The sequence below is a fragment of the Neoarius graeffei genome, chromosome 25 (genome assembly GCF_027579695.1).
Source record: "Neoarius graeffei isolate fNeoGra1 chromosome 25, fNeoGra1.pri, whole genome shotgun sequence".
In the NCBI taxonomy this organism is placed as follows: domain Eukaryota; kingdom Metazoa; phylum Chordata; class Actinopteri; order Siluriformes; family Ariidae; genus Neoarius; species Neoarius graeffei.
In genome coordinates this window covers 11,289,313-11,412,830 of record NC_083593.1, presented here as the reverse complement: position 1 = coordinate 11,412,830, position 123,518 = coordinate 11,289,313, and the positions used below count along the sequence as shown (strand labels likewise).

The window sequence follows — 123,518 nt, the reverse complement described above, 5'->3', positions numbered from 1 at the left end:
GTGCAATAACTAATACACAGAAATCTGACTGTAAACTACTGCTGCAATCGTTTAGGGTGGGTGGAGCACAGAAGCACGGCAGGCCAGAACTGAGTTCTCAAACTCTTTATGATAGCTTTTCAGCTTTAAACTATTCGCGCACACACACACAAGCCTCCTGGCTGGAGAGTCTACCTCCTCTGCTCTCCCTCTCCTTTTTTATAGGGCGTGGTCACTGGGGAAGACACACAAACACAGGTTAACTAACATCAGGTGTAGTGATTCTGCCACTTACCTTCCCTGACTCCGCCCTCTGTTCAGAGACTGACACTTGACCACGCCCCCGCTGCCACATACCCCCACCACCCGACTCAGGCCGGGGAGCCGTCTGGCCTGCAGCCAACTCCCCCCCCCCATGATGGGAGAGGAAATCTGCCACAACCATCTGCGCCCCCGGTCTGTGGATCACCTTGAACTTAAACGGCTGGAGTGCCAGATACCAACGGGTGATCCGCGCATTGGCATCCTTCATGCGGTGGAGCCACTGGAGGGGTGCGTGGTCCGAACAGAGGGTGAAAGGGCGTCCCAGTAGCTAGTCATGGAGGGTGAGGACCGCCCACTTGATGGTAAGGCACTCCTTCTCTATAGTGCTGTAGCGGCCTTCACGCACCGACAGCTTCCTGCTGATGTACAGCACTGGATGGTCCTCCCCCTCCACCTCCTGGGACAGAACGGCCCCCAGCCCCCTGTCCGACGCATCCGTCTGCAAAACAAAGGGGAGAGTGAAGTCCAGGGAGTGTAATAGTGGCCCCCCACATAGTGCAGCCTTTACCTCAGAGAAAGCCCGCTGGCATTGCCACGTCCACTGGACCGGATCTGGTGCCCCCTTTTTAGTGAGATCAGTCAGTGGGCTGGTGACGTCCGAATAATTAGGTATAAACCTACGATAGTAGCCAGCCAGCCCCAGGAACTGTCTCACCCCCCTTTTGGTCTTGGGCCTTGGGCAGGCCGCAATCGCTGCTGTCTTATTAATTTGGGGACGCACCTGCCCATTGCCCAAGTGGAAGCCCAGATACCGTACTTCCACCCGCCCAATCGCACACTTCTTCAGGTTGGCTGTGAGACCCGCTTGCCTCAGCAACCTAAGGACGGCCCTCAGGTGTTGTAAATGCCGCGGCCAGTCATTACTATAAATAATAATGTCGTCGAGGTATGCGGCCGCGTAGGTGGCATGGGGGCGGAGGACCCTATCCATAAGCCACTGGAACGTAGCGGGTGCCCCAAACAGTCCAAAAGGAAGTGTGACAAACTGGTGTAAGCCAAACGGTGTGGAAAAGGCCGTTTTCTCTCGGGATAATGGAGTCAAGGGGATCTGCCAATATCCCTTTGTCAAATCCAGTGTCGAATAAAAACGAGCCGTGCCTAGTCGATCAAGCAACTTGTCAATACGAGGCATAGGGTATGCATCGAATTTAGACACCACGTTGACTTTTCTGTAGTCCACACAGAACCGGACCGACCCATCGGCCTTGGGAACCAAGACCAAGTGCTCCAGTCACTGTGGGACTCCTCGACGATGCCCATGTCGAGCATGGCCTCGAGTTCTTCCCGAACCACCTTTTTTTTGTGTTTGGGCAGTCTGTAAGGGTCAGTGTTGGGCACGTTACTTTCAAAAAGTAATTAGTTACAGTTACTAGTTACTTTTCCCAAAAAGTAACTGAGTTAGTAACGGAGTTACTTTGTCATAAAAGTAACTAATTACCAGGGAAAGTAAATATTCCGTTACATTTTGTTCCCCCTCAAAAAAAATCAAATTCAATTAGTGTAATCATAATAAAAGTGAATGTTAAATGTGTTTAATGACTGAAATGGACACTTAACAGAACCAATTAGTAATGTTATCTACACTATATTAATATTTTTGTGGGACAATGTGAGATAAGACATCTATCAAATGTAATATATTTTTGTAGTTATTAAAATTATGTTACTAATTACTGGCCACTGACGAGGACAAACGCTTTGTTCCTCGACATAATGTGCATTGCACATAAACACTCCTGCCTTTTATTTCAAGTAATGAAAAGTAATGGCTGTATTTCCAGTGTGAAAGCGCAGTGCTGGGCTGACCGCTCGCCATCGCTGGGTCTTCTGATTGAAAGAGCGCGCAGTAGTGCAGTAGGCGTGGCCTACCTACGTATGTTGTCTAAATCTACTCTGATTGGCTTACTATGCCGTTGTCTCGCATCTCCCCGCCCCACACTAAAGCAGAGTAAAGAAAGGCTGAACAAGCAGCGTGCCAGATGAGAACAGCTTTAATAAAGTAACGCATAGTATTTTATTGTAAGTAACGGGAACGGCGTTATAATGATGTAAAAAGTAATTAGTTAGATTACTCGTTACTAAAAAAAGTAACGCCGTTAGTAACGCCGTTTATTTCTAACGCCGTTATTCCCGTCACTGGTAAGGGTGGCTGCGCACTACCACCCCCGGGGGCGTCTCAATGTGGTGTTCTATGAGGTGGGTGCGGCCGGGCAGGGGCGAGAATACATCAGAAAATTCTGCCTGCAACTGGGCGACCTCCGTGAGTTGGGTCGGAGAGAGGTGGTCTCCACAGGGGACCGGAGCTGTGGGCGATGTCAATTTTACTTTTTGAACCTCCGGCCCCAGCTCCGCCTTCTCTGGAACCACCGACACCAACGCCACGGGGACCTCCTCATTCCAAAGTTTTAAGAGATTGAGGTGGTAAATCTGTAACGCCCCACCCCTGTCCGTTTGCCGCACCTCATAGTCGACATCCCCGACTCGCCATGTGACCTCAAAGGGTCCTTGCCACTTGGCGATCAATTTGGAGCTCGACGTGGGCAACAGCAACAGTTTGTGGCACTTTATCTCCCGGTGCGTACTCCCTAAGGCGCGTGCCCGTCGTACAGGCGGATTTGCCATTCTTGAGCCTGCCGCAAATTCTCCTGGGTTAGGTGCGTGAGTGTGTGGAGTTTTGCGCGCAGGTCAATAACGTACTGAATTTCATTTTTGCTCGGTGAAGGTCCCTCCTCCCAATTTTCCCACAGCACATCTAGGATGCCACACGGCTTACGCCCATATAATAATTTGAATGGGGAGAACCCCGTGGAGGCTTGTGGGACCTCTCGCACTGCGAAAAGCAGGGGCTCAAGCCATTTATCCCAGTTACGTGTGTCCTCGCTTACAAATTTTTAAATTATGTTTTTGAGGGTGCGATTAAACCGTTCGACTAAGCCATCCGTTTGTGGGTGATAAACGCTGGTGCGGATCGGCTTGATTCCCAGTAACCCATACAGTTTGCGCAGTGTGCGTGACATAAACGTAGTGCCTTGATCAGTCAGAATCTCTTTGGGGGTTCTGACTCGATAGATGACGCGGAAGAGCGCTTCCGCAATACTACGTGCAGAGATATTGCGAAGCAGCACTGCTTCCAGATATCGCGTTGCATAGTCCACCAGAACTAAAATAAAGTGATACCCTAGTGTTGACCGATCTAATGGCCCGACGAGATCCATCCCAATTCTTTCGAATGGGGTCTCGATTAATGGTAGAGGGCGCAAAGGCGCTTTTGGAATGGCTGCTGGATTTACTAACTGGCATTAGCGGCATGCCGTACACCACCTACGGACATCGCCGCGAATCCCTGGCCAATAGAACCAGGCCATTATTCGGGCTAGTGTCTTATCCTGCCCTAAGTGTCCAGCCATGGGATTAAAGTGAGCCGCCTGGAATACCAATTCCCGGCGGTTCTTTGGGATCAAAAGTTGTGTTATCGGCTCCTTAGTCTGAGTGTCCTGCGTCACTCTGTATAATCTATCCCTCATAAAGGAGAAATAGGGGAAGGACGGGGCGGCGTTTGGCTGGAGCGTTTGACCATCGATTACTCTCACTTGGTCAAATGCATGCCACAGAGACTCATCTCGCGACTGCTCTAATGGAAAATCCACGAGGAATTCCCCGGGAGAGGGAGGAGGAGCTGCCAGCTCCTCACTCTGACACGGTGATGACGTAGACGGCTCTGTGACAGCTGCTCCTGCCAATGCCACACTGGGACCTCCCCCCGCTAAACTTCGGCAGGACCCACTCTTCACTAAATGAGTCATTAGCTCCCGAAATCCCAGCCAATCAGTCCCCAAAATTATCGAGTGGGTAAGGCGAGGATTAACCGCCACCTTTACTCTAAATTTCTCCCCTCGAAATAGAATGTGGACCGACACTAAAGGGTAGTTGTGAACATCCCCGTGCACACACAACACCTTCACCAATTGTGCTCTCCCCAATGCTTCGTCTTGCACCAGGCTTTGGTGGATTGAGGTCTGATTACAGCCGGAGTCCACCAAAGCCTGATACGTGTCCCCTTGGATACTCACCGGTATGTGATACGCTCCGGCCCGATCGAGGGCAGTCCCTGGCGCATTGGGGATCCGGATCACCGCGCCCACCTCCATCGTCGAGCACTGATGCTGGAGGTGCCCCGGCTCCCCGCAGCGCCAGCAAACCGGCCCAGGCTCTCTCTCTGCACCGGTGTTTCGGAGCTCACTCACCTGGGGGGGGGAGACACAGACATGGAAGCAGGAAATGGTAGGGCACCGCGGGTGCGGCAGGCTGGCTGGGGTGGAGCTGGCCCCCACCTCCGCGGTGGGGGAATGGGGTGAGGATGAGAAACAGAAGTGGGGAGAGAGAGAGAGAAGAGAGGGGAGAAGAGGAGACATGCTGTCCTGCCGTCGGAACAGCCGTCATATGGTCCTCCGCCAGCTCGATGGCCTGATCCAGCGACGCCGGGCGACAGCACTAGACCCAATCTGCTGCTCCTTCTGGAAGTTGGGCGATGAACTGTTCCAGCGCCACCAGGTTGAGGATTCCCTCGGCATTGCGGTTGTCGGTCCTCAGCCACCGCCGGCAGGCGTCCCGGAGTTGCTGGCCAAACGCGAATGGCCGGCCGACCTCCTCCAGGCGCAGCGCACGGAAGCGCTGCCGTTGCTGCTCCGGGGTGTACCCCACGCATTGCAGGATGGCTCTGTGGAGGTCCATGTAGGCCAGCCAGCTGTCGGCGGGGAGCTGTAGCGCGGCCAGCTGTGCCTCGCCCGTTAGCAGGGGAAGGAGGCGCGCCACGCGCTGTTCCACCGACCAACCCCACGCCTCTGCTGCCTGCTCAAACAGAGTGAGGAAGGCTTCAGGGTCATCGTGTGGACCCATCTTCGTTAGGGTGAGGTGGGGAGGGTCCGCGGCGGTGGTGATGGTGGACCCCGCCGACGTGAGCAGGTGCCAGAACGCCTGGCGGTCTTCCTGCTGCGCCAGCACCAGGGCTTCAAACCGTTCTTCCTGCTCCTTCCGGAGGGTGACCAGCACCTGGTGCTGGCTCTGTTGGGCCATGGCGAGGGCATGGACCAGGTCCTTGAAGGGGGAGGACTCTATGAGGCTGTTCTCTTCTGTACTCTGCATCCCGGGTTTCGGCACCACTGTTGCAATTGTTTAGGGTGGGTGGAGCACAGAAGCACGGCAGGCCAGAACTGAGTTCTCAAACTCTTTATTATAGCTTTTCAGCTTTAAACTATTCGCGCACACACACACACACACAAGCCTCCTGGATGGAGAGAGTCTCCCTCCTCTGCTCTCTCTCTCCTTTTTTATAGGGCGTGGTCACTGGGGAAGACACACAAACGCAGGTTAACTAACATCAGGTGTAGTGATTCTGCCACTTACCTTCCCTGACTCCGCCCTCCGTTCACAGACCGACAATTGACCACGCCCCTGCTGCCACAACTACTTTTTTCAATTTTTAACAAAATGGACCATTCAACTCAGCTACTGCGTATCAGTTATAGATGGAGAAAATATAATGGGGATGTTCCGATCCTCATATTTTTCATTTATGAAATCTGATATCCGAGCTCGGAGAGATGAAAGCTGGTGGTATGTGGAAAGTTCTGTCAAAGAAAACCAGCCCTGGGAATGCAAAATGGTGCAACTGAATGAAAATGGGTGGAGCTACAGCTTTAAATGTTCAGTGATGACCTTCAGTGAACAAGTTCCTGCAGCACGTTGTGTGTCCACAGAACAACAGGCAGAACACAACAGGTACAGTCTTTGTGTTTACTTTGTGTATCATTTCGCTCTATAAATGTGTTTGTAGTTGGTGGGTGCTCATATTTGTCTAAATTTCATATATATTTTTTTTTTCGCAGTCCGGTTTCCATCAAATCCTGCGCTCTGACTGGCTGGCGAGTTACGGACCCTGGATACGGACCTCTGGCGACTTGCTCGTTCACAGCAACAACAACAACAACAAACATAGTAGCAATTTTTGTCAACATTTATGTAAGATTGTGTGCGTTCTCGTGCATAGCTGTCCTGAGCTTTATGACCCTTTCACACCCTGGTAAACGTGCATAATCGCGAGAACATACTCTTTTATTTTCTCTGTACCTTCTAGTTTCGCTGAAACCACATTCCTGGTTCCTCCTGTTCTAGGGGGTGTATGGTCTGCTCTTTCATGTATAATAAAAGCGACTCCTTATCTGGCGAGTTGACCTTGTGCCCCCGAGCCCCTTACTTATCTTGTCACGCAAGCTTCTGATGTATATAAACCCTGCTCTTTCTGTGTATCGTTGAGCAGTGCTTGAATAAACCAGATTGATTTAACTCGTGTGGTTTGTTTTAACCCTGCTCCAGAGCGCTCTTACGTCAACGCATCTGAACTGAGACAGACACAGGTTCTAACAATTTGGTGACCTCGACGTGATACTCTCAATCAGGTAAGACATGTTTGATTGACTACCTGGTTGGCAGTAGTTTCGTAGTGTCCTACGGAGGACAGTTTTCCCTGGTTCGAGTCCAGGAAGAGCGCGCTATACAAATTTGTACTATATTTGTTGTCTGTTCCTCTTCAGATCCGTTTGTTGTCATTGTACGATGGGAAGCTCGTTCCCTAAGCCTGCGCCAGGGGAAACCCCGGCCGAATGGATGACTAGGTGCGGTTTCGCTTATTATGTTTCTCCTTGGCTCGATAATTTGGCAGGTTGGACCGAGGCCAACCCTCAAATTCCTTCATATCCTCGCCGAGGTACTTTCGATCCTGGTTATCTTGCATCGGCCCATCGCATGATTTATGAGGGATTAGGGGACCCCGGATGGGATCGCCCGTATATGCGGGAAGGATATGCCAAATGGTATGATATGAAGAAGATTTGGGATAATTTTAAACAGGCTTATACTCCCCGTTCAGTCCTGAAATCCATCCCGAAGCCTCGGGCTGCACCCGTCACCAAGGAAACGGAGGAGGCGGCGCTAGGAAAATCCAAATTTCATTCTGCTCCTCCAGCCTCGTTAGATAGTAAACCTCCACCTTATAGTAAGGCTGGAAAAATTACTGGTAAATCGCCGTCAGCTGCAAAAACGATTCCTAAAATTTATCCGTCCCTGGCTGCTGTGTCTGCGTGCCCCCCCCCCACGGTTGACAGAGGGCAGCGTCCCGGAGGGATAAAGGGTGCGCCTGCATCAGCCAAGAACGGCAAAGACGAAGAAAGTAGTGACGATACCGATGATGACACTGATGATGACGATTGGGATAATCCCGATGGTGTGGGTCCAGACGCCGGCTCGCGTCCTTATCCGCCACAAAACGCTGCTTGTGTATGGGTTGCAAAGCGCAGTGGTATTGATATAACTCCTCCGTCCCCGTCGGCTCTTAAGGACATCATCTCGCTTCTTCCGTCACCCGATAAGCCCTTGCTTTTTGTTGATCAGTTAATTAATGTTTCTCGTAATTGTCAGCTTACGGGAGCTGATTACCGGTTTATTCTGCAAAATAAATTAGGAGGCGCATATGATGAGACAGCCCTGTTAGAAAACGTTCAGGTTCTCGCCCCCGTCAATGATCAAGCTAAAAATATTAAGGAAGAGTATGAAGGGGATGACGGTCGCCCGCGTCGGCGCACCGTGACTACCTTCTTTTGGAAGGACACGCCGAACGCACTGCAGCAGCTTCGTGAGCAATTGACGCGATACCTGCTCGCCTTAAAACAAGCAAATAGAGACCTGTCACAGGTCACTAATTGCAAACAGGAGCGTTCTGAGCTGACGTCGGCTTTCTGGAAGCGCTTTGGGGAAGTTTGGCAACATTTGGGAGGTCTTGAACTTGATTTGGCAAACCCGAACCCAATGTTCTTGTCCACCTTTCTGTCTAATTGTCGCCCCGAAATACAGAGCGTTTTAAAACATCACTGGAGTGACCGGAATAATCTGGTCCTCCGTCAGGCCGGGGAGCGGGTGCGCACGCTGGAGAGCGATGGTCTTTTAGACTGTAAAACGAATAAAGCATGTTTATCCGTCGTGCCGGGCGGACGAGCGGAGGGACGACAGGAGAGGGGTCGCCGAACGGGACCGCGCGGCGGGGGAGGGAGGAGAAATGGAAAGTGCCACTATTGTGGAAAAGAGGGGCACTGGATAAGAGAATGTCATGCGAAACAGCGAGATGAGCAGGAACGCGAGAAACCCGTCATGCGCGCCGGTTCAAGCCCCACAGGGCAGAGAGATCCTGCCCGCCCATAGGGCTGCCCTCAGAGCGATGAAACCCCGACCGTTGCTATGTTAAATCTTTTATTCAGCTCCCCTCTTAACGAAGATCTTCCCACTATTGTTTTATGCCTGGCAGGGACTGAATATCCTTTTTTACTCGACACCGGGGCTACCATGTCCTCAGTGGGGAGGGAATATGCGGGTCCTTTATCTACACGGTCTGTAAGCTCTGTGGGAATAGAAGGGGTTCCTTTCCATTCCAGTTGCACGCCCCCCCTTTCTGTTACTTGTGCCCTTGATCCTTTACTGAAGTTTTCTCACTCCTTTGTTTGCATGCCTGATTGCCCTTTTAACCTGCTTGGACGGGACCTCATGAGCCTCCTAGGGCTCTCTATTTCTTTTAGTGGCTCACACATGGTTGTTGACATACCAGACGAAACCTCGTCGGCTGCTCTTGCCCTCACCTCTCTTTCTCTCCCCCATAACCTTCTCAATGCTGCTTGTGCCGTTACCTGCCTCACACCCTCTCTTTCTGATCTCCCAGCTTCTCTTTGGGCGGAACATAAGGACGAGGTGGGCTTTGTTAACTGTACCCCTTACGAGGCGGTCATTAAACACTCTTCGCCAGTATATGTAAAACAGTACCCCCTTTCCCCAGCTAAACTGTCTGGCATTGATGATGTTCTGTGTTCTCTCCTAGAGCAAGGTGTGGTTGTTCCCTGTGTCAGCCCTTATAACACCCCAGTGAATCCGGTGCAGAAGCCCAACGGCACGTGGCGTTTCACCCAGGATTTGCGTAAGATTAATGAGTTAATTATCCCAGTCGCCCCATTAGTTCCAGACGTTCCCTCTCTTATGGCCTCGATTCCGTGTGAACATGCGTTTTTCTCTGTGATTGACCTCTGTTCTGCCTTTTTCAGCGTCCCTGTGGGCCACGACACGCAGCCCCTGTTCGCTTTTACGCACAGGGGAAAGCAGTACACATGGACCAGGTTACCCCAAGGATATGTCGATTCCCCCGCGGTTTTTACAGCCGTAGTGAGGGACGCCTTGGCCGGTTTGTGCCTCCCCTCGGGCTCCTCCGTGCTCCAATACGCGGATGATCTTCTGGTAACGGCGGAGGACGAGGACCTTTGCGCTAAAGCCACACTCGCTCTCCTCTCTCTTCTGGCGCAAGAAGGTTTCAAGGTCTCACGAACTAAGCTTCAGTTCTGCCTCCCCACTGTTCGATATCTGGGTCACGATCTCTCCCAGGGCTCCCGCAGGCTCAGCCCCGAGCGTGTGCAGGTCATCCTAGACACTCAGGTGCCTGCCACCAAACACGCCCTCATGGCTTTTCTGGGACTTATCAATTACTGCCGCCAGTGGATTCCTGACTGTTCCACCTATGACAAGTGTCTGCGCTCTGCAATTCTGCACTCGGACCCTTTGACTCAGCCCCTGGTGTGGTCTGATGAGATGCTGACGGCCTTCAGGGCCTTGAAACAGGCTTTATGCTCGGCCCCTGCTCTCGGACTTCCGAATTACCGTTTGCCGTTTCATTTATATGTGTGCAACCAGCAGGGAACTGCGTCTGGGGTTTTGGCGCAGGAGCACGGGGGGGGTATGCGGCCTTGTGCGTTCCTCTCTAAAACTCTTGATTCTGTGGCACAGGGCCTCCCTGCTTGCCTCAGGGCGGTGGCTGCATGTGCTGTCATGGTCACGGACGCTGAACGGCTGGTTTTGTCTCACCCGCTCGTTCTCCACACCTCACATGATGTAGTGCACGTTTTAAAGAACCTCAGTACCCAGCATTTATCTGCGCAGCGTCGCTCTGGATACGAGTCTATTCTTTTGGCCACCGAAAACCTTACTGTTAAGCCCTCCTCCTCCTTTGATTCTCTCGCGCACGCGCTTCAGCGCCTCCTCAATTCACAGGATGATTTTCTTCCTTCTGAAACACACGACTGCATTTCTAGCATTCTTTTCGAGACAAGTATCCGCCCCGACTTACGTTCCACCCCGTTACTTTCAGGTGATTCGCTGTTTGTGGACGGCTCGTGCTCACGCCCCTCTGACGGCGTTTTCGTGTGTGGTTATTCTGTGTGCCGCCTTCCTGATGAAACTGTTGAAGCTTTTTCTCTTCCTTTCTCCTCGGCTCAGGCTGCCGAACTATACGCTCTAACCCGTGCATGTGTTATTGCCCAGGACACAGACGTCACTATCTACACTGATTCACGTTACGCTTTCGGCGTTGCTCACGACTTTGGTCGGATTTGGGCTTCGCGTGGGTTCACCACTGCAGACGGTAAGCCCATTTCTCATTCTTCGCTTGTTACTGATCTTATTACAGCGTGTCTTCTCCCGCGCTCTTTAGCCATTGTTAAGACTCGTGCTCATTGTATTGGGGACTCTTTTGAGATCAGGGGAAACTCTCTCGCCGATCGCATTGCCAAAGCCGCGGCTGCCTCCGGTGTTTTTCCGCCTTCGCTTACTCTCTCCCTGGTCTCATCCAGTCGCATGATTAGTGCCGTTCTTCCGGACATTGACTTGATCTCCCTCCAGGCCTCCGCTTCGGCCTCAGACAACCATTTCTGGGACTCATGCGGCGCGCAGCCGTCTGACGGCGTTCGGATCGATGCTCAGGGCCGCCTTTGTTTGCCTAGACATTGCACTCCATTTCTCGTCCGCGAGTTTCATGGTCCCACTCACCGCGGACGAAGGGGGGTAGTGGAGGATTTATCCAAAATATTTTGCATCGACAAAATACACACCGATGTACATCACATTCTATACAGATGTTTAACGTGCGCCCAGAATAATCCATCTAAACCAGGCGCGGTACATCAGCACCTTCCCATACCTGACACGCCGTTCCAGGAATGGCAGATTGACTTCACTCACATGCCAAAGCAGGGCCCCTTTAAGTATCTTTTGGTCATGGTCGACAAATTTTCACGATGGGTGGAGGCTTTCCCTTGCGGGAAAGAAGACGCTCGCACGGCGGTAAACAAATTGACGCAAGAAATCATTCCGCGTTATGGTCTCCCGGTAGGGATAGACTCTGACAAAGGTACGCCGTTCACCTCTAAGGTGACACAAGAACTATGTAAGGACCTAAAAATCCTTTGGCGATTCCACATCCCGTACCATCCACAATCCTCCGGCATTGTGGAGCGCGCAAATAGAACAATCAAGGGTAAGCTGCGCAAGGCAATGCAAGAAACCGGCACTAAAAACTGGGTACAAATTTTACCCTTAGTCCTCGCTGACATGCGAATGACCGCTCAAGTGGCCCTCGACAACCTGTCTCCGTACGAGCTCGTGATGGGCCGGCCTTTTCCTACACCCTGGCGCAGAGGTATGCAGGCTATAGGAACGAGTGATCTTGATGTACATCTCAGTGAGTACGCCGTGGGTCTCATGCGGGTACTTGATGAATACTGGACGAGACTAAATTCCAAAAAGCCTCCCATTCCTGAGGCACCCACTCACCCCTTTGAGGTAGGGGATAAAGTGTTGGTAAAGAAATTCGCTAAATTAGGCACTCCTCTAGAGGAACCGCCCTACAGTGAACCCACAGATGTGCTCGCTGTAACTCGAACGGCTGTACTAACTGACCTTTTTCCACAGTGGATTCATGCCAGTCGAATAAAGAAGGCTCCAATGTAATAGAAATCTATATTGTTGATGCTTAACAGGTTTTTGTGTTTCAGAAAGTTGCTGTGACAATAGCTGACGGCCTTTTCAGGGATCCCCTTTCCAGCATCCGGAGTGATCCGGTTTCGGCTGATCTACAAAGAGGGGATGGTCGGTGCGTCCCGCAGACTTCTGAACTGAGGAATCTGGAAGACACGTGAGCCTGGGCTACCTTCAACTATCTACATCCTGTGGACACAGAAAGAACAAAGTCAGTGACCAGTATGACTTTCCTTCTGGTATTGGTCTTAGCGCTTGGAGCAGGGAATCCCGCTCAAGCCAGCCACGAGGACAACGTTTTTTGGCGATTTGCCAATTGGACTGCTAAACAACATACTAATCAGTCTTGTTATGTCTGTCAATACGTTAGAGTCTAAACTGTAGTTATACTCTGTAAACAAAGTATAAAAGAGGGGATTGTAAGATTGTGTGCGTTCTCGTGCATAGCTGTCCTGAGCTTTATGACCCTTTCACACCCTGGTAAACGTGCATAATCGCGAGAACATACTCTTTTATTTTCTCTGTACCTTCTAGTTTCGCTGAAACCACATTCCTGGTTCCTCCTGTTCTAGGGGGTGTATGGTCTGCTCTTTCATGTATAATAAAAGCGACTCCTTATCTGGCGAGTTGACCTTGTGCCCCCGAGCCCCTTACTTATCTTGTCACGCAAGCTTCTGATGTATATAAACCCTGCTCTTTCTGTGTATCGTTGAGCAGTGCTTGAATAAACCAGATTGATTTAACTCGTGTGGTTTGTTTTAACCCTGCTCCAGAGCGCTCTTACGTCAACGCATCTGAACTGAGACAGACACAGGTTCTAACAATTTATTTTCTCATTTCTCAGGAGAATAGCATTAATTTTACAGCATGGATAGCGATAACGACAGTGTTCGCAGCGAAAGCGAGTTTTACTACCCTGAGGAAGAAGGAATAAAAGAGAACATTTGAGGAGAAAGCTAAAAATGAATTGGCTTAAGAATTGTAGTGTTTTTTTTTTCCTGCTATGGACACACACACACACACACACACACACACACACACACACACACACACACACACACAGTGTGTCTTTAAAAATTACAGCCACTACAGAAAAATTCTAACAGGCCTGCAGCAGTCGCTATGAGGTTTAGAGGATTAATTAATATTCATATAAATTGCTCAGGTACTGACATGCACAAGGGACAGTGAATCCGAACAGTCTGAACATTGACAATATACTAAGGATTACGGTTAGCAGTAAACAGATACAGTAGCTACATTTTTCACACTTGGTTAGTGAATTATTTCTGTTCTGTCAGTTTCTAATGAACTCAGTACAAATAAAGCAGTTAGCTAGTGCTGGCAGAAATCAATACACATGCAGGGCGTGATGAAAAGTTCCCTGGGACATATTGTACCAGTTTTATCACGCCTCCCTTTTTCCCCCTGCCTCGAGCAACTTCTGTGACAAAACACTAAGCCTGTGTGTGCTTCACAGCATATGTACTGTTTTAACAATGCTTCCTGGTTGAGTTTCTTTCTCAACAATGCCACAATATTGTGCAATCCAAGGTCAGAACTGCAATTTTCCTGTGTTTCAGGGGGAAAAAAAGATAAAAATGAGGAGCCTGGAAAATGATCATTCCAGATACCTGCAGAGTTTTGAGCAGCTGTTGGCAAATTGCCCTGAACACCAGCACTTGATTGAATTCATCCATACAACACTTACAGACATCCTGGCCAAGTACACACTCTCTCTCTCTCACACACACACACACGCATCTCTATACCTCCAAATACACACTGTAGCACATTCCATTATGCACATTAATACACTATAGTATAATTATGCACTATCTAATGTGCTATTACGCATACTAATACACTCTATGTACAGGATTGTGCTCTACAACACTATTATGAAATGAATACACTTTATAATGTGATATTTAAAACCGTAATGCACACTCTAAGGCTATTTTGAACACTAATGCATGTTGTACACGAATAAATGTTTAACAATTCTCAGGCTCAGTAAATATCAGTATAACTGAGACTTCGATAAACACCAAGACTTCGAAGTGTCAGTTATTATTCACTGAGCCTGAGGTGGAGAATTGTTTTAGTATAAATAAACAGGTGATTATTTGATTTAAAAAATTATTTCGATCTTCAAAAGCGGCATGCAAATGTACAACGTGATGCGTGCAGGCTTGTGTCACTTATTGATGCAAGTCACATAAAATACTTTGTTTTGAAATATATAAAATAAATCACAATTCCACCTTACCTTTGAATAGTTTTAGACCAAGCTTCACAGCATCTTTAGCGCTTTGAGGAACAGCATTTTCTTTCATCATTTGTAATTCTTCCTCACTTATGGTGACAAAGTGATTGGCTGCCATTTTGCCAAGTTGCTTGACGTGATTATCGAGAAATAGTCCGAATGACCAATCAGCGCACGATTTCCTATAATCACCTCCGTATTTATACTAAAAAAAAACATATTACATGCACTAATACACGCTATAAAACTCAATTATGTATACCTTTGAGCTCTGGATTATGAACACTAACACACTATACAACATTAATGCATTCTACAAAGCACCATACTATGGATGATTCACACACTATTACCATCACTAATATACTCTATATCAATATATTGGACACAAAGCGTTTTATTAGGAAATACATCACTCATATTTTTCATACGAGCTACACCCGGGACATGGAGAACCAAAACCATGACATAAATCTCTACATGTCACTTGTGAGGAAATCGATGAATTGTTTAGATAAATTTGGTACTTTTTGTTTGTGAATGTGTCAATATAATAAAAAGAAAATCACACATTGGATTGAAGATATGAAGTTTATCTTCTCATGTTGAAAAACTTGCATTTTTCATACGCAATACATTGTGGATCTGAGGGACATATTTCCTGATATTTCACTCTGACGTCACTCCCAGATATGAAGATATGAAGTTTCGCTTTGCTCACTCATGAATATTTTCATCACTTGAAGATAAAGTTCATATCTTCGCACAATCATGTAATATCCTCTATTCATACACATTTTAACACTCTACAGTATGACACATCCTGATATACACTGTAAACCCGAATAAGTTGAGTTTACTTAAAAAAATTGAGGAAAGTGGTTGCCTTAAAAAAAATAAGTAATTATTAATGATTGAATTGAGTACCTTAAACTTACCAGAAGATTGTAAGTTTAAGGTACTCAATTCAATCATTAATAATTACTTATTTTTTTTAAGGCAACCACTTTCCTCAATTTTTTAAAGTAAACTCAACTTATTCGGGTTTACAGTGTAAACACTAAAAAACTCAATAAAATGCTCTACTATACAATATACACCGTTGCATTAATACTTTATTGTCTGTGACTATGAACAGTAATACATTCTATGAGGCATTTGTGCTATAATTCCAAATGATACATTCTTCACTCTCTCTCTCTTTCTGCTTTGTGCAGCATCGGAGCAGGAGAACCCACTCTGAACGTGATGGGAGTGGGAAGTGGATCAGGTCTAACTCTATCTGTTAGGACTAGGACTGTTTTGGCCTCTAGAGGCCGCTGTTATTTCCTTTTCATGTCGTGTTCATTTTGGCCTCTAGAGGCCGCCACTGTTCCTGTGTTTTGAGTTTGTGTTAATTGCCTAATTATCTTCACCTGTGTCCTTAATTAGTTTGTCTATTTATACCCCTGAGTTCAGTCCTCTTGTCACGGAGTCTTTGTGCTGTTATGTTTATCTCCAGTTTCCTTTGTACTGTGTTTTTTGATCTTCTTAGCTTTTGTATTTTTGCACTTTGCTTTTCTTTTGGATTATACTCTTTGGTTTTTTTTTTTGTCTTTTGTTTTGCCCTGTATATAGTGTATATAGTTTAAATAAACCTTTTGATTCTTTTTCTACTTCCGCCTCACGCCTCTGCATTTGAGTCATCCCCCTGGTGGCCTAGTGGGGGTTTGCTGGATTATCACACCAACGAACCAGGTTCGAATCCCAGCAAAACCCTAACAGAAAGACTCCGTCATGACCGACTCAGCAGAGGCTGCTTCAACTGTCTACCCGGCCAACCTTCAGGGAATTATGGCAGCTTTGACACGCTTCGGAGCGACCATGGACGCTCATGGACGTACGCTCACCAGCCAACGTGAGGCCCTCGCTCGCCACGAGGAACTGCTTCAGCAAATTGGGAAAACCCTGGCACAGCTGACATCTCTGCCTGCATCTCCTGCTCCTGATCCAGTTCCTGCTCCTGATCCAGCTCCCACTCCTGCTCCAGTGCCTCCTGCAATGCTGCCTTCTTCACCTCGCGAACCCAGCCTTCCTGCACCACAGAGGTATGACGGCAAGCACAGTGAGTGCCGAGAGTTCCTTACCCAGTGTCAACTCACCTTTGAGCTTCAGCCTACCACCTACACTACGGATCGCCGCAAGATTGCCTTTGTGATCACCTTATTAGCTGGTAAGGCGCGAGCCTGGGCTACTGCTATCTGGCAAAGACAGGGACCTGAGTGCTTTGATTTCCAGCTGTTTTCTGAAGAGATGCTTCGGGTCTTCGATCAGGCAGACATCAGTACCGACGCAGCCCGAAAGCTCATGTCCATCTGGCAAGGAGGAAGCGTCGCAGATTACGCCATCTCGTTCCGAACACTCGCAGCAGTAAGTGGATGGAACGAGACTGCCCTGGTGTCAGCCTTCCACCATGGTCTGTCTGACCCCATCAAGGACGGTCTGGCCTCTATCGGATGCCCAAGTGACCTCGAAACCCTCATCTCACATGCTATTCGTCTGGACAACAGGATGAGAGAACGCCACCAAGCCTTGAGCCCCCCCAGCCTCCCTACCTCTACCTGGAGACCGTCTACCTCCTTCAGTGACTGTCCAGAACCCATGCAAGTGGGTCGTACTCGCCTCTCCGCATCTGAGAGGGAGCGCAGAAGGAGGGACAAGTGCTGCATCTACTGTGGCAAGCCTGGTCACTTCCGAGCATCATGTCCCGAACTCTTGGGAAAAGGACCGCCCCGTCCAGCCGAGGGAGGGTTGTGACGGGGCCTACCCTCTCTCCCGGACTCCCTGGCCAAGGAATCTACATCCCGGTCTCCATCTCCTGGGGTGAGTCTGTCCACTCTTGTCAAGCTTTGATAGACTCAGGGGCGGCTGGGAACTTTATGGATATTCACTTCGCCCAAAGCATCAATATTCCGACTGCACCTCTTGAAGTCCCACTGTCTGTGTCTGCCCTCGATGGCCAAGCGTTAGGTGATGGAAGAGTCACCCAAGTTACTTCTCCAGTTTTCCTCCAGTCTCAAGGTCACAAGGAAGAAATATCCCTGCACCTGATTCCTTCACCTGAGTTCCCAGTTATTCTAGGCCTTCCTTGGCTTACTCGCCACAACCCTCGCATAGACTGGGTAACAAGCCAGGTTGTGGAATGGGGCCCTGCATGCCATGCCTCTTGTCTGCTCTCTAGCTCTCCTGTGTCTCCTGCCGAGCCCCCTGATCTCACCGAGTTATCTCAAGTTCCCACAGAGTACTGGGATCTCAAGGAGGTATTCAGCAAGAGCAGGGCCGCCGTTCTTCCTCCGCACCGGGCCTACGACTGTGCCATCGACTTGCTCCCTGGGACTACCCCTCCTCGTGGCAGACTGTTTTCACTCTCTCAGCCAGAACGCAAGGCCATGGAGGAATACCTCAAAGATGCCCTGGTCTCTGGGTTTATTCGACCCTCCACTTCACCTGCTGGAGCCGGCTTCTTCTTTGTCGGCAAGAAGGATGGGGGGCTCCGACCATGTATTGATTACAGGGGCCTGAATAAGATCACTGTGCGCAACCGATATCCCCTTCCGCTGATGTCCACAGCTTTCGACCTGCTCCAAGGCGCCACCGTCTTCACCAAGTTGGACCTACGGAACGCATACCACCTCATCCGTATCCGACAGGGAGACGAGTGGAAGACTGCCTTTAACACCCCGTCTGGGCACTACGAATACCAGGTGATGCCCTTCGGACTCACCAACGCACCAGCTGTTTTTCAGGCCCTAATCAACGACGTCTTAAGGGACATGATTAACCTATACGTTTTTGTCTACCTCGACGACATCCTTATCTTTTCCAAGACCGTGCAGGAGCACCGCCACCATGTCCGCCAGGTTCTCCAGAGGCTGCTACAGAACAATCTGTTCGCCAAGGCCCAGAAATGCGAATTTCATGTTCCCGAGGTCTCCTTTCTGGGATTTATTGTACGGACAGGCCAACTCCAAATGGACCCTGCCAAGACCCTGGCCGTCCGGGATTGGCCTACTCCCAAGTCCGTTAAGGAGGTTCAGCGGTTCTTAGGATTCGCTAACTTCTACCGCAAGTTCATCAGGAACTTCAGTTCTGTGGCAGCACCCATGTCAGACCTCACCAAAGGGACAGGTGGATCTTATGGCTGGTCTCCTCAGGCAGAAAAGGCGTTCAAAGACCTCAAGGACCGCTTCTGCACGGCACCCATTCTGGTTCTCCCGGACACCTCCCAACCATTCATCGTGGAGGTGGACGCCTCGGACAGTGGTGTCGGCGCGGTGCTCTCTCAACGTTCGGAAGGAAAGCTGCACCCCTGCGCTTACTTCTCCCACCGCCTGAGTCCTGCTGAGTCCCGGTACGATGTGGGGGATCGAGAACTGCTAGCGGTCAAACTGGCCCTTGAGGAGTGGAGGCACTGGCTGGAGGGAGCACAACATCCATTCCTGGTTTGGACTGACCACAAGAACCTGGAGTACCTCCAGCAAGCCAAGAGACTGAACCCTCGACAGGCTAGGTGGGCCCTGTTTTTCAGTCGGTTTGACTTCACCCTCTCATACCGCCCCGGCTCCAAGAACACCAAACCTGACGCACTGTCCAGACTGTTCTCTGCCACTAACAGGGAGAATGAAGTCGGGCCTATTATCCCTGTGTCCCGGATTGTGGCCCCTGTCCGCTGGGGTATTGAGGAGGCTGTCCGACGAGCCCAACGCCAGGACCCCGGTCCTGGGACGGGGCCACCAGGCCTCTTGTACGTCCCACATCAAGCCCGGGCCAAGGTTCTCCAGTGGGGTCACTCTTCCCCTCTCACCGCCCACCCGGGAGCTCGGAGGACCCTGGACTTCCTGAAAAGACGCTTCTGGTGGCCTAACATGGAGAAGGAAGTAAGGTCATTTGTCCTGTCCTGTGAGGTTTGCACCAGAACCAAGAACCCACGACAGCGTCCCCAGGGTCTCCTGCATCCTCTGACCATTCCCCGGCGTCCCTGGTCCCACGTGGCAGTCGACTTTATCACGGGTCTCCCTGAGTCACAAGGTAACACGGTCATTTTGGTCTTAGTTGACAGATTCTCCAAGGCCTGCCGCTTCATACCACTGTGCAAACTCCCCTCTGCTCTTGAAACTGCGAAACTTTTGTTTAATCATGTCTTCCGAGTCTTTGGTCTTCCACAGGACATCGTCTCAGACCGAGGGCCCCAGTTCTCCTCCCGAGTGTGGCACGGGTTCTGCAAGGTCATCGGAGCCACTGCCAGCCTCTCCTCTGGGTTTCACCCACAGTCCAATGGTCAGACGGAGAGGCTCAACCAGGACCTGGAAACCACCCTGCGAGGCCTGGCTATGGATAACCCGACATCGTGGAGCACCTGGCTGCCATGGGCGGAGTACGCCCACAACACCCTGCAGTCATCGGCCACCAAGCTGTCGCCATTCCAGTGCCAATTCGGGTTCCAGCCACCTCTGTTCCCGGACCAGGAGGAGGACGCGGGGGTGCCCTCGGTCAACCAATATGTGAGACGGTGTCGCAAGACCTGGAGCAAGGTCAGGAAGACCCTCATACAGACCTCCAGAACCAACCAGACTCAGGCCAACCGCCATAGAAGACCTGCACACGCTTTCCGCCCTGGGCAGCGTGTTTGGCTGTCCACTAAGGACCTTCCACTGCGGGTGGAGAACCGCAAGCTTGCTCCTCGCTACATTGGCCCCTTCAAGGTGGTGCGCAGGGTGAACCCTGTCTCCTACCGGCTCCAGTTGCCCCGGACTCTGAGGATCAACCCCACTTTCCATGTTTCCCTGTTACGGCCCGTACTGACGTCTACGTATGCCCCTGCCCCTAGGAACCCCCCACCCCCCCGCATCTTCCAGGGGCAGACTGTGTTCACTGTGAATCGCCTGCTTGACTCCCGCCGGGTCCGCGGCGGGTTGCAATATCTGGTGGACTGGGAGGGCTATGGTCCTGAGGAGCGCTGCTGGGTTCCTGCTCGGGATGTCCTTGATAAAGAACTATGTAGGGACTTCCATTCGGCCCATCCGGATCGCCCTGGGAACGTCAGGAGACGCTCCTAGAGGGGGGGGTCCTGTTAGGACTAGGACTGTTTTGGCCTCTAGAGGCCGCTGTTATTTCCTTTTCATGTCGTGTTCATTTTGGCCTCTAGAGGCCGCCACTGTTCCTGTGTTTTGAGTTTGTGTTAATTGCCTAATTATCTTCACCTGTGTCCTTAATTAGTTTGTCTATTTATACCCCTGAGTTCAGTCCTCTTGTCACGGAGTCTTTGTGCTGTTATGTTTATCTCCAGTTTCCTTTGTACTGTGTTTTTTGATCTTCTTAGCTTTTGTATTTTTGCACTTTGCTTTTCTTTTGGATTATACTCTTTGGTTTTTTTTTTTGTCTTTTGTTTTGCCCTGTATATAGTGTATATAGTTTAAATAAACCTTTTGATTCTTTTTCTACTTCCGCCTCACGCCTCTGCATTTGAGTCATCCCCCTGGTGGCCTAGTGGGGGTTTGCTGGATTATCACACCAACGAACCAGGTTCGAATCCCAGCAAAACCCTAACACTATCAGTCTATGTTGTTCCAGTTCTATTTGTGTCTCTGCATGATCTGTATTAAAAGCTGGCCTCTTGCTCCAAGTAAGAAAGATTTGGAAATTCTGAAAGTGCTGCATGAAAAGCATCCAGATACAAAAGTGGAGAATGAGCTGGCGACTTCATGCTTAACAAATACAAGGGTAAGAATGAACATTCTAAATCAGATCCTCGCTACTGGAACCATCCCTAAGCTTCTTTCAAAACATGAAATTGCATTAGCGCAATGTTTTCTCAAGCTCCAAGTTAGAGCCTAGCCAGGGCCGTAACCAGGATTTTTCAAATACCGAGGTCAAACATTGCGATACATCTTATTTGCCAAAAAAAAATGTCCTAATATGGTGACTTTTCATACATTTTGGAAACGAGTCAAAATCACAAGCCCAACAAGATGAACATGTAGGTGAACATGTTTATTTTAACAATTTCAAAACTGCACGATCACAAAAGTATTTTGTGTGTGTGTGTGTGTGTGTGTGTGTGCGTGAGTGAGTGAGTGAGTGAGAGTTTGAGTGATGGAGTGTGAGTGTGAGTGAGAGAGTGTGAGTGAGTGAGAGTGAGTGAGTGAGTGAGAGAGAGAGTTAGAGTGAGTGAGTGAGTGAGTGAGTGAGTGAGTGAGTGAGAATGAGTGAGTGAGTGAGTGAGTGAGTGAGAATGAGTAAGTGAGTGAGTGAGAGTGAGTGAGTGAGTGAGTGAGTGAGTGAGTGAGTGAGAATGAGTGAGAGAGTGAGTGTGAGTGAGTGAGAGAGTGTGAGTGAGTGAGTTAGTGTGAGTGAGTGAGAGAGAGAGTTAGAGTGAGTGAGTGAGTGAGTGAGTGAGTGAGTGAGTGAGTGAGAATGAGTGAGTGAGTGAGTGAGTGAGAATGAGTGAGAGAGTGAGTGTGAGTGAGTGAGAGAGTGTGAGTGAGTGAGTTAGTGTGAGTGAGTGAGAATGAGTGAGTGAGAGAGTGTGAGTGAGTGAGAGAGTGTGAGTGAGTGAGAATGAGTGAGTGAGTGAGTGAGTGAGTGAGTGAGTGAGAATGAGTAAGTGAGTGAGTGAGAGTGAGTGAGTGAGTGAGTGAGTGAGTGAGTGTGAGTGAGTGAGAGAGTGTGAGTGAGTGAGTTAGTGTGAGTGAGTGAGAATGAGTGAGTGAGAGAGTGTGAGTGAGTGAGAGAGTGTGAGTGAGTGAGTTAGTGTGAGTGAGTGAGTGAGTGAGTGAGTGAGTGAGTGAGTGAGAATGAGTAAGTGAGTGAGTGAGAGTGAGTGAGTGAGTGAGTGAGAGAGTGAGTGTGAGTGAGTGAGAATGAGTGAGAGAGTGAGTGTGAGTGAGTGAGAGAGTGTGAGTGAGTGAGTTAGTGTGAGTGAGTGAGAATGAGTGAGTGAGAGAGTGTGAGTGAGTGAGAGAGTGTGAGTGAGTGAGTTAGTGTGAGTGAGTGAGTGTGAGTGAGTGTGAGTGAGTGAGTGAGTGAGTGTGATTGAGTGAGAGTGAGTGAGTGAGTGAGTGAGTGAGTGAGTGAGTGTGAGTGAGTGAGAATGAGTGAGTGAGTGAGTGAGTGAGAATGAGTGAGTGAGTGAGTGAGTGAGTGAGTGAGTGAGAATGAGTGAGTGAGTGAGAGAGTGTGAGTGAGTGAGTTAGTGTGAGTGAGTGAGAATGAGTGAGTGAGTGTGAGTGAGTGAGAATGAGTGAGTGAGAGAGTGTGAGTGAGTGAGTGAGTGAGTGAGTGAGTTAGTGTGAGTGAGTGAGAATGAGTGAGTGAGTGTGAGTGAGTGAGAGTGAGTGAGTGAGTGAGTGAGTGAGTGAGAATGAGTGAGTGAGTGAGAGTGAGTGTGAGTGAGTCAGTGTGAGTGAGTGAGTTAGTGTGAGTGAGTGAGTGAGTGAGTGAGAATGAGTGAGTGAGTGTGAGTGAGAGAGAGAGTGTGAGTGAGTGAGTTAGTGTGAGTGAGTGAGAATGAGTGAGTGAGTGAGTGAGTGAGTGAGTGAGTGAGTGAGTGAGTGAGTGAGTTGGCACTCCAGCTGGCAGGGCCGGAACCAGGATTTTTCAAATACCGAGGTCAAACATTGCGATACATCTTATTTGCCAAAAAAAAAAAGTCCTAATATGGTGACTTTTCATACATTTTGGAAACGAGTCAAAATCACAAGCCCAACAAGATGAACATGTAGATGAACATGTTTATTTTAACAATTTCAAAACTGCACGATCACAAAAGTATTTTGTGTGTGTGTGTGCGTGAGTGAGTGAGTGAGTGAGTGAGTGAGTGTAGGTGAGTGAGTGAGTGAGTGAGTGAGTGAGTGAGTGAGTGAGTGAGTGAGTGAGTGAGAGTTTGAGTGAGTGATGGAGTGTGAGTGAGAGTGAGAGAGAGAGTGTGAGTGAGTGAGAATGAGTGTGTGAGTGAGTTAGTGTGAGTGAGAATGAGTGAGTGAGAGAGAGAGTGTGAGTGAGTGAGTTAGTGTGAGTGAGTGAGTGAGTGAGTGAGTGAGTGAGTGAGTGAGTGAGTGAGTGAGTGATGGAGTGTGAGTGAGAGTGAGAGAGAGAGTGTGAGTGAGAATGAGTGTGTGAGTGAGTGAGTTAGTGTGAGTGAGAATGAGTGAGTGAGAGAGTGTGAGTGAGTGAGTTAGTGTGAGTGAGTGAGTGAGTGAGTGAGTGACAACGCAATCTAACCGAGCCTGAATGGACTTCAATTGTTTTTAAAAAAATATATGCCCTTTTCAATAGCAAAATACTAGACGGTTATTGGACAAAACCGACTAAAACGCTCAGGGGCGGTTTTAGGAAATCTGAGGCTCTGGGCAAAGGACAATTTGGAGGCCCCCCTCAACCCCAACCCATACATCTGTAATAATAATGAGATGATGAATCATACGTACTGACGAACAATATTTATTGTGAACACATGGAAATGATTGAAAAAACCCCAATAAAGATCACTGAATATCTGAATATAAGCTGTGTGTGTGTCAGTAGAGGAGTGTGTGTGTGTGTGTGTGTGTGTGTCTGCCTGTCTATGTGCGCTGCTGTTGGTGTGCCCATCTATCAGTCTCATGGGTGGTGGAAGAATTTGTGTGGAAGAAGGTTGTTAATTTCGGTAGCTTTTCAACAAACTGTTCGCTATCCTTTTTCCTCTTCCTTTTCTCACTGCCACTTAGAAATCGTTTCATTCTGATTTTACTTTAACAAAAAATTTTTACGAGGGCTCTGCAGCTAGAGCTAGATGGTGCTGGTGCATGTCTTCAGCCCGCTCGCGTCGTTGCCTAGGTTACTTCAGACACTACGGCTCTGAGAAAGAGCGAAGCCGGATAGCTGTGCGTGACATCACGTCACATACTGGTGGCTTTGCTTGTGAATCTAGCTGTAGGATTACACGTGAATCATGCTTTATTGCTTTTATTATTTTCGTAGCAATGTGGTTCATGTCGAGTGGAAAATATGTATAATCACAATGAATTATTACATAGTAAATGATGATGTATAGCATGCAGGAAAACAGGAATACCGTAACGCGACGACGAGGCCCCTGATTGGACGAGGCTCAGGGCAATTGCCCTACTTTGCCCAATGGAAAGACCGCCTATGAAAACGCTACATTCGGAGACTGAGCCTCACTGGAGATGGGAGTCAATAAGAGGGGCGGGACAAGACTTCCCGAGAGGAGGCTCATCTCCAGCTGGTGATCGGAGGAGGAGCTGTGAACGCGGCTGGGCTGTTCATGATTGACAGAAAGCAGTCAGAGGTGGTACATCATGTTGTAAATAAAATGTGAACATAAGTTTGCTACCCGTTTTCATTTCCGTTCGAAAATACAACCAATGATCAAAACAATAGTGTCTTGGGTTCACGTTAGCCTATAGTCTGGTAAGTTAGCAAAATATACGATTCGTACATTGGGGGAGTGCCTGTTAGAGAGGGCACTTGTCCTGGGCCATCGGCATAGTGAGGTAGGGTGGCCAGTTCCTTTCCTCGCCGCCTTTAACTTCCCCAGTGTTTCCACCATTCACTGCTGGGTGGACAGGGAGCGAGCCCCAGATCCCCGTCGAGCCGAGGCTCGAACCAGGGACCGTTCGCTTAGCGGTCAAGCGCTCTAACCACTTGGCCACCTGCGCTCCCGAAATAGCTCAAGTCTTGTCAGTACCCAATAACTTCATAAACAACAGGTCACGACTGTCCAGCCTTTTCTGATCTGAAACGCACCAAATCAAATCGAGAGAGAGAATAAAAGAGTTTGTGCCGCCTGGAAAACGAAAATCCTATCTAGCTAAGTGGCTTCGACTGTTGTTGCTTGAAATGCTAATTAAAATTACACTGTTAATGATCATAAGCATTCCGGCACATAACTGTCAGTGACTGGCAAAATTAACTCACCTTCTTCCCTCTTTCTTTTTCTCTCACTTGTTGACTTTCCAGAGCTGAGTTTGGTTTGTTTTAGTGTAGTAGACTTCTTCATCTTATGTCAATTTTCAGATTCCACGACTAATTGACAAGCTGACTGGCTGCGGAGTCGGACCTTGATGAGAACACTTCTCAGCTCTTGTATATCCCGTGGTGCTTAGCTGACTATCGCGAGGCTGCCTAATATGAAATGTTTCCAGTGTCGGATATTTCAGCTTCGTTTAAAAATGATTATGTGGACTTTATTTTTAGACAAACAAATGAGAACAGGGGGATGCAAGCTGAATTTAGAATTTTCCACCCATCAAAGTCAGAACGATTTTCATCATATATTAATTTCACATTTCTGAGTGAAAAAAAAATACCGTGGGAAAAAAATGCCGAGGACATGACCTCGGTGTCCTCAATGGTAGTTACGGCCCTGGACCTGACTCCAGTCTTCTATGATCCAATTCTTATGGTTTTTAGCAAACCTCAGCCTGGCCCTTCTTTGCTTCTCATTGATGAAGGGCTTTTTTTCGAGCTTTGCATAACTTCACCCTCAACTGGAGGAGCCTGTTTTGAACCGTCCTTGCTGTGGACTTAAGCCCAGCTGCCATTTGCCATTTTTTTGTAGGTCACTTGATGTCATCCTACAGTTGTTGAGTGACATTCAAAGGAGTTGATGATCATCACGGTCAGTGGAGAGTTGTTTTCACCCTTTGCCAGTCTGTAAATTTGTTGTCCCCAATGTCTGCTGCTTGACCTTGTTCTTATGAACTGCTGTCTTTGAAATTTTGAGGACGGAAACAACCTGATACTCACTGTATCCCTCTGCCAGTCAAGCCAGAATTTAACCCTTCTTTTTCTCACTCAAAACTTTTCCTTTTAACTTTTTTGGCATGATGAAGAGATATTTTTGTATTCCAATTAAATTTAAGGTACTACTAGCACTGTTTTTGCCATCCAAACTGGTCCTATTGCAAGAGGATATTGATGACCACAGCAGTGGTTTTTATACTTTTCCTCATTAAATAAGATTTGGTTCAGATGATCACTTAATCAGTACCTCTTTAAGTAAAATGAGGTGTGTTTGTGATGGAATTCCAGCACAGACACTGGAATAAAATGGCTGCCATTCACAGAGATGCTGATTAAAGAAAAAAAATAAAGTCATCAATTAATTTGTTCCAGAGCTGTATTTGTGCTGTTTGTGTTAGAAATAAAGTGTGTCAAAAATATGTCTGGAATCTTCTATTTTTTACATTCTTTTTATCCATTTATTAATTTTTATCAAGCATTTAACTTTAGACATTTGCATACTTTCCAGACATATAATAAGACTCCTAATGGAAGAAAATCTTAACACCTAAAAAGCAGGAGAGGTTTAGTGAGACCTGCTCAGGGAACATGGGGTCATGAATGTATGTGGGCTTTTATTTTGATTAGCTCTCTCACCAGCTTCTATTGCTTTTGGTTTTGGACATGCTCACTGTCTTACACACACACACACACACACACACACACACACAATGTAGTAATGTAATTCAGTGTATGGTTGTTTATTCAACACACCCTTTTATCCAAAATGCAGTAGAATTCAATCCACATACACTCTAAAAAATAATGGGGCCAGTACCGGTTCTTCAGGGCGATGCCATAGAAGAACCTTTTTCAGGGCTTCAAAGAACCGTTCATGCAACAGTTCTTTAAAGAACTATTTAAACCATTTGTCTGAGCAGTGAAGACAGATTTGTGTAAACATAGCCTATGTACATTGACCAGCAAATGGTAAGAGAATGCCAGGCTCTGAAGAACCATTTCCAATATGAAGAACCTTTCGCATAATGTAATGGTTCATCACAGAGTTTTGACTCTCCATGGAACCATCCAGAGATTTAAAGAACCACTGAAGCACCTTTATTTTTTAGAGTGTAGTACAAAGCTGGGCCGCTCAGGATTATGCGCCTCAAACGTGGTTCTCTGACAGTGAACCCAAAACATTCCACACTGTAAAAAAAATATTTGTTGTTTTAACTTAAAAAAGTTAGTGCAAGGGCTGCCTTAAAATTTTGAGTTCACTGGAATTCACATAGTAAGTTAAATTGTTGTGAATTTACTATATTAATTTCAGTGAACTCAAAATTTTAAGGCAGCCCTTAAGGCAACCCTTGCACTAACTTTTTTAAGTTAAAACAACAAATCATTTTTTACAGTGCAGTTGCAAGCAAGGACGCGTTATCCTAATGGGCTTCATGGGCAGCTGCCCAGGGCCTCGGCCACTAGGGGGCCTCGGAGGTGGCGAGATCGGAAAATATGAAACGATATTTTCAGAAGTTTTGATCATATTGATAACATTTTTGATGCATTTCGCCACCCGTAAGAAAGCCCACCTTGTCCCGTCGCATAAATCACCCGTCATTGTCAATATGATCACTGTCCACCATGTCTTCACACGCTACGCCAGCTTGAGTTCAATGATTTAATTAATGACTTCGCTTTCCAGAAAAGTAGGAAAGTGCCCTTGTAAGTTGACCCATGGCTGTCAAACTGAATGCACAGCAGCTGTGTGCCACTGCTGTTTGGGACATTACGTGTGTGAAAGGATGAAATGTTTCACATAGCCTAACATTTTGAGATTTATTTCTGAGAAGCAAGATATTTTTCTTTCTTTGTTATCGCTCTTGGTTTTCACAAGTTAAAAGTCGCCTGGATTCCAAAATGAAAATGAACGGTTATATACCAAATGAATGTTCTTGTTCTGAATACTAAAGAAACTGTTGTAGGCCTAGGTTATGCTCTTGACATGTTGTTCATTGACTCACTCATTCAAAGGCTTCTTGAGGCTAAACTTTAGTTAACCAGACTTGTTAACCGTGATGTCTGATGGATTTTTTCACCATGCAATTGCCTATTTCACCATTGCTTTTTCTCGATTAAATAGGTGTTGATGGATATAAAGTTTTATCGTTCAATAGTATTCCTAATTGTGCCACTGTCATTATTTAAGTTTCTGTGTCTAGTTAGACAGGCACATCTGAGGGGGTGAATTTGCTGAGCACAGTTGACAACAGGTGGGGGTGGGGCCTCGGGGGGGTGTCTGCCCAGGGCCTCGGCAAGGGTTAACGCGGCCCTGGTTGCAAGTGTAGAACTTTAACCTCTACTACCTCACTCAGATGAACTTACAGTACAATTAACACTACAAATACATTATATGAAGGGTGTTTTCTGAACAGAGATGATACTCGGTTGCTGATGTAGCTCAGTATGTTCACATTGGCAGGATTTGAGTAGCATGTTGTGTTCGGTGTGTGTTAATCAGTTTTTCTTTTCATCTAGTCATCCCATTTTCGTGTGCATGTTGTACATCATGAAAAATCAAATGGTGGTCAGGGCACAGCTCTTCTTTGCTACCCAGAAGGCCATGTCCCAACTGTAGTGCTTGGCAATGGTGCTGAACAGCAGGGCCGGCGAGAAATGCACCAACTGACACACACACACACACACACACACACACACACACACACACACACACACACACACACAAAGTAAAGGAATTTATGGAACACTTCACAGCAAGTATACTAGTCAGACAAACGGAACCATACAAAAAGTCGTATTCAGATTATAAAGACAACATTCAGGTCATTTTTCACTTGCATGTAGACATTATGACTACTACCTGCACACACTCCTGACATACAACCGATTCTCCAGCAGATGACACAGACCTTCTTGAGATATGACTTTCTAGGGAACAGGAACAAATTAGACTGTCTAAGTATATGTGACTATGAACTATCCAAGCATATCTCCCAGCATGTTGTTTATGAATCACTGGAACATGAAGGGGCACAAAAGAGCCCATATGGCATTATTGTATATTCATAGTGGCCACAGACAGTACTGAAGGGCATTTTCCACTCAACACCCGCACATCTGTACACCAGGATATAAACACCGCATTAGTCAAGTTTGGTGAAAATGTGTGCTGAATGAAGTTGCTCCAGTGTGGATGGTACTAGCTGCACTGAATAAAGATATCTTACTAAGATTTATTTTAGGCCCCTGTAGTCAAAGCACAGCCGCAGTCCGCCCCTTTTTCTCCAACAAGAAGAACTCCCTGAGCCTAGCAGACCCGTTGCAACAAGGTAGGCAGACTTGGCAATTGCCTAGGGCCCCAGCCCTCGAAGGGCCCCCACTGCCGAACGACTGGTTATGTGTTCAATAGCAATGACAACTTTTTGAGCGCGGCAGCGCAGCGCCTAATGACACTTGTTGAAATACCCTAGTTCCAAGGGGGGCCCCCTAATGCACAACAGCGCCTCCCTACATGCTTTGGCCGAAAAGTGCAATGACAGTCTGTTGTCAACCCCTCAGTGCCCATCTCCGTCCAGTCAAGTGGTTGCAGAGCTCCGTGGCAAAAAAAAAAAAAAAAATCAAATATGAAGCGAAATTACCCCTCAGGGAGCCAGAAGAGAAAGAAGAAAAGGGAAGAGGAAGACAGAAAAAAACAAGACACTGGTAAGTGAGAATGTACACACTCATTAATACCAAGCGGGTCGACAAGCAAATTTGGTAGCTAGCTTACGTTAATGGTAGTTATCTTGTAGACAGTGTTTATAACAGTGATGTAAACGTTGTCATGCACAACAGGCTTACAAACTTGCAAGGACTGGCTAAAAATTCTAATATGTGCCACACAAATAGGTGAAAGACTGTCAACTTCTCCCAGATTAACTTATTGTGTTTATCAAAATGTCATAGTCAGAGTTAGTTTCAGCGAGCTGCATGGCTTTCATCAGAAGTAGCTAGTGTGTCGTGAGCATTAATGGAGTAGGACAGGGGATGGCTCACAAGAAAGCTCTTTTTTACATAAATAGGCTACGTTTGTGACCTTGGTCGGATATTAATGCAGTAATTCAGCTAAGAAACCCGAACTTTCTGCAAGGAAGCATTCAATTGAATGTGATGTCCGCAGGTCTTTGGACATGGAGGGTATTGTGGCTGCCTTTGCTGAAGCCAAAGCCCGCAAGCAGCAGTTTTAGACATTTTGCCCATGATTCTAGTTGTGTATTCTTAAATTTTTATGTGTTTTTCTATACCTTTTGCACTTTTCTGTGTGTGCTGTTTCTTATTAAGATTCTTATTCATGTTTGTAATCATTTAATCACCATTTGAAGTTATTTCTACTTGTGTATATACTGTAAATATTTAGTGGTGTTATTTGCACATTTTATATTACTTTGTCTTATTTTCATATTTGATTTATATATATATATATATATATATATATATATATATATATATATATATATAGGTACAGTAGTCCCTTTTTAAGAAACTACATTTCCCATCAGCCAACTTCCGCGTTGACCTACGTCACGCCTGGGCGGGATCACTTTCATCACATCCTCCATGATTCCGTAAAGGACCTGGAAATCTGCCATATCTTTCTCTTTTGGCGCCATGATTCCACACGGACACAGAGTGGAAGGTTCGCTCCGCGAGCCAACCAGATAAAGATGTCTTTTCTTTTCTTTCTTGCAAGAATCAGAGTTTCGCACTTTTCTTTGTTTACCTTTGGCCACGGTAGACTCTAAGATCGCGCGATTTTAAACTCAGTGAGTTACAACCGGTTTCATTCATTAAGTACGTACGACTGCAGCTCAAAGCAGTTAATTTATAATTAGGAGCGACCAGAATTCCTCCTGATTGAAGCGCTGTGCACATTGTTTTAATCAGAGTTATTCTTCCCACAAGCCACGAAGCGCCGGATCAAGAATTCTCTGCTTTCCACAGACGTGCTCCACGGGCCTCTGTGAAACTCAACTTCTCCAAGTACTTCCCTGTGACTCACGCGCTTCACAACGGTGAAAAACTCCAAAGTCTCTCTTCTCATAATCTCACGTAGAAGTTTATTATATTAAGTAAGACTGGCATTTTTGGGCATAATTATAGCTAGTCTTAGGAATTTGCTTTTATTGAAATAGTGTGAATTTAAACCCAGGTTTATTTGTTACACTGTTAAACACGCAGTGTGTTGATTTATTTTGTTCTATGTTCTCTCAATTGTTTAATAGATAGGCTGTGCATGCTTCTCTTTACTCCTACTAACATATTTAGTTCTCTTATTATACATCTTGACCGCATCAAGATTTCAGGGGATTTAGTAGTGTTATGAGCTAGCTTCCCTTTTGTCTGAGCTTAGCCACACGAAGCTAATCTAGGCCTTACCACGTGCACAAACACACCTTTGGTTAGCTACACAGTGCTAGCCTTTTGTCTCCAACACGTGGCGGTCCTTCCCCCACACTCACACACACCTTTCCTTTGTTTAACTCCACGAGGTAGGGTCCTTGGGCTTTAGCTAGCCACACGGCTAATTCCTTTGTCTCGTTAGCAAGCTAGGCTAACCTTTGCTTAAGCCACAAGGCCTACACCACGTGGGGACACACACACACACACACACACACATACACACACCCTCCTTAGCTAGGCCATAGGGCCTTTCACAGGCCACACCCACACAAGGTCTCTCTCTCTCTCACACACACACATATACACACACACACCTCACTGTTTGTATATATTCCATCTGCTATTATCCATTTTTTATCTTTGTTATAATAAATTCATTTATTATTGAAAACTGTGTCTTTATTTGTTGTCTAACAAAATCTTTGAAGTCCCCAATCTCCCAAAGAATTCAGAAAGGTGCATATAAGTTATGTGATATGGTAAGTGATCATAATAATTTGGAATATACCATAATTTGGCTGTTTGGTAATTTATTATTAAGCACCAAAATTAACGGTATGATTCACTTGAGTGATTCACTTTGAATGATTCACTTTGAATGATTCAATTTAAATGATTCAAATGAGACTGATTCAATTTAATTATTAACCTTCAAATTATATGAGACTGATTTAATGAGATTGATCACTCAATTACCCAAATGCACCCCATATATGTGTGTGTGTGTGTGTGTGTGTGTGTGTGTGTGTGTATTTTGTCTATTCTTGTGTTTAATTGGGTTTGATAATTATTTATAATAATGTAAAGAGTTCATTTATTAAGTAAAAATCGTACGAATGATTACAATATGTGTGACGTTTATTTATTAAGTCTTCAGTGGGTAGGCGGCCATAAGGCCTTTCGTCGAGGGGGGATAATTATGGGCCCCAGATCCCCCTTTGCCTAGGGCCCCCAAATAGCTTGAAATGGGCCTGGAGCCTAGAGAAATGTTAGGTTGACTATATCCCTGTTGCAGAGCAAAAATTAATTTATTAGGGATAAATTTATTAGTTCATATGTATAAAATATTTATTTTTTCTATAAAGCTGCTTTGTGACAATGTCTATTATTAAAAGCACTATACAAATAAATCGACTTGACTTCTTGCATGTACATGTCCATTACTTTCTGCTCAGCAAGCAACAGGGTCATTTGCAGTCTTGCAGCAGGTTGTCTACGTGGCTGGTTAGGTCAATGAGCATGTGTCGTGTGGCTGCCTTATTGTGACATGCTGGCCTGGTAAGTATGTCATTGCTCCGCCCCGGCAAAATGTGGTTTTTAGCACTGCTTCATTCCAACCGCTCTCCACTGCTAGGGTGTGAAACTCCAGGGCATATTCTGCCACCCTCTTCTCCTGCTTGACTGCAAACAAATGCTCTCTGACCTTGCCCTCTGCTGCGTGCCCGAAGATTCAGAGAAACAGGGTGATGAAGTGCTCATAGGAGGATTATGGCTTGCTGCCCTTCTCCCACACCGTGGTGGCTCATTTGAGTACTTTGTCTGTCAGCAGGATGGTGAAAAGTATGATCTTGGCTTGATCTGAGAGGCCATCCTGTGAGGAGAAGTAAAGCTGGAACGGAAGGAGGAAGCCCTGACACTGGGAGGGATTTCCCATGAACTTGTTGAGCCAGGCAACAAGGCATGGAGCAGGTGGGACTGGAGCAGGAAGCACCACTGATGTGGCACACTGGGATGACATTTGGGTGAGCGCCGGCATGAGCTGCTGGATCTGAGTTGTAATCTCCTGGAATTACTGCTCCTGCTATGTCATCCTTGAACAGAGAGAGTGATCCAGAGGGAGTCAGCATCCACTGAAACCATTTGGAGATGAAGCAATCTATTAGGCATAAGGAGAGAGACACAGACAGACTGGGGCTGGAAATGTAGTCAAAGTTTACTTAAAGTAGTTCAGCAAACAAGTCCAAATAAGCAGGTAAAGTCCATTAATATTCTGTACCAATGCAATTAATGAGATAGAGTGCCTTGAGTAAACTATGCTCTGCCCCATTAGAATTGATTGGCAGCTAGCAACCATCCTGTTTCCAAATCTCAGTCAGAGTTTGCATGAAATTTTACACCAATTTTGTGAAGATAAGCCAGAAGTCCTTTGACTAGTTCACGGTTTTGGAATATATAATCCTCCCCAAAACTATTGGAACAAAGGCTAATTATTTTGTTTTTGCTAAATACTGAAGGTGGCAGATCACCCAGTTTTAGTGAGCAAAAGTACTGAAACAGATAGTGTTAAAGTAAATAACACGTAATATTTGGTTGTATATCCCTTGCTCACAATAGCGCCATCAAACTGACAACTCACTAACATCACCAGACTGTTGCAGTCTTCTTTTTTGATGCTTTTTCTGGCTTGTAATGCATGCTTCTTTCAGTGGTTGTTTGTTTTCAGGGGTTTCTCCCTTTGGCCTCCTCTTCTTTTAAAAGAAATGATGACAAGTCACAATATTATTTACCAGAAACGTCACTATTATAGGTAGAGTGAATTCAGATTTAGAATTTCCAAATTTCTTGCCATTGATACAACAAAATACCCATGTTACATTTGTGAAGTCCTCAAGATGTTGATGATTATACATCCATCCATTATCTGTAACCGTTTGTCCTGTGCAGGGTCACGGGCAAGTTAGAGCCTATCCCAGCTGACTATGGACAAGAGGCAGGGTGCACCCAGATCATTGCAGGGTCGACACAAAGAAACAAACCATCATTCACGGTCAATTTAAAGCCACCAATTAGCCTAACTTGAATGTCTTTGAACTATGAGGGGAAACCAGAACACCTAGAGGAAACCCACACTGACAACATGCAAACTCCACACAGAAAAGCCCCCGTCAGCTGCTGGGCTCGAACCCAGAACCTTCTTGCTGTGAGGTAACAGTGCTAACCACTATACCACCCTCCATACCACCATATTCAGGGCAATTCATTGACCAAATTAGGAAGAAAAATGGAGGGAAATGTTAAAGACAACAGCTCCACCTGTCGGCGATGAATTTCGCGGCTTCTCCGGAACAGCCATTTAAACGCTCACATGCTCTTATCCCTTCAATGACTTCAAAGTAGAAACATGGCGGCGTGGAAGTGAAACACTGACTCGGGCGAGGTACTACAAATGAAACAGCAAAAAGTTTTTTTCTTCTTTAGTGCCTCGAGAGACGAATCGCCGTAAATAACACTGGAATGTCTTCTTTCTGCACCGTGTGGACGCAGAAAAGTGTGGATGTAAAATAAGGTTTTTGTTCACCTGCGACCTCGCTGAAAACAAGCAGGAGAAAGACAACTGAAATGAACGGGGTAGGCCATAATATTTTATTTTCACAACACAAACTCAGTGTTTTGGATAAACATCCTGTTAAATTTGTTGCTAATATACTATTAGGTTTTAGTTACATTTTTTTCCTCTAGTTAGCCCCAGCTAAACTCGCTTGCTAATTGTTGTATATTGTTTCAGTGTTGGATCACGGCGCAGCGCGCAGTTTTATTTCTTCTTATTTATCAGCTATATATTTAGCAAAACTATTCTGTGTTAAATGACTAAGCTGAAGGGATAAATATTTTATATTTAAGTTAGCATATTGAGAATTGAACGCAGTTAAAGGCCCAGTAGTTGTGGGCGGGTTCACTGATAACTACAACAGCAGCGTCCATTCATGTTTTTACACCAAATCCACATGACTGTTTAATTTATATATTTAAAAAAAGGCAAAGCACAGGCTTTCTCTCTCTCTCTCTCTCCCCCCCCCCCCCCCCCCTCCTGTAACTATATTTAGTGCACTTCTATACTTGGACAGGTTTATTATTCCTTATTGGACATCACTAATAATCGAATCAAGCAGGATAATTATTTACTGCCCAGAATAACTTTTTTTTTTTTACTGCGTTTAAGATGCAGCTTAAATACTTCATATAACCTGCATCAGATGAACTCAAAGCATGTAAAACAGGTCGATAGGGTGTACAATATCACTTCTTGTTCTCTCAATGAACTTACTTTTGTCCTGTTAAAGAAAAATACACTGGCTTCTGTTCTAGATTGTATTGCGTTTTTAATTATTTTAGTAATAACTTTAAACGTAAAGTATAAACTAGGTTTAACTGTCTATCTGTTAAAAATATTGCTGTTTTTCGGATCTAATCCGGAAGCAGGCGTGGTCTACACCGGAAGGTTATTTTCAAATCTTATCACTATGTACTGGGGAACGCCTTAAAAAATAAGTCATTTTAATTCATAAATTTTATTATGACTTAATTTTATCCTTATTTATGTATTCCTGTGTTTTTTTTTTTTTTTTTTTTTACTCTTGAAACAGATGCCCTGTGGAACTTTCTGGCAAACTGTCTCGCTGGCAGCAAGATAAATACAGTATATTTCACAACACGGTCTTTCCCAAATAAATAAATAAAAACAGCAAAACCTTATCAGGGTTCCCATGAGTCATGGATTTTCTGGAATATTGTAGGATTTAATCTATTCCAGACATGGAATATCAGGGATTTATTTTATTTACTTATTTAGCCATTTATACAAATGTAATATCTTCCATGTGTTATTTTTCTTTATTTCATAGTAATTGAAAAGTGTAAATGTTGAGTACTGAAAACATCAGAATTAATAAATAAAGCTTGCACATTGATGGGTTTAAAATACTGTGGTTGGTTTTGTCTGCTCATCTCAACGGTGGCCTGTTTCTGTTCATTATAGGGTTTGGAAATGCAGCTTTTTATAGTCGGTGAATGTCAGGGAATTTGACAGTTGATTTAGAAGGAACCCTGTATGTGCAGTTGACAGTAGCAATGTACTAATATTTTCAGTTTTTGGATTTTTTTTTTCTTCAGGATGTTTTATTAAAGAATTTTTAAATATTAAGTCATCTTTGGACTATGAAACACCAAAGCTCAAGCAAAGTGTGTGTGTACATACTCCAAATATTGCTGATGGCCTAACGTTTGAAGTTTGCTTCTGTAGTTTTGCACCTAATCCACGAGGCTAGATTCATGCAACTGAAGTTGTTGAATAAGCTCAAACAGGCCTGCTTATATGGTTTGTGAGGCTACATGTCTGACTAAACAAACAAAATATCACAGATTAAAAACTGTAGCAGAAGCCATTTTAAAGCTGAAATGACTTTTTTTTTTTTTCCATAGCACATTTTATATCTTGAGCATTTAGCAAATTGCAGAAGCAGGTGGCCTCAGTTTGATCAGTGCACACAGGAATCACACTAGAGCAGGTTTTGATGGTTTACTATGCATATGCAAAAAAAAGCCAAGATGAGAGAAATAGCCTTGAGCCAACACATTTCTTCTGCCGTTTTATGTTCCAGAGTGCTTTGTGTGCACGTGGTTACAACTGCATAAATCTACACAAGTCTAAGTATGTTCCTGTTTTAATAAATCCTGCATGTTGCATTAAAAAGATGATGCACACATTTTATGCACCAATTAGGGGTGTGTATGTGTGTGTTTTTATTTAGGGTCTGGAAAGTGCTAAACTGGAGAGTATATGCATTATTGTAATTATATTTTATACCTAATAATAATCCTAACCCTTGTTTGAAATATTTGTTTCAGGAAATATTATGCAATGGACATACTACACTTCACAATTTTTTGAGCCATCAGCCCTCAAAGCCACCACATCATGAGGAGATCTCTGTCCAGGTCATCCAGGAAGAGAAATCCTCATGGAAATTTTGCACACCGACTGAGACACAGAATAATTGTAAGGATGAAAACGCACGTTTTTAGGTTCTTTAGCGCTTACATGAGCAACTTGCAATGCAAAGAGTAACTTTACATTGCCGTTTGTCCACAGGCATCCCAGTTTAGTTTTTATCTCCTAATATACATTTTAATTGTTAACTTTAAAGCTTGTTCCTTTTCTTGCACAGCTAAAAGACCCAGTACTGTAAATGGAGAGATCATTCTCCCCACAATGGCTGTGAATGAAGACCTCCAAACTTTAACACACAAAGCAGAAGAAAAGAGCAGACAGCTGCAACGTATGCAGGCCCGTTTTCCCTCTCCAGCTGCAGTCACTCCAGAAGTCAAAAATACTCGCCCACCCTGTCTGAAGAAAGCAGGCTGCCGTAAAGTCAAAGTGAGGAAGTCTTCAGAGAGAGTGTAAGCTTATAGTTCTCAAGCCTTTTTGTTTTATAGATGTTGGTAATATGCTATATGGCCAAAAGATTGTGGACACCTGACCATCCCACTCATGTGAGCCTGCTAACAAACTGTTGCCACAAAATTGGAAGCACACAATCATATTGTATATACTGTAACATTGCAATTTCTCTTCAGTGGTACCCAAACCTATTCCAGTGTGACAACGCCCCTGTGCACAAAGTGCAGTCTGTGAAAATGTAGTTTGCTAAAGTTGGAATGGAAGATCTCTACTGGCCTACACAGAGCGCTTACTTAACCCCACTGTACACTTTGGGATGAACTGGAACAGTGACTGCACCCCAGGCCTCCTCACCTAACATCACTAATGCTCTAGTGCAGGGGTGGGCAATTATTTTTTCCATGGGGCCACATGAGAAACAGAATTTTGTGGAGGGCCGGACCAAAAGGCTGAACTAAATTCTGCGTAATATCAATTGTATTTCTTTATATAAAGCAATAAATAACAGTCTTAGCAGCTTGTAAAAACAGGTAAGAGTATGGAAAAAACGAGGTTGCCTTACAAAAAATGTCATTTATTCAATCAAATTTCCCAAAACAATGGTTAACAAAATGTGAACGTTTGTACTTTTTTTTTTTTTTTTTTGTCACATTCACCCCAAAACAATAAAGACATCACAATATTGTCTTTCTACTCCAAATATCAAGCAAGATACATCATATTATAATAATGATGCCCACATTTGTAGTTTAATCGCCTCATTTGGTGCTTTTCGCCGGAGATCGGCTCCGGCGCCTGCTGGTGACGTCACACGATGTGATTGGCTGGACCGTTTGAAGGATGACATACAAGTTTGTGGTTGGTCTGGACAAATTACGGAAGTAGTTATCGCGGGATTAGGTTTCGTGGGATTTCATGTCATTTTCATGTCGCGCGCGTTGCGTTTTTGTTGAACACAACTTCAAAATGAAAGCAATGTACATTCAGTCCATGCATGAGGTAAAATTAGAAAATACGTTTATTTTGTCATTTCTAATTAACCTTACGCGGGCCGGTCAGAATGAACCAAAGGGCCGGATGCGGGCCGTAAAATGCCCAGGTCTGCTCTAGTGGCTGAATGAAATCCCCATAGTTGCACTCAAATCTATTGGAGAGCCTTCCAGGAACAGTGGAGGTCATTATAACCGCAAAGTGAGGACTGACTATGGGATGTGATGGTCAGATGTCTACAAACCTTTGGTCATAGTGTATTATAAACCTACTCTAGCAGTATAGTGACTGGCATGCCAATTTCCATAGTTTGAAAAATAAAACTAGCTCAGCAGTTAATGATTTTATTGCAGAACTATAAGGGTGCTTTCACAAAGTTGAATGTTTGAATGGAATACGGGTCTGTTCTCCTTTTGGTGTGGTTCATTTGTTAGAATCACAGCTGGTCCGATAGTCTGAGAGACGCCATCTAGATGCTTTTCCAAGCAAATTCTAGCGCAGTTCAATTGCAGTGAGAAAGTGAATTGACTTGATTGTAAGAACTGAACCAGAAATGCTGTGTATTTGGGGTTGCAGTGATGTTTGTTTTGGATATTTGGAACAGGGGGGGTTTGAATGCACTAAACATCTAAATAGTTATTTATATAATTATCTAATTTACTTTAGTGCTGGATCTGTGGTTTTATTTTTTTATTTAATTTTTTTATTTCTATCACTGCATTCCTGAATGACGAATGAAAGTACATGCCTCTCAGCCCACGTTTTTGGTTTTTGTGCCATGTGAAATTAAAAAGCAAAGTATTACTTCTGCTCAGATTTGGTCATGGCAAACAGACTAACGTGTGAAAGCACCCTAAGTAGTCCACTTTTGGGACCTTAAGAATAGTCTTTTTATACTGAATTTTTTTTTTTTTTTTTTTTGACACATGAGAATTTAAATTATGCCACCATATTGTTTTGTTACACAAGTGACTACTACTGATAGCTAATGCAAGGCATTGAGTCGAAGATACTCATGCAGGTTTTTCCTTCCCTTTTTAGTGCAGAGAGCAAGAATTCCAATAACCGAAAGGTCACCGATTACTATCCCATACGGAGAAGCTCACGGAAAAGCAAAACTGAATTGAAGGTAATTGATTATGGTAATATTACTCTTGAAAATCTGATTTGGAAGTAAAGTTGTGGCTGAACCAGGAAGCCACAAAAAGCTGACTTTAAAAATCTCGAGGGTCAGACTCCAGCCACAAGGTGGGTTTTATTTACAGTGGTGCTTGAAAGTTTGTGAACCCTTTAGAATTGTCTATATTTCTGCATAAATATGACCTAAAACATCAGATTTTCACACAAGTCCTAAAAGTAGATAAAGAGAACCCAGTTAAACAAATGAGACAAAGATATTATACTTGGTAATTTATTTCTTGAGGAAAATGATCCAATATTACATATCTGTAAGTGGCAAAAGTATGTGAACCTCTAGGATTGGCAGTAAATTTGAAGGTGAAATTAGTCAGATTATTTCAATCAATGGAATGACAATCAGGAGTGAGTGGGTACCCTGTTTTATTAAAAAAAAAAACTGGGATCTATCAAAGTCTGATCTTCACAACACGTTTGTGGAAGTGTATCATGACATGAACAAAGGAGATTTCTGAGGACCTCAGAAAAAAGTGTTGTTGATGCTCATCAGACTGGAAAAGGTTACAAAACCATCTCTAAAGAGTTTGGACTCCATCAATCCACAGTCAGACAGATTGTGTACAAATGGAGGAAATTCAAGACCATTGTTACCCTCCCCAGGAGTGGTCAACCAACAAAGATCACTCCAAGAGCAAGCTGTGTAATAGTCAGCGAGGTCACAAAGGACCCCAGGGTAACTTCTAAGCAACTGAAGGCCTCTCTCACATTGGCTAATGTTCATGAGTCCACCATTAGGAGAACACTGAACAACAATGGTGTGCATGGCAGGGTTGCAAGGAGAAAGCCATTGCTCTCCAAAAAGAACATTGCTGCTCATCTGCAGTTTGCTAAATATCACATGGACAAGCCAGAAGGCTATTGGAAAAATGTTTTGTGGATGGATGAGAACAAAATAGAACTTTTTGGCTTAAATGAGAAGCGTTACATTTGGAGAAAGGAAAACCCTGCATTCCAGCATAAGAACCTTATCCCATCTGTGACACGTGGTGGTGGTAGTATCATGATTCGGGCCTGTTTTGCTGCATCTGGGCCAGGATGGCTTGCCATCAGTGATGGAACAATGAATTCTGAACTATACCAGTGAATTCTAAAGGAAAATGTCAGGACATCTGTCTATGAACTGAATCTCAAGAGAAGGTGGGTCATGCAGCAAGACAACGACCCTAAGCACACAAGTCGTTCTACCAAAGAATGGTTAAAGAAGAATAAAGTTTGTTTTGGAATGGCCAAGTCAAAGTCCTGACCTTAATCCAATTGAAATGTTGTGGAAGGACCTGAAGCAAGCAGTTCATGTGAGGAAACCCACCAAGATCCCAGAGTTGAAGCTGTTCTGTCCAGAGGAATTGGCTAAAATTCCTCCAAGCTGGTGTGCAGGACTGATCAACGGTTACCGGAAACGTTTAGTTGCAGTTATTGCTGCACAAGGGGGTCACACCAGATACTGAAAGCAAAGGTTCGCATACTTTTGCCACTCAGATATGTAATATTGGATCATTTTCCTCAAGAAATAAATGACCAAGTATAATATTTTTGTCTCATTTGTTTAACTGGGTTCTCTTTATCTACATTTAGGACTTGTGTGAAAATCTGATGTTTTAGGTCATATTTATGCAGAAATATAGAAAATTCTAAAGGGTTCACAAACTTTCAAGCACCACTGTAGTTATTTGTTTCTCCTCCTGTCCTTGCTTGAGGACACCAGATTAAAATCGCAAGGTTTATTTGGTGTGTTAAAGCAAGGAAGTGCTAAACTCTGGTCCTCCTGGACTGCTAGGGCATGGATTGTGTCTATGTACTTATATGCAGTTCTTTTGTGTCTACAGTGTGAACAGAAGAAACACTTGGATGAGCTGATCACAAAAGGGATAGAGGACGGAATGATAGTAAATATAATTGACTTTAAAACAAGTTAAACGCACAATCCTCAATGTTGAAACTGAATTGAACCTGTTCATTTGTTTTTCCATAGGTGAAGTACATTGAAGGAAAGGGGAGAGGAGTTTTCACTACCCAATCCTTCCAGAAAGGGCAGTATGTAGTGGAATATCATGGTGACCTGTTACTGAAAACCGATGCCAAAAAAAGGGAGGCTGTATACGCACAAGACCCTACTGCGGGCTGCTACATGTATTACTTCCAATATCTCAGCAAAACGTATTGGTATGTCAGCACCACACCATTTTATGTCTGTTTGATGTAACCTTGCACAGGAAATGTAGCTTGTTTATAGGACAGGGTTGTAAAAATATTATCTATTGGTCAAGTGGGTTTATTTCAAGAGATTTACAATTGACAAAAACTAAGCATAAGCTACAACTAAAGCTAATACTGGAGTAAGGTGTGGTAATGAGGAGAGCTATAAATACAAGTCATGAACCAGTCTGAGGTTTGTGTAGGAACTATAATGGTGATGATACACGGGGCAACTTTTTGGGCAATGTTGCCGAGCAATGTTGCTGGGCAATTGCGTTTTAACTCTTTTCTATTGAGATTGAGCAACATTGTTTCTTTCTGAATGGTTTTGATAATCTCTGGCAACTTTTTGAGAAGCCAGTCAGAACGCGAGTATCGAGTCATGTGACCTCCGGTGAGGTTCGGATCAGAAATTTCAAACAAATATGGCAGCCGCTCAGTGTCAGTGGAGTGAAGAGATGGAGAGACTCCTCATCTGGTGACACTGAGCGGCCGCCATATTTGTTTGAAATTTCTGATCCGAACCTCACCGGAGGTCACATGACTCAATACTCGCGTTCTGATTGGCTTATCTCAAAGTTGCCAGAGATTATCAAAACCATTCAGAAAGAAACAATGTTGCCCAATCTCAATAGAAAAGAGTCAAAACGCAATTGCCCAGCAACATTGCTCGGCAACATTGCCCAAAAAGTTGCCCCGTGTATCATCACCATAAGTTATTTTAATATTCTATATGGAGGAATTTACCTCACCAAAGCTCTAAAAAACAGCAGACAGCTTGATTTAAATGGTCACAGCAAAAATTAAGACATCGGGTTTTTTTTGTGTTTTTTTTTTTTTTTTTTTTTTTAAGCTAACTGTAAACTGCCGTTGCTAACTGTTGTTGCCCATTGTTAGTTGCCCTGTGTCTCACCTAGTTGCCCGTTGCCGGCAACATTGCTCGGCAACATTGCCCAAAAAGTTGCCCCGTGTATCGTCACCGTAAGGTTAATTTTTTTTTTTTTTTTTTTTTTTTAGTAATATGCAGTTTTTCAAACTCCATATTATACCAATACTGCTCTAAAACACTGGCCCAGTATTGGATTAGATTGGATTTAAACTGTGTGAAGATGGGTGAGTACTGAGTGACTCAGCACAGCTTGCATATGAAAATGGAACATTTTCAACACATTTAATGTACATGTTGAAATACTTGTAGATGTGCTTAGTGAGTCTAGCGCTGTACATTGTGTTCCAGTGAGACATTTCCAGCTTTGTGGCATCAGGAGGAGCCCTTGTTGGCGCAGTATGCCCCCCCCCCCCCCCCCCCCCCCCCAAAAAAAAAAAACATGCAAAAAAACCCACACAACTTCAAACATGAAAACTAATGGTCAGGTTTCACAGAAGAACAAGAGCTTATTTTCTCCCTCACTATTTTCCAGTGATCAGGGTCGTGTTAATGAAAAATGCAATGTAGATGTAGGAGAGCAAACGTTTGACTCTGTGTTCCAGAATGTAATGCAGTTAAGACACAGTTCTCTAGCTAGCTGAGCAGAGGCTATGAAGTGGTGATGGCAGTGTTGGTGTATAAGTCAAGGCCTGATCTGTTTGAGCAGAGTGTACAGGTGAGGAGGTAACAGAGGTAGACTGACTAATGAATGAAAATTCTGCCTCATCTCTGTCCTTAGGCAGAGATAAAGTAAGGACTAATTTTGTGTTCCATTCATCTCGGAAGTTGGAGTTGAGAATGAGGTCGGGGGGGCATTCCAGTCGACCTTTCAGACTGGGAACTTGAATTCTGACTTCCCGGTACAAATGGAGCATGCTATAAGTCCCACTGGTGCCACTGTCTATGGCAAATGGCATTGTGGGTAATGTAGGAAATGGGTAGCCAAAGTGAAAATGGATTAAAATGTCTGATGGAAGTTGGCACTAAAGTCTCTGAATATTGTTACCAAATAAATCTTGGATGCCATTGATGAGCCATTGTTGCTTCAAAAGATTAATATGGAAGTTATTCAGGGTGGATTTTTTTTTTCTTTCTAACTTCCTTTAAAGCATGCTGTAATCACACTTGCAGTTAAAAAAAACAAACTGAAGTTGCATCGAGACACCTCGCTGTGTGGATGTCTGTATTGGATCAGTAATAAGATTGGTGCTTACTTTTCTCATTGCTTTCACCTCAGCGTGGATGCCACGAAGGAAACTGACCGCTTGGGAAGGCTTATCAACCACAGTAAGAATGGCAACTGTCAGACCAAACTCCATGACATCAATGGAATACCTCACCTGATCCTTGTGGCCTCTCGAGATATAGAAGAGGGAGAGGAGCTGCTGTATGACTACGGAGACCGAAGTAAAGCCTCTATAGCCGCTCATCCGTGGCTCAAACACTGATGGATTCCATGAAGGGAATGGCTTGACTTCTTAAATCCAGTTTTAATGTAATTATTGCCTTAGCAAATTGAGAATGTTTAGGGGGTAGTACTTGTTTGGGTGTGTTAATCAGTGACTTAAACACATTTAGGTTACGGTACATATTCCACATGCCCTACATAATGCTTTTAAAATTATTTATCCTGCTATATGACATGCTAGTTTTGACACTTCCTTTTTTTTTTTTGTATATTTTATATACTTGTAGAGCAGTGCTTCCAAGGCATGCAGTTATAGTCAAACTTTCTGCATTTTTTATAAGGAGTTTTCTTAAGCCAATGTATAGTAGTTTAGAGGCTTAGCAATAACTATTTATGATGTGCAAACAATTCTGTGGAATGCAAGTGATTTTTGCTTAGAAGAGCCATGTTTTAAAAGCTTGGGAAAACTGGAAGGTACCCTCCCCCCTCTTGACTTAATTTGGAGTCTTAAAGTTTTACAATGTTGAGCCTGATGTAGTGGATTTAAAAAGTATCAACCTGAACTTTGAGTGTTCATATGAAATGACCCGAGTGTGAGTATTGAGCTGATTCTCTATGCTAGGGTGGGAGTGTTTAATAAAATTATTTTATGCAAATGTTTCTTGTCTACATATTGATGTAGCTGATGTTATGCTGGGTATTGGTGCTTCGAACCATGTGTTGAGAGTTTCAGGTGAAGCTCTGCATTGTTTTTGCTGTAATGATGTGACTGATTTATGACTTGAAGCCTTGGTTAGGGATTTTTTTTTTTTTTTTTTAAGTAAGTAGACTGTACTCTCTGACCATTGATTGATTTACTAAAGACAGATCACTTTATCCTGCTCAAGGTTGTTTATGGACTCTATCCTAGGAACACTGGGTGTGAATGCAGCCTGGATTGAGGGTCAGTCATAACACCAATGTACATATACTCATTCTTACATAAGGCCAATTTAAGATCGCCAACCCGCCTTGGCATGTTTTTGCAAGGTGGGAGGAAACTGGAGAACCCAGAAGATGTGTGAAAGACACTCCCAACAGTAACCTGATTGAACTAGGGATCCTGGAGCTGCGAGATAGAACTGCTACCATTCTGCCTTCTCTGACCATTTACGAGCATGTTCAATCTCAAAGCCCTGTCTGTTTACTATCACTGTCCCGTAGAAGCTCATTTGTGTAGGTTTTTAACCTTACAGACATGATTAACTAAGAGCTCTACCTATACATTGTTTGATGTTCTTGTCTAAAATTCTTGTATGATTTAAAATCAGCTGCTCACTTTTTTTTTCAAGCCCTGGTTGATCCAAATCAGACAGCTAGCTGTCGTCGGAAAAAAAACGTCACATGCTCCTCAGGTGTAAATTTCCTGGCCATTAGAGGCATAGACATCCTATTATTACGTAGACGGAGCGTTGGCTGTTCTGACACGAGATAAGCGCGAGATACTCATATATATCAAAGTAACGTCTATTACTGCACCATACTACACGACTGAAGAAGACAAGATGCCAGGCTGGTGCTCAGCGTACTCCTGCTCAAACGAGCGAACCATTTCAAACAGAAGCAGGGGGATTACTTTTCACAAGTAAGATTTAACATTACCGTACTATTTGTTGTTTTTTTAAATAGCATATTACCAGAGCTGAGGAGCCAAGAGACTTAAATCGTCATCAGGTAGCACTAGTCTAATACATAAGAGTATGACAATAATAGACATGAATGAAATTAAATATGATAAAGTCGAAATAAATGAAATTATGATTGTGAACGCCAACGGGTATAAATGTACAGTCTAGATTGTGTTGGGGTAGGGCTGTTAACCTACGTTAACCTGTCAATTTTTTTTCGGTTTCCAAAAAAAAAAAGTTTGTCGGTTAAAGTAACCTGTAAATAACAGTAGAGGGAATGCTACAAGATTACACTTCGCCATCTCTTATAAATTCACTGACTAGATTAATTTCCCCTTTGATATGTTCTTAACAATCTATTTAAAGAAAACATACACACATTTGAATCATTATAATGGATTTAGATTGTTAAAACCGCATTTTATTTAAAAAAAAGTGTCCCACTTTACCTGAATTTACCCTATCCATTGCAACAGATTGGTGGTTGTAGCTGATAGAAAAACGTTAAGCTGTTTATATCGAATGTATTTAGTATTCTCACATTTTTTTTGTAGGATATTAATCACCGTTTCCTCAACTTCAACAATCTCCGACGTCTGTTCACTTAATATCAGGATATTCTATTAACGTGAAGCCAACTATGAATAATAACCCCGCCGCTATCCTTTATCATAGCTACATGTATGACAAAAAAAAATGCGAGCCAGCGCATTACACTGAGTGCAGCGTATCACCACTCCAAGATGGCGGCCCCGCGTCTCGTCAGCGCTTTTAGAATTTACGTTGGATGCTCCGTCTACGTAATAATAGGATGTCTATGATTAGAGGCCACTAGTGAGTAGTTGAATCATCGCAAATGAATTATCACCGGAAACCGTAAGCACTTCAGAGCTTTGTTTCGCCATGCGGTGTTTTTTTTTTTATCAACTAAATCGTGTTGTAAATTGAACTCTGAAGTCAAACACGATGTCAAACTACAGCGCGCTGACTCCCGGACCAATTACAGGACCGGAGTTTCTACACGGAACTATTAACCTGCTGCACATGGTGGAAGACCTGCTACTGAGACTGCTGGTTTAATTTTATTTATATATATATATATAATTTCCCGGGAACCTCTCCCCCCCCCAGTAAGTTACTGTTAATTAGCTTTAAATGGTTGGTTAGTTTAATATTTTAGTTCGTAGCATGCTGCAGTACTGTTTGTGTTGGTCGTATTTCCAATTGTTTTCCACTCGCTATGAAAATGCACTGCGAAGTGAATGGATTAATGCATTGTCCACCCTATGTAGTGCACCAAGTATTTTATATCAAGGCGTTTGGGATTCTGAGGTAACTAGTTTGTAGCCAGCATTTGGGTACCAGAGGCTACCCGTTTGTGTTAAAAGCAGTTATATATTTGTTGCTATTGACTTTTAGATAAGTTGTCATTGAGCCTCCATGTTCATTTTCTTTAAGTTTAAATCGAGTAATTGATGTTGTGTTGCCTCTTAACCCAGCCCTCTGGCTGTTGTATCTATTGACGGTACAAATTATTTTTTAAAAGTGACCTGTTGTGTTTAGCTCGACCCAAATTTCTGAGTATTTATACTCGTAGAATATTGATTTAAAAATACCCATGTAAATATGTATGTATAAATGTTGCGTATGTATTTGAACATCTAACACCTTTATTTGCTAATTGAATTAATAGATAATAGCTTAATTAAACTGAATAATAGAGCGGCGGCTACAATTATCGACACCTTAACGATCTTTTGGCCATTGCAAAAATAGAAAAGACTTTCAATACGTAAATTGTGCAGGAATAATCACTCAAACTTCCACTGGGAAAAATGAGAGTCGATTCCTGTATGCTTAGCGTATCAGATCACGTGACAACGTTCCACAAGTATTTACACCTTTGTCCATAGTTATCGATAACTAGATGATTTATTTATAATAATAATAATAATAATAATCATCCACATCGGTATGTGGCATTTAAGTTAAGTTTTTATTTAAGATTTGTTTTACATAGACTTGTATTTAGTACAAAATCTCTCTTATATAAATATATGGACGTCAGTGTTTACGTAAATGAGGAAGTAAATCTAATGTTTGTAAACAAATGAACTGATGTTTATCTTGCGTCAGAAAATCTTTGTTCCACTTTCTAAGTATTTTCATAGATCACATTTTGTTAATCATTCGTTGTTGTATTAATTTCTAGCTTTGTAGTTTACCAGTAAATGTCAACAAGCAACTGACATTGTAACCACATGAAAATCCAGGTCAAAGGTCAAGTTTTTAAAAATTGAGATTTTAAATTTACATCTAAAAATATAAAATATCTACTGATATTGTAATATGTGGTAGATATTTACAACAAACTGCAAAAAAAAATTCAGAATGGAACAGAAAAATCTATATTTCAAGCATGTAATTTTTTTTTTTATATATGAGGAATTTAATTCTGGTCTAATTCTATTTATTGCAGTAGGATTCAAAATACTCTATAAACGTTCCATTCTGTTATGAATCAGGAAAAAAATTATTATAAATCACAGCCCTTTTAAAACAAACAAACAAAAAAAACACAGATCGATCCATAACGGTTGTAAATGTCATTTAATTCCACAGGGTGTCGATAATTCTGGACACCGGTGAAAGTGATCACTATTATCGACACCTCATGTGACTTCTCAAACACGCGTTTAGATACAAAATGATATTTGATAAGTAAAAACATGTCCATGATCTTTCCACCATGCTTACCTGCGATGACAACATTCAGGTTTTTTTCAAATTGCTGATCGTCCTGAAAAAAAAAATTCCATCTCCAGTAACGAGCTGTGTCATCAGACGACAAGATCAACGGGTGGGGGGGTCTTCAGGTTCATTAATTAACCAATAATAACTGTTGTAACTGAAACTCACCTTTGTAAAATTGTTGTTTTTTTTCATTGGTAAATCTGAAAAGATGTCGATAACTGTAGTCGCTGCTCTAGTACCATCAAGTCCGGTGGAATGACGCAGTGTGAAGTTTAAATGTTCATTCCTCTGCCCAGTTTGTTGTCGTGAATTATAAAAATTCCAATTGAAATGAGCAATTGTGGAAAAAAGCAGTTGTGTTTATCAACCCTTTTAATAGTTTCTGCTGTTCTTGGTTTAAAGACTCATAATCTGACTATGAAAATTGTTTAAAGAACTGTACATAGTTTTGATGACCATCCCGTACAGGCGCATGCATCATTCCACTGGACAGTAACGGGGCTGTAGAAAACATCAGGCGAGTGAAAAATTCTGCTGTTCTTAGTCATTTCTCGTTCATCTTTTTTTTTCTACTTCATGACCGAATGTATAAATGACCCAGGTACAAATAAAAAAAAACATACGTAAGATAGAATAAATGATCTATTTGATTACAACCAGGAATGGAAAGCTTAGGTGCGTCAATCCACCGGACAGTAGTGTGTGTCTGAGGGTATGTTTGATAGGGTTGTCAGATGTGAAACGCTAATTCTATCTAACATGGGTTCCAAACTTCTTCCAGAAGCATTATACAGTGGTACCTCGGGTTACGAACTTAATTTGTTCTTTGACTCCGTTTGTGAACCGAATTAATTTTTCCCATTGAAATTAATGTAAATCCAATTAATCCATTCACCGGCCCCAGAAACAGTTTTTTTTTTTTTTGTAACTTTTTATGGGTTTATGTGTGGAAAAAATACAGAAAGGAATTAAAGAACCTTAATTATAGAAAAATACAGTAATACTAAAATAAAACATAATTGTACAGTACACTTTACCTTTATGGTTGATAGTTGCTGGCACATTTGGATGGAGGAGAGGAGGAAGACCACTCCCTCGAAGGAGAGGCCTTCGAGGGAGAGTCCTGTTCCATAATAATGTCAGGCAACTCTGTGGGTGTTTCTGGAGTTTTTTCTCTTCTTTGTCTGTTGGGAAGTGGTTCGATGGCTGGTTCGGCGCCACCTTGAGTACAACTGATGCTGCCGCATGCCTCACATGGTGCGGAATCCTGCCAGCTTGTGTGTTCATGCATCGAAGCATCGTTCACGAATCGAAGCAAAATTTGTTCGGAAATGGTGTTCGTATCCTGATTTGTTCGTGAATAGGGACGTTCGTGACCCGAGGTTTGACTGTAATTAAAACTAGACAGGGACACTCTAACGAGTGCAAACCCCGCCTTTTCCCTATTAAAATACATTGGGCGAAAATTTCGAAGTTCTGCCATGACCTTGACCTTTGACCTTTGACCTCCAAAATTTAATGGTTTCCTTCCTGGGTGATTGGCAACACGTACAAAATTTGGTCCAAATCGATCCATTGGTTCTTGAGATATCTTGCAGACACACAGACAGACAGATACACACACACACACAGACTGACGCAGGTGAAAATAATAACCCCTCCGACTACTGTCGGCGGGGTTAATAAAGTTTAAATTAATCTAATTTTAATTAAATTAATGATTTCATAAACTAATAATACTAGATGAGAAAGACAACTTGGTGATGGTAGGAGTCATTGTATGAAAAAATCATGAAACATTTTAAAAAAAGTGCCAGTATTAATTTGCTGGATTTAAGAAATGGGGGACTTTAAAAAAAAAAAAAAGCTTCAATGTTTAGCTTATCAGGTTATACCAACTAGCAGTACAACGTTACAGCCCTGTGGTATGTTTGTTTGTTTTTTTGTGAACTGGTGCAAATCAAAATTATTTTGTAAATATTTCTTGTTTAATTTCTTGTTCTTTCTTCTCAGAAAATGAATGAGTGGAGTGCTCTGGCGAAAGTCTATGACCCCCTTAAAGCTGGCAGCATCGACAGCACCGACGTCGAGCCCCATGACCGTGCCATATGGCGGGCGATGAATGCCCGTTATCAGCCCAATAAAGGTGTAACAGGTGATGCTCAACTCACACTTTTTGTCGCACGTCTTAACAAAATGACAACCGAAAAAGACCTTCACGTTGTTTTCTCCAAATTTGGTGACATCCGACGACTGCGGCTCGTCCGGGATGCCGTGACGGGCTTCTCCAAAGGCTACGCCTTTGTGGAGTACAAGGAGGAACGTTCTCTAATGAGAGCATGGAGAGATGGCAACAAGGTAGTCATCGACCAGCACGAGGTCTTTGTGGACTTTGAGCAGGAGCGCACGTTGCAGGGATGGGTACCGAGGAGACTTGGTGGTGGCCTGGGAGGAAAGAAAGAGTCAGGCCAGCTGAGGTTTGGAGGCAGAGACAGACCATTCAGGAGACCCATAAACCTGCCTAGTGCATTGCCCAGGCCAGCTGACCGGTGGAGAGAAGAGAGACAGAGAGATGGCAGAAGAGACACCTCTCCAGGTTGGGACAGAGAACATGGGCGACAACGGGATCGGAGGGACGAATGTGATCGTGGGAACGAGCGAGGTGGTCGGGATTACCATAAAGACAGGAGGGACTCCAGACGATATAGGGACAGGAGTAGTGAGCGAGAATCCAACCGAGGAAAGGATGAGAGGAGATATCGGGACTCTTACAGAGATTCGGATAAAAGATGATTCATGTTTGTTAAACTTCCTGGTTTTCATAAGCATTGTTTTTCGTCTTGGTGAAATAATATTAAATTAACAAGATTTCCAGGAAGTTGTTTAATTTGCAGCATGTGGTTGTTACATTAGCCAGGATCCTGTATTCATCCAGATGATCTATCTTAACAACCCTAAAAAAGTGAGACATTGAATAATTATAACTTTAATAAATTCAGTTATCTGAAATATAGGAAGAAAAGCCACAATGACGGTGTGATGTATCAAATATTTTAATGGCCAATGAGATGAAATTATGCAGCATTCTTCGTTATCCTTCATTAAAGATCTGTAGTGTGGTACATTCATCATAAAGAAACTCCTGAAAGCTTTTACAACCACACAGGATGCATAATTTTTTTAAAAAATGAGTAAAATCACTGGCAAGGATTCCATGCTCACAAAGAAGCGTTTGTCACCATGTTGCTGGAACTGCGTTGGCATTTTCATGCTTTGACTAAACAACTCAAGGAACTGCCAGTATAAGCACCACACGTGATAAGAATGCAGAACAGCTGGTGTGGGACATTTGCTGATGTGACTCTTGGGAGAGTCTGGAATGCCCAGACACTCGTTTATCATTTATATAGCAGAACTTGGTAATAACACACACACCTACATATTCCATGTTTTTTTCCTCATAATTACTGTGCAAAATGTAGGTTTAAACCTGGAAAACGCCACCTTTTATTGGCAATGCACAATCCCATTATGGGCATTCTTTATGACAATAAAACCGGGTTAGCTTTCATTAAGCACTGCCTCATTTCATTATTCAATTTGAATTTACGAACATGATAAAGCACCTTAATCACAATTCTACTCAAGGCATATCAACATGGCCTCCTTTGCTCTCCTCATGACTGGAAACATGACTCTTTGCATATAGTATCTTTGCACAGAAAACAACTTAAAATTAAGCTCGACATCCCAACCTTTAGAGATGCCAACATTAGAAGTGTTGTGTAGACATACGCATGTTTAAGCTGTCCCATTTCCCTTCTGTCTTTATCCACTAATAACAGCTTGCTGGGAAATGTGACTGTAACATTGGAGTGTATGTATTGCTCATGACATTGCAGTGGGTTAGGGATTAGAGGGTCCTTTGTGCTTTCAGTGTTCAGTGTGTTACATGTGCTGTAAAGCTTCCTGGGCTTGTTCTGTATACACGTCGTCTTTGCGGGACCACGGGCTGTAGCTGTCGTCAAACTGGGCCATGCCCTTCTGCGAGCTGCGCCTCTTGTCACGGGAGAAGAAGCTAAACCTGAAAGGCAGAGACAAGACGTTACACTTAGCTTGATCAGAGCTCGCGCATCAATTTACTTTTTACTTCATCGTATTTAGGTCTGTAAATAAATCTACTGGATGCAATTCAGTACATAATCATGATATTAAAGCTCTGTGTCGGCAGACATCTGATTTTTAACTGAGTCAATTCTCTACAAGTTTCTATGAGAAATATTTATAATTACAATTAAACAGTGGTGCTAGGATTTGAGCCCAACTTTCTAATTGATAGCTTAAAAGTATTAACCACTGAGCCACCTCTACCCACAATTCTACAGTAGATTTACATTCAAAATCTGTCATTCATGGCATAAAATACATTTTGTTTTTTGGAAAATGTGAATGAGTCTATTCCCAATTCACAGTGCATCAGTCGCTATTGTCAAGACAAAGTTCTTTGTAGTGGAAATTAAGATAGAATTGTGACCTACACATACTGTATATGGCCAAAAGCATGTGGACACTTGACCACTATCACAAAACTGTTGCCACAAAGTTGGAAGCACATAGTTGTATAAGGCATCTCTGTATGCTATAGATTTAAGATTTCCCTTCACTGGAACCAAGAGGCCCAAACCTGTTCCAGCATGGCTGTACACAAAGCGAGCTCTATGAAGAAATGGTGTACTGAATTTGGAGTGGGAGAACTTCAGTGGTCTGCACAGTACCATGATCTCAACCCCACTGAATATGAAGTGGAACGAATTTAGGGACAAACTGGAATGCTGACTGCGCACCAGGCCTTCTCACCTGACATCACTGCCTGACCTTTTGAAGTCTTCTGGCTGAACGAGCACGAATCCCCACATCCACTTTCCAAAATCTAGTGGAAAGCTCCCAGAAGAGTGGAGGTTATTACCGTAAGCTCCATAATAATGACCATGGTTTTGGAAAGGGGTGTTCAGTACTTGTGTGTCCACATGCTTTTGGCCGTGGAGTGTACAATGGTGCTTGAAAGTTTGTGAACCCTCTAGACTTTTCTATATTTCTGCATAAATATGACCTAAAACATCAGATTTTCACACAAGTCCTAAAAGTAGATAAAGAGAACCCAGTTCAACGAATGAGACAAAAATATTATACTTGGTCATTTATTTATTGAGGAAAATGATCCAATATTACATATCTGTGAGTGGCAAAAGTATGTGAACATTTGCTTTCAGTATCTGGTGTAACCCCCTTGTGCAGCAATAACTGCAACTAAACATTTCTGGTAACTGTTGATCAGTCCTGCACACTGGCTTGGAGGAATTTTAGCCCATTCCTCCGTACAGAACAGCTTCAACTCTGGGATGTTGGTGGGTTTCCTCACATGAACTGCTCGCTTCAGGTCCTTCTACAACATTTCGATTGAATTAAGGTCAGGACTTGGATTTGGGGGCGGCTCGGTGGTGTAGTGGTTAGCGCTGTCGCCTCACAGCAAGAAGGTCCGGGTTCGAGCCCCGTGGCCGGCGAGGGCCTTTCTGTGCGGAGTTTGCATGTTCTCCCCGTGTCCGCGTGGGTTTCCTCCGGGTGCTCCGGTTTCCCCCACAGTCCAAAGACATGCAGGTTAGGTTAACTGGTGACTTTAAATTGACCGTAGGTGTGAATGTGAGTGTGAATGGTTGTCTGTGTCTATGTATCAGCCCTGTGATGACCTGGCGACTTGTCCAGGGTGTACCCCGCCTTTCGCCCGTAGTCAGCTGGGATAGGCTCCAGCTTGCTTGCGACCCTGTAGAACAGGATAAAGCGGCTAGAGATAATGAGATGAGATGAGACTTGGATTTGCCCATTCTAAAACATCAACTTTATTCTTTTCTAACCGTTCTTTGGTAGAATGACTTGTGTGCTTAGGGTCGTTGTCTTGCTGCATGACCCACCTTCTCTTGAGATTCAGTTCATGGACCGATGCCCTGACATTTTCCTTTAGAATTCGCTGGTATAATTCAGAATTCATTGTTCCATCAATGATGGCAAGCCGTCATGGCCCAGATGCAGCAAAACAGGCTCAAACCATGATACTACCACCACTATGTTTTACAGATGGGATAAGGTTCTTATGCTGGAATGCAGTGTTTTCCTTTCTCCAAACATAATGCTGCTCATTTAAACCAAAAAGTTCTATTTGGGTCTCATCCATCCACAAAACATTTTTCCAATAGCCTTCTGGCTTGTCCACGTGATCTTTAGCAAACTGCAGATGAGCAGCAATGTTCTTTTTGGAGAGCAGTGGCTTTCTCCTTGCAACCCTGCCATGCACAACATTGTTGTTCAGTGTTCTCCTGATAGCAGACTCGTGAACATTAGCCGATGTGAGAGAGGCCTTCAGTTGCTTAGAAGTTACCCTGGGGTCCTTTGTGACGTCGCTGACTATTACACACCTTGCTCTTGGAGTGATCTTTGTTGGTTGACCACTCCTGGGGAGGGTAACAATGGTCTTGGAGTTTCTCCATTTGTCCACAATCTGTCTAACTGTGGATTGGTGGAGTCCAAACTCTTTAGAGATGGTTTTGTAACCTTTTCCAGCCTGATGAGCATCAACAACCCTTCTTCTGAGGTCCTCAGAAATCTCTTTTGTTCATGCCATGATACACTTCCACAAACATGTGTTGTGAAGATCAGACTTTGATAGATTCCTGTTCTTTAAATAAAACAGGGTGCCCACTCGCTCCTGATTGTCATCCCATTGATTGAAAACACCTGACTCTAATTTCACCTTCAAATGAACTGCTAATCCTAGAGGTTCACATACTTTTGCCACTCACAGATATGTAATATTGGATCATTTTCCTCAAGAAATAAATGACCAAGTATAATATTTTTTGTCTCATTTGTTTAACTGGGTTCTTTTTATCTACTTTTAGGACTTGGGTGAAAATCTGATGTTGTTTTAGGTCATTTTTATGCAGAAATATAGAAAATTCTAGAGGATTCACAAACTTTCAAGCACCACTGTACACCCCTCCCCCCACCCCACCTCCCATTTAAAACGATGGCTCTGATCCAAATTCAGCTTGGTCTGACACACATCCCTAATTTGCATATAATTTGCATTTCAAATGCAGCTCTGTCATTGGAGGATGAGTCCATGACTGGGGTGCCCCTTGTGTCCCACTGATTATTCCTTTCATAAATATGTATGTGAAGGTAAAAGACATTTTAAACACAGGTGAAAAGTATTGTCCTTTTACACCAACCTGTGTGCATGTTTCAGATAAACACCAAAAAAAGGTAACGAACTAAAACATTTTATTTCTTCATTACTATTTGACTGCATTTAACATCTCATACTTGAAACATCTTTTTCCATGAGCCATCTATTATAGGTTTTGAAAAAAAAAATTTACATTTTAGTGTCTTGACCCCGTCACCTGCAGAAAGGTATGGAATATTCTACAAGTGACATGTTCTTAGGTAATCCAAATTTCCTGGCGATCATGTGAAGAAAAGTATTTTTGAAACAAGTGCACGATTTTGTAGATTGAAAGTTAGCTAAATGTGGCACCCCCAAATTATGGAATCACCCCTTCGCACCCACCAAGTCAAGTAAGCACTTCATGTAAACATTTCAGCCATCCATATGACAGTGAGTCACACCAGGAAACACGCAGGAAAGTGCCGGGCTAATCATTGTTAGGGTTTTAAAATCCTTAGTGAGGTAGTGGGTTGTGGTTAAGTCACAAGTGTTAGCATGTGAGCTGGACCAGGCAAAGAGGAAATGCTGTTTTTATTCTGACTGGCTGATTCTAATGACTTTCCTGCTAACAAGCTCCAGACAGCACAACCCCACAATCGGCCAATCAGAATATTCTTGGTGGTATGACCACCTCGAATTAGAGGACAGGAGGGAAGGGCATGCAGTGCCAAAAGAAAAAAAAAACATGCAGGTCTATGGTAAGGTGTTAAAATATAAGACAGAAGTCAACAATGAAAAAGGGCCGTACAAGAGAAACAAGTCGTCTGATTGGCTGTAAAGTGGGGTCATCTGCAATCAAGCCAGCCGCCACCATCGGCATAATGGCTGTGAAGATCCTGTTGCAGAAAGGCACAGACATGGAGAATTGAACAAAAGAGGGAACAGAAACCATAAAACAGCTCCTGCTAACACTGGACGTCTGCCGAAATACTTCCTCGGTTTAGGGAAGTTGTACACAGCACGATGGATCTGTTCGTATGATATTAGTCAGAATGCTCCACTGACACCATGATTAATAATGATCATGCCACAAGGGTGCAAAAACATGAAATACTGAAACAGCACATCCACATGGAATTCAATCTAGACATCAGTAACACGTTTATTACCTTTTGGAACACAATATTGACTGCATGTGCTTGAAAGCAGCAATATGGGATTTACTAAGGGGAAATATAAACTGTTCTGGGCATGATTCCCTGCAGATATCTGTGTGGGTGCGCGAGAGAGAGAGACAAGCAAGCTTAAGTAGTAGTAGTAGAAGCAGGAACGTTGAAGTACGCACAAGCGCTTTATGCCAGACTCTGGTTGAGCACTGGTTCTGGAGCGGGTCCTGAGCGTAGGTGAAGGGTCCGGAGTGGGTGGGTGTGCATCATCTTCCTGCTCTTCACTGGAGAAAACAGAACACAAGTTTATCTATGAATCAAAAATAGCTTCCCATTGACATCTGAATGAATCAGCATCTTGTACCACAGTGCTATTGAATTCTCGATTCTGATTGGTCAGAGGGTAACAGCAGTACTCCTGGGCGTAACACAAATCACAGGTCTAAAGCATTATCGTTTCTACAGTAACACAATCAGGGACATTCATTCGTGTGTACGTTTGTAATCACTGATCGGGTGATGTTTTCGATGAGGAGACATTTATTTAGCTACAGTAGCTCTTCTGTGGGATTGGACTATATGGGCTAGCTTTCGTGCCCCATCTGAATCAATGAGCCTTCGACACCCATGACCCTATCATCAGTTCACTTCTTGTCCTTCCTTGGACCACTTTTGGTAGGTACTAATCACTGCATACCGGGAACACCCCACAAGATGTACCATTTTGGAGATGCCCAGGCCCAGTCATCTAGCCATCACAATTTGGACCTTGTCCGTCACTCAGATCCTTACATTTGCCCGTTTTTCCTGCTTCCAACACATCAACTTCAGGAACTGACTGTTCTCTTGCTGCCTAATATATCCCACCCCTTGACAAGTGCCACTGTAATGAGATAATCGATAATCAATTTATATTGACTAAAGTAGAGGTGTGGGATTAAATAAGTTTTTACTTCAGCCCACTCCTTTTCAGACATGTAAACTCAAAACTGCTTAGTGCGTCCTTGTTTGTATTTTTGTCGTTTTCTTTTGTTTTGATTTTGATATTATTATTATTATTATTACCTATATTATTTAAGGTTTATTTTCTAATTTAGTGGCTTTTTACGTGTTCTTGTTGCAAATGCTGTTTTGCTTTTCTTATTATCTGCTTATTTATTCATAGTTTATTTCAAACATGTAAACAAAATCATCATAATCAATGTTATTTACTTCACCTGTCAATGGTCATAATGTTGTGGCTGATAAGTGTGTGAGACACAATCCACATTCACTGGATATGAGCAATCGCACACTCTGATTGGCTACTCCACTACAAGTATATCAGCTCACATACGGTGAGTAGAGAAAAACAAAATAGTGGAGCATGTTGCTGAACCAACTGAGGACAAAATAAAAAAATTCTACTCACAAACAAAACCCCAAAAATAGTTATCAAGTATTTAAAAGAAACAAATAGCTAAAAGAATATAGTTTTTTGGTCCCCTCAATATCTCCTGTTCCACACTCCAGCCCAGTCGGTGACAGTCATGCATCTACAAGTTGGTTTGCCAACCACCAAAAAAATTAAAACCCTAAAGAAGAAGAGGAACACCCTCCAAAAGAAAAAAAAAAGCGCAACAAAAATATTTGATGGTAAGAATGTATATCTTTTTTTTCTTTTCAAGAATTATTGCATTTTTCACAAATTGCTACTGTCATTTCGCCAGTTTGTTTACATTCTAAGTGCAAATGATTTTGTCAGACGTTTTGTATAAAAAGTTTTTTTGTTAAATTTGCAAAAAATAAAAAATGCTCCGTTTCTCAAAATCCAGTGAACGTGGATAGAATAAAAGTTATTCCACACAATCTCGTCATACATGGCTTACAGCTATCAGCTCATGTATGACTTGATTTCGTGGAATAACTTTTTTATTTATATATATATATATATATATATAAAATACACAGGTAGTCGTCGACTTACGACCTATGCAACTTACGACCGCTCGACTTTACGACCGTCTGGTTATGACTGGCAAGTGTTTCCCAGCTGAGCTAGCTGAGCGTACGACAGTTTCCGCCCCAGCTCCTGGCAGCATCCAGCCTCTCACCGCGTACAACAGTTTCCGCCCCAGCTCCTGGTTTATGAAACGAGCAAATGCTCCCGCCAGCCCGAGCGCTGCAACAGCTGATGATGACGTAGACGACCCACAGCCAAGCACCAGTGATGCCAGCGGTCACTAAATTTTGTATTTTGCTATGTTTTACATTTGTATTTTGGTATGTTTCAAACTAAAATGTTTTCTATTTTTCACACCTGTATTTCATACTTTTTGTTTTGCACATATTAAACGAATTGTACTGCACGCAGTGTAGTATGCAGTGTTTGACTTAAACCAAATAATGAGCCAAGGTAATGAAATACTTACGTTCATTTAACATAGGCCGACTTACGACCAGATCGGTTTACGACCGGTCAGTCGTAACCAAACGCAGTCGTAAGTCGACGCATACCTGTAATACACTACGGCCAAATTCAAAGTGATAATTTCTTCTTATCTTTAACCTCCAGTCACCTTTATGATGAAGGAAATGAGAGTGGTCCGTTTATGAATATTAATATAATAAACCAAAGGCGAAATCACAAGGCTGACCTTTTGTAATATGCAATTTCCTCTTGCAGCATGAACACTTTGGCCTTCAGCTCATTCCTCTCATGCAGGACATCTCGCAGCTCTTGCAGAGTGAAACGTGGTCGGTTTGGATCTTTTGGATCGAAACCCACTTCTTCCTCACACAACGCTTCCTGTCAAGTGAGAGGAATGAAGAAAAGGTCAGTGGCAGAACCACACAATGTCTGTGGGTGAACTGTTGTTCGACAAAAATGCACAGATTAGTCTGATTAGTAGACTTAAAATACACATGATGTACGTACATCCATCATGATTCATAACGTTTCATGTGGATGCACTGATTTGCAGGAATCAATGTGCATGCCACACACTTACTGCGTACTCTACGCTTCAGGCAGACAATACGAGTCTTTCACTTGTTTTCTCAAAACACCACTGCTGCACTGGTGCTCACCTGCCTTTACATTCCTACTCCACTACTGTAGCAATATGAAGGTTTGGAGTTTAAATCCTCGGACTGCCAGAAAGCCAGTGATCAAGTCCCTTTGAGCAAGCTTTTTCTCTTAACTACACATCCATGTGCCTGGACTGGATCCTCCATTAAAACAAAATTTCTTTAAAACATGCATCTACAGGGGTTTTGGTTATCCCAGTAGTTACAAACACACACATGCTGATGATTTAAAAGATCTCCAACAAAACTGGATTAAAACTCATTTGCATATACACTTACCACATGAATGACCTAGCACAATTGTTGGTTCATGTTAACCACACCCAAAACAGTGCAGCGGACTCCCACACACACCTTCCTTACAGGACAGATTAGGTAATGCTCTAATAATAACGCGGCTCTATGGGCGTTCACTGCAAGAACGATGCAAATTAGTCTCAAACCGTGCAGCCTTGGTAAGCTATAGGGTTACCCATAACAACACATCCTCTTCCTCCTCTTCTTCCACATCATCCTCATCTTCATCTGTAAGCACTTGGTGGTCATGTGGAGCCAGGAACAGTGGAGGATCGCATGATAGCACAGGCTTGGGGAGTAAATTCTGACCAATAAGACAAGATCTCCTTGAGTTATGACTTTAAGGCTTGTTGGTAAAAATAAATAAATAAAATTACGAAGAGTTCAAAGAATCAAAAGATCAAAACTTACTCTCTTCAATAGAGAAAAATGAAGTGCTAAGTAGGGCTTAGTGATATAGTATACTAGTGCATCTCAAAAAATTAGAATACCATGAAAAAGTTCCTTTTTTTTTTATAATTTAATTCAAAAAGGTAAACTTTCATATATTCTATATTCATTACATGTAAAGTGAAATATTTAAAGCCTTTTTTGTTTTAATTTTGATGATTATGGCTTATCCTCCTAGGGCTTAGCGGTCACATGCGTGGACAGCACTTTATGGAAATTCGGAACAAGAATCCACATATGTGGACATACTTTTTCTCTAAAAGTACATCTTATCAAAAGATGATGCTTAGTTTTTATTCTAATCAGGTTCTAATAAGCCCAAATAGCAAAGAGAAATAAAAAAATGCATGTAAAAAAAACAGCTTGGGCCTTAGGAGGTTAAAGCTCATGAAAATCAGAAATCCAGTATCTCAAATTATTAGAATATTCCCTAAGATCAATCAAAAAAAGGATTTACAATACAGAAATGTCCAACTTCTGAAAAGTATATTCATTTATACACTCAATACTTGGTTGGGGCTCCTTTACCATGAATTACTGTATCAATGCGGTGTGGCATGGAGGTGATCAGTCTGTGGCACTGCTGAGGTGTTACAGCGTATCTGTATTTTTGGGTCAGGTGTTTCTCATCTTCCTCTTGACAATACTCCATAGATTCTCTATGGGGTTCAGGTCAGGCAAGTTGGCTGGCCAGTCAAACACAGTAATATCATGGTCAGCAAACCATTTGGTAGTAGTTTTGGCACTGTGGGTAGGTGCCAAGTCCTGCTGGAAAAGGAAATCAGCATCTCCAAAAAACTCGTCAGCAGATGGAAGCATGAAGTGCTCTAAAATCTCCTGGTAGATGGCTGTGTTGACTTTGGACTTGATAAAATACAGTGGACCAACACCAGCAGATGACATGGCACCCCAAATCATCACAGACTGTGGAAACTTCACACTGGGCTTCAAACACCTTGGATTCTGTGCCTCTCTTCCACTCTTCCTCCAGACTCTGGAACCATGATTTCCAAATTAAATGCAAAATGTACTTTCATCTGAAAAGAGGACTTTGGACCACTGAGCAACAGTCCATTTCTTTCTCTCCTTAGCCCAGATAAGACACTTCTGACATTGTCTCTGGCTCAGGAGTAGCTTGATATTAGGAATGCGAAAGCTGTATCCCCTTTCTTGAAGATGTCTGTTCATGATGGGTCTTGATACAATGACACCAGCCTCAGTCCACTCCTTGTGAAGCTCTCCCAAGTTCTTGAATCAACTTTTCTTGACAATCCTCTCAAGACTGCGGCCATCCCTGTTGCTGGTGCACCTTTTCCAGCCACCCTTTTCAGCAATGACCTTTTGTGGCTTACCCTCCTTGTGGAGGGCATCAGTGATCATCTTCTGGACAACAGTCAAGTCAGCAGTTTTCCCCATGATTGTGGTTGTGTGTACTGAACTAGACCGAGAGATACACTGTGTTCATACTGTTTTACTCAAACTCGAAATGAAATATTCTAATATTTTGAGATGGGTTTTTTTTGTTTTTGTACTGTATACCATACTTATTAAAATTAAAATAGAAAAATGCTTGAAACATTTTACTTTGTGTAATGAGTCTATAATATATAACATTTTCACTTTCTTAAATAACTGATGGAAAATATTGAACTTTTTCACAATATTCTAATTTTTTGAGATGCACTAGTAAGGTTAATATCCTGAATTACACTATATACTGTTCTGAGAGTATTATGGGTATTATCAGCGCTTTTATAAAACATAATGACCTCAAAACTATGCTACCAAAACCATAATGGAGTATTATTCCTTATTCATTCAAATGAAAAGCACAGTTCTGTCAAACAATACTAATACAGCTTACAATAAACAGAAGCTGGTGCTTCCATGCAGCATGACCTCATGCTTAAAAGCAACTGATCTCATTCACTGTTGTCTCACATATTGTTTGAACCGAACTGCCCCTAGATCAAGCTTTTCTAGCTTGCTGGCCAAACCACAGCTATATTTATCTCCCAGCTCAGTCTCATCTTGTCCATGACACACCAACTGTACTGTCTGATTCACTGCAGTCACGTACATGTGAACAGTCCCAATACACATCATCATCACATTTAGGGCGACATGAACTTGGTTCACAACAACACGGGGTGAATACTTGGCTATGCGATCTCAAAATATATTTCATCGGCTATTTTGTGTAGATTTATGACCCATAATCCCACTTAAGTCCAGGCTGTAACTCTCTTTAAAAAAAAAAAAAAAATTATACATACACAAGGCACTGGATCTATAACATGATCAATTTGTTAGTGTTTGTTTTTATGACCTATAATCCCACTTAAGTCCAGGTTGTAACTCTAAAAAAAAATATGTACGCAAGGCACTGAATCTATAACATGGATCAATTCATTAGTATAGTTCATAATGAAATTATTGTATGAAAAACATTTTAAAGTTTTTAATGATGAATCAACTTTTCTTCAGAATAGCTTAATTTAACTGATTTATCAGCTAAGAAACATACATACAGTGGGGAAAACAAGTATTTGATCCCTTGCTGATTTTGTTGGTTTGGCCACTAATAAAGACTCGATCAGTCTGTAATATTAATGGTAGGTGTAGTCTAACATGCTGAGACAGAATATCACAAAGAAAATCAAGAAATCGACTTTAAAGAATTTGTATTAATTTATTTGCATTTTATTGAGGAAAATAAGTATTTGAACCCTCTTGCCAAAAGGACTTAGTACTTTGTGGCAAACCCCTTATTAGCAAGCACAGAGGTCAGACGTTTTTTGTAGCTGATGACCAGGTTTCTGCACATATTAGGAGGAATTTTGGTCCACTCTTCTTTGCAAATGACCTCTAAATCATCAAGATTCCGTGGCTGTCGCTTGGCAACTCTGAGCTTCAGCTCTCTCCATAGATTTTCTATAGGATTCAGGTCCGCAGACTGGCTGGGCCACTCCATGACCTTGATATGTTTCTTCTTCAGCCATTCCTTGGTTGCCTTGGCTGTATGCTTTGGGTCATTATCCTGCTGGAAGACCCATCCACGACCCATTTTAAGCTTCCTGGCAAAGGGAAGGAGGTTTTCACTTAGGATTTTACGGTACATGGCTCCGTCCATCCTCCCATTGATACGGTGAAGTAGCCCTGTGCAGAAAAACACCCCCAAAGCATAATGTTACCACCTCCATGCTTGACAGTGGGGATGGTGTTCTTGGGGTCATAAGCAGCATGTCTCTCCCTCCAGACATGACGGGTTGAATTGATGCCAAAGAGCTCAATTTCGGTCTCATCTGACCATAACACCTTCTCCCAGTCACTCTCCAAGTCACTCAGATGTTCACTGGCAAAATTCAGGCGGGCCTGCACATGTGCTTTCTTAAGCAGGGGTACTTTGCGAGCACTGCAAGATGTTAGACCACTGCGGTGTAAAGTGTTACCAACGGTTTGCTTGGTGACTGTGATCCCAGCTGCTTTAAGATCATCCACTAACTCTGCCCGTGTTGTATTAGGTCTATTTCTCACCGTTCTCATGATCCTGGAAACCCCACGAGGTGAGATCTTGTTTGGAGCCCCAGACCTAGGTCGATTGATGATCATGTTGTGAGTCTTGTACTTGCGCACAATTGCACCAACAGTTGTCACCTTAACGCCCAGCTTCTTGCTAATGGTTTTGTAGCCCATACCGGTCTTGTGCAGGTCTACAATCTTCTCCCTTAAATCCACAGAAAGCTCTTTAGTCTTTCCCATGTTGGAGAGTTTGGAGTCTGACAAACTGATTGATTCTGTGGCCAGGTGGCTTTTATACAAGTCATTAGTGATATCAGGTGTCTTCAATTTAGGTGACAAGGTAATTTGGAGAGTCTAACTTGTCTGTATTAACAAGAACTCTTGATGGTTACTAGGGGATCAAATACTTCTTTTTCTCAGTAAAATACAAATAAATTAATATAGATATTTAAAAGTTATTTTCTGGATTTTCTTTTTGATATTCTGTCTCCACATGTTAGAATACACCTACCATTAAAATTACAGACTGATCAAGTCTTTCTTAGTGGGTAAACCAACAAAATCAGCAAGGGATCTTGCTGATTGACTTGTTTTCCCCACTGTACGTGGGTAATGAGTTATTATTATTACGTGGCATTTACTTATCTTTATTTATTGTATTTATTTTATTTCTGATGTTATGCGGTGTTACGTAAACTGTCACTTTCATCTGTCCAATTTAGGAAAAGAGGGTAATTTAATTCAGTTCACCTACAGATAAAGAAATAAATTCTGTAAACTTGTAAATAATTATTATTGATAATAATACATAAACTAGAACATCATTCATAGAGCGCACATATCGGTCACAGCCAAATACATTAGTGAAAGAAATACTAAATGCGTGGACCTGCCCTGTCATTTGGATTCGCTCCAGAATTTATTGGGTTCTTGCTTGGCCCATGCTACACCCTTCCACCAAGTTTCATGGAAATCGGGTTGGTCGGTTTTGCGCAATCCTTAAAGTCAGACGAACAAACAGCACTGAAAACAAAACCTCCTTGGCGAAGGTAATAAATGTGGCAGAAACTTGTAGTTACATATTTATTCATGATGCTTCATGTGTGCGTGAGGTTAAGTAAATATAATCAATTCCATCTATGAAACTGAAAAGAGCGGGGATCTAGTAGGAACTGTTTTTGATGCTTGGTGCTTCAAATGTGATTTCACTTATTCAACATGGCTGAGCTGGAGGTGAACATGTTGAGAAAAATAAACATTAAGAAAAATTAAATCAGAATGGACGCTAATGAAGATTTAACCCTCTATGCGAGGTTAAATGGTTCCTCCATAAACAGCTTCCCGTGTCTAGTAATATTAAATGTCTAAGATCATAACAAATCCAATTACTTGGACCTAATGCTACTCAAAAACACCTTTATGACTGAAAACTTTCCTACGCATGCTAAATCAATAGTTTAATTTTTTTAATTCCAAGGTCAGTACAGAAGACACGCCAAGACGCTGACTTTGTATCTGGAAATAGTGACGTCTATAGCTCCATCAGTAAAGGAGGCTTTACAGATGCTTTGTACATACCTGTGCAGGTGATGGTGGAGCAGGTGGCTCCTCAGTTTCAGGGCTTTTCTGCTCTCCCTGATGACGCTCTCGGAGTCGTGCCACTTCTTGTCTCAGGCTCACCAGCTCCTGTTGCCTGGCCTGGGCGAACGCCTCAAGCTCCACCTTCTGCTCGATCAGAGCTTTGCCTTGCGCCTCCACCACTGTGATCTTGTGCCTCAGATCGTGGTTAATTTTCATCAGCCGGTTCTGTTGCTGCTGCAGCTGAAAGACACACGGGTATTGCACGAGAGACTGATCATCAGAGTAAAGTGGAAATTAGTCTCTTTCAGGAAACAAAATGAAATCCACGTTGTCTTATTTGTTGTTAACAACTGGCTTCAAGTGAATTATTTTGTACTTTTGACTGTGAAACCAAGAACAACAGAACCACTAACGGTCCAAAGTGTTTAAAATAAGAAAATAATACACTGAATGCAGAGACTCAGATTGCTTTGCAGGTCAAGGGGCCCACAGGGCCCCTCCTGGGAAAAAACAGGGGCCCATTTCTACAATGGGGGGCCCAGTGATTATCCTTCAGTTGAAGTGAGCGAAGCGAGCCCAATGAACAGGCTGGGGCAGCCCAGGGGCTGTTTTTTTTCTTCTCAATTCTGGTTTTTTTTTTTTGGTATTAGAAGCCATATGAAGCAATGTAGATGACAAAAATCAATGCTTCAACCAAATATATTGAGAGATTGTTTAATCAGTGGCAATAGTTTGGAATTCAACCACAGGCCACTATATATCACATCTATATTATCTCCTCCTTGTAATAAATTGTTATAATTTATTTTATTAACTTGTTTTCAGTCTGGTGTAGGTCTATAGTAGTAGTCATCAGTGGTAGTGGCAGTAGTAGTAGTGGTTGCTATTGTAGTAGTTGATGTTGCAGTAGTAGTTGTTGTAAATCTAGTATGACTAATTACTTTGGGTATCAGTTTTTTCAGGTGAATGTACTCTCCTTCTGCCGAAGAATGACAAAATAGATGTATTTTTTTTCTTTTTTTTCTTATCCATGTTTTCTTGTCTCTTTCGAATATTCGTACATAGACTGTAAGACGCCACCTAGCGAAAGACTTGGATCAGGTTTTACTCGCTTGGGACGCTACAAATAGGGCGGCGTAAATAGACGAACTGGTCCGACGTATATTCAATATGGCGGTGGTCAAAACAAATTCATCCGATGCTGAAATCTGTTGAATATCCAGATAATTATGTTGGAAGTTGCATATTTGTGCAAGATTTTCGATACTGAGACCACGAAGTCAAGTAATACCAGTCCCCCCAGGATTTCGCGGGCCGTTTTTGTGATTGTTGCGGGCTAAAATGTCTGATGTTGCTGGGGGGTTTTCCAAAAAATTGCGATGAAAGTTGCGGTGTTTTTTAGGTTTTTGTTGCGATTACATTGCGGGAGGAAGTGAAAGTTGCGAGAAATTGTTGCAATTTTCTCTTTTTGTGATTAAAATTGAGTGATATGTTAAATATTAAGTTATTACTGAAAAACTATTGATTAAAAAAAACAGACACTGAGAAATGGTCCTATAAACAACTTTACCAATATAAAAGATTACTAGGACTACAAGAATACAGAAAAATAGGCTTTACTTATCCAAATGCACCTGTTGGTTCAAAAGTTAAAGTGCATAGAACCTCACAGCACAACATGAAGTTACCTTAAAATATAATATAAATGCCTCAGCTTTCATGTAAGAAAAAAACTATTAAATACTAGTACTGTGTGCAGGCAGTCTCTCCTGAAGACTAAATTAAACAATAATTATAAACTAATAAAATAAATGGCTCAGGCTTCATAGAAGAAAAAAAACAATTTGAACAGAATCTCTCAGTATGATGCTGAAGCTGCCTAAACAATGGAAAATAAAATATCATTTTGGCAAAAATGTTGGCATCCATTAATTTCTTGTATTAAGTAAAAAAAAAAAAAAGTAAAGTGCACACAGTCCTTCACTGTAAACAGAACACACTTTCAGTAACAGAATTTAAGCCTATATAAACACTGACTCGCACATGCTGCTTCTCTTGAACAGAAACACGGAAGTAAGCAGTGTTGCCAGATACTGCTGACATTTTCCGTTTTTTGAACTTCAAAACCCGTCAAAATGCACTTGAAACCCCCCAACTGGGCGGGAAATCGCCCAATCTGGCAACACTGGAAGTAAGGCGGAAGGTAGTTTGTTGATGTCACCTCAAGACGACGCCAACGATTGGTCAAATTTGCGGGAAAGTTGCGGTGATTGGATATAATTGCAACACCGCCCTGAATTCGCGGGGATTGGTTGAATTTGTGTTGAAGTTGCAAATCGCAACATCGCAAAATCCTGGAGGGTCTGTAATACGCCACGAAACATTCCAAATAGGGTATAAAATGCTCGCGTCCATATTGGCCCCTGCCCCTCTCGACAATGCGTTCATTATTCGAAATAGTGCGTCTTAGACGCGGGCGCGCCAATCTGAGTCTCTGTGAATGGTATAAAGTAGAGGCTAGGGCTGATTTCTTTCTCATACAGACTATAGAGAAACGCAGCCCATCCTTGACAGTTATAATAGTGAAAGAAGTGGATTAGTTTCTCGATCACTTATTTTCCAAAAGTGCCTTTGGAGAAGAACATAAGTAAATAGACCACTTGACTTATACAAAAATAACAATCATGAAAGGGTTTTATGCCTAAGCTGAGACCCTATTGGTGAGACCCTGTGCTATCACAATCAACCATAATGATTTCATAACAGTAATGCTGACTGATAGCTGGAAGAATTTCTTAGCCCTCCCATTCAACATCAGGACTCGCCATCACTGGAAATGAGTCACGCTAAGGGCATGATGTACTATGTGACTGACTCAGAGCGCTGTGTTGTTGTGCACTCATGTGAACAGAATCGGAAAAGTGGTCACTTACTGCTTCGATGTCTTCATTCTTCAGGGTTAGTTCTCGATCCTTGGCGCGAATCTCATCCCTCTGCTTATCCACCACCTCCTTTAACTTTTTCATCACTTGCCTCTCCCTTTCTGACATACCTGGCAACCCAGAGAGGAAGACGTATTTATTTATAGGTGAAAAGTTTAGTATTAGTGACCTAAAGGTTGGGAGATCAAATCCCAGGACTAGCACTGATGCTCTGTTCACTCTGGATAAACGTCAGCCAGATGTAAATACATTTCAATATTTTTGCATGCATCTACACAAGTCCAGGTCTCTCTTGTGAATACTAAAGATGAAATGAATGGTAATAAATGGCATTTTTAGCAATAATGGTCAAAGTCAAAATGCTTATCTCATGATATTCTTACTTCCTCGACACACATTTTGGTCTTTTGTGATCCTTCCTGTATATTTTACAGGAAATTGGGAATATGTTGCACTCTGGAACATGGCACTCAAACCATGTAGTTCCTGTTCAAGCTCCCCTGCTTGTGCACTTAAAATAGATTTGTCAGTGGACCTCTGGTACACACACGCAGTAGGTCAGCCACTGACACAAAAATAACTCTCCCTAAGTTTCAGCCTAACTGTGATGGTGGGGGTTAAATAAAAGTCAAATAAACATTTTTCTGCATAATACGATTAAAATCGTTTGTTACATATAGTCTAAAAATAGCAAAACACAATTTTCATCTTCCGTGCTAACGTTCTGTCTGTGGCATTATAGTATTACATTAATAGCATTATTAATATTAAAAATTAAGCACAACATGAAAAATTATCCCTAACAGATAGAGAGTAAATCAGCGTAATCAGGCAGGTTGAGGGAGCGCTGAAACGAAGCACGTGTGGCTGTAATGAGCACTGAGGAATCTCTGTGTCTCCCCAAGCTGGCCTGCTATTGCAGTTACGCATCCTGGCTTCCCTTCAGTTACACGCAGAAAAAGGACTCCTTTGTGTGGCCCGGCTGAATGTCTTTTGTCCATCTCTAAATCGCTGAGAAAAAATGAGTGCGTCTGCAGCTTTAGGTATTTACCAAGCGTGGTAAATACACACTCCTGCAAGCATGGTTTGCATGCTTGCAGAAGTGTGTGAATACATGGAATTAAACCTATATCACGCATCCAGGATCCATGTGTTCGTAAACTTCCTTCCCCCAGTGGCCTCCCTCCATTGAAACACAGAACACTGTGCACTCGAGTCAGTCTATTCAAACACAGACGCAGCTGCAGAGTTAGTTGGAGCGAGTTGCTTTAGGAAGCTCATGTAAATTACCTTCCTGTCTCTGAACATCCTCTTCTGTCATTGGGCAGTCCTTGAGTGACAGGTTGTTGAGGAGGGTCTTGTTTTCCTCTTGCAGCTGGGCAATCTGAGACAACAAGTCTTGGGCTTCCCCTCGCCACACATCCTCGACCAACTCCAGCTCCTGTGTGAATGCAGAGCAAAATTTCAGTATTGTAAGGTGCCTTTAAAATACGCAGTGTGATGATGGTCACGTATGATTGTCGTCTCCATTCATGTGATCCAAATACAAACCTACTACTTTGACGACACTCTTAGAGCTCCTTGGCAGTTCTAATATTTTTAAAGAATATTGTTTAAAAGAGGGTTCGATCCAGAGAGACAACACTCCAGAACATGGGTGCGAAGCTGTACTTTTTCAGTTTGTTGGGGTCGTACCCTCAAGTGAACTTTTTTTTTTCTCTTTACAGACAGGGAAGATGATTTTGTAGTAATCATCAAAATGCCACCCAAGTACAGAATCCTACTGCAATGTGTTGTGGGATTTTATGAGTGCAGTGAATATTTTACATTAGACTTTCAGGGGGGGGAAAATTACTCAAGAAATGGTGATACTATCAAGAGTACGTCTTTTGTTTCTTTAATAATTATTTTTAACCTCGGAATGTGGATATAGTGTAGCTTTGGAAATTATTTAAGGTACATGGTATATACACTCACTGGGCACTTTATTAGGTATACCCATGCACCAGCAGTTCTCTAAATCAGCCAAGCCTTTAACAGTAGCACAATGCATAAAATCATACAGATACAAATCAAGAGCTTCGGTTAACGTTCACTTAAAACATCAGAATGGGAAAAATCGTGATTTTTCAAATTGTGACTTTCACTGTGGCATGGGTGTTGGTTTGAGCCAGATGGACTGGTTTGAGTATTTCAGAAACTGCTGATCTCCTGGGGTTTTCACACACAACAGTCTCTAGAGTTTACACAGAATGGTGCGAAAAATAAAAAAAAAACATCAAGTGAGTGACAGTTCTGTGGGTGGAAACAAACATCTTGTTGATAAGCGAGGTCGGAGGAAAATGGCCAGATTGGTTCGAACTGCCAGGAAGGATATAGCAACTCCTTACAACCGTGGTGTGCAGAAAAGCATCTCAGCATGCAACAGCAGACAACCACACTAGGTTCCACTCCTGCAGCCAAGAACAGGGATCTTATGGGGCTTTTCCACTACCAACGCGGCTGAGTTGGGCTGAGTCGAGCTGAGTGGGGCTGTTGGGGTTGCATTTCGACTACAACCGCGCTGAACCGTGCTGGCTGGAAGTGGGTGGACACATTGGGTGGAGTTAGCGAAAGTGGGTGGACGTCACGTGATGCCGTTAGGCGGCGCAAACAGTGACATCAGTGACCTTTTAAGCGGTAGTCTCACGACCCGGATAGTAAACAATAAACATGGAGTCGTTAGTGTTGCTGGAGACGTTTTTTTTTTAGTTTGTCGTAATTCTTCTTCTTCCGGGTTTACGGTGTTTACAGATCCCAGCATGCTCGCAGGGCGTGTGTGGGTATGTGAGGACACTCCTCCTCACCAATCAGTGCACAGGGGAGTGTCTCCTCACGCCCCTAGCCCCACTTGGCTTGGTTGGGCTCACTTCAGCCCCACTCCAAAACCGTGCGAGTTTTGGATGCTGAGTAAGGCTGAAGTGAGCTCAGTTGTGCTGCTCTGAGGTAGTCGAAACGCGAGCCGTGTTGGGCTGAAGTGAGCTGAAAAAGGGTAGTGGAAAAGGCCCATTAGAATCAAGAACAAGTTCATATTAAAGTGGCTGGTGAATGTACATTTCTAAGTAAAAGCTACACAAGAAAGTTACTGTTTACCCCCCTTTTTTCTGAGTGTTTGTTTGCTTGAGTGAAACCTAGAGATTTTCTCTGTGGGGAGGGGGGAAAGATTTCAGGTAGAACTCCTGTTAAAACAGAACCCTTGAATAACCCCAAGAGTGCAGTGAAGGAGGCAGGTGACTAGAAGTACAGTGGTGCTTGAAAGTTTGTGAACCCTTTAGAATTTTCTCTATTTCTGCATAAATATTATCTAAAACAACATCAGATTTTCACACAAGTCCTAAAAACAGATAAACAGAACCCAGTTAAACAAATGAGACAAAAATATTATACTCGGTCATTTATTTATTGAGGAAAATGATCCAATGTTACATATGTGAGTGGCAAAAGTATGTGAACCTCTAAGATTAGCAGTTAACTTGAAGGTGAAATTTGAGTCAGTCACTGGGATGACAATCAGGTGTGAGTGGGCACCCTGTTTTATTTAAAGAACAGGGATCTATCAAAGTCTGATCTTCACAACACATGTTTGTGGAAGTGTATAATGGCACGAACAAAGGAGATTTCTGAGGACCTCAGAAAAAGCATTGCTGATGTTCATCAGGCTGGAAAAGGTTACAAAACCATCTCTAAAGAGTTTGGACTCCACCAATCCACAGTCAGACAGATTGTGTACAAATGGAGGAAATTCAAGACCATTGTTATCCTCCCCAGGAGTGGTCGACAAACAAAGATCACTCCAAGAGCAAGGCGTGTAATAGTCGGCGAGGTCACAAAGGACCCCAGGGTAACTTCTAAGCAACTGAAGGCCTCTCTCACATTGGCTAATGTTAATGTTCATGAGTCCACCATCAGGAGAACAACAATGGTGTGCATGGCAGGGTTGCAAGGAGAAAGTCACTGCTCTCCAAAAAGAACATTGCTGCTCGTCTGCAGTTTGCTAAAGATCACGTGGACAAGCCAGAAGGCTATTGGAAAAATGTTTTGTGGACGGATGAGACCAAAACAGAACTTTTTGGTTCAAATGAGAAGCGTTATGTTTGGAGAAAGGAAAACACTGCATTCCAGCATAAGAACCTTATCCCATCTGTAAAACATAGTGGTGGTAGTATCATGGTTTGAGCCTGTTTTGCTGCATCTGGGCCAGGACGGCTTGCCATCATTGATGGAACAACGAATTCTAAATTATACCAGCGAATTCTAAAGGAAAACGTCTGGACATCTGTCCATGAACTGAATCTCAACAGAAGGTGGGTCATGCAGCAAGACAACGACCCTAAGCACACAAGTCGTTCTACCAAAGAATGGTAAAAGAAGAATAAAGTTAATGCTTTGGAATGGCCAAGTCAAAGTCCTGACCTTAATCCAATCGAAATGTTGTGGAAGGACCTGAAGCGAGCAGTTCATGAAAAGGAAACCCACCAACATCCCAGAGTTGAAGCTGTTCTGGACGGGCTAAAAGTCCTCCAAGCCGGTGTGCAGGACTGATCAAGACTCACCGGAAATGTTTAATTGCAGTACGGTTCATATACTTTTGCCACTCACAGATATGTAATATTTTCCTCAATAAGTAAATGACCAAGTATAATATTTCTGTCTCATTCGTTTAACTCTACTTTTAGGACTTGTGTGAAAATCTGATGATGTTTTAGGTCATTTATGCAGAAATACAGAAAATTCTAAAGGGTTCACAAACTTTCAAGCACCACTGTATTGAAATGGATTTAATGGTAGCTCCTTTCTAGGTATGACTGAAGAGGTTAAGGCTCTGGGTTACTGAAGGTCAGGAGTTCCGAGTCCCAGCATCCACTCACTGAAAATCCGACACCGAACATCCTCATTTCCGCCCACAAACAGGAAGTTCGGTGTGTTTTAGCTTTGCTCTGCTCTGCTCTTTAATACCGTTACCAGAACAACAATAAAAGTACGTTGTAATTAATTCGCACCTGATGTTAAATCTTAAAGAAAGATATTTCTGACGTTCCTCGACAATAACACGTCAACGTAGCAGTGTGTCGCTTGTTTCTTTTTCACCTTTTTGTGTTTCTTTTCCCTCTCCAGGCGGTCCAGTCGCTCCAGGCGGAGTTTATCCAGCTCCAGCCGCAGCTCCTCGGTCTCCGGACTGATGCTATTGCGGCTCACCAACACCTCCAGGATCTCCAAAACCCGCACAACTTTGGGCATGAGTCTCGCCAAGGCTTCACACCCGTACTGATCTATAATCCGCTCAAACTCCTGACCCACCACAGCCGCTATGTCGTACACGTCCATCACGGTTAAATCCGCCACGTTTTTCTCCAGCGCCGATCCAAAACCTTCCATGACTGTCGCTTCGTTTCCCACCGCCCTGCTGCTGCTGTTTCCTCTCAAGATAAAACCCCGAACTTTTCCTTTTTCTCTGCGCGTACACAACCTGACAAGTAGGACAAAACACTCACACAAGTTGTAATGTCATATTTTCAATCGTACTAGTCACACAGGCTGTTATAGCGGCTAAACTGAACGATAATAACACCCGTCCCATCGCCGTCCCGTTTCTCGTCCTGATTTCTTCACTGGAAACTGCCGCAGTTAGTGCGCATGCGCGAGCGACACCGGAGAGTTGAAATGGCATCAGCTAGAACTGTCAAAATACAGCAAGAGTTATTCTCACACACACACATTATTTCACAAATAGCTTTTTTTTAATGCTGGGTATATTAATTAATATCACTTTACCTTTTGTCTTCTGCAACACAAGTGTTTAAAATGTAGTGGCATGATTTTCATACTACAAAACAAAGGACCTGAGGAATGTATAAACAGCAGCCATATCAGATGGTGGTGTTTTTTTTTTTTCTACATTCTGACCAATCAGACAGACATTGCATGGTAAACCATGGAAGTCCATTTCCGCCACCCTAGAAATGAGAAGGTTTCTTATAATTATAATAATGAAATCCTATCTCAAGAGTTTCACTCTCCTAAGAATGTCTCAGGAACTTATTATTGACTTGCTAATAATTATGACCAAGTACAGTATCTCATAATTGTAATTTACTATCAGTTATAATTTTGAGAAAATATTCTCGTAATAATGACGTAGTATCTCTTAATTATGACGTGTTCTCACTAATATACTGTGTGACTTCAAGTGCCAAAAACAGGCTTCTATAATAGACATTGCATTACTTTTTTTTTTTTTTATTTGATGGAGATTCATTGAAAAGTTCAATTAAATAATATGTACTGTCAATATTTTTTGGTAGTCTTTATTTAGAAATAAAAGGAGAAATAAAGGACATGGAAGTAAAGGAAGGAGAAATAGGTATTGGGTTAATAACAAATGGTGTAGACTAGGATGGCCCATGTATGTATGTGAAAAAAAAAATCTGCTAAAGTGCAAGGAAACCCCCCCCCCCCCCCCCCAATTTGTTACCACAAATATGTAGGCAAATTTTCTGCTTTTTATTCTTAATAGAAGTGAGTGCTCACTGGCAATGAAAGTTTATGCGTATTGTTTTATTGAAACATTGAGAACAATCTTTCTTAAACATGAACTAAATCTAAAATATACATTTGAATAAGGTTCCTTTGTAAAATTTGTAATATCAGAAACAGTGATGAATAAAATGGTCCATATTTGAATAAATGTCTAATACAGTTACAGTTTCTGCAAAGCTTTAACTGCAGATTTCTTAGTGGTTTGTGTGGGGACTATTTTGCGATGTGCTTCCACAACTTGTAACACAATCTGCTTTTCTTTCTCATCATTTGTAAGCATTGAAGTATTCCTGGAAGAGTTTGACACCTCGTTCGGCAGTGTCATTCAAAACGCACAGTTTCTTTAGTCGGTCCTGACCTTGGCAGTGGCTTTCATTGTCTTTGCTGGGTTTCTGATTTTCTTCCTTTGTTCTTTTTCAGCAGAAGCCCGTTCTTGTGAATGTTCTCCATTTTTTTTTCAATGACATGGTACTTAAGCATTGTTGGTATGGCTGCCTTTTCCCATATGCCAAGCAATTCTATTGATGTTGCCAGGCTGGCATTTCTTACATCCCTTTTATCCTTTAGGTGCTGATGAAATCTCTCTAGAATCTGTCTTGTTGTTGGCAGCTGTCTTGGGCACGCAAGTGCATTTAGCTCACATAAACCAATCAGGAAAATTTCCCTACTTAGTCTTGTGGTGGCCATCCTAGCTTGTCCACCAAAACACTGTCTATCTTATCTTTGGCAGTGTCTTGTAGCACACTTTAGAAGGTTTTAGTATTCAGTAATATCAATTGTAGACAAGAAAACTGAGCTGTTGTTACACAACACAATTTATGTGTAAGTCACTGAAGTCAGTCCTCCTGTTTCCTACTTAAAACTTCTTTGGATACGAGTGTGGAGTTGCCAGTAAGCGTTGCCGTCTATGAGCTAAATCAGCAAAATTGGAGCATCAATGAGCATCCACTTACCCTTTGTTTAAAAACCTGAAACTTTTTGTGGAAAGTCTTTGTGGGAAAAGGAAAAAAATTAGGGCGTGTCTTGAACAATAGCTATAAAAAATTTTTTTTGAGCCACCCTAGTGTAGACTTTATTATTATTCTTCATCACAAATTGTTTAATTACATACATTTACAAAGTAGTTACACCAGAAATTAATGTACTTGTTTCAAAAATCATGATTTTAATCGAATTCAAATCAATAATAATAATAAAGCAGTGTGAAATGTCCCATGTTCTCAAAGTCCACATGGCTTTCCTCTGGGATCTCTGGTTTTTGCCCAAAAACATGCTCGTATGTGGATTAGTGACTAAATTGCCCCTAGGTGTGAATAAGTGTGTAAATATGTATGGATGGTGCCCTGTGATGGAACACCATCCCATCCAGGGTGTATTCCAGTCTCACACCTAGTGTGGTTCCTGTGTTAGGGTCCGGATCCACTATACCGCTAACCAGGATAAAGGCGTTACTCACGAAGAATAAAGGAATGTTTGTCTTTTGTATAAATCAGTGTTAATTCAAATGGTCTTTTCCACTTAGCATCTTTTGCAGAGGCTTCACCTAAACTGTAAAGGAGTGCAAAAAAAATAATAAATGAATAGAACCATTACTATTAAACAGCAAATTCAACATAAATGCAGTAATATCATTGCCAAAGCTAAAAGTCTAGCAGATGTGCATAAACAGGTACCTTGTTTTTAAGGAGGCTGCCAGATTTATGGAAAATGGAAGGTTTTTTAGATGATGGGTTTTTAGGAGGCTCAGGTTTGGGTGGTTTAGGCAGCGGTGGCTCAGGCATCATTGGAGATAAAACGCTGACAAACCCATCAAAATCTTTTTCCGCAGTCTGATCAAGAGGAACTCCAGCCAACTCGTAGTGCTTTTTTCTTAGCTCGCCCAGTCGCTGGCGTTCACTGGACAACTGATTCTCCAGCTCTAACACTTTCACCTACACAAATTTGCATCATTGACATGTATAAGTGAACGCAATTGTACGGTTATGCATTTCAATAATGCAAGCTCATGGAATGCAAAAGTAACTTACCTGAGTTTCCATTTCCTCTGTCTTCAGCTTGATCAGGGACATGCCTGAGAAATCCATGGGATCTGTGGAGTGTTATTACATACAGTCACTCAAATGCTGTATCTAAATTCAGTGCATATCAGGAATGTATACTAAATGCCCCAGCATCAGTGTTATCAGCATTTAGAGAGCAAGTAGATGCTAAGAAATTGACTTGATTTGTATTCTCTCTTCCTTACTCTTGACTATTATAATGTTTAATTTACTATAGTGGCTAGAGCAAAATTTGGAGGGAAAAAAAAACCTTATTGTTTTTCCAAACTTTTACTTTTAATGACTTGGTATCTTCTCTGAAAGCTCGAGAAAGCTGAAGTCTATGTTTCAAATTGACTTTTAAAAGTCATTAAATGCAGCCATGTGGCCTTTTGTTTTTTTATGCTGCAAAGATCTGAAACTCACCCTTATCTTCGATTTGCATCTGTCCAGCTTTTGTTGAAGTCACAACAACCGCAGCCATATCATTTACATGTCGTGAAGCTTGCAGCAGCGTATTAAGTTTCTTATTACTTCGATCTGCCTTTACCTGCAGTAACGAAGAAGCCGTGTTCAAACTAAAAATGAAACCATGTTCCAACTGAAGGAAAGAATATCTGATGATATACAGTCGAGTATGTGGACAATGATACAATTTTCATAACTATGTCTCTATACACCACCACAGTGGATTTGATGTGAAGCAATCAGATGTGACTGAAGTGTAGACTTCCAGCTTTAATTTAAGGGGAGACCTAAATTTTAAAAAACCAAAGGTTCGAACAAATATGAAAAGCATGTGCGTATCGAGCTGTGGGGTGACTTTATGGAACAGACTGGAGACAGAAATAAAACAAAGTGCAAATATAAATCTCATCTCATCTCATCATCTCTAGCTGCTTTATCCTGTTCTACAGGGTCACAGGCAAGCTGGAGCCTATCCCAGCTGACTACGGGCGAAAGGCGGGGTACACCCTGGACAAGTCGCCAGGTCATCACAGGGCTGACACATAGACACAGACAACCATTCACACTCACATTCACACCTACGGTCAATTTAGAGTCACCAGTTAACCGAACCTGCATGTCTTTGGACTGTGGGGGAAACCGGAGCACTCGGAGGAAACCCACGCGGACACAGGGAGAACATGCAAACTCCGCACAGAAAGGCCCTCGCCGGCCACGGGGCTCGAACCCAGACCTTCTTGCTGTGAGGCGACAGCGCTAACCACTACACCACCATGCCGCCCGTATATATGGTATGTAGTATATATTTATTTTTGTAATTATATATTTATATAGATATTCATGAAGTGTATATATGGTATATATTTTTATAGGTGTATTAATGTAGTTAGGATTTCGGGGTAGTTAAAAAGGGGTGGGAAATTAAAGTATTGTACTTCTTCCCACTCCTTTTTCGAACAATGTGCGGTGTTTTGTAATGTCTTAGCTCTTTATGTTATTTTATTTTTTTAATTTCTCGTTTTCTTTCTTTTGTATGTACAAATAGTTACATACATTTTTTTTATACATGTTCGAAAATAAATAAATTCATTCATTCAAGGGGTTTAACAAAAATATCACATTGACCATGTAGGAATTAGCGTCATTTTTAACATCGTCCTTCCATTTTAACTGCCTCAAAAGTAATTGGACAACTGATTGATGAGCAGTTTCATGGCCAGGTGTGGCCTGTTTCCTTGTTATTTCATGACAAATTAAGGAGATAAACAGTCTGGAGCTGATTCCAAAGTGCTGAATTTGCATTTAGTAGCTGTTCATGGGAACTCTCGATATGCAGTCCAAAGAGGTGTTAATATACATGAAGGAGCCCTTAAGTAGAATAGGATGAAAAAAACTAAACAGTCCTATCAGAGAGATAAGAGAAACTTTAGGAGTGGCCAAATCAACAATTTGGTGCATTCCTTCTTTTTAAGAATGCACTGACGAGCTGAGTGCCACAAAAGCCCTGGAAGACCACGGAAGATAACTAATGTGGGTGATCGCAGAATTCTTTCCTTGGTGAAGAAAAATCTCTTTACAACATCTAGCCAAGTCAAGAATACTTTCAAGGAGCTAGGCGTAGCATTGTCAAAGTCTGCAATCATGAGACAACTTCATAAAATGTAAATACAGAGGGTTTACCTCAAGATGCAAACCATGGGTAAGACTCAAGAACAGAAAGGCAAGATTAGACTTTGCTAGAAAACATCTAAAAGCCTGCCCAGTTCTGGAACAAGACCCCTTGAACAAACGAAACCAAGATTATCTTATACCAGAATAATGGTTAGAGACTAATATGGAGAAGGAAAGGAAGTGCTCATGATCCAAAGCATATCAGATCATCTGTCAAACATGCTGGAGTCAGTGTTATGGTATGGGCATGTATGTCAATGGAACTAGATCACTTGTGTTTACTGATGATGTGACTGCTGACAGAAGTAGCCGGATGAATTCTTAAGTGTACAGAGCTATACTTTCTGCTCAGATTCAGTCAGATGCTGCAAAACTGACAGGACAGCAATTCACATTACAGGATGGATAATGACTCAAAACATACCACAAAAGCAACCCAAGAGCTCCTTAAGGCAAAGAAATGGAATGTTCTCACCTGACCTCAACCCAATTGAGCATGCTTTTCACTTACTGAAGACAAAACTGAAGGCAGAACGACAACAACCACAAACAAGCAGCAACTGAAGGTGGATAGAGCAAAGGCCTGGCAAAGCATATTTGCTGATCCCCATGGGTTCCAGACTTCAGACTGTCACTGACTGCAAAGGATTTGCATCCAATTATTAAAAATGATCATTATATTCCTAATTCTGGGTTTGTCCAATTACTTTTGAGCGTGTGAAAATGGAGGGGCAATGTAAAATAAAGTCTGTAAATCCTAAAGGCTTAATGCAAGATGCAATTTCTTGAACCCTTCGAATTAAAGCTGAAAGTCTACACTTCAATCACATCTTGATTGCTTCAGTTCAAATCCATTGTGGTGGTTCTGAGGGAAAATGACAAAAATTGTGTCCTTGTCCAAATACTTATGGACCCAATTGTATTAGCTGTGTTTGAGCTGTAGCTCAAGATATACAATACTTTATGTAATGGGACTTTTTTTTTCCCTTTACCTTAGAGGCAGCTACGAGCTGGGCGGTACTGGCAGCGATCTCGTGAGAGCACACGATCAGTTCCTCATATTTGCCTTGGTCTGTCACTACTTTGTCAGCAGAATCACTAAGTAATGAGAAAGTAGTTACAAAGGTATAACTATTCAAATAATTTCTGATTTTTTTTTTAGCTCCATTTCTAGCAAAAAACATGGGAGCTGGCCTTAGCCGTGAGTCGAGGAGCATGAAGGCAGCTTGTCCATGTAGTGGGGCTTCAAAACACATCTTTTGCATGTTTATCTGACACACACAAACACACTCATCTACCCAACACTAGTGAGTAAACACCGAAAATCAGACTTCATAAATGCATAGATTTAATGTCAGGTAGTGGTGGGAAGATTAATCACTAGGCTATAAAATAGAAACCGGAGAAAATAAGATTTCCTCACTTTATCGTGTCACATTTAAATGCATGCTACACTTTCTGCTATTAAGTTTTGTTGAGGGCACACACAACATTTTTGTTTACAAGAATATTCTAATTTTCACAAACAGGTTCGAGTGCACTTACACCATCTGTGTGGCTCCCCATCCTACAGCCTTGGAGGCAGAGATGAGCCCCTCAGTCCAGCAGGAATTCTTGGCATAGAAGTCTTTCACAGAGCCAGTTCCCTAAAAAGAACAGACTTCAGTGAGCAAAAATTTTCCCATATATTTATCCTATATATTTTTTCGAAACCTACCCGACCACTTTCCACAATGTCCTTCTGTAAATCCGTGGCCGCTGTAACCAACATGTGTATGGCCTGTAGGAAACATGTATGATATGAGCTTAATTTTTCAGTTACTAATGCCTATAAAAAATTAAGGCCCGGGTACTAATTCCTCTAAAATCTGGTGTGCTAAATGAGGAAGAACAATAAACCGTGCAATACTGTGGTCCTGTTTTAAGACTTACTTTCATCAGATCAGAACAGGACCCGAGGATGCTGAGGAAAAAAATGTGGAAAATGCCTGAATATTGGACATTCAAACCAGAACAGAATGAAAAAGGTTGATTTTTGCAGCATTAACTGATTGAATCCCAAACTAACCTTTGATTAACTTCTAATTTTAATCCCGATGTATCTCTTCTTGCTTGGCTCAATATTTCCTGTGAAACAAGAGCAAAACATAGCCATAGATATAACAGAATATAAATTATACTGTGGCCATGGAAAAATAATCATTTATGGCTGTCATTCATACATGACGTTCTTATACTTGGACACTTAACGAAGCCAGCCAAAACATCTGACCCTTACAGTCCCGGCTTATTATTATTTATTCATATTAAATCCTATTATCAAATAATTGGAGGATAAAAATAGACTGAAAATTGTGAGATTTTGATTTTCATATCATTTTAGTTCTAGAATAGAATGCCTTTATTGTCACTATACACATGTACAATGAGATTAAAGCATCTCCAATAACAGTGCAAACAGCGTGTAGAGAGAGAGGGGGGGGAAGAGGGGGTGTAAGTGGGGTAAGGTGCACAGTCTGAGGTGTATGTGTTGTGTTACACATTATGGAGTGAGGTATCGCACATATAAAGTATTGCACAGAGACAGTCACATTATAAATTATTGCACAAGAGAGTCACATTATAAGATAAAATATTACACATTATGAAGTATTGCAAGGTAAGGTAAGGTGCACAGACTTGGTGTATGTGCTGTGTGTAAGGTGCACAGTCCTGAGGTGAATGTATTGCATTTCACATTATGGAGTGAGGTATTGCACATTATAAAAGTATTGCATAGAGAGAGTCACCTTATAAAGTACTGCACATTATAAATTAGTAAATGGTAAAATAAATAGACTATAAACTCAGAGCATATCCGAGTTCAGGGCGGTTATGGCTTTTGGAAAGAATCTGTTTTTTAATCGATTTGTCTTTGTCCTGATGCACCTGTAGCGCCTCCTTGAGGGCAACAGGTCTGGAATTACAACTCGCTGGAAATCGCTATGTTCGGGACTGCTGTGTTTTAATTATCACAGAAACCTGGCTTCATCCGGAAATACCCGATGCTAGCTTGCAGCTAGCAGGCCGCACTCTGCTCCGCTGGGATAGGAATGAGAACTCCGGTAAGAGTAGAGGGGGAGGGCTCTGTATTTACGTGCATGATAATTGGTGTAACAACAGAACAATTATAGATAAACACTGTTCCCCAGACCTCGAGTACATGTCTGTAAGATGCCGGCCTTTTTTTCTACTGAGAGAGCTAACTGTGATTATGAGTAATCCTCTACTGATCTCTAGTACTGATCTTACTTCCATCCTCAGAACAGCATCCTCAATAGCAGTGGAGGTGGCAGCCATCTCTTTATCCACCATATCTGCCAGCTCTGCTTTCTGAATATCTCCATCATTGTGTCGTAAATCCTGCAGAGATCAGTCCTTGATTAGTCAGATTTAATACTGTTATTTGAATCAAAATTGAGAGAGGTTCTTCACAAGACAGTCTCGGCAAGCCAACAGCAAGCAGTTACACCACATGGGATATTAATTACAGTCAGCCTCTACATCATATTACAGTCCTTATCTAGAAATATATGTTTCATAAGTAAACAGACTCATGGATAAATATAGCATCATCTCCTTTGCTATCCTCTTGGCACCAGTTATCCATTAATCCATACACACTCACACACGCGCGCGCACACTCACAGTGGCTTGGTTGAGGATGCGCTGGACCGTGTAGCGGATGGCGCTCGGTTCAGCTCTCTGCAGTGTGGCCTTCAGCTTGAGCTCTTTAAGGAACTGCAGACAGTGAGTGGCACAGTCTCTGCAGTTATCGGTCAGCCCTAAAAGTGGGTACAGGGAGAGAGAGATGAAAATGAAGGAACAGTCTTCTTCCCGAAATGCAACAAACTGTGATCCTGTATCCGAAATCTAATCTAAAATTCCTGCGTCTAATATTCAAAGGATTCTCAATCTAGACATGACACATCATACGCATGCACACCTTTAATCGTGACAACATAAAGGCCTATCAGAAAAGCATAGACTGACTTAAGTTACAAAGTTATGTCAGTATTTACAGTATGTATGAAAGTTACTCATATTCAGAGTTGGGTTGATTTGATTTTCTCGGTTTTGGGGTTTCACATTATTAAAATACCACATTTGAGGTTGCCAGATTTTCTTGAGTAGAGATATACGAGCTGGGGTTTCTCAGTAGTGTCCAAACCACCACTTTTAAACACAAGCACTTGCCTTTGAGCGTGAAATTAAGTATAGAACAATAATATTAGCCATGAACAGTATTCCATATTTTTTAGTGCATTTACAATGACCAAAATATCATTTTGTCATCTCAGAGAGGTTTTACTTGCCACTGGCTTGCTCATTAAGGATCTAAATACTGTATGGTTACCATCCAAGCTTTTCAATATCTCATGACTTTCATGTTTTGTGGGCATCATTTATGATTGTGTGTTCTTACTGTCAGCCTGGTCAGTGGGTGCAGAGTGGGACGCAGCAGCTCCGTTAACAATAGTGTCTGCTGCAAGGTGGGAAAACTGAGTCACAGATCTCAACAGCCCACTGGCATCTGGAAAGAAGGAAGAAATAATAATAATGTTACTGAATAATTTATGGAATCTTCTGTAAATAGAGCCTTAAAAATATTCTAACAGCCGAACCCTTACCATCCAGATTTTGTAAATACCCAGCATGACTTTGCTGCATCTTGTCAATGGACGCCAGAGTGGTCTCAGCCCGGTTGATCAAATACTCTGGTATGACAAGATGAATTCAGGTTAGAAAAGAGCATCTACTTTTGTATAGTTTAATATTAGAGATGCTTGCTCGAGAAGCCTACCAGGAGTGCAAACACAGCGCACGTGCATGGGGTCATCCACTTTGGCCAGAGCGTCTAATATGATGCCCTCTGCCTCCACCACAGCGCACTGCAATAAGCAAAACTGCTCCTCCTGTAGCTTCTGCTGGAGCTCCGACTCCCGGCTCAACTGAACACAAACGCGCAAATATGAGTCAAATCTCCTGATCAAGCAGAAAGGTCATGGACATTTATTCGCATGCCTGACATGTGAATTGCACTGAAAACAAGCTATTCATTTTCACTACCTGACACCCACTACACATATCTTACCGATCCAGCTGGAGGAAATTAGCAAAACTATTAAGAATACTTTTTTTTTTTACATAAGATTGTTCAGTAGTGCACACAGATGCTTGACCTCGGCCTGTAGTTGGCTTTGCAGGGAGCTCATCTCTCTCTGTGCCTTCTCTCTCTCCTGCTGTAGCGTGGACTGGTGTAGCTGAGTAGCCTGGCGCAAGTTAGCCAGCTCAGCCTCCCGCTCTTTCAGAGAACGCATCAGCGTTTCCTTTTGAGCCTGCAGCCCCGCCAACACACTGCTCATCTCATGTCCTGCCTATAATCCACAAAATTGTAAAAAATGACAAATCTTTTTCAAAACAGGAGAATTATCAAATATATCGTTCAGAAAAAATAAGGTCATCCCGTTCATACACACACACCTACAGTAAGATGAAGTGGCATGAAGCCAGCTTAATTATGTATAAGGTTATACATTAAACCTAGAAGTCAAGGTTTAAACTTGGGCTGTTCTAACAGTGTGTGTGAGTAAAGCTAATGAGGAGAAATCCAGCTACTGTTTCCTTGCTGTGAAGAGCACTTTGAACACTTGTTACTTCTCCTCTCCTCTAACTCTCGTTTCAGCTGAGCAATTTCCAGCTGCTGCGCCTGCTCCCATTTCAGCTGTCAGTACATGAGCAAATACACAAATACATCACATCCTGTACAGCCAGTTAGAGCTCACACCCTTGTACCGTACCAGAACAACAATGTTTTTCAGTACTTTTAGAATGAGTGGAATAATGCACATGATCAAATACACTCATATCCTAGGGGCTTTTCATACAGAAGGGTAACCTGGGCTTTTTCCTATAATACGTTAAATGTTGGCTCGATTACTGAGGAATCTGCTAATGATTAAAAATTATATTCCTAAAGACGTATTCAGAAATCCTTTAGTCTTCAATCTAGGGTAATCTAGAATGATTACAGTTTTAGTGCTTATGATCTAGATTTATTTGGTTTCTTAATGGGTATGTCTATGTAGAATAATATTGTTTTTGTGTTACATGTAGGAGTTTGTACCTCCATGGTTTCTGGCTGGGGAAAAAGGCAACTGTAAGAATTCCAAGATAAAAATGAAGCGTGATATGCAAAACATGAAACTTTCCCAATCACCCTCTCAGCCTCCAGGCCTGATCTGAAAAGCCCTGCTTCCTGATGACTAAATCAGCATGGACTTGATCTAATATTTGTACTTTGGCAGCCTCGATTAATACTTTATAATCAGTCTATAATTTCAGTACCTGATTCACTTTTTCCTGTAGTTGGCTCTTCAGGGAGTCAATCTCTCTCTGGTATTTGTCTCTCTCCTGCTGCAGTGTGGTCTGGTGCAGCTGAGCGGCCTGGCGCAATTTAACAAGCTCGGCCTCCTGGTCTTTCAGATTACGCATCAGTGTTTCCTTCTCAGCCTGAAGCCCCACCAACACACTGCTCAGCTGATCTCCTGTCTAGAACACGCGTACATGAAATCACAAAAAAAGTCAGACAAAATCCGAGATGCTGCAATGAAGAATAAAGTGCATTATTTAATGTGTGATGTAAGGAAACACCCACCGCCTCTTTACTCTGTAGTGCAGCCTGCACACTTAGTGCCTCTGCTCTTTTTAACTCCAGCTCTCTCCTCAGTTTATCAAGCTCTATCTGCTGCTCCTGCTCTCGACTCACCTGTAGAGAGACATGCTCGTTCACGTTTCCTTCTTAAGAAATCATACGGCTTATCCTTGGTGATCTGGCCTGAGTTTCCCAAAAGTATCGCAGCACAAAAGACCATCGTTAAATGGTAGCATGAGCAGCAAAATGAACGCTCTCTCTCCTAGTTAAGAAGCTCTTGGCGTTAAGAGGCTTTTGGGAAACCCATCCCTGATCTTTAAGGGTATATTAGCCAGTTAGCGCCTTCCTTTCCTTCTCCGGCATTTATAAATAAAAGTTTAAAGCAAGCATCTTAAAATTGTATTACAATTTAAAGGGATGTGCATGTGGAACTTTTAGGTTGGGAGCATATATATATCTCATTTTGATGGCACATGGAAGCAGCATTATCTCTCCTATCTACACTTTGGCAGATGGGGACATTCCAATACATATGGCATATTTCTTTTTTTATTTAGTTTTATACTTAATTATAATATAATACAAAATAATTTACTCAGAATTAATGAGTAAAAAAGGGGACAAACAAAGGAGGCAAAAATAAAAGGGAAAAGGAAAAAAAATACATTAACAAATGAACAGAGCCTGCGTGTTGGGAGACGTCTACCTTGTTATTCATGGTTTTCTTTGTTTTATACGTTAACCATTTTCTCCAGCCTTTTATAAAAAATTCTTCCTTCATTTTCAACTTCTATGTAAAATTTTCCATCACAAGTATATAATCCATGATTGACAACCATTGTTTATGACTTAGTGTTTAAGTCTTGAGCCAGTTCTTAGTAATAGCCGCCTTTCCAGCCACCAGGAGGATCTTGACCAAATATTGGTCTCCTACATGCACAGTTCTTTCCAAATGTCCAAGGTATAAAACAAGACAAGATTTAGGAATTACATAACCCAATATGGGTGGCATGCATTTCCAGAAAGTGTGTGTTTGGTCTGGATCCATGTGGTTACATAGTCTCCAGCATGACTGTTGAGCATTCATCCGTTTACTTTTAATTTTAGGTGGGATGAAATAACGAATTAAATTCCTCCAGCTAAATTCTCTCCATCTTAATAATTGTGTCGTAGTTTGGTGTATTTTCCACATCTCTTCTGGAATCACTTCACCCAGCTCCCTTTCCCATTTGGCTTTAACACAGTGTTGAATCTGTTCTAGCTTCCATCAAACAACGGTACAAATTTGACACAGCTTTTGGGATAGCTTTGCAATAAGCTTGTACAAGTAGCTTTAAGACAGGATGTATTTTCATATTTCAGTGCTTCACTCACCTTTTCCTGTAGTTGACTCTTCAAGGAGCTCATCTCGCTCTGGGTCTTGTCTCGCTCCTGCTGCAGCGTGGTCTGGTATAGCTGAGTGCTCTGGCGCAGGTTAGCAAGCTCAGCCTCCTGCTCTTTCAGAGAACGCATCAGTGCTTCCTTCTCAGCCTGGAGTCCCACCAACACACTGCTCAACTGGTCCCCTGCCTATCAAACACGCGCCACACACCCACACAGACAAGATTATGAGATTCTGAAACAAAGAATAAGTGTAGTGTAAGAATGCACATCTACAGGCACATTGGGACCAACCTTTTCTTTGCTCTGGAGTGTACTCTGAACATTTAATATTTCAGCTTTTCCGGTCTGGAGTTCTTGCTTCAACTGGATGATTTCTGCCTTCTGTGCTTCAAGCTAAACATTATAGTGAACATGCTTAAATATTACACAATTAATAATAAATTAACTCTGATTTTATGAGGATGATCACAAATCATAATTTTTAACTTCCATTGTTAAATGGACATAATGGATCTGAACACGGATATTAGACAACAATATAAATGTGACGTGTCAAATGCCAGAAAAAATGCAATATACCTGGCAAACGTTGACATAATATGCGCCAATGACCGCGTGTTATGGATTAAATTTCAAATATAATACTTTCAGTGCTCTTATAATAAAACACCTGTGTTTTATGGAAAAGCTAGCTGTTAGCTAGCTAGCAAGTTCAACCTTGGTATTGTTCTCCTGTTTGAGCTGCTTCAGGTCTTCTGTGAGCTGCTGCTTGGCATTGACCAGCTCCTCTTGAGCTTGCTGAGTGCTGGCCAGCTGCTTCACCATGTCTGCATTCTGACACCCAAACCAAAGTGTAATACTCAGGGTGAGCACAGAGTGTCAACACAGGCTGCAACTCAGTTTCTAAAAAAATGGTTATTGATGTGAAAGATCACCTTTCTCATGAGATCAGCATGCCTGGTGACCAGCTCGGCGTGCTTTTCTTTAAGCCGAGTGAAATGCATCTGGGCAGTTTGAACTCGGCCTACGACGCAGACAAGACAATGCAGTATGTCATTTAGTGTTTCACTGGTTTATTATTGCATAACAGACTATTCTAGTGTGAACGCAGGATTAAATTCAGAAATTCAACAGCACAAAAGATTTCTGATTGGTCAGTTACTGTTATGAATAAAATAAATGATACTCCATGAGGTACTGAAAGGAATACGAGTGAGCAGAAAGGAAGACTCACTGTCGTCTACAGAGGCTTGCATGCTCGCAGCGACTGCCGTCTGCGTCCTTAACGCATCCACCTCCATGCGCAGCTGCTCGTTCTCCACCATGGCCATCTGCTTGTGAGTGCGTTGGTCTTCCAGCTCTGCTTCCAACTTATTCACCTGCTCTTTCAGGTGGACGACGGCACGCTGGGCCTGCACGCAGCAGCGCATAAACTAATTCAATACACCAACTCACTATCAGGCGCCTGTGCACTTTACTCTGTGTTTGGCTTAGTCTTGATTCTGTATTTCTGTTTTTTTTTTCTACTTACCTCCGCTTTGTACATCTGCACGTCAGGTCTCATTACTTCAAGCTCCTTCCTCAGAGAGTCGACCTCTTGCTCCCTGTGTACAGAGAATCATAATGGACTCCAAATCTGAAATCTCAGACTCAAAAGGAAGTAAAAGTAAAGTGTCTGCTGGATAATGACAGTGTAATACGATACTAATGAAGGTCCGTTACCTTTGGATAGGTACATCATTTGTTGGGTCGTACTGGTTTAAAGAAAAGAACTGTTCAGAGAAATGTGAAATCTGGAGTTATTCATTGTAATGGAAGATTACATACAAAAACTTAGCCATGATAAAATTCGCATACCATTGGGTATCCTTCACCAACGTCCACCTGAGTCTCTGTATCATCATCTTCAGGAAGCTGATTATGAACCACCACTGGCTTGATATAATCAGCCATTGAAGCTGCACGCAGGAAGTTTGGAGGGGACTGTAGATATAAAGTTTTGTGCATTAGCTATTATTTATGTGTGGACATCTAGAAAATGTTGCATTCAGATGCAGGCTCCAAAGGTTCGAGTCTACTATACTTACCGTAAAATACCAAATAATAGCCGAGTTCCAATTAACCGCCAAGTTCCCTTTAACGGCCGGGTGTACGCGTGTGTTGTGACAAATAAAGGCCGGTTCCAAATACTCGCCGGGGTCTAAAAAAAAAAAAAGCGTCCGAACGTTCTATCTAGAATCTTGAGGCCCAGCACTTTTCTGGTTTTCTGGTGTTTAAACGATTTTGCATTGCATAGTTTTCTACCGAAACAATATGAATGAATGAATGAATGAAATGATTTCTATAATACTGTTTACAACATTTTGTTACGTGATAATAAACATGCCATTTCAATGTTATAATCTTGGTCTACCGTAATATTTCTTGAGGAATGCAACTCCGTAACTTTTGACAGATGTCTTAGCCACCCCTTTGGGTATACCCAACGAAAGCCAGCGTGTGTGGTGACATTGAGGACTGCGGGTTTCCAAGGTTGGACTGCTGCTTCTGTTAAACGACCTAAATTGCCGAATGCATGCGTCAAAGCACACACTGAGTTTTATTAAAGACCTTATACCATTTCACTTGCCCTTACCCATTCGGATCTGGAAGACGCTTTACAAAAAAGGTGAGAGCGTTCTAACATGCATTTCAGTCTGCTCGCGGCCAATCTAATCCAAGGGGCCTTTTCAACAAGTAATCTGTCATGCAAGTTGGGCAGAAGCACGCGTCAGGCAGGCAACATGTAGGCCTACAAGTCAGTAACCTATTCAACTAACTTTCATCCGAACTTTAAGTTTTCTACGGGGTCGAGCCACCGTACCAACTCACTCGGGGAATAGGCTCATATCCGCCAAATAGGGAGACGTCTTGGAGAGAAACGTGATGCAAGATGACAGTATGTAGCCACTGCAGGTCACTTATTTTTCAGCATAAGAAAAAACCCTTTGGTTTGACACTTCGCACCCTAATTATGTTGCTTCAACGTCGCGCCCTCCATGCAATTTCAGATTGACAGACATCGCGAAGCGCAAAGGGTGGAGGCTGCATGGGTGAGGGTGATAGCAAGTGACCATAACTTTGCAGAGTAATTAAATCACAGTGCTGCGCACAGACAATGGTGTGGTTTCTTGATTATTTTGTAAAGCATGCGCTTAACTAGTCATTAACAGGAAAAGGTGTGTGATTTATCCTTTATCCACCCCGACTGTGCCATGCGAAGATGCATTCTGCGTCTTCAAAATTCCCCGAAGTCGGCACCGTGCTATCTGTAATCTAACTCTAAACAAACTGTAAGTTATACTGGTTAAAAGTAGGCCTATCTGAGAATGATTTTTTTCCCCGTTTTGAGGTAGATTTTGGGGAAGGTGTTTGTGAAGAAGGAATTAATCGCCTGTTCCAAATAGCCGCCTAGTCTCTAATACGCGCCGGGTCTCTTACGTGATTGAGACAAATAATCGCCCGGGCTATTATTTGGTATTTTACGGTATACCACATTCTCAAATCTGATTGTTCAGTAGATGCTGACTAATTTTCCACATAATCTAAGACTAATAATAAACAGATTATAAACTGTGCAGTCAATTAACTTTCAGTAATTAGATGTTTATTTAATATGTAAAGAAGGAGTCTTCAGTGTCAAATCTTTTGTAACAGTCAGTCAGTTTTCCATCATGAGAGTGTCTTTCGGGCAAAGAACTTTGTGCTTTCCAGTTTCTTAGTAACATGACAAGCTGTGTCTTTCTTTCTTATCATTTTCAAAAGAGAAATAAAGGAAGCTAGTGAGGATATGACTGTTTATAATTGCTATCAGGTACATCCTGGATGTTAATCAACATTAAGTGTCACTGTAAACAGATTACAAAGTACACTGGCACATTACTACAGTGTCCGAGGAATGCAAATCTCTGATATAAATTTTTATGGAATCTCACCTCAGGAAAATCAGGGATCTGGATGATGGATTTGAAGAACTCCATGCTCCTGGCTTTCTCAAAAAACTGGGAAAGACTGAGAGAATAATAATAATAATAATAATAATAGAAGCAAGTGCCAACAAATTCATTTCAACAACCTTCAAATCATACCAGAAGAAAGCTCGACGAAAGTGAAAATAGTGCCTACCTGTTGAACTGATCACGGAATCGCTCACGATGGCCCAACAGAGCATCCACAGGTATTCCTTTAATAGTCAAAACACATATTCAATACGGATAAATGTCAATGAAGGTGTACTGGATTAGTGGTAAAATCTTGAAAACATGATGTTGAACAGCAGAGAGTAAAGCAGTGCATTACATAAAAGTATTCGCCCCCTTGAATTTTTCTACATTTTGTAAAAATCAATGGGTTGACCACTTATGGAAAAGAAAGTCAACTCACGGCTGTGCAGCTTGAACAGGAGCTTGACGAGGAAGTCATAGAGAGGGCTGCAGTCTTGGATGAGCGGGACCAAGGGAGCTAGACGGCACTGACCCACTGCAGTCGTCGAGCTCGTATTGTTGGATTCAAGTTGTCTGAAAACTGCACAGAAAGATAAAAATAGCCTATTGTAAATATTTTAGGTACGTTATATAAACGCTTGCTGTTAGTCTTATTAATGTGAATATTTTACTAGCAAATGGGTACTGTTACCCATTTAAAAAAAATCTAGCTAATGACAACATATTGACAGCATAGAGAGATTAGATTAGATGAGTTTACCTGTTTCTTGTAATACAAGTGCGGCATCCATATAGTCTAGCACCTCACCAGTGGTTTCAAACCTGAACACAAAAACACGCACTTTCCTTCAAAACTCTTTCGTTGGGAAAATTCTCATTTAAAAGTACAACCCCGATTCCAAAAAAGTTGGGACAAAGTACAAATTGTAAATAAAAACGTAATGCAATGATGTGGAAATTTCAAAATTCCATATTTTATTCAGAATAGAACATAGATGACATATCAAATGTTTAAACTGAGAAAATGTATCATTTAAAGAGAAAAATTAGGTGATTTTAAATTTCATGACAACACCACATCTCAAAAAAGTTGGGACAAGACCATGTTTACCACTGTGAGACATCCCCTTTTCTCTTTACAACAGTCTGTAAACGTCTGGGGACTGAGGAGACAAGTTGCTCAAATTTAGGGATAGGAATGTTAACCCATTCTTGTCTAATGTAGGATTCTAGTTGCTCAACTGTCTTAGGTCTTTTTTGTCGTATCTTCCGTTTTATGATGCGCCAAATGTTTTCTATGGGTGAAAGATCTGGACTGCAGCCTGGCCAGTTCAGTACCCGGACCCTTCTTCTATGCAGCCATGATGCTGTAATTGATGCAGTATGTGGTTTGGCATTGTTGTGTTGGAAAATGCAAGGTCTTCCCTGAAAGAGACGTCGTCTGGATGGGAGCATATGTTGCTCTAGAACCTGGATATACCTTTCAGCATTGATGGTGTCTTTCCAGATGTGTAAGCTGCCCATGCCACACGCACTAATGCAACCCCATACCATCAGAGATGCAGGCTTCTGAACTGAGCGCTGATAACAACTTGGGTCGTCCTTCTGCTCTTTAGTCCGAATGACACGGTGTCCCTGATTTCCATAAAGAACTTCAAATTTTGATTTGTCTGACCACAGAACAGTTTTCCACTTTGCCACAGTCCATTTTAAATGAGCCTTGGGCCCAGAGAAGACGTCTGCGCTTCTGGATCATGTTTAGATACGGCTTCTTCTTTGAACTATAGAGTTTTAGCTGGCAATGGCGGATGGCATGGTGAATTGTGTTCACAGATAATGTTCTCTGGAAATATTCCTGAGCCCATTTTGTGATTTCCAATAGAGAAGCATGCCTGTATGTGATGCAGTGTCGTCTAAGGGCCCGAAGATCACGGGCACCCAGTATGGTTTTCCGGCCTTGACCCTTACGCACAGAGATTCTTCCAGATTCTCTGAATCTTTTGATGATATTATGCACTGGAGATGATGATATGTTCAAACTCTTTGCAATTTTACACTGTCAAACTCCTTTCTGATATTGCTCCACTATTTGTCGGCGCAGAATTAGGGGGATTGGTGATCCTCTTCCCATCTTTACTTCTGAGAGCCGCTGCCACTCCAAGATGCTCTTTTTATACCCAGTCATGTTAATGACCTATTGCCAATTGACCTAATGAGTTGCAATTTGGTCCTCCAGCTGTTCCTTTTTTGTACCTTTAACTTTTCCAGCCTCTTATTGCCCCTGTCCCAACTTTTTTGAGATGTGTTGCTGTCATCAAATTTCAAATGAGCCAATATTTGGCATGAAATTTCAAAATGTCTCACTTTCGACATTTGATATGTTGTCTATGTTCTATTGTGAATACAATATCAGTTTTTGAGATTTGTAAATTATTGCATTCCGTTTTTATTTACAATTTGTACTTTGTCCCAACTTTTTTGGAATCGGGGTTGTACATCAGAACTGTAAAAAAAAATAAAATAAAAATACTCACACTTCATTTATATCAACTGCAATAGCCTTCTCAAGAACGTCCTCAGGAGCTTCCAGATTTGGTGGAATCACTTTGTGCTGTTAAGGAAACACAAACAATTTCTAAACTGAGTTTATTATTTGTGGCTTACTTTAGTGTATGCTATGATTATATCCAGAAGTCCAAATTTCAGGACAGTTTCCACAATAAAAAATAAAAACAGACAACTTCACAACAATATCAAAATGCACTAAGGGCAAGCAATAATTATTCTATTTAAAACAATTTAGTTACGGGTGTGTTCATTTATTTTTTACACACTTCTATAGTAGATTAACTCACCTTACAATGGAAGTCAATTTTGATGCAGAGGAACTTTGCATACAGAGCAACAATATGTCCATATCGATCATGAAGGCTTCCCTACACAATGCAGGACAAAATCTCAGCTTTGAGTTTAATCTGCCTATGATGCACTTAAATATCAAATACCAATATTTAAAAAATATTTACATCTAGAAAAAATCTAAAATCACCGTAAATGTTGTTCAGTTAGCTGGTATTACTTTTTAATTCACCTACCCATAAAATTCCCAGTTGCTTAATACTTGGGACGTGTCCTCGGCTATCTCGCAGGGTCTGAAAGTTGTGCCAAAAGAAATGTGGTTCTGACAAGGCCATGACAACACATCCAGCCACAGCAGATTGCACAGTTCAAACTGTTTATAGCCTGTTTATTATAGCCTACAAACTGTTCAATGTGCTACATGTTTTCTGTAGTATCCTAGTATAATGTAAACTACAAAGATACTTCAGATTTTCTCATTTCAGTAGTCATACCTGTATACTGTCACACCCATCTCTAGTATATTTAATACCTGGTGTCATGTGTTGGATAAGTTAGAGGGACTCACATTAGGATGGCCATCACGTAGGAGTTTATGTATCATATGGCAGAATTTCCAGCTGATAATGGCATTGCTGGCCAGAGGCAAATTCACAGCGTGGGACCAGAAAACAACAGCTCCATTTTCCCAATGCGTTCCTAACAGGATATCTGTTGTAATGTTAAGAAATAGGCACGCTGACAGAAAAACAGCCAAACTGTTCCAATATCATCTGTTTATACACAGTTTTCTCTGGATCTCCAATCCCATCACACTCAGGACCTCCAACGGCAAGCTTCTCACCATCTTGTGTACCATTAATGCTAACCAAGCCACACTGTCAGGTTACCCAACACTGACCACTGTCCCCGAGACCCTAAACACAAACCACTAACCATCCCCAGGGAATCTTAGTGCTCAGGTCCACTCGCACTGGTTTGTACATCATCCCTTATGCCTTAACCCCCAACCCACCTGCATTTCCAGGTTCTACCATTCAGCCACTTTAAAACTCAAGTACTCTGACAGTTGGTTCCACTCCATCCCTTATACCCTAATCCCTAAGCTAACTGCAGTAATCAAGTCTGCTAACACTGGTCTGGCCAGTGGTTAAGATGTAAAACTACTAATCAGATATTTGCGAGTTCAAATCCTAGCAAACCCTTGAGTCTAAGCCCTTTGGTGACTGACCCCTTGAAAATGGTTCCTCCAGGAACTATGACTTTTCAGTTGTCAAGACAACAGAAGAACTAAAATACAAAAACAGAAAGATACGTCACAATGCTCTTGTGCACAAAACAAAATGCTCTTGTATTTTAGTTTTTCCGTTGTCTTGACGACTGAAACGTCATCGTTCCTGGAGGAACCATGTTCAAGGGGTCAGTCACCAAAGGGTTAAACTGCTCAGTTGTATAAATGAGATGCAAGTTGCACTGGATAAGGGTGTCTGTCAAATGCCATAAATGCAAGTATCAACTTTCCTCAATGGGTGGTAGATGTTTAGCACAGTAACTCAAACCAGAAATTCAATCCCCCCCAAAAAAAAAATCCAGATATTATAGCATATAACACATTATACATTAGTGCCTTGAATCAGTATGCACCCTGAGAACACCACCCATACAGTGAAGAATAGTGGTGGTAGCATCATGTTGTGATAATGTTTTTTATTAGCGGAGACTGGGAAACTGGTCAGAGTCAAGGGCAAGAGCACTGTAGCTAAATTCAGGGGAATTCGAGAAGAAAATTTGTTCCAGTCTGCAAGACATTTGAGACTAGCGCAGAGATCCACTTTCCAACAGACTAACAATCTAAAGCATACTGCCAAAGCTACACTAAACTGGTTTAAGTAAGGAAGTAAATAAGTAAGTAAGTAAGTAAGTAAGTAAGTAAGTAAGTAAATATCAGGATCCTCAAAGTCCAAACCTCAATCCATTTATGAATCTGTGGTAAAACATTTAAATTGCTGTTCACCAATGGACTGTATCCAATCAGACAGAGCATGAGTAATTTTGCTCAGAAGAATGGACAAAAAAAAAAAAAAAGGTCAGGACCCAGAGATACTTCAGTCATCAAAAAAAAAAATGTACCTAAGAAGACTCCACCTTCAAAAGTTAAAATCAACATTAAAATTCATTCCTATTTCAGATTGGAACACAACAAAATGAGGAAAAGTTGACCACAGGGAGGGGGTACTTATGCAAAACACTGTATATTTATTATTATAGGAGGTCTTCTGTGGTTGAAGTGCTACCAATGCTGGATGCATCCTTATACGCTCACCGGCCACTCTATTAGGAACACCCACACACCTGCAGTTTAATGCAGTTCTCTAATCAGCCAATCCCTTGACAGCAGCACAATGCATACGGTAAAATCATGCAGATACAAATCAAGAGTTTCAGTTAATGTTCATTTCAAACATCAGAACGGGGAAAATTGTGATCTCTGTGACTTTCACTGTGGCATGGGTGTTGGTATCAGATGGACTGGTTTGAACATTTCAGAAACTGATGATCTCCTGGGGTTTTCACACACAACAGTCTCTAGAGTTTACACAGCCTGGTGCGAAAAACAAAAAAACATTGAGCGAGCGACAGTTCTGTGGGTGGAAACGCCTTGTTGATAAGCGAGGTCAGAGGAAAATGGCCAGAATGGTTCGAGCTGCCAGGAAGGATATGGCAACTCATAGGAATTCTTTACAACCGTGGTGAGCAGAAAAACATCTCAGCATGCAACAGCAGACGACCACATTGGGTTCCACTCCTGCCAGCCAAGAACAGGAATCTTAGAATCAAAAGCAAGTTCTTATTAAAGTGGCCAATGAGTGTCTATTCATAGGTTTTAACAATACGCTTATTCTTACTATTAAAGGAAGAAATATACAGTACTTGATAAGAAAAAGCAAGAGTGACAGTCTCCAGAAGACCTACGGTATGGCAGATTCTCCAAGATGCTCAGTAAAACTTACCAGCTAATTTCCTTGTAAAACTGCACAAAGTGTACCTGAGACTAATTTGTACAGTACTGTACATAATTAATTCCCTGACTTACACCACAAGAGAATATTAAATTAAAGAGAATGGAAAACACTTAAGGCTGTGAAAGATACTGCGGCCATATTTCGCCTTTATTGGAGCTTCAGTGGAGGTTATGCACTTTGAAATGCTCTGCAGCTGTGAAGGAGAAAAAAAAAAGCATTCGACTGAATTTAAGTTAAATCATATATGATAGCCAAAATACTGCAATATGACTGCATATTTACCTGAGATTTGGCGAATTGTTCTTTTTCTGCTGCCAGAGCCTTTTCAGATTTGTCCTTTTTTTCACTTTTATCTTTTGACATTTTTCAGTCCTATTAGAACTACAACAAAATTGATTGGTCACAAACTAAAGTCAACACTAACTGTGATTCTGGCTATATCCTAAATGGATATGTACCGTACTACATAGGGAGAAGAAAGCACTGCTTCATAACATACACTGTACAAACATAGGAAGTAGGAAGCCCTTTTGGTGTTCAGGTACCAGGTTTTCAAGCACCTTTAGTACGTATAAGATTTAAATCTTTTCCAAGGATGACTCGGGTAACATTTATTTTAACATATTACTTTTCCAAGTTATTTAATAATTCTTCAATAAAATGCTCAAATCTGTCTCCTTCATTATACAGTGCCAATTACATTACATTTTTCCCCATGACTTATTTAAGCAAGATATACAAGTATAAAACGCTTTGAAATTCTCAGTAACTCCAAACACAAGTAGCTCAAGACGTATCTAAATTTAAAAAAAAAACAAAACACGTTAATACTGTTAATTTCAAAATTAATGTATGTACAAAATGATTTAAAAAAAATACCTTTGTTGTGGTTCCCAAATACCTGAGGGTTGTGTAAACGTAGATGTTTTAAAATATCCAAAGAGTTTGATTTAAATACATACACAAAGTCTACGCACTGAACTGTTCCTCCAGTATAAAAACGTCAAACCCCACACAGGAGAGTTCACCCTTTTAAAAACAGGTCTGATGACAATGAGACAGGAATGACGAAACAAGGAGCACCATTTAACCCATCTTGTAGGACAGGTTTATAAATGGGTACTCGACAGGTTTGACACTTTTTAAATGAGTAGTTAGTCCACAGGACAAGCAACATGTCATGTTTACTTTAAGTTCCTTATGGATTTTGTAAAAACAATTGAATATGAAATTTAAAATCATCCTGAATTTTAAGAATTCTGTCGTCAAATTATTTGTAACCATCACTCTTTGGTTGCCTTAAAAGTATTTATTTGTGTTCAAATGAGCTGGCAGGATGGAGGAATGGCTATGTCCACAGGAAGCACCGTTAATATGTCCGTGTTGGTCAGTTTTCAAAGTTCAAAGACGTCTACTCAAAGATCTATTGACCTTATTGCTTGGTTTTCTGTGAACCGCTGATGTTGTGGATTTGGGAGCCATCCTGATGGGAAATGAAAAATACATGCTTTAATTTCAAGTTACACGTTGATGAATGCAATTCTTCATTGAAATGCAAAGAAAGAGCACAAGATGTACCCTTCTTAGTTGTCCTTCATCTTGACTATTATTGGGAGACTGGAACTGGTCGCGACTCTCAGTATTGTTATAGCCATCGTTGAGGTTGCAGTCAGAGTTACAGTGTGAAACAGTGGGACTCAGGCCCGGACTTGAGCTGTGACTTGGAGGGCTTTGGGAATGGCTTAGAGGTTGTCCGGAAGAGAGTTCCAGACTGGCCACCATTTGCTGCGACTCCGCCAACAAGCGCTTCAAGCGACATGTGGATGAGGTGAATGCCTTCTGCTGCTGTAAAAAAAAAAAATGTAGTGGAGGCTTATGTCATTCAGCTCAACTCATTGTCTGGTTGTAGGAAGTCAATGTAACAGGGCTTTAAATGTAATTTTCAAGAGGTTTCCCTGCTCATCAGTTCACCAATTCTGAAGCAATGAATACTCCTTGGATAATGTACCATAATGTCCATGATGACAACAATAACTGAATTGACATGACATCATTCAATGTGGTGTTCATTTCAAAATTAAAGAATGTGGACTTATCCTGGTCATGATGGATCTAGAGCCAGAACACTGGGCATGAGGGGCAGTTTGTCTTAGTCAATCCACCTACTGATATGTTTTTGGGAGGCAGTGTTAACTGTAATGGGGTGTACTACCTGTTTGCTGAGTGTTGTGCCTTCTGCAAGTCCAGGGCTCATCCTCTTCTGTGGTGAGGGTGTAGAACAGTCCACATACACACAAGTCATATCCCCTGGACTGGGTACAAGGGTAACACTTATTATTCTATCCACATTCACTGGATATGAGCAATCGCGTGCCCTGATTGGCTACTCTGCTACTAGGCTATCAGCTCATATATCGTGAGTAGAGAAAGAAAAATGGCAGAGTGTGTTGCTGAACCACCCGAGGATGAAATAAAACCTCTACTCGAAAACAAAATCCCAATAATTATCAGGTATTTAAAAGAAACAGAAATATAATTTCTATAGTAAGTTTCTATAATAAGAAAAAGAATATACGTTCCCCCCCAATATCTCCTGTTAGCTCAGCTGAAGGACCATCACTGCCACTGACTGGAGTTTTGCAGCTCTGCACTTGTTTCTCCATCTCGCAGCAGACGTTCTCCTGACATAGTAGTGGTGATTGTGTGATTCTCCCTTTGTTCAAGGATGACTAGGCTTTTGCTATGGCACTCTCCTATCCCTGTCTCCTGATGGTTACAGTGTTCTAAAGCACAACATGCTCCTGCTACACTCTCCTCACTGAAACCACAGACGTTTCAATTAAAACTGCTCAAATAAGTTGTTTTTTTTTTTTATTAATGATTTTATGGTCATTTTCACTTACCTTGCAAGAGACCTTTGACTTTCATACTGCATCAGTGCCTCTCTAGTGGTCTCTAGGTTGAGCTTCATGAGCTGTAGATCGTTCTGCTGGTGCTCACACACCTAGGACATCGCACACAAACACGCAGTGTTCAACTTCCTCTCTCACCCTCTGATATTATGACTCCGTCACACCTACTCCTATCTCCAAGTGTTTCAGGAGATAGGAAAGTGCAAAAATATACATTATGTAAAGAATAAAACTGAACGAGGTGTGCTGTTATAGGAAAGTAATCAATGACAGGGTGCTTTACCTCTGACCATTAAAAAGGGTGAACACTACTTACAGAAAACTTCCCAATATCAACAATTATTTATATTTATTTGTTTATTATTAGTCTTAGCTTACAGTGGGGCAAAAAAGTATTTAGTCAGCCACCAATTGTGCAAGTTCTCCCACTTAAAAAGATGAGAGAGGCCTGTAATTTTCATCATAGGTACACTTCAACTATGAGAGACAGAATGGGGGGAAAGAATCCAGGAAATCACATTGTAGGATTTTTAATGAATTAATTGGTAAATTCCTCGGTAAAATAAGTATTTGGTCACCTACAAACAAGCAAGTTTTCTGGCTCTCACAGACCTGTAACAACTTCTTTAAGAGGCTCATCTGTCTTCCACTCGTTACCTGTATTAATGGCACCTGTTTGTACTCGTTATCAGTATAAAAGACACCTGTCCACAACCTCAAACAGTCACACTCCAAACTCCACTATGGCCAAGACCAAAGAGCTGTCAAAGGACACCAGAAACAAAATTGTAGACCTGCACCAGGCTGGGAAGACTGAATCTGCAATAGGTAAGCAGCTTGGTGTGAAGAAATCAACTGTGGGAGCAATTATTAGAAAATGGAAGACATACAAGACCACTGATAATCTCCCTCGATCTGGGGCTCCACGCAAGATCTCACCCTGTGGGGTCAAAATGATCACAAGAACAGTGAGCAAAAATCCCAGAACCACACGGGGGGACCTAGTGAATGACCTGCAGAGAGCTGGGACCAAAGTAACAAAGGCTACCATCAGTAACACACCACGCTGCCAGGGACTCAAATCCTGCAGTGCCAGACATGTCCCCCTGCTCAAGCCAGTACATGTCCAGGCCCGTCTGAAGTTTGCTAGATAGCATTTGGATGATCCAGAAGAGGATTGGGAGAATGTCATATGGTCAGATGAAACCAAAATAGAACTTTTTGGTAAAAGCTCAACTTGTCGTGTTTGGAGGAGAAAGAATGCTCAGTTGCATCCAAAGAACACCATACCTACTGTGAAGCATGGGGGTGGAAACATCATGCTTTGGGGCTGTTTTTCTGCAAAGAGACCAGGACGACTGATCCGTGTAAAGGAAAGAACGAATGGGGCCATGTATCGTGAGATTTTGAGTGAAAACCTCCTTCCATCAGCAAGGGCATTGAAGATGAAACGTGGCTGGGTCTTTCAGCATGACAATGATCCCAAACACACCGCCTGGGCAACGAAGGAGTGGCTTCATAAGAAGCATTTCAAGGTCCTGGAGTGGCCTAGCCAGTCTCCAGATCTCAACCCCATAGAAAATCTTTGGAGGGAGTTGAAAGTCCGTGTTGCTCAGCGACAGCCCCAAAACATCACTGCTCTAGAGGAGATCTGCATGGAGGAATGGGCCAAAATACCAGCAACAGTGTGTGAAAACCTTGTGAAGACTTACAGAAAATGTTTGACCTCTGTCATTGCCAACAAAGAGTATATAACAAAGTATTGAGATGAACTTTTGCTATTGACCAAATACTTATTTTCCAGCATAATTTGCAAATAAATTCTTTAAAAATCAGACAATGTGATTTTCTGGATTTTTTTTTTCTCATTTTGTCTCTCATAGTTGAAGTGTACCTATGATGAAAATTACAGGCCCCTCTCATCTTTTTAAGTGGGAGAACTTGCACAATTGGTGACTGACTAAATACTTTTTTGCCCCACTGTATGTGAAGCGTCATAAAAGTCCCAGATATAAAACTTTTCCCAAACTGATTTTTCCATGCTAAATTTTGTTGTAAATAAAAAAAAAAGGGAAAAAAGGATATTTATAATGAGTCTGCATTAGTGGAGAACAATAATGGAAAGTCTAGAAACAATGGATACTGTCTCAATATTTTAATACCCAAAATGTTTTCTGAATTTCCATACTTCTTCAAATCTACAAAAATAAAAGGCTTTAAAATTGGGTCAAACACAGAACAAGCTCAAGCTCATGTCTAACTGAGCCTCTCGAGGAGAAATGTTAGAATTACTGGAGGAATGTTGAAAAACCAGACGGCAGATAAAGAGCGAGAAAATGGAAAGGGCGATGGCATTTTGAACGACTGATAACACACATGAAATCATTAAAGGAGCTTCACAAGGTTTACTGGACATGCTAATGAAATATTAACAGTGAAAAGTGAGGATGGGGAAGCTAATGGAAACTAGCTGCCATTCATTATTAGCAATGTTCAGCGAAATCTCCTGAAATCTTAAGCAGGAAATACCTGTCGCAGGCAGAGAAGCTCAGACTCGGTGCGCTCTTGTTTTGAACGTGCGAGCGCGAGTAACTCTTCCTTCCAGCTTTCACCCTCATCTAAGCAACACACAGAGTGACAAAGCATGAACATTGTTTTCAACCCAAAAAGCCTTAAAGGAAACATGACAGCAACATCAGGGATAAAATGAGTGTAGAAACAGTACATTTTAAATAAATGAAACTTGCTTATGGAAATGACAAGAATATAAACACGCATGAAAATTATGCAGACACACAGGCATCTAGTAGATCAGTAATAACTACACAATGTGATGGAAGTGTACTGCGTACTCAGTGTACCTACAGCTTTATGTTCTCATCTCATCTCATTATCTCTAGCCGCTTTATCCTTCTACAGGGTCACAGGCAAGCTGGAGCCTATCCCAGCTGACTACGGGCAAAAGGCGGGGTACACCCTGGACAAGTCGCCAGGTCATCACAGGGCTGACACATAGACACAGACAACCATTCACACGTATGGTCAATTTAGAGTCACCAGTTAACCTAACCTGCATGTCTTTGGACTGTGGGGGAAACCGGAGCACCCAGAGGAAACCCACGCCGACACGGGGAGAACATGCAAACTCCGCACAGAAAGGCCCTCGCCGGCCCCGGGGCTCGAACCCAGGACCTTCTTGCTGTGAGGCGACAGCACTAACCACTACACCACCGTGCTGCCCCAGCTTTATGTTATTCAGTTTAATAGCGAAACTATTCATCACTTTGTAAATAAGGACTTTAGTTTCTTTTCTATATCATTCTACCTGCGAGTGCCAGTTCTTTCCTGAGCAGCTGGTTCTCTTGTCTAAGCCGAATGAGCTCCTCTCTTTGACTGTTGTTCTCTAAAGTCTTCTCCTGAAGCTCATCTGCGGGAAAATGTTTTGGGGTTTGTTTGGTATTTTTTTTTTTTCAAAAGTAAATTACATCATATTATACATGGTTCAATACAAAAATATATCACAAGGTTTCAAGACATAATAATAGATCAATTGGGAAAGAGGAAATGTGTCATTACTTCCTAAAAAACAATTTTTTGTTGGGCAGACCCCACAATTTAATTTCTCTCACTTCTCAGTACTGCAAGCTAAAACTGAAATGGACTTAATTAGGATTTTTACCATTAGATGTGCAAAATACTTTGCTTGGTAGAACCACAAAGGTCTGCAGGTCTTTTGGAATAGGTCTTGATCAGCTTTGGATCCTGATATTTTATCCCAAATTTCTGAACAAAATCACTCAAGCTCTATTAGACTGGTAGATTTTTCAAGCCCTGCACACATATTCGCAATCAAATTGAGGTCTGGGTTTTGACTCGGCCATTTTTTTTTTTTATCATTTTTCATTGATTTGGTGTAACCCAAGTGCAAAAACCTCAAGCGATAAGATTTTGACCTTTTAGTTGAGCGTTTTGACGTCTGGCCTCTCTGAAGTGGCGCTTGTACTCCTCCGTTTCCTGCAACATTTTGCTCTCACGAGACCGGCACTCTGTTAACGATGATTCCGATTCCCGTAGCCGATCAGTTAGGCCCAATATGTGATTTGTGGCTTCCGTCAGATCTTTGTCCTAAGTAAATACATATTTAAATAGAAATAAATTGTAAAAAACACTCATCAGCCCATAGTAGAGTAAAAGAGCCCAAGATGAAGGAGAGCAACCTTCAGTTTGAGCATGGAGCTAAGCTCTTCCTCATGAGCCTGAAGTTGGCCAAGTTGGGATGAGAGAGTCAGGATGCTCGAGTTCAGACTCCGATTCTTCTCCTGTGAAAAGTCATCAGCATTCAATATCAAAACATTTGAACAAACACACAGACACTAAATTAGGAAAGTCTTCATATAATGGTATTGATGGTGTCTGTTTTAATCTTTTTAAAACCAGTATGTCCTGTATGTAGTCCATATGTTCTGTAGGTAATCCGTGGAACGTTTTGTAACCATCAATATTGCAATTCACGCAAACGGTCATTTTAGCTGACTTTGGAACTCTATTTCTGGTTAAAAGGTTAAAATGATGCCTCAGGTACTGCTATATGGCCCTTTTCCACTACCCTTTTTCAGCTCACTTCAGCCCGACACGGCTCGCGTTTCGACTATCTCAAAACAGCACGACTCAGCTCGCTTCAGCCCTGCTTAGCACCCAAAACTCGCATGGTTTTGGAGTGGGGCTGAAGCGAGCCAAACCGAGCTGAGTGAGGCTGGGGGCGTGAGCAGACACTCCCCTGTGCACTGATTGGTGAGGAGGAGTGTCCTCACATGCCCACACACGCCCCGCGAGCACACTGGGATCTGTAAACACCGTAAACCCGGAAGAAGAAGAATTACGAGAATTTCTGAAGCCTTATGCACCTCGCCTCATCTATACGCTCTTGCCAGTATCTGTTGGCGTTGTCGGTGACAACAAGCCACAGCACCAAGACCAGCAACACTAACGACTCCATGTCCTCCATGTTTATTGTTTACTGTCCGGGTCGTGAGACTACCGCTTAAAAGATCACTGATGTCACTGTTTGCGCCGCTTAACGACATCACGTGACATCCACCCACTTTCGCTAACTCCACCCAATGTGTCCACCCACTTCCAGCCAGCACGGTTCAGCGCGGTGGCAGTCGAAATGCAACTCCAATAGCCCCGCTCAGCTCGACTCAGCCCAACTCAGCACGGCACGGCTCAGCCCGACTCAGCCGCGTTTGTAGTGGAAAAGCAGCAATAGAGCTTTTTATGTATCAGTCAGTAATTTTCCACTGGTCTGGGAGTTTGTTTATGCAATCAAATTTTGGGGAGAATTTACCAACATTTGTTTTTTAAGATATGGTGAACCTGTAGTTTATTTTGCACTTGTAAACCTCATTTTCATTTTTTAAAATTTATCTAACTTCATATAGACAAAAACGCATGCTGTTTTGCATTGTTTATGATTCAAGTCTGAACTATTGATAATAAATGTCTGCATGTTGTCATATTTGATGTAACTAAACTATACAGCTGCTTCTAAATAAGGAGAGATGGACACGAAACAGTTACCTCCAGGTCTTGGTGTTGTTGACTGCTATGCTGTTGTCTCTGACTGAGCTCCTGCATCCGCTGCTGGATGCTGCTGAGCTCTGTGCGGCTGTCCTGCTCTCGCACCTCCGCCATCTTTAAACGCTTGCTAATGGCTCGGATCACCTCATTGCGCTTCTGCAGCTCAACTAGTGACAGAAACCACATGTTTAGATTTTATATTTAAGACTGTTAGCATTGCCGGAAACAATCAAAATGGACACTTTTATAAATCTCAATATAACAGAGATTATATGAAAATCCAAAATTAAAGAGGAAAAAGGTCTTCATTAGCCATTTCAAGCCACCTACAATAATCATTCCTTCATAATCAGTAACCTTTTTAGTCTGGACATGAGGGATCCATGAAATGTTTTGTAACCATCAATATTGCAATTCACGCAAACGGTCATTTTAGCCGACTTTGGAACTCTATTTCTGGTTAAAATGATGCCTCAGGTGCTGCTATAGAGTTTTTTATGTATCGGTCAATAATTTTCCACTGGTCTGGGAGTTTGTTTATGCAATCAAATTTTGGAGAGAATTTACCAACATTTGTTTTTAAGATATGGTGAACCTGTAGTGTATTTTGCATTTGTAAACCTCATTTTCTTTTTTTTTTTTAAATTTACTGTTTTGCATTTTTTATGATTCAGAACTAAAAAAAAACAAACAAAAAAAAACAGTCTTTTCAGTCAGAAATTTTCTTCATTACTATTTTGTTCAAAATATTCCAAGATGCAAACCGAATTGAATCGTGAAGCCAGTATCATGAATCCATTTGAATCGTGACAGGAGTGTAGCGCTACACCCCGAATAGGTACTGTGGGTGAGGTATTAATTCCTCATAACAAGAACAATGTGGGGCGGCACGGTGGTGTAGTGGTTAGTGCTGTCGCCTCACAGCAAGAAGGTCCGGGTTCGAGCCCCGTGGCCGGCAAGGGCCTTTCTGTGTGGAGTTTGCATGTTCTCCCCGTGTCCACGTGGGTTTCCTCCGGGTGCTCCGGTTTCCCCCACAATCCAAAGACATGCAGGTTAGGTTAACTGGTGACTCTAAATTGACCGTAGGTGTGAATGTGAGTGTGAATGGTTGTCTGTGTCTATGTGTCAGCCCTGCGATGACCTGGCGACTTATCCAGGGTGTACCCCGCCTTTCGCCCGTAGTCAGCTGGGATAGGCTCCAGCTTGCCTGCGACCTTGTAGAACAGGATAAAGCGGCTAGAGGTAATGAGATGAGGAACAATGTGAGTTCAGACTCGAGTCAGTGAACCAGCCCAAGCCCTCAAGCCTTTAATCTTCATCTGTTCAGCTCGATGCTTCAACTGATTTCTACTTTATATTCCTACTAATAAACTTACCTTCAAGGCGTGCACACCTCTGCTCCAGAGTTAGCACTCTCTGGCGGTCCTGCTCCCAGGCCTGTAGCTGTCTGTGATGAGCTGCAGCCATGCTGTTGAGCTCCTGATCCCGATCCTTCAGCTCTGCTATGAGGAGCTGCAGCTCCATCCGCTGCTTTTGGATGGTTGAGCTCTCCAGATCGCGTGCTTGAGTCTACCAGTAACACACAGACAACAGGTAGCTATTATTATCAAAGCCGTTGATAACACGACAATGATTCAATCATTAAAAATAAGCTTCATAGTAGCACAATAGTATACTTTGTTATTATTTAAAATAAAGGAAGCCTAATTCGTACTAGTTCACCTTTGTTTAGCTGGTAGTCTGTGGTCACCAAAAACCACACTGATTTACCTGAGACCTCTGCATAACCGAGAGAGATGATTGCTGATGGGCAGAGCTATTATCTGTGCTCTTTGCAGGCTGTCGTGCCATGCTGCCTTCGTCTGTGTGCTTAAAAATAAAGTCAGGGACACTTTACGAATCGGACATTAACATTTGTTTATATCACAGCAATGTTGAATTTTTGATTCTAATTGGTCCAAAGGTGTTGATTAATTTCTAGAAACAGCAGCTCTGACAGCTGCAATTCAGCTCACAGGTTTGTATTAATATGCTCATTCTAACATGTTACACAGGGACTTCTATGGCACACAAGATACTCCAAGATAATCTAAGGTTAATAGTAAACATTATTTAAGCAAGAAAATCATATAATCGTTGATATGGGGAAGGTTTCCATATGGAGAGGTTTCTTTAACATTTATTACAGAGTTGCTGAATACTTGATTCTGATTGCTCAATTATAGCATTCTATGGTCTGTTATTTCTGTACATTTCCTGCTATGGACTATGTCATTAGTGGAAGCAATAAAAATCATTTTTAAAATCAATATTTTTGTTTCAAACTATTGATTTCTTTAGTAAGTAGTCATGTAATAAGTGGGATAATGTACAATCCCAAAGTCAGAAAAAAGTTTGGACGGTATGTTGAAATTAAAACGGAAAAGAACGATTTGTATATAATCTTTGACATGTACTGCACTCAAAACAATACAACACCACATTATTTGATGTTTGACCTCATTCATTTTATTGTTCTTTCAAAATAAACACTTCTTTCAGTTTTGATTCTTGCAACACATTTCAAAAAAAAGTTGGGATGGTAAAGCATTTACCACTTTATAATGTTGCCATTCCTTCTCACAACACTTAAAAGGTGTTTAGGAACTGAAGACACCAAGTGCTGAAGTGTTTCAGGTGTTATCTTGTCCCATTCTTCCTGCAAACAGGTTTTAAGTTGTGTAACAGTACAGGGTTATCATTGTCATACTTTTCATTTCAAAATTCTCCACACATTCTCTATTGGTGACAGAGGGGACAGACACCCTCTTCTTCCACAGACCTGCCCTTGTAATGTGTAATTTGTGGTTTTGCATCATCTTGTTGAAATCTCCCTGGAAAAGATGTCGTCTTGAAGGCAGCATATGTTGCTCCAAAATCTGTGTACTTTTCTGCATTAATGCTCCATCACAGAAGTGTAAGTTACCTTTGCCAAGGGCACTGACAAGCCCATACCATGACAGACCCTAGCTTTTGGTGGTTGCTGGTAACGGTCTGGATGGTCCTTTATGTCTTTAGTCCAGAGCACAAAGTGTCTATTTCTCCCTAATCAGACCTGGAATACTGATTCGTCTGACCACAGTGCACGTTTCCACGGTGTGATGGTCCATCCCAGATACCTCCAAGCCCAGAGAAGTTGACATCGCTTCTGGACACAGTTAACATAAGGCTTCCTTTTTGCACAGTAAAGTTTTAACTGGCATTTGTGGATGTAACTCTGTATTGTAGCTTGACAAAAGTTTGCCAAAGTAATCCTGAGCCCATGTGGTTATATCAGCTATAGATGAATGACGGTTCTTGATGCAGTGCCGTCTGAGAGATCGGAGATCAAGGGTGTTCAGCTTAGGCTTGTGCTCTTGCCCGTTATGTACCGAAATTCCTCCAGATTCCTTGAATCGTTTAATGATATTACGCCTCATCGAGAGTGAAATATCCAAGCTGGAGATCCTTGGCCCATCTTTGCTCCTCTAAGACTAGGCCTTTCCTGGATAATGATTTTGCACCAAATCATGATCACAATCACCTGTTTCAAATCACCTCATTATTTATTTTATCTCATTACTAGCCCTAAATTGCTCTATCCCAACTTTTTCTGGAATGTGTTGCAGGCCTGAAACGCAGAAATGGATGGATATTAACAAATGAAATGAAGCTGACCAGACAAAACATGAAATATCTTGGGTTCATACTGTTTGCGATGAAATACAAGTCAAAGTAAATTTAGAAACCGTTGCTTTCTTTTTTATTTGTGTTTTCCATACTGCCCCAACTTTTTCTGATTTGGGGCTGTACAGTGAGCTGGACATTACTGTGAAATAACCACCCCTTCACGATGATTCAAGACTGGCATTATCTCTAATATTAGTTTTCTGACTTCTCTAGAACACGCCTTCCAACATGCAATTTTTTTTGTGTTTTTCTCATCTCATTATCTCTAGCCGCTTTATCCTTCTACAGGGTCGCAGGCAAGCTGGAGCCTATCCCAGCTGACTACGGGCGAAAGGCGGGGTACACCCTGGACAAGTCGCCAGGTCATCACAGGGCTGACACATAGACACAGACAACCATTCACACTCACATTCACACCTACGGTCAATTTAGAGTCACCAGTTAACCTAACTTGCATGTCTTTGGACTGTGGGGGAAACCGGAGCACCCGGAGGAAACCCACGCAGACACGGGGAAAACATGCAAACTCCACACAGAAAGGCCCTCGCCGGCCCCGGGGCTCGAACCCAGGACCTTCTTGCTGTGAGGCGACAGCGCTAACCACTACACCACCGTGCCGCCCCTTTTTGTGTTTTTAAGAGAGAAAAAAGATGTTTTGCAGTCTTTCTACAACATTAAATGTAACTATTTATATGTATATATGGAAAAACAGTTATGACACATATGACAATTCTGATAGAAATTGGAATCATTGGCAAATCGCTGTGGTTTATGAATAATAATACACTTCGGCATGTAATGTTATTTGAAAACAATCCACATCACTTCACACCCTCAAGTCGTTGTTGATTACTTTCCGATAACAGCACACCCCAAAATGTTTTATTCCTTTCATAAGCCTACTATCTGCACATATTACCTCAAAATAGCTTTACTGAATCTTCAGAAGACCTGCATACCTTTTTTACAGGAGTGCTGTGCCAGGGGTCAAACAGAAAACCTACAAAATGATGGAAAAGTTTTATTAATAGTTATTCGATTACGCCTTATGCCATAAGGTTTTAGTTATCCTTCTACTTTTATGTTAATTACCATTTGTAGACATCAAACCCAAACTGTTCCCAAATCCTTTGGATTTAAACTTGTCTTTCTGTCTGTCTTCATCCATTCTGTCTTCACAAGCTGGAAATGTGGACTTGCACATCATCAGCTCCTGTCATTAATCTCATTAGCAGGTCTTGGATCTGTAGCAGTTTGTAATTTATAGGTTTACAACAAATGTCATTTCATAGTTTATAAAATATTTAAGACTTAAGTGCCACAATAACTTATGAGTGTTAATAATATTCTGTAAAAAGAGAAACAATAATTATAATAACCCAATTCAGACCTGTAGCACGAGCAGCTTTATAGACAGACTACTAATAGAAACAAATATTTAAACCGTTACACTTAGGCTAGCTACACAAGTTTTACTTTTACACTTTAGCAGGAATAATGATTTAAATGTGTGACTCGGTTACATTAGTTAAAAAGTTAGCTCGCTGTTTAAGCCAATAGCATTTTTAACAGTTTTGAAATTCGTTGTTTTGACGAGAGTCACTTGCGGTACGCCTGGATATTGCCTGACTTAAAATAATTAATAATACAAATATCTCACGGATATTTACATTCTCTGGATGTAGTTGTTTTTGCTTTGCAATTATATTTTCAAGATGTGCTAGTTATACAAGCATTTATGTTTTACTTCAAGGCTAAAAAGTTATTATATGTGAAAGAATATGTCAGGCATATTTTTGGACTCCTAACATTGCCTTGTTGCGCGGCTGCGCAGGAGGCATTGGTAGGACCCAAAGCCAAACCAGACTGTAGAGGTGTGCTCAAGCTGTAAAACACTTTGTATATTTACTAAAAGAAGATAAATAATAGGATATAAACGCTTAGAAGATTCATGTAATAATGCTTAAGACTTTACTAAAAAGAAAGAAATTCTGAGGACGGTCCAGAGGTATGTATTTTCACACCGTTATCTTATCTTGTGTTATGATTTATGTTGCTCAGCTAGCTGCCGTGGCTAATGAATGGGTGGAAATTCTCCATAGAGATAGTCTGGGGTTGAATCCCAAATGGTTTCCTGTAGTTCACCTTTTCTTAATATAGTGTTCTTTTGCTTGGGATTGAGCCCGAGTTGATCATCTGTTCTGCTACAGTGACGAGTGGCTTGTTGAGAGTTTAGTGCACTGGCCCTAATGACAGCTCATAAGGCTCAGAATAACGTGTGTGCGCGCTTCGTCCTCTTTATCTGAACTACTGTTAATGATTATATTATAGCATTATAATTCTTCTGATATAGAATAACAATCTCATGTGTATATAGTTTCATTTCACCTTCATCAATAACTAATCCTGATCATCATCATCATCACAGGAGCCCAGCTCTGATCTTTGGAGTAATGCACACTTGAGTGTTTTCTCTGCTTTAACACACATCAGCTTCTTCCCAAGTCAGAAGTGGGTGTATTTAAATGTGAAAAACACTCAAATGTGCAGGACCGAGGTTCTCCAGGACCAGAATTAAGAACTATAAGAAGATATTTAAGAGCACTATCATTTAGAGCTGATCATTCATTAAGTGATGTGAAATATTTTACTCCAAAAGAAAATGTCTTTTTTTTTTTAATGTTCTAGAATAAATCAACATGGCTGCTACTGAGACTGCAGAGTCAGGTTCTCTGGAGAACAAAGTGGATCGGGCTGATGGGGATACGAATTACCCACGGAAAGTACTTTACTGTGGAGGTAACTTTTTTTTTTTTTTTAAAGGGGAAAAAAAATCTCACTATGTGCAGCAGGGCTGCATTGTCCCCTCAGAGCTCCAGGGTGCCTGCTTGGATCTTGCACTCAGATTACTGTCTGTCTGGACTTTGTCTGTGTGTGTGTTCCCTTGCAGGTTTCTCCCCAACTCTGGAAAACAAACAAACAACATACCAATAAGTGAATTGCTGTCTCTAAATTGTCCCTAGGTGTGACCGAAGATGTGAATGTGTGCTCATAGTGCCCTGAGGTGGACTAGCTTCCCATCCAGGGTTTTTTCCACTCCTGGTGTTTTTGGAACTGGTCATATCTGATGTGCAAATTGTCTTTGCATAGGATGTTTAAAGACATGCAGATTCGGTACAATGGGGCCACTGTAATTGGCACAAGCTGTTGTGGTTTCCCATGCCATGATATATATATATTCTTATGGCAAAAGCTAAATAAATAAATAAATGTATATTTAGAGTCTAGTCAAATTTTCGACGTAAGCTTGATTACTGAAATTAACCTGTGTGCTTACAATGATCAGAAGAATAACATTTCCCCTCCATTATCTTTTCAGTATGCTCCTTGCCGACAGAGGTAGGACCACATACATGTGCATTATTATTATTATTAGTAGTAGTAGTAGTAGTATGCAATAATTTGCTGACTGAGCTTGGATGTAATGAAAAGCCTAATTATAGATCAACCTGCAAAAACTTTTTTATATAAGTTTATCAATATGAATAAACAGTGAAATAACAGACGTTTAAAACCTTAAGATCTTTTCCTTCTTTTATTGAATCTGTAGTACTGTGAGTACATGCCCGAGCCAGCAAAATGCAGACAGTGGCTTGAGAAAAATTTTCCAGACATGTTTGCTAGAATGACTATGGGTAAGTGCTACATTTCCCCTCAAGTCAAGTTGGTACAGGTACTACATAGATATTAGTACTTGTACGGTTTTATATATTGGAGCTGCAAAGGAAAGACTGGAGTGTTTGTGGCTGCAGAGAATGCGCCCAAGCAGGAATCAGGAGGAGGAGGAGGTGGAGCGGGTGCAGAGGTGCCACCTGCTGGAGAGGAAGAAGAGAAGAAGAAGCAGAAAAGAGGTGGGATTTGCATTTCTTATGCTTTCTGTTGGGGCATGATGAAATGAATGTCGTATTCCAGTGTACTATACACCGATCAGCCATAACATTATGACCACTGATAGATGAAGTGAATAACATTTGATTATCTCATTACAATGCCACATGTCAAGGGATGGGATATATTCGGCAGCAAGAGAACAATCAGTTCTTGAAGTTGATGTGTTGGAAGCAGGAAAGATGGGCAAGTGGAAGGATCTGAGCGACTTTTGACAAGGGCCAAATTGTGATGGTTAGATGACTGGGTCTGAGCATGTCCAAAATGGTACATCTTGTGGGGTGTTCCCGGTATGCAGTGGTTAGTACCTACTAAAAGTGGTCCAATGAATGAATAAATTAAACACCTCTCTGTTTTAGCCAGCATTAACTTTTTTTCAGCAGTTTGTCCTACATTAGCTGTTTTGTGGAATTCGACCATATGGGCTAGCCTTTGTGCCCCATGTGAATCAATGAGCCTTCGACACCCATGACCCTGTCACCGGTTGTCCTTCCTTGGACCACTTTTGGTAGGTACTAACCACTGCATACTGGGAACACCCCACATAGATGTGCCATTTTGCTCAGACCCAGTCATCTAGCCATCACAATCTGGCACTTGTCAAAGTCACTTGGATCCTTATGCTTGCCCATTTTTCCTGCTTCCAACACATCATCTTCAGGAACTGATTGTGCTCTTGCTGCCTAATATATCCCACCTTTTGACAGGTGCCACTGTAATGAGATAATCAATGTTCTTCACTTCACCTGTTAGTGGTCATAATGTTATGGCTGGTTGATGTATGTGTGCATTATGTGCACATTGCTTTTGCAATCTATGAAAAGTGTCATATCAGCAGTAACTAGTATTTTAATTGATTATATTAAATCAGGGGTTTTCAAAGTGTGGGAGAGTCAGCCCCCCCAGAGCAAATAAACAACAGCGCCCTTACAATTTTTGTTGTTGCTATACTTAATGTTCCATTCATATTTAAAAAAAAAAATGGTTGTTGTACACGGGCGGCACGGTGGTGTAGTGGTTATCACTGTCGCCTCACAGCAAGAAGGTCCGGGTTCGAGCCCCGTGGCCGGCGAGGGCCTTTCTGTGCAGAGTTTGCATGTTCTCCCTGTGTCTGTGTGGGTTTCCTCCGGGTGCTCCGGTTTCCCCCACAGTCCAAAGACATGCAGGTTAGGTTAACTGGTGACTCTAAATTGACCGTAGGTGTGAATGTGAGTGTGAATGGTTGTCTGTGTCTATGTGTCAGCCCTGTGATGACCTGGCGACTTGTCCAGGGTGTACCCCGCCTTTCGCCCGTAGTCATCTGGGATAGGCTCCAGCTTGCCTGCGACCCTGTAGAACAGGATAAAGCGGCTAGAGATAATGAAATGAGATATGAGGTTGTTGCACACATTTTTATTTTTTTCTTTTACACATTTTAAACATCTGTGCTTTTTGAAAACATCTTTTTTTTTTTTTACACATTTAAAACATATGAGCTTTATTAAAACACCTTTTTTTTTTTTTTTTACACATTTTAAACATCTGTGCTTTTTTTTTTTTTTTTTAAACATCTTGTTTTACACATTTTAAACATCTCATAGCATCATTAGCTAGCACCTCTTGGCAGACAACACACTGTGGCAGTGGAGCATCTTCAGATCCAGTCCATGAAAATCCAAGCTTTAAATAATCGTGGTCATACTTCCTTCTTTTTTTGCTTGGCCCAGACTCTGTCTCCTCACTCACTGTAGCTTTAGGTACTACAAATCGATCCATTTTGTCTCTGGCAAAGGCTATCTGAAGTTCGCTAAATGTCCACAATAGTAACTTATTCTGGTTTATTTTTCCTCACGTTGTGCCGCCCCCCCCCCCGGAAGAACTCTGGCGCCCCCTAGGGGAGGCGCACCCCACACTTGGAAAAGCCCTGTATTAAATCACTCACACACACACACACACACACACTCCTTACTCTGAGATCTAAAGTCATGACTCTGATTGTGATTCTGAGCCCAGCCTGCTGTGTGTCCAGGTGGCAGAGGACAAATCAAACAGAAGAAGAAGACTGTTCCCCAGAAAGTCACGATAGCAAAAATCCCACGTGCTAAGAAAAAATACGTCACACGAGTGTGCGGCTTGGCAACCTTTGGTAAGATAAAGTAGCACTTCAGTGTGAATGGATGGGGGGTTATTTATTTATTTATACATACATACATACCAGGAATGAATCAACCATAATCAATAGTCCTCACTACTGTTTATAATGTTCTGCCTTGTATTGTTTGTTCTCTTTTCAGACATAGATCTTAAAGAGGCTCAGAGATTCTTTGCTCAGAAATTCTCCTGTGGTGCCTCAGTGACAGCGGAGGACGAAATCATCATTCAGGGAGACTTTACAGATGACATCATTGATGTCATCCAGGAGAAGTGGCCTGAGGTAATGATGCTTTAGTTCTAACCTCAGATGTAGACGGCTATCCGAGGCTTTTACTTCTTTTCATGTAGGAGCTGCAAGATTTAAATAGCAAAACAAAGTAATTTTTTTTTCTTTTGCAGGTGGATGACGACAGCATCGACGACCTCGGAGAAGTCAAGAAATGAACATCCGATGTGCACTTTTACTGAAACAGATGCGACACGACACAAAAAAAAACGGCCAAACGTACACATTACATCGTTGTTTTATATCTATTTTATTTACTGTATAGAACATGGTGGACTTGGCCACACCCTTGGCGCTTTTCTCCCCCAGTTCTTCATAGCTGCTTGTTCTATTGGTTGCCAAAGGTCTGGTATGATGTGAATATCTTAACACTTTGCTCAATCAAACTGCAAGCTAATAAATTCCAGGCTCATTGGCTTGTTCTTCGTATAAGAATTTTTTTTTCTTTTTCCCTCCATTTCACGAACCATATATACAGTGCCCTCCACAATTCTTGGCACCCCTAGTAAAGGTTAGAAAAAATCCACCTTTTAGTGAAGTCGCTTCATCTTGCACTGAAATAAAAAGAGAAAAATCCAACCTTTTAATTGAAAAAAATTTATTCAGAGAAAAACAAATCCCTCACCAAGAAATGATTACTTTCAACAAAAAGCGTGTGCCACTATTATTGGCACCCCTACATTTAATACTTTGTACAACCTTCCTTTGCCAGTAAAACAGCACTGAGTCTTTCCTATAACATTTTATAAGGTTGGAGATACAGAGTAGGGCGTCTGAGACCATTCCTCTTTACGCAGTCTCTCCAGATCATCCAGGGTCTGAGGCCCTCTCCTGTGCTCTCTCCTCTTCAGCTCACCCCACAGGTTTTCACTGGGGTTCAGGTTAGTGGACTGACATGGCCATGGCAAAAGCTCGATTCTGTACTCAGCGAACCATTTTTGTGTTGATTTGAACATATGTTTCAGATTATTGTCCAGCTGGAAGATCCACTGACGACCCAGTTTCAGTTTCCTGGCAGAGGCAGCCAGATTTTGGTTTAAAATGTCCTGGTGTTTCATGGAGTCCAGAACAAGGTTTCCAGGGCCTTTGAAGGAAAAACAACCCCAAAACATAACAGAACTTTCACCATATTTTACAGTTTCATTATAGCCATCCTTCTTTTTACACCAAACCCACCTTGAGCGTTTACTGCCAAAAAGCTCCATTTTTGTTTCATCAGAACACAGCTCCAGTCAAAGTTGTTGTAGTAGTGTTTTGCAAACTTCAGGCACTTATATTTGTGGTTAACTGACAGAAAAGGCTTCTTTTTTTTTCTGGCAAACCTTCCAAATAATCTGATGGCATGGAGGTGGCGTCTGATGGTGATTTTGGAGACTTGGAAACCCCAAGATTTTACTTTTTCTTGTAATTTTACCAACCAAATAATCATTGGGGATTTTTTGTTTGTTTGTTTGCCTCTATTATCCTCCTCACTGTGCATGGGGATAAAATAAACTTGGGTTCTCTTCCAGGTGTGTGTGTAACCATTCCACTTGATGTCCACTTTTTTATTATTGCCCTAACAGCAGAAATGGACATTTTCAGGCGAGTAGCTATTTTTTATCACCATTCCCTGACTTATGAAGGTCAACACATTTCTTCTCTGTCATTTGGTTTGTGTGTTCTTTTATCTTTCCCATGTTGATGGATGACTAAGGGAATTTGGCCTCTGTGTCACCTCATATTTGTTCCCCAGTTAATCAGGCAGTCATGGATTACAGCTTGAAAGTTCCTACACACCCCAGTCAACTCACATGTACCATTTAAATGAGAAACATGCTTCAGTTACATTGTGTTCACTGTAATTTCCAGGGGAGCCAAGAATAGTGGCACGTGTATTTTTGTTCAAAATAATTATTTCTTGAGGGGTTTGTTTTTCTTTGGATAAATTTATTTCAGTTTAAGGTTGAAGTTTTCTCAGTGTGAGATGAAGCGACTTCACCAAAAGGTGGATTTTTTTTTTCCCTAACCTTTTTTAACTAATCTTTACAAGGGATGTCAGTAATCATGGGGGGCACTGTATCTTATTTGGTGTAATGGCGTCATATTTCTACATTCCATTTGAAATGAAGAGGTTTTGACCAGATGACTAGATATTTGTATGTATATAGAGGCAAAGGTAGAAACATCAACAGTTTAGCTATAGCATGTATGATGTTTAACCCCTTGCTATACAATAAGGGTCACAAGAAAACTACACTTTTCTGATTTTTCAGTTAAAGCAGCGGTCAGACTTAAATAAAATTCACCTGGCAGAAAATGCAGTTCACTGAAGGCGAAAGGACATGGGACGCAAAAGATGTACATTTGCTTCTGGTACTTTTGTGCAGGAGTAGACTCAGGGTGGTGGAGGCCCCTGGGCTTGAAGCATGATTGGGGCTCTTTTCCTACACCATGACATGAATCAACAAGTTTGCCAGCTAAAGAGAAATAAATAAATAAATAAATAAATATTGCTATAACACAAATCTGTACCTACTCCAATATCATGATTAACATTTTTGGAGAATAAAATAACCTTTTATTCTCCCCAAAGATTTGTTACCACTTTAAGAACAAAATGGCAACAAACCTTTTCACTTTTCATCATTTAATAATACTTGTGGTTTTTGTTTTTTTTAATTGTTCATTCATTTATGGATCCATGTACACTTTACCAATCAGCTAGGGCCTCTACGTTGTTCACATCATAGGGAATTTATTTAAAACACTCAATTAGACATCCATCCATTATCTGGAGCCGCTTATCCTGTTCCACAGGGTCGCAGGCAAGCTGGAGCCTATCCCAGCTGACTATGGGCGAGAGGTGGGGTACACTCTGGACAAGTCACCAAGTCATTGCAGGGTTGACACAGAGACAACCAACCATTCGCATTCACACCTACGGTCAATTTAGAGCCACCAGTTAACCTGACCTGCATGTCTTTGGCCTGTGGGGGAAACCGGAGCACCCGGAGGAAACCCATGCGGACACTGGGAGAACATGCAAACTCCACACAGAAAGGCCCTCGCCGGCCATTGGGCTCGAACCCAGAACCTTCTTGCTGTGAGGTGACAGTGCTAACCACTACACCACTGTGCCACCTCAATTAGACATATATTTCATATTTTAATTCACTATGTCAGAATTCCAGTGGATCAAATGTTTACATACCCTAAGTTGAGTCTTTAAAATTGTCTGGAAGGTTCCAGAAATTGATGTCATGACTTTTAGAAGCTTCTGATTAGCTAAATGTCGTAATTTAGGAGTTAATGGGAGTGGACCTGTAACTGTAAAACGCCCACAATTTTCCACTCAGCCAACACCTCAGAAAAAAAAAATCATCTGGTTCCTGCTTAGGACCGATCAAAGTACCACATGCAACTGTATGCATATATGAAAATTGTGGGACCACAGAGATCCACCACATTATTCAGAAAAGAAGCAGAGGAAAAGTTCAACTGAAGCCCAAAACAACAAAGGAACTGGTGGAGGAGATGAAGACTCCAGATACCAAAATATGTACATACGCCATGAAGAGTCCTACACTGCCATGGTCTGAAAGGGGGTCATGCATGGATGAAACCCCTATTCCATGACCTCCTTAGTGTGAATTGTCCTTTGGCAGCAATTACAGATTTGATTTGTCTCAGATGCATCACTGCTAGCTTTTGCATGTTGTGATTTTGCCAGTTTCTTTAATTCCTCAATACAATTTTTCTCCATCACTGCCACATTAGAAAGAGAATGTTGGTGATACTAAAGATTTTCAAAATTTCCATTTGGATTTAAGTCTGGGCTTTGGCTTGGTCCTTTCAATTTTCCAAGCCACTAGTATCTGTTTTTTTGCCCTGTGTTTTGGCTCGTTGTCCTGTTGGAACATACTGTATATTAAATGCAGATATTTGGCTGACTGGAACAGGAGCTCCTCAACAATTTACTTATATTCTGCACCATTCATGTTATCAACAAACTTTCCCATACCTCCTGCTGGAAAGCAACCCGAGAGCATGATGCTCCCACCAACATACTTGATTGCAGGAATGGTGTTGCATGAATGTTGGGCTGTATTTGGTCTGCGCCAGATATTGTGTTTTGGCTTTAGACCAAATTACTCAACTTTAGTCTCATAAGACCGGAAAAATATTTTTCCAAAGGTTCAGATTTTTCAAACAAAGACTTTCTCAGAAGCGTCTTCCGTTGGGCCACTCTCCCATACAGGGCAGGGCTGTAAAAAGCTAATGATATTGTTTAGGTCTGCACAGATACAGTGAGCTCTGTAACCCCTTCAGTGCTGCAGCTGGACTCTTGGACATGTATCTGACGATTGTCCTTCATGTCCAAGTTTGACCTGATCTTGGTAGTGCCATATGTTTTCCACTTTGGAATGATGAATTTTACAGTGTTCCTAGAAAGGATCAAAACTTCGCCCATGTCTTAATAGTCTTCTCCGTCTATTTTTCTCCTAACAACTTCATTTCAAAGCTGAACAGGTCAGATTTACCTAAGAGTCAACTTGCCCATGAACCACACATTATTATTGCTTCATCTCTCCATATGGTTCATGAATGAGTCGACTCTTTGAGCCATCTTGAGGAAGTTGGGGTCTGACTCGTATCTAAAGCAGCAATAACTTCTGATGACATTTAATCAGTGTTCTGCATTCCTGGTTCTCTAATGCATTTCATCACACCCACTCCAACCAGGACTGAAGTGCATCTAGTGAATCTTAGCAATATTTGAGGAACTGAGAAAGCATGATGGTATGAATGCTCTGTGACTTGTTATAATGTATGTAGTGTATTTTCAGAGCTGAATGTCAGGACAAATAGGCAAGAAGGTTTAACTTCTACTGTTGATGAATGGTAATTCAGTAAACAGGAATATTTATTGAATTTGGAAGTTTACATTTCAGCTGATAAGCTGTCAGACACGCTGAGATCTGAGCAGAAACAGGAGTGTCTGAGGGAAGAAAGGAGAGGACAAGTTGAGTGTCATCTGCATAGCAGTGCTTTGAAAATCTATGTGAGGATATGACCCCATTCACTCACTGACTTCGAGGAACGCTTTAAACCTGGTCAGGGTCCTGGTGCATAAGACTGTGAATGGGACAATCCATACAGGGCATCATGCACACATATACCTACAGTGGATGTAAAAAGTGTACACACCCTGTTAAAATGATCGTTTTTTCTGATGTAAAAAAAATGAGACCACGATAAATAATTTCAAAACTTTTCCCATCTTTAATGTGACCTATAACCTGTACAATTCAATTGAAAAACAAATCTGTTAGGGGGGAAAAAATAAAAAATGTACAATAAGCTGGTTGCATAAGTGTGCACACCCTTAAACAAATACTTTGTTGAAGCACCTTTTGATTTAATTACAGCATTCAGTATCAGCCTGCCACATCTAGACTTGGCAATATTTGCCCACTCTTCCTTGCAAAAACGCTCCAAATCTGTCAGATTGCAAGGGCATCTCTTGTGCACAGCCCTCTTCAGGTCACCCCACAGATCTTCAATTGGATTTAGGTCTGGGCTCTGGCTGGGCCATTCCAAAACTTTTTTGGGGTCATTGTTGTGCTGAAAGATGAAATTCCTCTTCATCTTTCTAGCAGACACCTGAAGGTTTTGGGCCAAAATTGACTGGTATTTAGAACTGTTCATAATTCCCTCCAGTTTAAAGGAACAGTCCACCGTACTTCCATAATGAAATATGCTCTTATCTGAATTGAGACGAGCTGCTCCGTACCTGTCCGAGCTTTGCGCGACCTCCCAGTCAGTCAGACGCAGTCAGACGCGCTGTCACTCCTGTTAGCAATGTAGCTAGGCTCAGTATGGCCAGTGGTATTTTTTGGGGCTGTAGTTAGATGCGACCAAACTCTTCCGCGTTTTTCCTGTTTACATTAGGTTTATATGACCAGTGACATGAAACAAGTTCAGTTACACAAATTGAAACGTAACGATTTTCTATGCTATGGAAAGTCCGGGGCAGCACGGTGGTGTAGTGGTTAGCGCTGTCGCCTCAAGGCAAGGCAAGGCAAGTTTATTTATATAGCACATTTCATACACAATGGCAGTTCAATGTGCTTTACAGAAGTAAAAACAAAAACAGTAAACAATAGAGAAATAAAATTACATAAAATAATTTTATCTTTATTCTAAAATAATTAATTAAAAGAATTAAAAGAAAATAATAAGAATTAAACAATAGTAGAAATAAAATATTAAAATGCCAAAAAGAAAAAGGAGAAAAAGAAAGAGAAAGGGAAAAAAACTAGCAGAATAAAATAGAATAAAGTTAAAGTAAATTTAAAACATGCAGAGAAAGTAAAGATTATAAAAAATGTAAAAATATTAATTATTTAACAGAAAGCATCTGAAAACAGCTTGGTCTTTAACCTAGATTTGAAGCTGCCAACAGCAGGAGCATTTTTAATGTCCTCTGGCAGTTGGTTCCATAGCTGTACTGCATAGTAGCTAAAAGCTGCTTCACCACACTTTGTTTTAACAACTGGTTTTAATAGTAAATTTTTCTGTTGCGATCTGGTAGATCTGATTGGGTTCGGCCGCTGCAACATATCAGAGAGGTAATTGGGCCCTGTACCATTTAGAGATTTGTACACCAGCAGCAATGCTTTAAAGTCAATTCTGTAGCTTACTGGAAGCCAGTGAAGGGACCTTAGAATTGGAGTAATGTGCTCTGTTCTTTTTGTTCGTGTGAGAACCCTAGCCGCTGCATTTTGAACCAGCTGAAGTCGTTTGATGGTCTTTTTTGGCAGGCCTGTGAAAAGGCCATTGCAGTAATCAACCCTACTAGAGATGAAGGCATGTATTAGTTTTTCCAGATCATTTTTTGACATAAGTCCTCTTAGTTTGGAAATGTTTTTTAGGTGATAAAATGCCGTTTTAGTGATTGCTTTCATGTGACTGTCAAAGTTTAGCTCGCTGTCAATGAAAACACCAAGATTTTTAAC

General features: G+C 41.9%; 6 protein-coding genes across 15 annotated transcripts; 3 read left to right on the top strand and 3 right to left on the bottom strand.

The window, feature by feature from the left end:
- Positions 1 to 34,767: 34,767 nt before the first annotated feature.
- Positions 34,768 to 45,240, top strand: kmt5aa (lysine methyltransferase 5Aa). The gene is made up of 7 exons (XM_060908636.1): positions 34,768 to 35,038; positions 37,316 to 37,466; positions 37,636 to 37,867; positions 39,900 to 39,987; positions 41,879 to 41,938; positions 42,025 to 42,215; positions 44,414 to 45,240. The coding sequence occupies exons 1-7, from the start codon at positions 35,030 to 35,032 to the stop codon at positions 44,622 to 44,624; spliced, it is 942 nt and encodes a 313-aa protein (XP_060764619.1). The 5' UTR covers positions 34,768 to 35,029; the 3' UTR covers positions 44,625 to 45,240.
- An 811-nt stretch (positions 45,241 to 46,051) lies between these two features.
- Positions 46,052 to 52,580, top strand: snrnp35 (small nuclear ribonucleoprotein 35 (U11/U12)). Of its 3 annotated transcripts, none has more exons than XM_060908635.1 (2): positions 46,052 to 46,208; positions 51,019 to 52,580. In XM_060908635.1, exon 2 carries the CDS (start codon positions 51,022 to 51,024, stop codon positions 51,796 to 51,798), a length of 777 nt encoding a protein of 258 aa, XP_060764618.1. In that variant the 5' UTR covers positions 46,052 to 46,208; positions 51,019 to 51,021; the 3' UTR covers positions 51,799 to 52,580. The 3 variants fall into 3 exon arrangements, with proteins under 3 accessions (XP_060764618.1, XP_060764616.1, XP_060764617.1); XM_060908633.1 differs by lacking the exon at positions 46,052 to 46,208 and adding an exon at positions 47,271 to 47,381; XM_060908634.1 differs by lacking the exon at positions 46,052 to 46,208 and adding an exon at positions 49,444 to 49,522.
- Positions 52,043 to 74,970, bottom strand: rilpl1 (Rab interacting lysosomal protein-like 1). 6 transcript variants are annotated; one of them, XM_060908629.1, is made up of 9 exons: positions 74,382 to 74,970; positions 70,545 to 70,695; positions 69,246 to 69,364; positions 66,310 to 66,552; positions 60,935 to 61,063; positions 60,030 to 60,181; positions 57,573 to 57,677; positions 57,036 to 57,123; positions 53,001 to 53,089 (listed from the first exon to the last, which is right to left on the bottom strand). In XM_060908629.1, the coding sequence occupies exons 1-9, from the start codon at positions 74,667 to 74,669 to the stop codon at positions 53,084 to 53,086; spliced, it is 1,281 nt and encodes a 426-aa protein (XP_060764612.1). In that variant the 5' UTR covers positions 74,670 to 74,970; the 3' UTR covers positions 53,001 to 53,083. The 6 variants fall into 6 exon arrangements, with proteins under 6 accessions (XP_060764611.1, XP_060764614.1, XP_060764612.1 ...); XM_060908628.1 differs by lacking the exon at positions 57,036 to 57,123 and having other exon boundaries at positions 52,043 to 53,089; XM_060908632.1 differs by lacking the exon at positions 60,935 to 61,063 and having other exon boundaries at positions 74,382 to 74,967.
- Positions 74,971 to 76,874: 1,904 nt separating this feature from the next.
- On the bottom strand, positions 76,875 to 99,096 carry LOC132873387 (huntingtin-interacting protein 1-related protein-like). Of its 2 annotated transcripts, none has more exons than XM_060908889.1 (36): positions 98,830 to 99,096; positions 98,233 to 98,331; positions 98,080 to 98,143; positions 95,496 to 95,638; positions 95,164 to 95,220; positions 94,924 to 95,004; positions 94,603 to 94,679; positions 92,829 to 92,890; positions 92,508 to 92,648; positions 92,250 to 92,307; positions 92,060 to 92,135; positions 89,943 to 90,068; positions 89,808 to 89,857; positions 89,617 to 89,689; positions 89,320 to 89,497; positions 89,021 to 89,109; positions 88,803 to 88,919; positions 88,377 to 88,478; positions 88,077 to 88,271; positions 86,706 to 86,816; positions 86,396 to 86,599; positions 85,231 to 85,425; positions 84,852 to 84,999; positions 84,679 to 84,765; positions 84,474 to 84,581; positions 83,696 to 83,832; positions 83,300 to 83,410; positions 82,077 to 82,135; positions 81,941 to 81,971; positions 81,726 to 81,788; positions 81,554 to 81,654; positions 81,001 to 81,106; positions 78,296 to 78,419; positions 77,858 to 77,919; positions 77,504 to 77,761; positions 76,875 to 77,378 (listed from the first exon to the last, which is right to left on the bottom strand). In XM_060908889.1, the coding sequence occupies exons 2-36, from the start codon at positions 98,311 to 98,313 to the stop codon at positions 77,370 to 77,372; spliced, it is 3,684 nt and encodes a 1,227-aa protein (XP_060764872.1). In that variant the 5' UTR covers positions 98,314 to 98,331; positions 98,830 to 99,096; the 3' UTR covers positions 76,875 to 77,369. The 2 variants fall into 2 exon arrangements, with proteins under 2 accessions (XP_060764872.1, XP_060764873.1); XM_060908890.1 differs by having other exon boundaries at positions 89,808 to 89,839.
- Positions 99,097 to 99,231: 135 nt separating this feature from the next.
- ccdc62 (coiled-coil domain containing 62) lies at positions 99,232 to 111,728 on the bottom strand. Of its 2 annotated transcripts, none has more exons than XM_060908891.1 (14): positions 111,541 to 111,728; positions 111,243 to 111,394; positions 111,110 to 111,150; positions 108,213 to 108,311; positions 107,819 to 108,011; positions 106,443 to 106,609; positions 105,080 to 105,181; positions 104,816 to 104,987; positions 104,188 to 104,289; positions 103,392 to 103,480; positions 100,854 to 100,954; positions 100,163 to 100,262; positions 99,529 to 99,795; positions 99,232 to 99,433 (listed from the first exon to the last, which is right to left on the bottom strand). In XM_060908891.1, exons 2-14 carry the CDS (start codon positions 111,355 to 111,357, stop codon positions 99,383 to 99,385), a joined length of 1,599 nt encoding a protein of 532 aa, XP_060764874.1. In that variant the 5' UTR covers positions 111,358 to 111,394; positions 111,541 to 111,728; the 3' UTR covers positions 99,232 to 99,382. The 2 variants fall into 2 exon arrangements, with proteins under 2 accessions (XP_060764874.1, XP_060764875.1); XM_060908892.1 differs by having other exon boundaries at positions 99,529 to 99,792.
- A 259-nt stretch (positions 111,729 to 111,987) lies between these two features.
- Positions 111,988 to 116,952, top strand: denr (density-regulated protein). Its single transcript, XM_060908310.1, has 8 exons — positions 111,988 to 112,158; positions 112,839 to 112,949; positions 113,530 to 113,549; positions 113,761 to 113,845; positions 113,963 to 114,061; positions 116,107 to 116,223; positions 116,372 to 116,511; positions 116,631 to 116,952. Exons 2-8 carry the CDS (start codon positions 112,850 to 112,852, stop codon positions 116,673 to 116,675), a joined length of 606 nt encoding a protein of 201 aa, XP_060764293.1. The 5' UTR covers positions 111,988 to 112,158; positions 112,839 to 112,849; the 3' UTR covers positions 116,676 to 116,952.
- Positions 116,953 to 123,518: the final 6,566 nt, after the last annotated feature.

What these genes read in the sequence shown, in the direction of transcription:
- denr (XM_060908310.1), top strand. Translation starts at nt 112,850, where the DNA reads ATGGCTGCTACTGAGACTGCAGAGTCAGGTTCTCTGGAGAACAAAGTG. An exon ending in TATGCTCCTTGCCGACAGAG is followed by an intron (nt 113,550 to 113,760) that starts GTAGGACCACAT and finishes TTGAATCTGTAG; the next exon opens with TACTGTGAGTACATGCCCGA. An exon ending in GAAGAAGAAGCAGAAAAGAG is followed by an intron (nt 114,062 to 116,106) that starts GTGGGATTTGCA and finishes CTGTGTGTCCAG; the next exon opens with GTGGCAGAGGACAAATCAAA.
- ccdc62 (XM_060908891.1), bottom strand. Translation starts at nt 111,357, where the DNA reads ATGATGTGCAAGTCCACATTTCCAGCTTGTGAAGACAGAATGGATGAA. An exon ending in GGGTTTGATGTCTACAAATG is followed by an intron (nt 111,151 to 111,242) that starts GTAATTAACATA and finishes ATCATTTTGTAG; the next exon opens with GTTTTCTGTTTGACCCCTGG. An exon ending in ATGAAGGACAACTAAGAAGG is followed by an intron (nt 99,434 to 99,528) that starts GTACATCTTGTG and finishes ATTTCCCATCAG; the next exon opens with GATGGCTCCCAAATCCACAA.
- rilpl1 (XM_060908627.1), bottom strand. Translation starts at nt 74,669, where the DNA reads ATGGAAGGTTTTGGATCGGCGCTGGAGAAAAACGTGGCGGATTTAACC. An exon ending in GGGAAAAGAAACACAAAAAG is followed by an intron (nt 70,696 to 74,381) that starts GTGAAAAAGAAA and finishes GCATTCACACAG; the next exon opens with GAGCTGGAGTTGGTCGAGGA. An exon ending in GGATGTTCAGAGACAGGAAG is followed by an intron (nt 69,365 to 70,544) that starts GTAATTTACATG and finishes CTGGGTTGCCAG; the next exon opens with GTATGTCAGAAAGGGAGAGG.
- kmt5aa (XM_060908636.1), top strand. An exon ending in AGGAAGTCTTCAGAGAGAGT is followed by an intron (nt 37,868 to 39,899) that starts GTAAGCTTATAG and finishes TTCCCTTTTTAG; the next exon opens with TGCAGAGAGCAAGAATTCCA. An exon ending in AAAGCAAAACTGAATTGAAG is followed by an intron (nt 39,988 to 41,878) that starts GTAATTGATTAT and finishes TTGTGTCTACAG; the next exon opens with TGTGAACAGAAGAAACACTT.
- snrnp35 (XM_060908635.1), top strand. Translation starts at nt 51,022, where the DNA reads ATGAATGAGTGGAGTGCTCTGGCGAAAGTCTATGACCCCCTTAAAGCT.
- LOC132873387 (XM_060908889.1), bottom strand. Translation starts at nt 98,313, where the DNA reads ATGTCAAAAGATAAAAGTGAAAAAAAGGACAAATCTGAAAAGGCTCTG. An exon ending in GCAAGCCTCTGTAGACGACA is followed by an intron (nt 89,110 to 89,319) that starts GTGAGTCTTCCT and finishes TCTGCGTCGTAG; the next exon opens with GCCGAGTTCAAACTGCCCAG. An exon ending in GTATTTACAAAATCTGGATG is followed by an intron (nt 84,582 to 84,678) that starts GTAAGGGTTCGG and finishes CCTTCTTTCCAG; the next exon opens with ATGCCAGTGGGCTGTTGAGA.